This window comes from Xenia sp. Carnegie-2017, unplaced genomic scaffold (genome assembly GCF_021976095.1).
Source record: "Xenia sp. Carnegie-2017 unplaced genomic scaffold, XeniaSp_v1 HiC_scaffold_43, whole genome shotgun sequence".
NCBI lineage: Eukaryota > Metazoa > Cnidaria > Anthozoa > Malacalcyonacea > Xeniidae > Xenia > Xenia sp. Carnegie-2017.
This window is the reverse complement of record NW_025813508.1, coordinates 3,627-147,805: the sequence shown is the minus strand read 5'-3', so window position 1 is coordinate 147,805 and position 144,179 is coordinate 3,627. Positions and strand designations below refer to the sequence as shown.

General features: G+C 34.3%; 11 protein-coding genes and 6 long non-coding RNA genes across 18 annotated transcripts in view; 10 read left to right on the top strand and 7 right to left on the bottom strand.

Annotated features, from left to right (window-relative positions):
• LOC124456178 overlaps positions 1–46,960 on the top strand; it is a 65,604-nt gene extending 18,644 nt beyond the window's left edge. The window contains exons 4-27 of the mRNA XM_047006680.1: positions 12,153–12,260; positions 13,376–13,483; positions 16,793–16,900; positions 18,008–18,115; positions 19,229–19,336; positions 20,450–20,557; positions 21,670–21,777; positions 22,888–22,995; positions 24,105–24,211; positions 25,326–25,433; positions 26,549–26,656; positions 27,772–27,879; positions 31,189–31,259; positions 31,338–31,502; positions 31,889–32,036; positions 32,118–32,216; positions 32,766–32,806; positions 33,111–33,280; positions 33,537–33,698; positions 33,790–34,154; positions 34,754–34,855; positions 37,419–37,547; positions 37,637–37,775; positions 46,673–46,960. Of these exons, the coding sequence (XP_046862636.1) occupies positions 12,153–12,260; positions 13,376–13,483; positions 16,793–16,900; positions 18,008–18,115; positions 19,229–19,336; positions 20,450–20,557; positions 21,670–21,777; positions 22,888–22,995; positions 24,105–24,199 (959 nt within the window). The 3' untranslated portion in view covers positions 24,200–24,211; positions 25,326–25,433; positions 26,549–26,656; ... (11 more) ...; positions 37,637–37,775; positions 46,673–46,960. The remainder of the gene's footprint in view (positions 1–12,152; positions 12,261–13,375; positions 13,484–16,792; positions 16,901–18,007; positions 18,116–19,228; positions 19,337–20,449; positions 20,558–21,669; positions 21,778–22,887; positions 22,996–24,104; positions 24,212–25,325; positions 25,434–26,548; positions 26,657–27,771; positions 27,880–31,188; positions 31,260–31,337; positions 31,503–31,888; positions 32,037–32,117; positions 32,217–32,765; positions 32,807–33,110; positions 33,281–33,536; positions 33,699–33,789; positions 34,155–34,753; positions 34,856–37,418; positions 37,548–37,636; positions 37,776–46,672) is intronic.
• A 3,387-nt stretch (positions 46,961–50,347) lies between these two features.
• LOC124456177 (transmembrane protein 245-like) lies at positions 50,348–56,983 on the bottom strand. Its single transcript, XM_047006679.1, has 9 exons — positions 56,564–56,983; positions 55,628–55,732; positions 55,480–55,562; positions 54,815–54,908; positions 54,461–54,571; positions 54,087–54,281; positions 52,871–52,993; positions 51,998–52,128; positions 50,348–50,456 (listed from the first exon to the last, which is right to left on the bottom strand). Exons 1-9 carry the CDS (start codon positions 56,981–56,983, stop codon positions 50,348–50,350), a joined length of 1,371 nt encoding a protein of 456 aa, XP_046862635.1.
• A 28-nt stretch (positions 56,984–57,011) lies between these two features.
• On the bottom strand, positions 57,012–57,917 carry LOC124456205. Its single transcript, XR_006952164.1, has 2 exons — positions 57,749–57,917; positions 57,012–57,117 (listed from the first exon to the last, which is right to left on the bottom strand). It is a non-coding gene; the product is annotated as an uncharacterized LOC124456205 (long non-coding RNA).
• Positions 57,918–69,946: 12,029 nt separating this feature from the next.
• Positions 69,947–73,103, bottom strand: LOC124456204. The gene is made up of 4 exons (XR_006952163.1): positions 73,089–73,103; positions 71,073–71,149; positions 70,310–70,426; positions 69,947–70,221 (listed from the first exon to the last, which is right to left on the bottom strand). It is a non-coding gene; the product is annotated as an uncharacterized LOC124456204 (long non-coding RNA).
• Positions 73,104–73,286: 183 nt separating this feature from the next.
• On the bottom strand, positions 73,287–75,996 carry LOC124456214. Its single transcript, XR_006952170.1, has 4 exons — positions 75,908–75,996; positions 75,397–75,446; positions 74,762–74,835; positions 73,287–73,336 (listed from the first exon to the last, which is right to left on the bottom strand). It is a non-coding gene; the product is annotated as an uncharacterized LOC124456214 (long non-coding RNA).
• Positions 75,997–76,082: 86 nt separating this feature from the next.
• On the top strand, positions 76,083–77,040 carry LOC124456176 (tetratricopeptide repeat protein 21B-like). The gene is made up of 3 exons (XM_047006678.1): positions 76,083–76,159; positions 76,253–76,382; positions 76,787–77,040. Exons 1-3 carry the CDS (start codon positions 76,133–76,135, stop codon positions 77,038–77,040), a joined length of 411 nt encoding a protein of 136 aa, XP_046862634.1. The 5' UTR covers positions 76,083–76,132.
• Positions 77,041–83,880: 6,840 nt separating this feature from the next.
• Positions 83,881–86,144, top strand: LOC124456175 (transcription factor HES-1-like). The gene is given in 5 exon segments (XM_047006677.1): positions 83,881–83,998; positions 84,530–84,606; positions 84,608–84,625; positions 85,356–85,443; positions 85,863–86,144. Coding segments are annotated over 5 exon segments (399 nt in total). The 3' UTR covers positions 85,961–86,144.
• A 1,948-nt stretch (positions 86,145–88,092) lies between these two features.
• On the bottom strand, positions 88,093–93,869 carry LOC124456174. The gene is made up of 5 exons (XM_047006676.1): positions 93,803–93,869; positions 93,584–93,692; positions 90,105–91,101; positions 88,338–88,477; positions 88,093–88,123 (listed from the first exon to the last, which is right to left on the bottom strand). The coding sequence occupies exons 1-5, from the start codon at positions 93,867–93,869 to the stop codon at positions 88,093–88,095; spliced, it is 1,344 nt and encodes a 447-aa protein (XP_046862632.1).
• Positions 93,870–99,562: 5,693 nt separating this feature from the next.
• LOC124456191 lies at positions 99,563–102,606 on the top strand. The gene is made up of 7 exons (XM_047006690.1): positions 99,563–99,779; positions 100,188–100,465; positions 100,533–100,625; positions 100,695–100,734; positions 100,811–100,867; positions 101,923–102,008; positions 102,172–102,606. Exons 2-7 carry the CDS (start codon positions 100,452–100,454, stop codon positions 102,449–102,451), a joined length of 570 nt encoding a protein of 189 aa, XP_046862646.1. The 5' UTR covers positions 99,563–99,779; positions 100,188–100,451; the 3' UTR covers positions 102,452–102,606.
• A 488-nt stretch (positions 102,607–103,094) lies between these two features.
• On the top strand, positions 103,095–113,753 carry LOC124456190. 2 transcript variants are annotated; one of them, XM_047006688.1, is made up of 10 exons: positions 103,095–103,487; positions 107,505–107,635; positions 107,757–108,122; positions 109,553–109,594; positions 109,677–109,787; positions 110,179–110,238; positions 110,985–111,083; positions 111,579–111,677; positions 112,176–112,274; positions 113,423–113,753. In XM_047006688.1, exons 2-10 carry the CDS (start codon positions 107,551–107,553, stop codon positions 113,587–113,589), a joined length of 1,128 nt encoding a protein of 375 aa, XP_046862644.1. In that variant the 5' UTR covers positions 103,095–103,487; positions 107,505–107,550; the 3' UTR covers positions 113,590–113,753. The 2 variants fall into 2 exon arrangements, with proteins under 2 accessions (XP_046862644.1, XP_046862645.1); XM_047006689.1 differs by lacking the exon at positions 112,176–112,274.
• Positions 113,754–116,326: 2,573 nt separating this feature from the next.
• On the bottom strand, positions 116,327–117,658 carry LOC124456173. The gene is made up of 3 exons (XM_047006674.1): positions 117,590–117,658; positions 116,901–117,168; positions 116,327–116,785 (listed from the first exon to the last, which is right to left on the bottom strand). The coding sequence occupies exons 1-3, from the start codon at positions 117,656–117,658 to the stop codon at positions 116,649–116,651; spliced, it is 474 nt and encodes a 157-aa protein (XP_046862630.1). The 3' UTR covers positions 116,327–116,648.
• Positions 117,659–117,763: 105 nt separating this feature from the next.
• On the top strand, positions 117,764–118,991 carry LOC124456192. The gene is made up of 4 exons (XR_006952155.1): positions 117,764–117,841; positions 117,951–118,363; positions 118,582–118,753; positions 118,909–118,991. It is a non-coding gene; the product is annotated as an uncharacterized LOC124456192 (long non-coding RNA).
• A 679-nt stretch (positions 118,992–119,670) lies between these two features.
• LOC124456172 lies at positions 119,671–120,552 on the bottom strand. Its single transcript, XM_047006673.1, has 3 exons — positions 120,451–120,552; positions 120,012–120,352; positions 119,671–119,920 (listed from the first exon to the last, which is right to left on the bottom strand). The coding sequence occupies exons 1-3, from the start codon at positions 120,550–120,552 to the stop codon at positions 119,758–119,760; spliced, it is 606 nt and encodes a 201-aa protein (XP_046862629.1). The 3' UTR covers positions 119,671–119,757.
• A 5,366-nt stretch (positions 120,553–125,918) lies between these two features.
• On the top strand, positions 125,919–126,580 carry LOC124456186. Its single transcript, XM_047006687.1, has 2 exons — positions 125,919–126,103; positions 126,198–126,580. Exons 1-2 carry the CDS (start codon positions 125,930–125,932, stop codon positions 126,390–126,392), a joined length of 369 nt encoding a protein of 122 aa, XP_046862643.1. The 5' UTR covers positions 125,919–125,929; the 3' UTR covers positions 126,393–126,580.
• Positions 126,581–127,850: 1,270 nt separating this feature from the next.
• Positions 127,851–129,132, top strand: LOC124456171 (probable dual specificity protein kinase YAK1 homolog). Its single transcript, XM_047006672.1, has 4 exons — positions 127,851–128,035; positions 128,369–128,425; positions 128,604–128,692; positions 129,042–129,132. The coding sequence occupies exons 1-4, from the start codon at positions 127,913–127,915 to the stop codon at positions 129,130–129,132; spliced, it is 360 nt and encodes a 119-aa protein (XP_046862628.1). The 5' UTR covers positions 127,851–127,912.
• A 459-nt stretch (positions 129,133–129,591) lies between these two features.
• LOC124456189 lies at positions 129,592–129,927 on the top strand. Its single transcript, XR_006952154.1, has 2 exons — positions 129,592–129,677; positions 129,848–129,927. It is a non-coding gene; the product is annotated as an uncharacterized LOC124456189 (long non-coding RNA).
• A 418-nt stretch (positions 129,928–130,345) lies between these two features.
• LOC124456187 lies at positions 130,346–131,208 on the top strand. The gene is made up of 2 exons (XR_006952153.1): positions 130,346–130,421; positions 130,952–131,208. It is a non-coding gene; the product is annotated as an uncharacterized LOC124456187 (long non-coding RNA).
• The last annotated feature ends 12,971 nt before the right edge of the window (positions 131,209–144,179 follow it).

The window sequence follows — 144,179 nt, the reverse complement described above, 5'->3', positions numbered from 1 at the left end:
AAGACATCATTCTTTCCTTGTATTTTTTGGAAAGTTTTTACTGTTTATACTTTTTTATTGTGGACTGTTGTGATCTTTACCACAGGTCTTTGATGTCCTGTGTAATAAACGAGCCAATTTAAGATCGCTGGACAAAGAAAAAATAAGTGTTTCATCCATCGAAGTATTTCACGATTTTCAGGTGTGTTTGCGGGTAGACTATGAATCTTAATTAGCATGAATTTTTGCACTTAGCATGAATTTTTGCACTTAGCATGAATTTTTGCACTTAGCATGAATTTTTGCACTTAGCATGAATTTTTGCACTTAGCATGAATTTTTGCAGCATGAATTTTGCAGCATGAATTTTGCACTTAGCATGAATTTTGCACTTAGCATGAATTTTGCATGAATTTTGCAATTTTTGCACTTAGCATGAATTTTGAACCTAGCATGAATTTTTGAACTTAGCATGAATTTTGAATTTAGCATGAGAATTTTGAACTTAGCATGAATATATTTGAATTTAGCATGAATTTATTTGAACTTAGCATGAATATTTTCAGTTAGCATAACCCTGTTGAAAGAATGCAGGGTTAATCAGGATGAAAATATTTTAAAATATTTCTTAACTTTTAAACAATAAACATACCAAATTGACATCGAAAATTCTTATATCAATTATTTTGAAAAACTATCACCACGCAGATTTTGTTTATTCGTGTTTTTTTTTCACACAGCCCGTAACAGTAACATTACATTAGCAGTTACCAGTGAAATTAATTGGCGTTCTTGTGATTGGTTTCTTTACGCAATAAGTACTGAATTAAGTACTTTTATTTTATGCTTGTACTGTTTTTATTTTTCCATAAAGTTTTAACACACATATGATTTGGTGTATGTAAACTGTAAGAATGATTTCATAAGAAAAATACTGATTACGTTCCATTTCATATATAGCGATCTTGTACATTGTTTTATCCCTGGTTAAATGTTTTAAATTTAAATGAATGTAAAATTTTAAAGCGACTATGAGGAAAGACTTGTTAAATTGTACAAGAAATTTGCTTTAGTTAACAAAATAGTTATCGTCTTCTGTCTTCAGCACTTTCCGTCGATCCCGAACGTTTAGCTTTATCGTTAAATGCTAAAGCCTACATCAACGTGCCATTTTCCATGCGAAAAATTTCATAAATTTAAGATTGTCCCAATGTTATCACACCCATACTCAAAGGAAATTGAAGAGAAGTGTTCTTGATCCTGCAAAACTAATTCTCGCTACATATCCGGCAATTTTTGTGTTGTTTTTTGATGATACTATGATAAGTAGCACAGCAACGTAGCTAAGTTCTGAAAAAATAATGTGACCCGATTTTGCCAAAACTTAAAAAAATAATTTGTGCATTTACTTTCGAATCTTACCCTGCTTCAATCCAGCAGGTTACCTAAGGACCGAAATACTTTTCGAACATTTGCGTTAAATTTTGTGTAATGTTATAGAAATCTCTTGTTCGAAGATCACACTGTAAGAGATCTGAAAACCATGTTGCATAATTAGTTACAGCTACTTCCACATCAATTTTAAGTTTCTTGACAGGTTTTAAAGCTCTCGTACAGTTTGGTAAAGTTGTGGATATTAAAACACAACAACAAACCATATAGGCATGTGCATGTAAAATGTACGTAAATTTTGTTTAGTGTATAGTTATATTTATAGTTAACCGCAGGCCGTTACGAAGGACAGGGTGTGCGGGCGTGGGACACACTCAAGTAATATTTTCGGCTAAATAAGGCTTGTTTAAACATTTACGTAAGCGTGAAAAAAAAACTAAATCTTATTTGTGTTGAATAACCATGTGGGTGTAGTTCCTTTCAGAAGACCACGCCGTATAACCACACCCATTTTCGAAAAATTTGATTTTCAACTCTTCGACACGGCCTTTGTTTAAGTCATACTCAAGCTTTCGTATTTTATTGTTTTCATTTTGTTTTGAAATTTCATGTTTTATATAAGTAATATGTGTTTGTCTATAGTGTTGAAGATATATTGAATGTAAATGTCATCATCTCTTACTTACATTTGCATTGAAAGTTTCCAATAATAGAAAAGTGTAAATTTTCAATCTTTATTTTGTCTTAATTTTTTTGTGCAAGCGTGGATTCGATAAGCTGCGTGATTTTACACCTTTCGGCATTTGCTTTGTTGTGTGTACGACTTTGATAAAGTAGGTCAGGTTAATATTTTTGTCAAGTAAAGTAATCAGTTCAATGGACGGTTAACCCCTTCAAAAAATAAAAATGTTTTAGACTTTTGATACCGAAGCGAATCCACGTTTGAAGTCCAGCATTGTAACACTGTAGATAAAGTACTGTTTACAAAAAATATATGTTAACAAAAATACATTTAATTGCTTGACTTGGATCGTGATCCAGCACTCTTTTCCTTAATATTTTGTTTTATGATGATTTTGGTCTTACACATGCAGCAACTAGTTATTGTTCGGAATTTGACAAGAATTTTTTTCTGTTGTCATTGGATTACGCTCTCACACAACATTGACGAGCTACATACGATGGCCTTATTCATCTATAGAATGCATGGCACTATTTGTCAGTATCACGACATACAACGATCCTTTTCATGCTATCGTATAGCACAAACAACGGCCTATATATGACTAGGCATCGACTGCCTCATGTATTAAATCGGTGTAATAGTCCAGCTGTTAATGACAAAATTCTTCACTTTGATGATACAAGTATGAAACTTTCTCACATTCTTACTATGCCTAGTAACACAAAATTTTGATATAGGGCCAGCCCATATTTTACATTTAAAACGAGTTCTGCGAATGTCGTGTTTGATGACGTCATCGGTAGTAAAAAAAAGTAAAGTTCAGAGAAATCTACAATTTCCCTGTATATTCTTATACAACAGCTAAAGACGATAAAAAAACTATATTACAACTTTTGCTTTTGAGCAATACATTCTGAAATATTCTACATTAAAACAGTAATATTAAAATAATTTTAATGCCCTCATGTTATTGACAATCACCCCCACAATTACACAAACGAGTACAAACTAAATGTGCTTTGACGCATTTACAACGACTAGAACATGAACTTTCGCACCCGCAACGAATAAGTTCATAACAGGCATCTTTAACTTGAGGGAGATTTGTCCACTTTGGTAACCAAGAATTTTCAACACGGTACCAGCCCCAACCTAACGGAGTTGGTATAACCTGCTCTTTCAAGCAGCACTGCCCCAGAAAAATCCACCTTGCAACAATGCACGCTTGGTGTGCTGAAGCAACTTCTTAGGTTGGTGGAATGTTATCCAGTGTTCAGGACTTTTTGGCAAACAACTCTTGTCTAGCTTCATTGACATAAGAGGACCACATATCGCTCAATCACCTGCAAAACATTATATGAATCATAATAGAGACCTTATTTGATAGATAATACATGCCTTTGGCGGTTTCTGAATTACCTGCAAGGACGAACAATCAGTCCTTTATGGCAACAAATTTAGCTCTTGCAACGCTAATGTTAGCTCTGGAAATACATTCCATACATCCCATGCTGTTTTCTTTCCTCGACCTCCAAAAAAGGAAACAGTGACCCAACCCGTTTAAGCGTGAAACAACGGTAGAACAGATGCCTTGTCAGGTCCGATAGTCGATGCAATTGTATGCGCGGGAATATAACGTGAGTGCTTTCCTGTGCCATAAAGAATCCATAATTCTTCTGCTTTGATGTTTTTCATTGAAATGGCCAGTATCAATACGTCAGTATCATTTGTTCTTACAACAATCCTCTGGTGGCCGCAGTCACTTGCATCTAACACGTGCACCATCAATCGTGTGTCAGCCTCTTCATGATTACATGGTTCCAACATTGATACTTCGGTTCTTTTAGGGAAATAACTTTCTGCGCTAAAAAATTGTAAAGATCCATTTTGTTGGCACCTACACGCAGGAAGCCCTTCCAGTCAGTAGGGATACGTGCTGTCGATGAAACCTTGTGGCGTTGACCAAAGCCTCTCTTCTCCCGTGCGTTTCTTTCAGCGAATCCTCTTTGTATACATCCCACTCTAAATCAATTCTTTTAGCTGATTGAAATTGCTTTAACACATAAGGAATGAAAGCAAACTGAGCGTACTCTTCGAACGTTTCCCAAGTTCCAGGTGAAATCATTTGAACAACAACAGTCCGGTCTAAAATAATAACATCGGGAGTTGGTGACTGAACTTTGGTAGTCGGCTCGATACACTTTGTCAAGTCTGCTTTATTACCAGTACTTAAACTTCCTGCTTGTGAGAGATGGTGGCCATGGTTGGTTCTCATATTTAAAGAAATCATCGAGATCACCACTTCGATTTTGACTTGCTATATACAATCTTGAAAATAAAGCACAGTCTAGTTTCAGAGTTTGTATATTTACTTTATCTTTTGATGAAACTCTTTTTCTTCCTGTTTTAAACGTTGGCAGATTATTTTTTTTCAACGTTTTAGTAATACTCTTGCTTCTCTCAACAAATCTTTCTTTAACAAATGCTTGATATTTTTCTTCTCCAAGGGTTACAACATTCTTCACCGTGTCAACAACGGAACTGTTCATCACGTCATTTGTGTGGATGGCAAATAGGTCCTCACTCTCTTCTACAAAAGGATTCCCATCGCTTGAAAATTGGAGACGACATTTGAGACATCTTTATAAAATTCTCTTTGAATGGATGGAGTTTGCTCATGGTGTAGCTGACTGTCTACATGTGTACTCATCTCGAATTCCCTAATTATTCGTGCAATTTTTGGACCTGCAATCATCCATCTCCTTAAAGCTGAAAGGTTTTCGGTTAGTCCCACAGCACCACCTTCTCCTTTTACCACTGCATTAACTTGCTCGTGAGCATGATCTAATGCTATAGCTGAAAACTGTTTCTTCGTTTTATGCACCACAAACGAGAACTGAGAGAAGTGGTTAAAGACGTCAGGATGTTTGAATGGAAGCTCCGAAATATCACGGATATGGACAGAAAGCCATCTAGCATAATTAACATTGTCCAAAGCAAACATCCACGGGACAAGTTGCTTAATTGACTGGAAGTATAAGGAGAAATTAGCTTCCCTAAATGATCGCACTAGTTGTAAACAGAGTAATTCTAGTTCCAAAACTCTGGTCCAATACAGAAACTGAGGATGATCCTTTGACATATCTTCTTTCCAAATGTGGAATTCTTTAGCTTCCCCATTGTCAACTTTTATGAGATACTCCTTATAGGCATCTTGTTGTAGGTAGTAAAGACTGGCTGCTGTAACTTGACGTGCGCGTCTTGTTCTTGCCACACGACTGCAAGCGATGATTGACTGTACAACACCTTGGTTAGCTATACATGCGTTAGTCAAAATTTCGGTCCAGCCACTCCCATCAAGCCATTTCCCTAGAACTTTAAAAGCTGTCATCTCAATGTGTAAGCCACAAAACATTACCACAAATTTATCTTCTCCATGACTGTTTGCAAGAGTCCATTGAATTTGCTTGGCTTAAGCAAATAGGGCTGGTCTACGGCGATAACTGGAGTTTGAGAGTAGTTGACATGACAAACAGCTTATTTAACAACATTCATTGAATGTAATATCATCGCAAATGAATGAGCATTCTCCCGAAACATTGGGAGAAGTGCAATGATTGCCAGTTCGTAAGAGGTTGACGACGTTTTTGACGCTTGGTATGCTGCCCATGAAAAAGTGTCGTCCTTACTCAGGTCTTCCTTTTGAACGAGATGTCGCACATGTTCAAGCCAGTCTTCCTCCGGATCTTGCCTTTTGTTGACGGTGGTAGACACAGTTTGCATAACGGTATGAAGTGGAGGGGCATAAAGTTCGCCACATGTTAGAGTCACTGGTGGGACATTACAAAATGATGGTGGAAGCTGTGAAATTTCTTTGGAACTAGAAATAGACGAATCAAATAAGTCTACTTCTCTACTCTCACCATTTTCATGAACTGTTGGATGCTGCACGAGCGAAATTGCTGTACCGTGGAAAGAGTCTTGTGCACTTGTGGAGCTGGGATTATGATCTATGTTGTCAACTGCTGCAGTTGTAAAGAAATGTGAATTAAAAAAAAAAAATTCGGCATGTTTTTATATAATAGATACACGAGTGGAAATCGAATACGTGTGATAAAAGTCAATGCCCAACATAAAGTTGTGATTAGAGCCATAGAAAATGGCTCTAATCACAACTTTATGTTGGGCATTGATTTTTATCACACGTATTAGATACACGAGTAATTAAAAAAGTCAATATTTACTTTACACTTGATACTTTCATTTGTGAGACAGGGAGTTGAAGTTTTAGACGTTTTCGTGACATTTATAGAATATTTCTTCTTTAATAACAATCAACGTTTTCCGCCTTGACAAACAAACATACAGGAGCTGTCGACAGAATAAAGAAAAAAACTTAATGATTATATCAATTTTTAAGTCAGCAAAAATAAGATCTATTTTCTGGTTTATCCTTACTTGCATGCACATCTAAGAATTAGTAAAGCATTTTTCATGATGAATTGCGTTATGTTTCAGCTTAGTCGAAAAAAAATTGGCAATACTTCTTAGAAACGCCCCAATTTCAAACATCTCAACTTTTTTTATCTTAGGTTGTGTATAGGCAAGAATAGTTTTGCTAAATATCAGTTAATTCGAATAGATTCCATCACAAAGAACTTGTAGAGCAATAGCGCCAAAAGGCACAATAAAGCTTTGCTAATTGAGCTCAGATATAATATCTATAATGTGGGTGACTAGCGGGCATTAGGCGACCAGCCAAATTGTTATTTTACTTAAAATCAAAAGACTCATGATTTTTCGCGCACGTGAAATACTACAAAGAGTTAAATTTTCACATACACCACCCAAAATTTAAGATTTTAAAACTTTCCTAGTTTTTTCTAAAAATAATAGAGGTTCTTCATATTTTATAAGGCTATTATGAACATGACCTTGTAAAAGTTCGTGTGGCGTTTATAGAATATTTTCTTTGTAGACACATTACAATTATCGGATACGAAAATTGTTATTTGACTTTGACGAACAGCTAAATAATTACATATTTTTACTTTAATTGCGTTTATAAGATAGAACTAAGAATTAAGATTTAAGAATATCACCTATCATGACAAAACAATGTAACACTTGAAAAGTTAAGGCGGTGTTGTGTTTCATTGATTCAATTCTGGGTATTTTTAAAAATGGAGCATAATTGAGCAATCCGAAAGATGAAATTAGTTTGGTGGGAGGGTAATCAAAAAGTTAAGTAAGATGCAAGTGACATTTTTATAAACATATATTTCAATGTGTTTGGAAGTATTGCATGCAATTTTCACATAATAACGAGTCACAATGTTTCTTGCAACGTATTTTACGAACGTGAAATTTAAAATCACATTCATAACTTATAACAAAATGAAATTTAACAGAAGAACTCGGAACATTGTCTGTAACATAAAGTTTATGTAATAATCAAATGCAATCTTCCGTGTTTGGATTTTCTGACCTCCTATGAATAGCAAGTAAGAGTTCTGTTTTCTTTGACATCTTTGGTAACTTGTATGTGGCTGTTCTGTTTGTTGATGTGAGTGTGGAAGTCATCAATCTAGTCTGCATGTAGTGCTGTGATTGTGTCATCTACGTAGCAGAACCAAAAAGGTAGTATATGTTTGTATGTCATGAGCGCCCGTTCCTCTATAGATTGCATTACAATTTCAGCAGCTACATTAGAAACGGGTGAGCCCATTGCTGTTCCATGTAATTGTTTATAGTGTGTACCTTTGTACTGGAAGTAAGTCGAGGGGAGGTATGGGGCGCCAAATTGGACTTTATTCTAAACTTACAATACAACATAACATACTAAAATTATACATGGCAAACTTTATATACTTCGAGACAAATCTAAAAAATATATGCGAAACTTTTCATATACGTTCGAAACTTCTTGTATCGTATCGTCAAAATTTATAGCGTTCCAATTTTCATATACGGTATGGCGAACTTTTTACATTGTGTTCCAATTTTCATATACGGTATGGTGAACTTTTTACATCGTATTCCAATTTTCATATACGGTATGGTGAACTTTTTACATCGTATTCCAATTTTCATATACGGTATGGCGAACTTTTTACATCGTATGCCAATTTTCATATACGGTATGGCGAACTTTTTATATCGTATGCCAATTTTCATATACGGTATGGCGAACTTTTTACATTGTGTTCCAATTTTCATATACGGTATGGTGAACTTTTTACATCGTATTCCAATTTTCATATACGGTATGGCGAACTTTTTACATCGTGTTCCAATTTTCATATACGGTATGGCGAACTTTTTACATAGCGTTCCAATTTTCATATACGGTATGGCGAACATTTTTTATAGTATTCCAATTTTCATATACGGTATGGCGAACTTTTTATATCGTATTCCAATTTTCATATACGGTATGGCGAACTTTTTACATCGTGTTGCATAATGCTTTGCGATCCCACTCTGGATTTCATATGAATTTAAATATATTAGTGCCCAGGTCCCAGATTTTTAGAGAAGTGTATTGTTTTGATTTTGACGCCGCCATATTGACAACATGTTTGCATTCGACATCGTGCTATCTTACGGTGGCCCACAGCGGCAATGCAGATATATAAGTTAGGAATAGAAATCAAAGCATTTTGCATGAAATGTTTTTATTATTCATGATATATATTAGTGGAGCAGTAAATATATATTCATTGAGCAGATATATTTATAAAGTACGCAGATATATATTTTCAGTACGCAGATATATAATTTCAGTGCACAGATATATAATTTCAGTACACAGCGTAGATATATATTATCAGTGCGCAGATATATATTTTCAGTGCGCAGATATATATTTGTAGTGCGCAGATATATATCAGATTTTCAGTGCGGATATATATTTAGTACGCAGATATACATTTATGGATAAATTGATATTGTTATAAAATGAAAACATTAAACAAAATGGAAACATTAAACAAAATGAAAACATTAAACATTTAACTATGCTCTTATATTCGAATCCTCTAGTAAAATAATATTCAATCAGAGTTCGCTCGTTTTCTACATTGTTTGTATCAGAATCATGCGAAGGAATGTCAACCATATTGGCAATATTTTGTAAATGCAAATTTTCTCGCAGTTTCTCTTTTGTTGCTGAAACGTTTCTATATTTTTTGTATATATTCACAGTTCACACTATAAATATATGTTTGCGGAGTAAAAATATGTGTCTGCTTGTCTGCTTGCCATAAATATATATCCGCACTGAAAATCTGATATATATCTGCGCACTACAAATATATGTCTGCGCACTACAAATATATATCTGCGCACTGAAAATATATATCTGCGCACTGATAATATATATCTACGCTGTGTACTGAAATTATATATCTGTGCACTGAAATTATATATCTGCGTACTGAAAATATATATCTGCGTACTGAAAATATATATCTGCGTACTTTATAAATATATCTGCTCAATGAATATATATTTACTGCTCCACTAATATATATCATGAATAATAAAACATTTCATGCAAAATACTTTGATTTCTATTCCTAACTTATATATCCGCATTGCCGCTGTGGGCCACCGTACTATCTCGACTTTAAACTTAATAATTCAATCAAAATAAACTCTCACTACATGGCTGAAAATACTGGAAACTTTCGGGCTGCTTTATCAAATCTTGCTCAGGAGGCGCGTAATCTTCTGGATAATTTCGATGATAGAAATACTTTGACAATTTCGCTGCTTTAGAAGAATCATATCATTTTACACTTGTTGTTACGTCGTATCTGTTAATTAAAGTACAAATTCAAGATAGCAAAAGCGTTTTGATTGTTGCTTAATAAGTTGTTTTTATTTCAATGTATTTACTCGGAAATTGAAAGAGTTTCCAATGTTTCAAATGTATTCCCTAACATAGATGGCAAACTTAATTTTTGTTGGCAAACTTAATTTTTGTTGTAATAGTCGACATTGTTTGACAAATTGTTGAAATTAGTCCGGCATATCTACGTATATTATTACATGAATATTACAGAGCAATCTTACACATAGTTACTGTGTGACTTGATATATACTTCAATTGCATTGACATGCGTGATTATCAGGGGCGGATTATCTGGGGGTGGCAGGGAACTTTTCATTTCAAAAGCAATTATATATTTTATACCACCACCATTTTCAATCGAGTATTACCATGTGCGTTTTCATGAAAACATTAAAGTTGAAATTAATTACTAAGTGCATGCTCAGACAAAAATCATACAAATTTTTTTTTACAAAGGTAATAACATTTTCTTTATGCAAGTGGTTCACTCTTCTAAAAATTCGTAAAACATTGCGTTAATGGCATTCACAACATGCATGTACGTGTGAACTTTGTCAAATAAGTTGTTGTTTTGACTTGCTAAAGCTGCAATATAGGCAAACTGATCTTCAGTTAAATTTAGTGTTGTTTCAGGTACAACCACACCAGCTACATTTTCAATTTCATCACGTGCTTCTATTTCATATGATTCAACTTCATTGCTTGATAGTACATTGTCTAAAGTTGAGTTGCTGTGTGTTGCACATCTTACAATGCTTTCTGACCAAAGTTGCAAAGGCGATAGCCCTCCTTCAGTACTGATTCCATGGTGATTCCATTGATTAACAAACTCGTGTAAGGACTGATTAATGACTGTGACAAAAACAAGCTGTAGTGCAAGAAGATGTACCTCATTGGCAGGATCAAGAAGACCTGAATGTTCCATCATTTTAAATTGATCAATATAAGCCTTTAGAACACCAGTAGTAACATCTCTATGAAGCCTTTCAACTCGTTGGTTGTGAACTGAAGCACCTGTGATGATACTTCCCCTGTTTGTTCCACGGCACTCCAACATCATTCGAGCAGCACCCACGTTTTCAAGTCCTTGATCACATCTCACTCTTGAAGGTAATCCATATGAACGACATGCATCTTGGAATAATTCTAAAACTGTGTTTGCTTTGTTGTTAGTAGCACAGCTTAAATATGGTATCAACCTGGAGTAGCCATCAATGGATGTATGAACCACCATTCGCCAGTGAATCATTTTATGGTTCCCGTCGATGTGCCACAGAGCATTTGCACAACCCACATTGTAATTTCTTCTGCGAATTGCTCCCCGCCAACGAAGTGCTGTTCCAACTGGATCCAATTCACGTATTAATGTCCTCACACGTGACCGTTAGACCCTTATATTTCGGCTCCTCAGTGCACCTACCATACGTGTTTGTCCTATTCCTGGAGTAACACTCATAATCTCTTGCATCGTTTCTCTAAGTTCAATGTCACCTATGGTTGACCAAGATTCTTCTACATAAATTTGAAACTCTACACGTTTTCGTTGTAATGTTTTTGTTGAGATACCCAATAATTCAGCGATTCTAGTCCAAGAAAAGTGCAATTCCCTTAGACATTCTACTAATCTCTTAGATATTTCGAGTCGCGGTTGACCTCTTGTGCCTGTGTACCTTCTATGGCAATTGTAGGTTGGAGTATAAGGTATCTGATTCTGAAGGTCGTTGATAAGGTTCTGAAAGAAACTCTGAAGTCGACTTAAATAGAAGGATAACTGGTGCATGTCATTATAAAAACTCGCCATATCAAAATCATCCATAAGATTTAATGCTCTCTGTTTCAACGTGAATACAGTGTCAATATGGCGGCGTCAAAATCAAAACAATACACTTCTCTAAAAACCTGGGACCTGGGCACTAATATATTTAAATTCATATGAAATCCAGAGTGGGATCGCAAAGCATATGCAACACGATGTAAAAAGTTCGCTATACCGTATATGAAAATTGGAATACGATGTCGCAATCCTGTGCATACGTACATGGCCAAGAAAGAATAATGCACGCATTGTACCTATTGTAAATGTTTTCAGCATCATAATTGCGCCTGTCAAATAAACTGAGAAAGAATTTACATACTTCACAAGGATTACACCAAAAATGATTGAAAATAAGTAGAGTAAAATAATGGTCGTTGAAATTGATAAGAGAATTATAGTTTTTATTTCATTGTGTATTATAGACACTGCTTCTGCCTACAAGAATGAAGAAGACATCGGAAAAAGCTTGAAAACATTGTTACCAAAATATGGTCTTAAGAGATCTGACATATTCATAACTAGCAAGCTTGGTGAGTGTCGAAAATATTGTCAATGATCGAAATATTTCTCTCTCCATTGGGAAAGAAATGTACCCTGACGCGCTGGTCGCTTGTAGCACTTGTGATGTACATATTGCTGTTGGTGTGGCGATCTGAGAGACTGAGAATATTAAAATATTCAGAAATCAACCGAAAAAATAGGTGTATAATGTTTGTAAGTATTAGGACTATATAATGCGTTATTACTGTGGAGTGTACGGAATACAATCTCAGTATAATGGCTAACTCAGACCGCCACACCCGGACCAGTTTGAGATATTTTTTCAGCTTCACATTTTGTTGGTCTGTCTAGGACAATTTGTGATGTCGTGTTTTTTTCGTGATACAAAATTTTTCAGCAAGGCTTTTTCATTTTGCGAGCGGATGCAGATGTATGAAGTTTTGATATAGCGAATCAGTTGAATTATTTTTCTCCTATAGGCAATTTTCAATTTGCATGTTATGTCATAGCAAAACCGCTCTGCATTAAGTCAGTTTTTTGCAGTAATTGGTGAAGAGAGGACACGTATTCCTTAATAGACAAGACAGTAAGCGTAAATAATTGCAAGGATCTAGCTACAACAATAATCGTAAAACGGGAAGACGGTTTTTTACTTCTGTACGGTAACTGCTCGATGGAAATTCCAATCTGAAGACAGTTTGTTGTAACCATATTTTTATATTTGTTTAAAGCTCTAAATGATCAAGGTCTTGATACTGCGTACAGTGCGTGTTTACGAGCAATAGAAAACTTCGGATACGAATATTTAGATTTATATCTGATTCATTGGCCTGGAGCAGCGCAACTTAAACGCGAGGATCAATGTTGTAATCAATTAGAAGAATGGTGAAGTGAATATAAAATTTATTCGACCAAATTATCCAGCAAGATCCTGTGCATACGTACATGGCCAAGAAAGAATAATGCATGCATTGTACCTATTGTAAATGTTTTCAGCATCATAATTGCGCCTGTCAAATAAACTGAGAAAGAATTTACATACTTCACAAGGATTACACCAAAAATGATTGAAAATAAGTAGAGTAAAATAATGGTCGTTGAAATTGATAAGAGAATTATAGTTTTATTTCATTGTGTATTATAGACACTGCTTCTGCCTACAAGAATGAAGAAGACATCGGAAAAAGCTTGAAAACATTGTTACGAAAATATGGTCTTAAAAGATCTGACATATTCATAACTAGCAAGCTTGGTGAGTGTCGAAAATATTGTCAATGATCGAAATATTTCTCTCCATTGGGAAAGAAATGTACCCTGACGCGCTGGTCGCTTGTAGCACTTGTGATGTACATATTGCTGTCGGTGTGGCGATCTGAGAGACTGAGAATATTAAAATATTCAGAAATCAACCGAAAAAATAGGTGTATAATGTTTTAAAGTGGTTATATCACGAATTTTAGCCCCCCTTTTTTATGAGCTTAATTGAAAATTTGGATTATTTGAAGAACTATGACATGTCGCTGGACTTAAACAGATAAATATAAGTTGCTTAATTTTGCCTCCAAAATCGGGTACTATTTGCGAATTTTTTACGACGCCATATTGATACTTGTGACGTAGATAGTTGAACACGTCTGTTTCCGTCAATATAATATTATATTATAGAAGGTGATTTTGTTGTCGTTTTTCTTGTCTTAAAAACAAATAATGACAGTTTTTTCAATAAAATATTAAAAAACAAGTTTTCCGGAAAGTATGGCCTCAAATCAGTGCTCAGATAATTCGAATTCGATGTCTGAATGCGTATCTGATTGGAGCTCGGAATCCGTGGGTTATGTCGAGCATTTAAACGACTTCGCATATGACGATGAACCGCTAGCAGGAGATGGTGATGAAGTGCATACTCCAGATGATCCCGAATTCTCCCTGCGACATTAGAACAACGAAGTGATGGCGTAATTCCACTTGGTGAATGGTAAGTTGTTGTTTTCTCCTGTTTGTAATATACATAAAGTTACTTTATAAACCAGAATGCTCACACGTTTCAGGTGTAATTGTCAATGCTGTCATACCGATTTGTTAGAAGGCGCATTAGAGTACAGATGCTGTAAGGAAATTGGACCAGCTTTGCAGAAAATGACATTCGATGGCAGCATTGAGAAAATATCATGCATAACACAGCATGCCAAATTTGGGCCTTTAGTTCATGAGGCTGTCCTTGAAAACGTCGGGCCACTATTGAGAGATAGGAATGGACGTGCTTATCGCCGCCAAGCATCACAATCATTAAATATGTAAGATTGTAAATTGTATGAGAAACAATGTTATAATCAACATTGTTTCATCAACAATAATTAGTCCAACCTTTTTATTTACTTCAGGTACTTGAGAGCTGTGGCATACAGATGGTTGATGAGATGGTTTTGTGGGTCTATGGGATGGGAGAATACTCGGCCTTTACCTGCTTGTGTTTACCACTTTATTCGGAAAGCATATCCAAGTGGTAACACAACAGGTTACATACCATCAGAGGGGCAATGATGGAATAGTCTTGTGCACTGTAGAGACTGTTGACCTTCTTTGCTGAGTTTGGAATGGTCAGGAAATATGCCTAGATGAAAACCAAATAGGAGATACATGGATGCACTATATAAGTTGACATGCAGTTTAATGGTTTGAAACAAGAGTAAACAATAAAACAAATTGGTGCAACTACTGAGAGGTTAAGCTGAAAGAATTAAATGAAAGAATATCTTTTCTTCAATGTCAGTCTGGGAAAAAGACAAAAGAAAAATATATGGAATTAAATCATAGCATAAATGTAAAATGGAAAATAGCAAGCCGTTCAAATGGCGAATCATTTGCTTCCCAGTGCATACTTAAACATGCTCAGCTTCATCACTAGTAGATGGTACTTCCTCATTGAGAGAACATGTTTCCTTCAGCGATGGCTTATGGAGAGTATGTCGAATAATCTACAAAACTTATATCGAATTTACATATGACAAAAGAAAAATTAACATAAACAAGCGTAAACTTACTTGTCTTCGCTTTCGATCGGTTATTTCGTCCTGTAATGGTTCAGGAATCCCAGCCACGTCAATGGTTGGGAAAGCATCTTTCTTCAACCTTGTTTTGAGCTTGACTTACACGCTCAAATTTAGGTCAAAACAAGAATCTTCAAAATGCGCAGAACACAGACACGAGGTAGAGGAAGCCTCAAAACCCGGTCTATGTTTACGCACAAAATTTACCCATTTTCTATGTATTTGCGGCTCTGTTTCTTTTTTAGGAAACAGATGCATCGACATTCCTTCGGTTTTTGAATCATTGGCGCAACTAATTTGATTAGGTCCGCCAGCAACACAGCGTTTTCCTCCGCGTTTCTTATAAAGATTACTAGTAGAACACGCCATGTTGACATATGTGTTCAACTTTCTACGTCACAAGTCATTAGCATACCGATGAAAAAGTTCGCAAAAAAAATGCTGAAAGTCGTGACTTTGAACGTCCGTAAAATCACTTTCACCAATCCAATTTCAATTATAATTGCAGATTTAAAATCACTGAAACAAGGTCTTTCAATTTAGCTAATAAAAAAGGGGGGCTAAAATTCGTGATATAACCACTTTAAGTATTAGGACTATATAATGCGTTATTACTGTGAAGTGTACGGAATACAATCTCAGTATAATGGCTAACTCAGACCACCACACCCGGACCAGTTTGAGATATTTTTTCAGCTTCACATTTTGTTGGTCTGTCAAGGACAATTTGTGATGTCGTGTTTTTTTCGTGATACATAATTTTTCAGCAAGGCTTTTTCATTTTGCGAGCGGATGCAGATGTATGAAGTTTTGATATAGCGAATCAGTTGAATTATTTTTCTCCTATAGGCAATTTTCAATTTGCATGTTATGTCATAGCAAAACCGCTCTGCATTAAGTCAGTTTTTTGCAGTAATTGGTGAAGAGAGGACACGTATTCCTTAATAGACAAGACAGTAAGCGTAAATAATTGCAAGGATCTAGCTACAACAATAATCGTAAAACGGGAAGACGGTTTTTTACTTCTGTACGGTAACTGCTCGATGGAAATTCCAATCTGAAGACAGTTTGTTGTAACCATATTTTTATATTTGTTTAAAGCTCCAAAGGATCAAGGTCTTGATACTGCGTACAGTGCGTGTTTAAGAGCAATAGAAAACTTCGGATACGAATATTTAGATTTATATCTGATTCATTGGCCTGGAGCAGCGCAACTTAAACGCGAGGATCAATGTTGTAATCAATTAGAAGAATGGTGAAGTGAATATAAAATTTATTCGACCAAATTATCCAGCAAGATCCTGTGCATACGTACATGGCCAAGAAAGAATAATGCATGCATTGTACCTATTGTAAATGTTTTCAGCATCATAATTGCGCCTGTCAAATAAACTGAGAAAGAATTTACATACTTCACAAGGATTACACCAAAAATGATTGAAAATAAGTAGAGTAAAATAATGGTCGTTGAAATTGATAAGAGAATTATAGTTTTATTTCATTGTGTATTATAGACACTGCTTCTGCCTACAAGAATGAAGAAGACATCGGAAAAAGCTTGAAAACATTGTTACCAAAATATGGTCTTAAAAGATCTGACATATTCATAACTAGCAAGCTTGGTGAGTGTCGAAAATATTGTCAATGATCGAAATATTTCTCTCTGGGAAAGAAATGTACCCTGACGCGCTGGTCGCTTGTAGCACTTGTGATGTACATATTGCTGTCGGTGTGGCGATCTGAGAGACTGAGAATATTAAAATATTCAGAAATCAACCGAAAAATAGGTGTATAATGTTTGTAAGTATTAGGACTATATAATGCGTTATTACTGTGGAGTGTACGGAATACAATCTCAGTATAATGGCTAACTCAGACCGCCACACCCGGACCAGTTTGAGATATTTTTCAGCTTCACATTTTGTTGGTCTGTCTAGGACAATTTGTGATGTCGTGTTTTTCGTGATACAAAATTTTTCAGCAAGGCTTTTTCATTTTGCGAGCGGATGCAGATGTATGAAGTTTTGATATAGCGAATCAGTTGAATTATTTTTCTCCTATAGGCAATTTTCAATTTGCATGTTATGTCATAGCAAAACCGCTCTGCATTAAGTCTGTTTTTTGCAGTAATTGGTGAAGAGAGGACACGTATTCCTTAATAGACAAGACAGTAAGCGTAAATAATTGCAAGGATCTAGCTACAACAATAACTGTAAAACGGGAAGACGGTTTTTTACTTCTGTACGGTAACTGCTCGATGGAAATTCCAATCTGAAGACAGTTTGTTGTAACCATATTTTTATATTTGTTTAAAGCTCTAAATGATCAAGGTCTTGATACTGCGTACAGTGCGTGTTTACGAGCAATAGAAAACTTCGGATACGAATATTTAGATTTATATCTGATTCATTGGCCTGGAGCAGCGCAACTTAAACGCGAGGATCAATGTTGTAATCAATTAGAAGAATGGTGAAGTGAATATAAAATTTATTCGACCAAATTATCCAGCAAGATCCTGTGCATACGTACATGGCCAAGAAAGAATAATGCATGCATTGTACCTATTGTAAATGTTTTCTGCATCATAATTGCGCCTGTCAAATAAACTGAGAAAGAATTTACATACTTCACAAGGATTACACCAAAAATGATTGAAAATAAGTAGAGTAAAATAATGGTCGTTGAAATTGATAAGAGAATTATAGTTTTTATTTCATTGTGTATTATAGACACTGCTTCTGCCTACAAGAATGAAGAAGACATCGGAAAAAGCTTGAAAACATTGTTACCAAAATATGGTCTTAAAAGATCTGACATATTCATAACTAGCAAGCTTGGTGAGTGTCGAAAATATTGTCAATGATCGAAATATTTCTCTCTCCATTGGGAAAGAAATGTACCCTGACGCGCTGGTCGCTTGTAGCACTTGTGATGTACATATTGCTGTCGGTGTGGCGATCTGAGAGACTGAGAATATTAAAACATTCAGAAATCAACCGAAAAAATAGGTGTATAATGTTTGTAAGTATTAGGACTATATAATGCGTTATTACTGTGGAGTGTACGGAATACAATCTCAGTATAATGGCTAACTCAGACCGCCACACCCGGACCAGTTTGAGATATTTTTCAGCTTCACATTTTGTTGGTCTGTCTAGGACAATTTGTGATGTCGTGTTTTTTCGTGATACAAAATTTTTCAGCAAGGCTTTTCATTTTGCGAGCGGATGCAGATGTATGAAGTTTTGATATAGCGAATCAGTTGAATTATTTTTCTCCTATAGGCAATTTTCAATTTGCATGTTATGTCATAGCAAAACCGCTCTGCATTAAGTCTGTTTTTTGCAGTAATTGGTGAAGAGAGGACACGTATTCCTTAATAGACAAGACAGTAAGCGTAAATAATTGCAAGGATCTAGCTACAACAATAACTGTAAAACGGGAAGACGGTTTTTTACTTCTGTACGGTAACTGCTCGATGGAAATTCCAATCTGAAGACAGTTTGTTGTAACCATATTTTTATATTTGTTTAAAGCTCTAAATGATCAAGGTCTTGATACTGCGTACAGTGCGTGTTTACGAGCAATAGAAAACATCGGATACGAATATTTAGATTTATATCTGATTCATTGGCCTGGAGCAGCGCAACTTAAACGCGAGGATCAATGTTGTAATCAATTAGAAGAATGGTGAAGTGACTATAAAATTTATTCGACCAAATTATCCAGCAAGATCCTGTGCATACGTACATGGCCAAGAAAGAATAATGCATGCATTGTACCTATTGTAAATGTTTTCTGCATCATAATTGCGCCTGTCAAATAAACTGAGAAAGAATTTACATACTTCACAAGGATTACACCAGAAATGATTGAAATTAAGTAGAGTAAAATAATGGTCGTTGAAATTGATAAGAGAATTATAGTTTTTATTTCATTGTGTATTATAGACACTGCTTCTGCCTACAAGAATGAAGAAGACATCGGAAAAAGCTTGAAAACATTGTTACCAAAATATGGTCTTAAAAGATCTGACATATTCATAACTAGCAAGCTTGGTGAGTGTCGAAAATATTGTCAATGATCGAAATATTTCTCTCTCCATTGGGAAAGAAATGTACCCTGACGCGCTGGTCGCTTGTAGCACTTGTGATGTACATATTGCTGTCGGTGTGGCGATCTGAGAGACTGAGAATATTAAAACATTCAGAAATCAACCGAAAAAATAGGTGTATAATGTTTGTAAGTATTAGGACTATATAATGCGTTATTACTGTGGAGTGTACGGAATACAATCTCAGTATAATGGCTAACTCAGACCGCCACACCCGGACCAGTTTGAGATATTTTTCAGCTTCACATTTTGTTGGTCTGTCTAGGACAATTTGTGATGTCGTGTTTTTTTCGTGATACAAAATTTTTCAGCAAGGCTTTTTCATTTTGCGAGCGGATGCAGATGTATGAAGTTTTGATATAGCGAATCAGTTGAATTATTTTTCTCCTATAGGCAATTTTCAATTTGCATGTTATGTCATAGCAAAACCGCTCTGCATTAAGTCTGTTTTTTGCAGTAATTGGTGAAGAGAGGACACGTATTCCTTAATAGACAAGACAGTAAGCGTAAATAATTGCAAGGATCTAGCTACAACAATAACTGTAAAACGGGAAGACGGTTTTTTACTTCTGTACGGTAACTGCTCGATGGAAATTCCAATCTGAAGACAGTTTGTTGTAACCATATTTTTATATTTGTTTAAAGCTCTAAATGATCAAGGTCTTGATACTGCGTACAGTGCGTGTTTACGAGCAATAGAAAACATCGGATACGAATATTTAGATTTATATCTGATTCATTGGCCTGGAGCAGCGCAACTTAAACGCGAGGATCAATGTTGTAATCAATTAGAAGAATGGTGAAGTGAATATAAAATTTATTCGACCAAATTATCCAGCAAGATCCTGTGCATACGTACATGGCCAAGAAAGAATAATGCATGCATTGTACCTATTGTAAATGTTTTCTGCATCATAATTGCGCCTGTCAAATAAACTGAGAAAGAATTTACATACTTCACAAGGATTACACCAAAATGATTGAAAATAAGTAGAGTAAAATAATGGTCGTTGAAATTGATAAGAGAATTATAGTTTTATTTCATTGTGTATTATAGACACTGCTTCTGCCTACAAGAATGAAGAAGACATCGGAAAAAGCTTGAAAACATTGTTACCAAAATATGGTCTTAAAAGATCTGACATATTCATAACTAGCAAGCTTGGTGAGTGTCGAAAATATTGTCAATGATCGAAATATTTCTCTCTCATTGGGAAAGAAATGTACCCTGACGCGCTGGTCGCTTGTAGCACTTGTGATGTACATATTGCTGTCGGTGTGGCGATCTGAGAGACTGAGAATATTAAAACATTCAGAAATCAACCGAAAAATAGGTGTATAATGTTTGTAAGTATTAGGACTATATAATGCGTTATTACTGTGGAGTGTACGGAATACAATCTCAGTATAATGGCTAACTCAGACCGCCACACCCGGACCAGTTTGAGATATTTTTCAGCTTCACATTTTGTTGGTCTGTCTAGGACAATTTGTGATGTCGTGTTTTTTTCGTGATACAAAATTTTTCAGCAAGGCTTTTTCATTTTGCGAGCGGATGCAGATGTATGAAGTTTTGATATAGCGAATCAGTTGAATTATTTTTCTCCTATAGGCAATTTTCAATTTGCATGTTATGTCATAGCAAAACCGCTCTGCATTAAGTCTGTTTTTTGCAGTAATTGGTGAAGAGAGGACACGTATTCCTTAATAGACAAGACAGTAAGCGTAAATAATTGCAAGGATCTAGCTACAACAATAACTGTAAAACGGGAAGACGGTTTTTTACTTCTGTACGGTAACTGCTCGATGGAAATTCCAATCTGAAGACAGTTTGTTGTAACCATATTTTTATATTTGTTTAAAGCTCTAAATGATCAAGGTCTTGATACTGCGTACAGTGCGTGTTTACGAGCAATAGAAAACATCGGATACGAATATTTAGATTTATATCTGATTCATTGGCCTGGAGCAGCGCAACTTAAACGCGAGGATCAATGTTGTAATCAATTAGAAGAATGGTGAAGTGAATATAAAATTTATTCGACCAAATTATCCAGCAAGATCCTGTGCATACGTACATGGCCAAGAAAGAATAATGCATGCATTGTACCTATTGTAAATGTTTTCTGCATCATAATTGCGCCTGTCAAATAAACTGAGAAAGAATTTACATACTTCACAAGGATTACACCAAAATGATTGAAAATAAGTAGAGTAAAATAATGGTCGTTGAAATTGATAAGAGAATTATAGTTTTTATTTCATTGTGTATTATAGACACTGCTTCTGCCTACAAGAATGAAGAAGACATCGGAAAAAGCTTGAAAACATTGTTACCAAAATATGGTCTTAAAAGATCTGACATATTCATAACTAGCAAGCTTGGTGAGTGTCGAAAATATTGTCAATGATCGAAATATTTCTCTCTCCATTGGGAAAGAAATGTACCCTGACGCGCTGGTCGCTTGTAGCACTTGTGATGTACATATTGCTGTCGGTGTGGCGATCTGAGAGACTGAGAATATTAAAACATTCAGAAATCAACCGAAAAAATAGGTGTATAATGTTTGTAAGTATTAGGACTATATAATGCGTTATTACTGTGGAGTGTACGGAATACAATCTCAGTATAATGGCTAACTCAGACCGCCACACCCGGACCAGTTTGAGATATTTTTCACCTTCACATTTTGTTGGTCTGTCTAGGACAATTTGTGATGTCGTGTTTTTCGTGATACAAAATTTTTCAGCAAGGCTTTTCATTTTGCGAGCGGATGCAGATGTATGAAGTTTTGATATAGCGAATCAGTTGAATTATTTTTCTCCTATAGGCAATTTTCAATTTGCATGTTATGTCATAGCAAAACCGCTCTGCATTAAGTCTGTTTTTTGCAGTAATTGGCGAAGAGAGGACACGTATTCCTAATAGACAAGACAGTAAGCGTAAATAATTGCAAGGATCTAGCTACAACAATAACTGTAAAACGGGAAGACGGTTTTTTACTTCTGTACGGTAACTGCTCGATGGAAATTCCAATCTGAAGACAGTTTGTTGTAACCATATTTTATATTTGTTTAAAGCTCTAAATGATCAAGGTCTTGATACTGCGTACAGTGCGTGTTTACGAGCAATAGAAAACATCGGATACGAATATTTAGATTTATATCTGATTCATTGGCCTGGAGCAGCGCAACTTAAACGCGAGGATCAATGTTGTAATCAATTAGAAGAATGGTGAAGTGAATATAAAATTTATTCGACCAAATTATCCAGCAAGATCCTGTGCATACGTACATGGCCAAGAAAGAATAATGCATGCATTGTACCTATTGTAAATGTTTTCAGCATCATAATTGCGCCTGTCAAATAAACTGAGAAAGAATTTACATACTTCACAAGGATTACACCAAAAATGATTGAAAATAAGTAGAGTAAAATAATGGTCGTTGAAATTGATAAGAGAATTATAGTTTTTATTTCATTGTGTATTATAGACACTGCTTCTGCCTACAAGAATGAAGAAGACATCGGAAAAAGCTTGAAAACATTGTTACCAAAATATGGTCTTAAAAGATCTGACATATTCATAACTAGCAAGCTTGGTGAGTGTCGAAAATATTGTCAATGATCGAAATATTTCTCTCTCCATTGGGAAAGAAATGTACCCTGACGCGCTGGTCGCTTGTAGCACTTGTGATGTACATATTGCTGTCGGTGTGGCGATCTGAGAGACTGAGAATATTAAAATATTCAGAAATCAACCGAAAAAATAGGTGTATAATGTTTTAAGTATTAGGACTATATAATGCGTTATTACTGTGAAGTGTACGGAATACAATCTCAGTATAATGGCTAACTCAGACCGCCACACCCGGACCAGTTTGAGATATTTTTTCAGCTTCACATTTTGTTGGTCTGTCAAGGACAATTTGTGATGTCGTGTTTTTCGTGATACATAATTTTTCAGCAAGGCTTTTCATTTTGCGAGCGGATGCAGATGTATGAAGTTTTGATATAGCGAATCAGTTGAATTATTTTTCTCCTATAGGCAATTTTCAATTTGCATGTTATGTCATAGCAAAACCGCTCTGCATAAGTCAGTTTTTTGCAGTAATTGGTGAAGAGAGGACACGTATTCCTTAATAGACAAGACAGTAAGCGTAAATAATTGCAAGGATCTAGCTACAACAATAACTGTAAAACGGGAAGACGGTTTTTTACTTCTGTACGGTAACTGCTCGATGGAAATTCCAATCTGAAGACAGTTTGTTGTAACCATATTTTATATTTGTTTAAAGCTCTAAAGGATCAAGGTCTTGATACTGCGTACAGTGCGTGTTTAAGAGCAATAGAAAACTTCGGATACGAATATTTAGATTTATATCTGATTCATTGGCCTGGAGCAGCGCAACTTAAACGCGAGGATCAATGTTGTAATCAATTAGAAGAATGGTGAAGTGAATATAAAATTTATTCGACCAAATTATCCAGCAAGATCCTGTGCATACGTACATGGCCAAGAAAGAATAATGCATGCATTGTACCTATTGTAAATGTTTTCAGCATCATAATTGCGCCTGTCAAATAAACTGAGAAAGAATTTACATACTTCACAAGGATTACACCAAAAATGATTGAAAATAAGTAGAGTAAAATAATGGTCGTTGAAATTGATAAGAGAATTATAGTTTTATTTCATTGTGTATTATAGACACTGCTTCTGCCTACAAGAATGAAGAAGACATCGGAAAAAGCTTGAAAACATTGTTACAAAATATGGTCTTAAAAGATCTGACATATTCATAACTAGCAAGCTTGGTGAGTGTCGAAAATATTGTCAATGATCGAAATATTTCTCTCTCCATTGGGAAAGAAATGTACCCTGACGCGCTGGTCGCTTGTAGCACTTGTGATGTACATATTGCTGTCGGTGTGGCGATCTGAGAGACTGAGAATATTAAAATATTCAGAAATCAACCGAAAAAATAGGTGTATAATGTTTGTAAGTATTAGGACTATATAATGCGTTATTACTGTGGAGTGTACGGAATACAATCTCAGTATAATGGCTAACTCAGACCGCCACACCCGGACCAGTTTGAGATATTTTTTCAGCTTCACATTTTGTTGGTCTGTCTAGGACAATTTGTGATGTCGTGTTTTTTTCGTGATACAAAATTTTTCAGCAAGGCTTTTTCATTTTGCGAGCGGATACAGATGTATGAAGTTTTGATATAGCGAATCAGTTGAATTATTTTTCTCCTATAGGCAATTTTCAATTTGCGTGTTATGTCATAGCAAAACCGCTCTGCATTAAGTCTGTTTTTTGCAGTAATTGGCGAAGAGAGGACACGTATTCCTAATAGACAAGACAGTAAGCGTAAATAATTGCAAGGATCTAGCTACAACAATAACTGTAAAACGGGAAGACGGTTTTTTACTTCTGTACGGTAACTGCTCGATGGAAATTCTAATCTGAAGACAGTTTGTTGTAAGCATATTTATATAATTGTTTAAAGCTCTAAATGATCAAGGTCTTGATACTGCGTACAGTGCGTGTTTACGAGCAATAGAAAACTTCGGATACGAATATTTAGATTTATATCTGATTCATTGGCCTGGAGCAGCGCAACTTAAACGCGAGGATCAATGTTGTAATCAATTAGAAGAATGGTGAAGTGAATATAAAATTTATTCGACCAAATTATCCAGCAAGATCCTGTGCATACGTACATGGCCAAGAAAGAATAATGCATGCATTGTACCTATTGTAAATGTTTTCAGCATCATAATTGCGCCTGTCAAATAAACTGAGAAAGAATTTACATACTTCACAAGGATTACACCAAAAATGATTGAAAATAAGTAGAGTAAAATAATGGTCGTTGAAATTGATAAGAGAATTATAGTTTTATTTCATTGTGTATTATAGACACTGCTTCTGCCTACAAGAATGAAGAAGACATCGGAAAAAGCTTGAAAACATTGTTACCAAAATATGGTCTTAAAAGATCTGACATATTCATAACTAGCAAGCTTGGTGAGTGTCGAAAATATTGTCAATGATCGAAATATTTCTCTCTCCATTGGGAAAGAAATGTACCCTGACGCACTGGTCGCTTGTAGCACTTGTGATGTACATATTGCTGTCGGTGTGGCGATCTGAGAGACTGAGAATATTAAAATATTCAGAAATCAACCGAAAAAATAGGTGTATAATGTTTTAAGTATTAGGACTATATAATGCGTTATTACTGTGAAGTGTACGGAATACAATCTCAGTATAATGGCTAACTCAGACCGCCACACCCGGACCAGTTTGAGATATTTTTTCAGCTTCACATTTTGTTGGTCTGTCAAGGACAATTTGTGATGTCGTGTTTTTTTCGTGATACATAATTTTTCAGCAAGGCTTTTTCATTTTGCGAGCGGATGCAGATGTATGAAGTTTTGATATAGCGAATCAGTTGAATTATTTTTCTCCTATAGGCAATTTTCAATTTGCATGTTATGTCATAGCAAAACCGCTCTGCATTAAGTCAGTTTTTTGCAGTAATTGGTGAAGAGAGGACACGTATTCCTTAATAGACAAGACAGTAAGCGTAAATAATTGCAAGGATCTAGCTACAACAATAACTGTAAAACGGGAAGACGGTTTTTTACTTCTGTACGGTAACTGCTCGATGGAAATTCCAATCTGAAGACAGTTTGTTGTAACCATATTTTTATATTTGTTTAAAGCTCCAAAGGATCAAGGTCTTGATACTGCGTACAGTGCGTGTTTAAGAGCAATAGAAAACTTCAGATACGAATATTTAGATTTATATCTGATTCATTGGCCTGGAGCAGCGCAACTTAAACGCGAGGATCAATGTTGTAATCAATTAGAAGAATGGTGAAGTGAATATAAAATTTATTCGACCAAATTATCCAGCAAGATCCTGTGCATACGTACATGGCCAAGAAAGAATAATGCATGCATTGTACCTATTGTAAATGTTTTCAGCATCATAATTGCGCCTGTCAAATAAACTGAAAAAGAATTTACATACTTCACAAGGATTACACCAAAAATGATTGAAAATAAGTAGAGTAAAATAATGGTCGTTGAAATTGATAAGAGAATTATAGTTTTTATTTCATTGTGTATTATAGACACTGCTTCTGCCTACAAGAATGAAGAAGACATCGGAAAAAGCTTGAAAACATTGTTACCAAAATATGGTCTTAAAAGATCTGACATATTCATAACTAGCAAGCTTGGTGAGTGTCGAAAATATTGTCAATGATCGAAATATTTCTCTCTCCATTGGGAGAGAAATGTACCCTGACGCGCTGGTCGCTTGTAGCACTTGTGATGTACATATTGCTGTCGGTGTGGCGATCTGAGAGACAGAGAATATTAAAATATTCAGAAATCAACCGAAAAAATAGGTGTATAATGTTTGTAAGTATTAGGACTATATAATGCGTTATTACTGTGGAGTGTACGGAATACAATCTCAGTATAATGGCTAACTCAGACCGCCACACCCGGACCAGTTTGAGATATTTTTTCAGCTTCACATTTTGTTGGTCTGTCTAGGACAATTTGTGATGTCGTGTTTTTTTCGTGATACAAAATTTTTCAGCAAGGCTTTTTCATTTTGCGAGCGGATGCAGATGTATGAAGTTTTGATATAGCGAATCAGTTGAATTATTTTTCTCCTATAGGCAATTTTCAATTTGCGTGTTATGTCATAGCAAAACCGCTCTGCATTAAGTCTGTTTTTTGCAGTAATTGGCGAAGAGAGGACACGTATTCCTAATAGACAAGACAGTAAGCGTAAATAATTGCAAGGATCTAGCTACAACAATAACTGTAAAACGGGAAGACGGTTTTTTACTTCTGTACGGTAACTGCTCGATGGAAATTCCAATCTGAAGACAGTTTGTTGTAACCATATTTTTATATTTGTTTAAAGCTCTAAATGATCAAGGTCTTGATACGGCGTACAGTGCGTGTTTATGAGCAATAGAAAACTTCGGATACGAATATCTAGATTTATATCTGATTCATTGGCCTGGAGCAGCGCAACTTAAACGCGAGGATCAATGTTGTAATCAATTAGAAGAATGGTGAAGTGAATATAAAATTTATTCGACCAAATTATCCAGCAAGATCCTGTGCATACGTACATGGCCAAGAAAGAATAATGCATGCATTGTACCTATTGTAAATGTTTTCAGCATCATAATTGCGCCTGTCAAATAAAATGAGAAATAATTTACATACTTCACAAGGATTACACCAAAAATGATTGAAAATAAGTAGAGTAAAATAATGGTCGTTGAAATTGATAAGAGAATTATAGTTTTTATTTCATTGTGTATTATAGACACTGCTTCTGCCTACAAGAATGAAGAAGACATCGGAAAAAGCTTGAAAACATTGTTACGAAAATATGGTCTTAAAAGATCTGACATATTCATAACTAGCAAGCTTGGTGAGTGTCGAAAATATTGTCAATGATCGAAATATTTCTCTCTCCATTGGGAAAGAAATGTACCCTGACGCGCTGGTCGCTTGTAGCACTTGTGATGTACATATTGCTGTCGGTGTGGCGATCTGAGAGACTGAGAATATTAAAATATTCAGAAATCAACCGAAAAAATAGGTGTATAATGTTTTAAAGTGGTTATATCACGAATTTTAGCCCCCCTTTTTTATGAGCTTAATTGAAAATTTGGATTATTTGAAGAACTATGACATGTCGCTGGACTTAAACAGATAAATATAAGTTGCTTAATTTTGCCTCCAAAGTCGGGTACTATTTGCGAATTTTTTACGACGCCATATTGATACTTGTGACGTAGATAGTTGAACACGTCTGTTTCCGTCAATATAATATTATATTATAGAAGGTGATTTTGTTGTCGTTTTTCTTGTCTTAAAAACAAATAATGACAGTTTTTTCAATAAAATATTAAAAAACAAGTTTTCCGGAAAGTATGGCCTCAAATCAGTGCTCAGATAATTCGAATTCGATGTCTGAATGCGTATCTGATTGGAGCTCGGAATCCGTGGGTTATGTCGAGCATTTAAACGACTTCGCATATGACGATGAACCGCTAGCAGGAGATGGTGATGAAGTGCATACTCCAGATGATCCCGAATTCTCCCTGCGACATTAGAACAACGAAGTGATGGCGTAATTCCACTTGGTGAATGGTAAGTTGTTGTTTTCTCCTGTTTGTAATATACATAAAGTTACTTTATAAACCAGAATGCTCACACGTTTCAGGTGTAATTGTCAATGCTGTCATACCGATTTGTTAGAAGGCGCATTAGAGTACAGATGCTGTAAGGAAATTGGACCAGCTTTGCAGAAAATGACATTCGATGGCAGCATTGAGAAAATATCATGCATAACACAGCATGCCAAATTTGGGCCTTTAGTTCATGAGGCTGTCCTTGAAAACGTCGGGCCACTATTGAGAGATAGGAATGGACGTGCTTATCGCCGCCAAGCATCACAATCATTAAATATGTAAGATTGTAAATTGTATGAGAAACAATGTTATAATCAACATTGTTTCATCAACAATAATTAGTCCAACCTTTTTATTTACTTCAGGTACTTGAGAGCTGTGGCATACAGATGGTTGATGAGATGGTTTTGTGGGTCTATGGGATGGGAGAATACTCGGCCTTTACCTGCTTGTGTTTACCACTTTATTCGGAAAGCATATCCAAGTGGTAACACAACAGGTTACATACCATCAGAGGGGCAATGATGGAATAGTCTTGTGCACTGTAGAGACTGTTGACCTTCTTTGCTGAGTTTGGAATGGTCAGGAAATATGCCTAGATGAAAACCAAATAGGAGATACATGGATGCACTATATAAGTTGACATGCAGTTTAATGGTTTGAAACAAGAGTAAACAATAAAAACAAATTGGTGCAGCTACTGAGAGGTTAAGCTGAAAGAATTAAATGAAAGAATATCTTTTCATCAATGTCAGTCTGGGAAAAAAGACAAAAGAAAAATATATGGAATTAAATCATAGCATAAATGTAAAAATGGAAAATAGCAAGCCGTTCAAATGGCAAATCGTTTGCTTCCCCAGTGCATACTTAAACATGCTCAGCTTCATAACTAGTAGATGGTACTTCCTCATTGAGAGAACATGTTTCATTCAGCGATGGCTTATGGAGCGTATGTCGAATAATCTACAAAACTTATATCGAATTTACATATGACAAAAGAAAAATTAACATAAACAAGCGTAAACTTACTTGTCTTCGCTTTCGATCAGTTATTTCGTCCTGTAATGGTTCAGGAATCCCAGCCACGTCAATGGTTGGGAAAGCATCTTTCTTCAACCTTGTTTTGAGCTTGACTTACACGCTCAAATTTAGGTCAAAACAAGAATCTTCAAAATGCGCAGAACACAGACACGAGGTGAGGAAGCCTCAAAGCCCGGTCTATGTTTACGCACAAAATTTACCATTTTCTATGTATTTGCGGCTCTGTTTCTTTTTAGGAAACAGATGCATCGACATTCCTTCGGTTTTTGAATCATTGGCGCAACTAATTTGATTAGGTCCGCCAGCAACACAGCGTTTTCCTCCGCGTTTCTTATAAAGATTACTAGTAGAACACGCCATGTTGACATATGTGTTCAACTTTCTACGTCACAAGTCATTAGCATACCGATGAAAAAGTTCGCAAAAAAAATGCTGAAAGTCGTGACTTTGAACGTCCGTAAAATCACTTTCACCAATCCAATTTCAATTATAATTGCAGATTTAAAATCACTGAAACAAGGTCTTTCAATTTAGCTAATAAAAAAGGGGGGCTAAAATTCGTGATATAACCACTTTAAGTATTAGGACTATATAATGCGTTATTACTGTGAAGTGTACGGAATACAATCTCAGTATAATGGCTAACTCAGACCACCACACCCGGACCAGTTTGAGATATTTTTTCAGCTTCACATTTTGTTGGTCTGTCAAGGACAATTTGTGATGTCGTGTTTTTTTCGTGATACATAATTTTTCAGCAAGGCTTTTTCATTTTGCGAGCGGATGCAGATGTATGAAGTTTTGATATAGCGATCAGTTGAATTATTTTTCTCCTATAGGCAATTTTCAATTTGCATGTTATGTCATAGCAAAACCGCTCTGCATTAAGTCAGTTTTTTGCAGTAATTGGTGAAGAGAGGACACGTATTCCTTAATAGACAAGACAGTAAGCGTAAATAATTGCAAGGATCTAGCTTCAACAATAATCGTAAAACAGGAAGACGGTTTTACTTCTGTACGGTAACTGCTCGATGGAAATTCCAATCTGAAGACAGTTTGTTGTAACCATATTTTTATATTTGTTTAAAGCTCCAAAGATCAAGGTCTTGATACTGCGTACAGTGCGTGTTTAAGAGCAATAGAAAACTTCGGATACGAATATTTAGATTTATATCTGATTCATTGGCCTGGAGCAGCGCAACTTAAACGCGAGGATCAATGTTGTAATCAATTAGAAGAATGGTGAAGTGAATATAAAATTTATTCGACCAAATTATCCAGCAAGATCCTGTGCATACGTACATGGCCAAGAAAGAATAATGCATGCATTGTACCTATTGTAAATTTTTTCTGTATCATAATTGCGCCTGTCAAATAAACTGAGAAAGAATTTACATACTTCACAAGGATTACACCAAAAATGATTGAAAATAAGTAGAGTAAAATAATGGTCGTTGAAATTGATAAGAGAATTATAGTTTTTATTTCATTGTGTATTATAGACACTGCTTCTGCCTACAAGAATGAAGAAGACATCGGAAAAAGCTTGAAAACATTGTTACCAATCCATTAAGTAAAAATTACCTTTAAGCATTTACTTTACCATTAAGTTCATTTTTCGATACTCCTAATAACTCTTTTCACATTGTAGTTGGAAAGAAATGCTTTCGTACAAGCTCTATCCAGGTTCACTTTACTTACTGCGACCAGTGGAACGCATATTCATGAAATGAAAACGAAGAACATGGAGACGATCAAGACACTTCTTACCATCGCTCAAACGGATGGTAATTACATCAGGAAGTCTTGGCTCGAGGTAGAGAATCATCTTGCTATATATTATGGTTGGTGTCTACGACTGAAAATATGATCGATTGTTTTTCATCAAAGGAAAAAGTCTAGTCTTGTCTGTAGTCTTATCTTCACGATATTGCTACAGTCTTTACCTTTCATTTTTCCAAGTGCTTTGTTGACCGTATTTCATACCCTTCATCAGAGAATCGTATCACAAATGTACATCTGTAATAAATATACATAAGAAAATGAAGTTTTTTCTCAAAATATTTTTTGTTTGAAGATATTTTCTACGTATGTATTTAACGTTTATGTTCGTCTTGTTGAACACTCGTTTTCGTTGCTCAAATGCTCGTTCCGCTCGGCGCATATTTTTACGTTTCCCTAAAGTCATTGTTTTCATTCTAGATACTGAAATGCATTTCCCAACTTGAATTGGCTCAACTTATCGGTACTGGTGTGAAAACGCGATACCTTCACACGGCGTCCAGCGGTGTTACTAATTCACCCACAGCATTCATCGCAAACAACAAGACATCTTATGATATAACCTCAGGTTGCTTATAACATTGTTGTGACGCTCATAAATGTCAAATACTAACGTTGGGTGCTTTTCTTTGTTTGTATTTAAATGAAGGTCGGATGCCTGTTACCGCTGACTCGAAAAAAAAGCGGCTGGCTCACAGGAAGCCATTTGGGAGACCGCTGCACAAAGTGTTGTCGTTGCAGTTGACAGGTAACGTTTACTTTAATGATAGCTATGTGGATTGTCTTTTGTGACCTATCTCCCACCCCAGGGGCGAAGCTAGAACGTTAATGCAGGGGGAGAGGTGAATATTCATATATATGGTCATACATTCCGCTGTGACCAACTAATTTCTTTTCAAATTAAAATAGCTTTTAAACCAAATCAGTCAAGCAAAACTAAATATTTACCCCTCCCATCCAGCGTTCTTGCTTCTTCCCTTCCTCCCTGCCAGAAATCTTTAAAATTGTCTTTAAGGTAGAGTTGGGCTTGTAACAGCAAGAAATGTTGATGGATGATTCTCTATGTAGACATGTTCATTGTCCGTGTTAGCAGAGTCCTGAGAAGGACTGTTATTGTTATTGTTGACTGACGTTTTGACATCCTTAGCGGTAGTCATCTTCAGGCTTAAGTGAACCAGAGAACCTTGAATATAAACATGAAAATAAATTTTAAAGAACTCCTGCACTGTCTTTGCGTTATGTTCTCTCAGCAGAATATCTTCATCTCAACTTCTTCATTGTGTTTTATTACGTTTAGAGTTTTCACGGGATCAGTGAAACTGGATGGTGATGCTATCGGTAGGTTTGCATGTATACATTAAAATGCATCTTACATAAGATTTTTATACATCTAACTTGACCATAGGTCACTGACCATTCTTTATCCCAAGTACCCAAATCTCCAATACCCGAAATCCCAAGTACCCAAATTTCTAGTATCCAAATTCCCTGTTCCCAAATACCAAATCCCAAGTATCCAAATCCCAAGTATCCCAAATCCCCAGTATCCCAAATCCCCAGTATGCAAATCCCCAGTTCTCAAATCCCAAGTATCGTTATCTCCTGTATCCAAATCTCAAAATGTTTTCGTTTTTCTCCTAAGTCTATTTCGTGGAATGTTTACGTCAAGTCTCGGAAGTTCAGCTTTCCAATCCTACAATGATACGTATGTTTAGTCTGCAGAAGATCGTAGAGATTGCTTATTACAATATTGTTCGTATTCGGCTGCAATGGTCACGAATATGGGCTGTGTTGGGAGATCATTATAACAAGGTTAGCAATTATTAACGACTAAGATTGTATCTTGATATTATGGTTAATAACATCACGTTGTTATGATGTACTCAGGTATAGTAACAAGATAATCATTGTCTTCAATGTTCTATGAACTACACTATCAGATCAATTGTGAACTATGATGATATTTTAAAACACAGTTCTAGTTTCTTTCATATCTCAAGTATAAAAACAATATAATCAATGCCTTCATCTCCAATGTTCTACCAACTATAGTACTTCTCCATCTTAGATAATTCATGTGTCATTTTAATGTGGTTGTAACTCTAATAAAGAAGTTGCGTTCTTCTTTGCGACAATTATCCATGAAGTTCTTGGAAAAGGGGGAATTGCCAAATTTCCGATTTCAAAAGGATTTTCTCCGACCCTTCGAACACATAATGAAGAAAAACAGGTAAGTTTATGCAGGAGTCAATTCTGTCAGAAAATGTAAATTTTCTTGCAGCTTGAAAATCTTTCTCTCAAATAAACAAAATTTGTGGCAGACTTTGTAGATTCTTTTCCAAGTTATAATTTTACGACGAATTTTACAAAGGACGTCTTTCGATCAATCGCTCTGTCTTGTCTCTTATAATTGGAAGGATTTGATTAAAATTCTTTCTTCGATATCTTTATGAACTTGGCAACAAGGACTGCAATTTTCAGTCTACGATTTGCTTGAATCAACAACTGGATTTTTCACATTTTCGTTCTTCCACAATTCGAGATATGGTCGTACGATGTGTCACACAAATGGTTCATTTGCAAGCCACAAACATCAAATCTGGTTGGAAAAATGTTTTCTCCGTTTTTCATTTGGCTACGTCCGATCATGATGAAGGAATCGTGGAACTCGCTTTTCAAACAACAGGTTTGTAGTTTAAGGAAGGAGATTTTTCTTCTAATCTTACCGCCGACCTGTCTGTTGTTCTCTTGGGTGAGGTTCTTGTATCGGTGCAAATTTTAAAATATTAAAATAAAAATGATTGCATATGTTTGAAGAAATGATGGTGAATCCGTTTCCAAGCATGAACGACTTAGACATCTGTAAAATATTGAATTAAATTCAAATTGAATTTGAATATCGCTTAAGTGAATGTGTTTCTCGGATGTGATGGAGAACTTCGTTTATTTTTCAACAAGAATTTTATGTGTTCGTTCTTTTCCATGGTAATTCAGCCATATTCGTATAAGTTTTCAAGGTAAACTTTTATTTACCATAAAGTCGATGGATTATCTTCTCATGATTCATGAATGATAATTAAACGAGAGTTAATGGAGAAATGAAATAAATGTATGAAGCAGTTTTTAGTTGATGCAAATTACGAGTCAAAAGGCAGAGTTTTTTAAACTTTTCTAGCCTTGTTTCTCTACTGTTTCAACGTCACTTGTAAATCAAAGCTTTGACAGATTCATTTATCCCACAAGATTATCGGTGTATAAATTTCACATCCCCATTTTCTCTTTCAGCCACGATTTTTGAGAAATATTTCTCCGCGACCATCGACTCTTTCCAAGATGCCGTCAAGTGTCTCTCGGAATTCGCATGCAACGCAAGTTTCCCGGACACGAGTATGGAACATTGAGCTCTATAAGACCTGGAGGGGAAACGTCAACAAAATTACTATAAATTATCAGCGCGCGGCCGCGTGGTCAAAAACATGGCGGATTTTGGTTGTCAAAGTCAGCGGAAAGACGCGGGCTCATAAAATGAAATTTTTCGCCCACCCGGATTTGACAACCACAATAGCGATTATATAAAATATCAATGCCAAACACAAAAACTTTTAGAAATTTTATCTTTAAAACATGTTGCAAACTTGTTTGGTAGACGGATGCTGAAGTAATGCCAGAAAAGGAAACATTTCATGATACCGGTAAGCAACGTAAGATTGTTTACCATTTAAAGTGTTCAGTGTTTTGTTTTAAGTCAATACTTGAAGTGTGATTGCATATATTTTGTGAATGTTTTACTCCTAAGTTATAATTTAAGTTATGTTTATCCATTCTTATTTGTTCTTTACTTAATCGCTTGCTAGACGAGGCAAAGCAACCAGTTCTTATCGAGATATGCATATCTTAAAACTCCTTGTTTCAACTGAGTTGAAATGGAGGATTTTTCATGATATTTTTCTGAAAATATGAAGCAAATATTAAGGACAGAGCTGTATTGAAATCAAATGCAGTGCAAGATTAATTAATGAGCTCTTTGGTACATGTCGTACAATAAAAATACCTGTATTAAACAGCTAGCCTGGACAATTTGACAGATTATGGACAATCATGATGATGGTGTGTAATGGTTTGCTTTATGCTAAAAGTTTTATAAATGCCATCTGGTGTTTCTGTAAATGAATTGTTTGTTACACAGTGTAGTAAACAGGTTAGTACATCAAAATCAAGATAAAACTACTTTGTTCAATAATGTGCCAAATTTTGCTCCTACCTTGAAATATTTGCTCAAGAAAAGCTTATCATGACATGCATGAAACATTAAATACAGTACTGCATCATCTGACAAAGTCCATATGTTTTCAATTCCAGGTGATTAAAATTCACATAAGATGCATTGGTTGCAATGAAGTTGAATGTGGAAGAAGCAAAATTGATGACAAAGAACTTTTATGTCTTTTGAAGAATTACGATATCATTTAAAAGAATAAGAGTAGCAATCTAGTCAAAGAAGCCACATCTGCCTTCAACATGAGACTTTTCAATTATGTATAGTTATTTTGTACAAAATACTATTTTAGATAAACTTGATTTTTAAGTCATTTACTGATATTTTTACCAAAAGACAAAAAGAAAAATTCAAGGCATAATGTAAAATTCAAAATTTGTCAAGTTGTTTGAACCTAGAAAAATTAGTATAGGTAACTGTAATTTGTAAGGACACAAGAGAAAAGTAGTGCAAGAAGGTTAGCATTTTTGAGAATTAATAAGTTCTTGACATACATTACACAAGGCCATAATATTATAAATAATGTCTGTATAATAACAATTATACAACATGCTAAATATCTTCACCTACATTATAATTATTTAAACAGGTTTGCCTTCATGCAGCAATAAGAAAAGTGTTATGTCAGAGAAACCAATGCACTTTAATTTAAAAAATCGTATTTTCAATGGGAAATTAATGTAGTTCTGTTCAATAGTAGATCCATGGTTGTCAATGACAATCCAGTTACTAATATCTTGGCTCAAAACAGAACCAGCAACATGATTATAGAATTTTTGAATTTTGTTCTTTTGCTCTCCTAGTTCGAGATATTTTCTTCATAAGTTCTCAGTAGATTTATCAGAATATCATAATACCTTATAAGACACCCAGAATCAATCCTACCAAAAAAAACTCAAAAAAAAATACATACCTACTTATAATATATTTCCAGTCGACTTAAGTCGTAGGGGTAAGCTAACTTTTTCTAACTCCTTTTTGGACATTTTAACTAATATTTACTCATCTATTCAAGAAAGACAGTTGCACGAAGCTGTTAAAAAATAGTCAAAAACACAAGTATTGCGCATGGGATTATGCATTAAAGCTTAACGACACATTGACAGTGTAAAGAATGCCGTTTGATATTTATTTCTAACATAGCTAAAGCATTACTTGACAACATATACGCTATTATATTTGATTTACCTCATTTAAATGTGTGTGTCTATTTCACAAAAATCTGAAGCATTATTTTCAATATTTTATGCTTACGGTATCGTGGTTGTTTTCGCTGGTTGTCATTGATATAAGCAGTAATAGAGTTCCGGATTCGGGAGGGAGCGAATGTTAAAAATTTTTCTCAAAGTGGAAGTTTTGACAACCAAAATCCGCCATTACCGCCATGTTTTTGACCACGGGGTCCAGGCCCCTTTGCCCCTCCAGTTCTTATAGAGCTCAATGGTATGGAAGCAATAAGACTGATACGAAATTGCGCCAAATTTCTTTCCGAAAATCCTGTAGTACGACAATTGCAAATCTACTTTCTTTTCACCTTTGAAATTTATTTAAAATTTTGCAAAATCACATCAAAGCTAACCACTTTGGATCAAATCAAATCCTAATTATCTATTTCAATCGCTTTTTCATGTAGCATTTTTCAATGGCGTCTGTTTTCTTTTCTTTTATAAACAGATATTTAAAGACTACGGAGTAGAGAATGCTGGGATATCAGAGCAGGACAGAATCTGTGTGAAAGGCTGGTTTCCAGTCCTTTGAGCTTTCGTGTATCATCAACCGATGTAAACTAGATGTCAGAACAAGGTATGGTGGAAATATTGAGTTGTTTGTACTGTATAGATTAGTATGCATTGTATAATTTGAATGTGAGCTATTTTCCATCCATCAACTAGAGGCCTAACCGTGATGTTTGAAATCATGAAAACATACGGGAACACGTTTCTCCAACATTGGTGGCGTGATGTGCTTAAAGTCTTGTTTCGAATTTTCGACAACATGAAACTACCAGACAGACAGATAGATTGGCAGGAGGTTAGAAAACTGTCATTATTTTGCTCTTATTATATGGTAAGCGTCACTTCCGGCTAAATGGCGCGCTTTGATTGGCTGAGAAACATTTTTCCGGTCCATTATTCTCCCGTAATCGACCACGTTTCAAAACGCGTAGTTTATAATATGTCGTTATTTTGGTCTTATTGTCTATGATTGCCATAAGCACACATTATATCGCAAAAAGTCAACTTACATACATGACTATCCAGTTCCACATGGAATAATATTCATTTCATGTGTTCATGTCTATCCATCTTCATTCCTCAATCATTCATCCATTTCAATTGTGTATCCACTCCATTGAACTAAAATACATGGAACGCTACCTGTGATAGAAAACCGTAGTAATTTTTTGAAGCCAAATTTTACACCCAGACACGCGGGTGTAGTTCAATCAATTTTCACTGCGCGAGAGAACTCAAAACACTAAACACGCGTGTGTCTGGATGTAAGATTTGGCTTCAATTATTAAGCTCAATTAACATTCTTACTAAACATTATAGATAAACATTATAGAGAGTATGTGTAACATTTGTGAAATTTCGATCATATTTAAAACGTTTCTATTGATTTATTTCTTGATGAGAAATTCCCCTTCCTGAGATTGCTGTTCAACAGTATGAAAGAAGTGGGGGTCAAATAAAAAGTTTTGGTAATTTTGGAACTGATCCCTTACTGGAATTTCAACATCTTCAAATAATCAGAGACAAAGAATTCAAAAGCCGAAACCCTAGTTTTGCTACGATATTTAATGAAATTGTAAATAGTAAGCCAAATTCCTTTTTTAATGCTGTAATTAGTTTTATTAACATTACAACACACCTTTCCCCTTCAACATAAAAAATAATTATGAAAGAAATATACATAATCAACTGTTACTTTTATTTCATGGCATTAGTGCATGGCTATATCAGACAACATGGTTTTGAGTTTGTTCCGAATACATAATTTACTCATTATTGTCTCCTGCGAGTTCTCAAAGACTGGTAAGGAATTCATCTATGCCAACCAATCGAAATGTGTGTGAGTAACCCCGGTCAGCTCTGCAGTTAGGACAGCATTTGTCAAAGACATTACTACCAGTCCCATACCACAGTTGCACACAGTTCTTTAAAGCCATAGGAACTGTGTTCTCTTTGCTAAATTTCGGAACTTTTGAAAGTTCTGCGTTGTTTTCCTTGAGCACTTTTTGTATTTCATTCAATTTATTCGAAATTTGAAGCGCACCAATGGATTTTCGTTTCTTTTTCATACACTGCTGATAATCTTCACTGTCCTGCTCCTCTGAATCAGAACTGTGAATAATTTTTGCTTTGCTTCTCCTTTTTCTTTCTGGTTTCTTCACAGCATATATTTTTCTTGAACCAGTCTTCCAAAAGGCAGTGCCTTAAACAAAAATTTGTCATAATCTATTGACTATGTGATTACTTTGTAAAGTTGATAATCTTCATGAATTTGGAATTCATGATGAACATTTCAGTATGTATCATATCGCTTTTGCAAACTACAAGTAACATGACAATATTTGAGAATTTTACCTGTTGTTCCTGGCTCATCAATATATTGAAAGCCACCATTCGATACCAACATCAAGTTGTTCTCGTTGAAGTTAGTTTCGGCCATTGCCAGCAAGTGTGCAACATTCGCATCCTCTTCTCGATGTATTGGTATAAACGTTTGCTTGGGGCTGGAAGAATTGATGGCGGGCTTTCCAGTCGGTGAAAGATCGGCGAAAAGCACTTTCACCGTTGCTTTCGGTTTTACGCTGTTCCTCTGGCTTGCATTGCTGCAAAATCCAGATCTTCCTCCCGTTTTCGATGCGTTTAAAGCCCATGGCCTACTAGCGATAGTCGAGAAAGAGTTGGTCGCGAAGGGGGAAGCACCGAGGATAGCACGCGAACCTGGACCGTTTTCTTCACCCGCAACTTCGAAGCTTGTTCCATCATCGAATCCAACAAAGTTAAATTTTCTGCTGTCGTTTGGAAACTCCAGACGCGTCCCAAATTCTTCCTTGATGGAAATTGTGCTTGGGATGAACTGCAAATATAAGTTGAAAGTTCTTGACTTACATGATATTACATCAAGTTATTTTGTTACATTTGTAATACATACGTTAAAATATCGTCCTAATCGTTCTGCTGTTACAGTGGACTTTCTCATATTCACTTCTTTCTCGTTACAAATGAAATTGTACGATGGATCCATTGTGTAAATTGCGCTATCTGCCATTAAGGTTTCCCAGTTGACACACGTTGACGAATCTTGGAGCAATGTCAATGCAGAGTAGTGGGTGAATGAAATTTGCCGGTTGTGGAAAGGCAATGCCTTTACTGACGTGACAGGGAGACATACGGTAGCAAAGTACTTCCCGTTGCACCACTCACACATACTAATCAAAACGAACAATGGAGTCAACTTCCTACAATCAGCATAAGTAGGAAATGATAATTTAATTAAGTGAAATCAAGAAACTTTTGCAAAGAAGCAGGAAGCTAACACGTTGTTGCTCTTGATCAAGGCGTTTGGGAGGTCAAGGTTCACGTCCTTTGCTATATGTCTTTGTTACTTAACTCTTATTGTTACTCTGGGTGGTAGAAAAATGAAATATTTGGAATTTTATTTTAGAAAAAGTGTTGTATCATTAGTGTATTATAATTTTCCATTGCAATTCTCTAAACATATGATATTCATTTGGTTATTTTCGACATGCGGTGAATGTCATGTGCAGAACAAAAGCGTCGCACACTCATTTCGCTTAGACCTCGAACGCCAGGGTTTGCTCGTCGCAGTTCCTTGCTTATTTGCTTGTGCGTCAGCTTTTTTCTCACGACTAGATCTCTGACTGCCTCGACACTTACTATCTCATCCATGACTTTCGCGAAAAAATGTAGCACCGAACGACTTAGACGACAGCCAAAATGTGCTCAGATATTTTATATCGATCATAATATCGTCATAAAATAAAGTTCTCAAATGACCGAACGCTGTAGACTTTGACTCCCCCACCCCCGTTCGGCCATAGGAAGTCTATGCACAAAGCAATGTCGCATTAAACTTATAGCAAAAGTTGATGGATTTCAGAATGCGTAAATTGGTAATTCATAGGTATATTTCAACAACTCAAAATCAAATTTTTAAAGTGGATTTTACTTTTATATTAATCAAATGAAAATTGAATTCGCAAAAAAATGTGAATTCAATTTTTGAAAATTGAATTCAGGATGTGAAGTTAATTAAATATTTGTATTTGTGAATTTAAATTTTGAATGAACGAAACGCCCACGGACCCCCGACGTACTAATCAAAAGCTGTATTCATGTTTATATTCCGGCGTTTCTCACTAAAAGAGGACCTAATGAATGTTGTTTGTAAACTACCTAAAAAATTGAGAAGTGTAGCGTATATTTAAAAGAATACTATTGTGCTATAATTTATTTAAATAAAATCTGTTATCTTCAACAAAAACTTAACTGCATGGCGTCAAATTTGCCTAGAGTTTATTAATACCCGAAACTATCTTTATTATCATTTCTTTCTTTATAAATTGACTTAGTTTACTGTAAGTGTACACAAATATCTGTGTTACAGAACCTGTGGTAGGCCGTACTAATCAAAGGCTGTATTCACGTTTATATTCCGCCGTTTTAGAGACAAAATGTAGCATACATGTATTACTTCATTTACATTATATTTCTTTAGTTTTGTACTATATTTCGTACTGTGGTCTGTATGGACTATTATAATTTATCTCATATTATAAGATTGTCATTGTAGATATAAGTAACTAAAAAACAAGAAATATTTTAAAGGATGTTATATAATCTCATCGGACACTTTTCCATTCTGTGAACACTTTGTAAAAACATGATGGCATATCTCACTAAAAATATTAATTAAAAAACTTTGTAGCAAGTTTTAAGGTGGAGAGCAGACGATTCTTTTACCAGAATGCATGGAATACAAGCCCTGTTGTACAAATTTCCTTGCTGTAGTATGATAGAGTGGATCTTAAAAATTATCAAATGTATTATACAAAGTTTTTCAATTGCATAAAGTCATAATACAAACAGGAAGTCACTTATGCTGAAAAATTTCAAGTATGTGTCACTTTTGTTTACTCTAGACGTATCTTTCTGCGTTATGTCAAATTGTTTGTTATGGCATTACCATGACAACTGCATGTAGAATCTGGTGCTTGCAAATTTTGGTGCTTTTGGTCACCTATATTAGAAACTGGTAATTTGATAAGCAGCAGAAAAAGCCTTCATGCTAACAAACAATTTTTAAACTTGAAATAAAAAGACCAAAAACAGGAGTGATTTGAAAAAGGAAAGTCTAAGACTTTAATAAAATCGTTGTCATTTTATAAGATATCAGCCGATTTAAAGCTCCGCAAATTCAGCGATGATTACAAAGAAAAAATGTAAAGATTTGTTTTACAAGCAAGGTGTCATTATCGGTTTAATATATCACTAATATCAGCAATATAAACAATGATAAAATGACACAATTTCTTTGATTAAGTGGTGTATAAACTATCCACTGGAAACGAATTTGGTATTTGGTTAAGGTGTGTGCAGTACAGATGATAAAATCTGCTACTTTCAATTAGCGTAGAGAAAAACTGTTCTGGAAATGATTTAGCAAATGTCTAAAATTTGAGAAACATTTCATATGATACTGTAACAATACAAAGCCTCGTAGACAATTCTTTTTAAAAAGATATCTCATATTTATATAGAATTCTATGCTGCTCTAATATATCTTGGAGACTATGTCTCTGTATAATTGAACTTTATGTTAAAATAATAAATACATAAAATAAATGTGAATTCATTGTTTTGTTTATTAAAAATTACTTAAAGTGAACAAACGAAACGTTATGAGTTTAGAAAGAAAATTTGTAGCTTACAGAAAAGCACATAATGTACTTTGCTTCATTGCTGCCTAATTTGACATTAAAATCAAAATGTGTTCTTTATCAGTAGCTGAAGATACAGTAGCATTTAGAAGCCAATGATTGTCTAAAGCATTTTACAGGTATAGGCTTGCCGCTTAAATGAGGAAGTGGAGAAGTAGCAAACTAAAAATATGTCGGCAAGTGTGAAATGACGAGAGTTGAAGATAACAAGTCAAGAGTAAGAGTAAAGTGATGAGGGTCGATGATATTAAATAAAGTATTAGGGTAAAGTGACGACGTTTGAGGATAATACGTCAAGAATGTGGGTAAAATGACCAAGGTTAAGGATAACACGTCAAGAGTGTAGGAAAATGACGAGGGTTGAGGGTAGTGCGTTAAGTGAACGACAATTGAATTTTGTAAATTTTAGCTATGTATAGCTAGTAGATAATACCACTTAACTTTTCCACACATCTTCATGATATTAAGAAGTTCAGTCAATCTTACCCTTTTATCTCACTAGATATAACACTATCAACGACATAAGTTGGCAGAATGTGACATATAACAAGAAAAACAGCTTGTATTATAAAAAATTTAATTTTAAAAGAAGTCAGTCTGACACAGCTGCTTCAAACAACTTCTGCCTTTTCGACGTTTACTTTAAAGCATGACTCTAAGCATTTTGTTCGTTTTTACACGTTAACTTTTACAATTTACTTTCTCATAACCCTCTCGTTAGGAACAAGTGCCTCCTTATACAATATAACGCTCTTATCATGAACGAAAGCATTCATGGGCACATGGAAAACGGGAAGTATCTAATTTTTATAATAGTTTCTACAAAGATAACATTTAATAATTCAAGCAATTTGTATCGTCTAAATTAAACCTCGCTTTTAACCCTTATGTTATAAAATTTCGATTCATTTTGGATAGTGGATTTCTTTTTACCTTATGATATTTTCATGATTCAATCAAGAAAGTAACTTCTCTTCCCGAGTAATTTTGCGATTAAACAACACACTTTTCGGATTCAAAGGAATTCTTTTGATGGAAAGCATAGAGACAGACTTCCAATTTATTACGTACCTAAGCGTACATAAAGCATTTCCAAATCACGTACAAAATTACTTTCACATGACCAAATTACCGTCTATTTGAAGGATGCATGTAATAAAAAGTTGCCGCGACAACTGAAGCAAAACCTCCTTTTTTCAAGCAATCATGCGTCCTTTTTTCTCTTGTGTCATGCTTGAGTTTGTTTTACTGTTGGAAGTTCATTTTCAAGTACTTCTTCTACCTCAATCCATGAATTCTAAAATCTGTCAGAAAAATATTAGAGCATTGTTTAAGCACTAAATATGCAGATACAAAGTTATGGATGAAAATAAAAACATCTCTAACATTGTCATAGGGATACTACGAGTGGCGTGACAAAGTGTTGATGCGATTCTAAACTGTATATGCGATTCATGAAGCATATTCCAACGTAATAGTCATCTGGAAAACTCATGCATTAGAGCTCTTGGTATTTATAGAAACATACATGAAAACGTAGTTCTACGACTGGTGATATTCTGACTCCATTTCAAAACCTACATTTCATACAGTGTTTGCAGTGCACAGTGTTTAAGACTAAATTGAGTAAAAGTTGTTAAAATAAACATGACATTTTCTTTGCCAACGTTAAAATTGTCAAACAAGAAAATTTGTTATCAACTTTAAATTGTTTCAGTTCTTTGTGTCATAGCGTGGTCTCGTAGAAACATATAAATGTAAACCTATCTTCGTTCACTAAATAATTTCATTAACTTACGCTCTAGGCACTTTTTGATGTTAAACCTGTACAATCTAGGTTTATAAAATTGCAAAATGCTATACATATTTGGCGCAAAATTAAAACCATAATTATATAATTTTTAATCGGTTAGAACAACAATCCCAGTGCAAAAGCATTCAGGTAAAGTATAAACGTGTCTGAATTGTGTAGACCAAAACGGTGGCCTTGTAAAAACGATTCTTGCTATCCAAACTTGAAGAATAATGTGAAAATAGTGATTCAGTTCATTTGTAATGTATTGACTCAATGCAAGTGGTAAATGTAGCTGTCTTTTCGCATATTAATTTTGATGCCACGCACACAGTATGAATCAGCACAAACATTTCTCTGACGAGCGCGAAGTTTTTACCACGCGGTAAACGAAAATTCCAACTAAAAGTGTTTCTTATTGGCGAAGTGGTGGTTGTTGTAACATAGATAATATTTTTGGTTTTACTCAATTCAAAATGATAAAAGTTCTATAAAAATGAAAAATGGTAATTTTCTATAGCGGTGACATTTGTTCAGAATAAGTTACGCCAATGACAGAAAGAACAACGTAAATGACTTTTGTAACTAATGCTTCTAACACATGTTTCATTTTTCTAGACGATAGTGCCATTCAAGTGAGTCTGCTCGTTTTACACAATAAGTTTTTGAAAGATTTTGTCTATCGTAAAGATGTGTGAAAAACAGTTTGCTAGCTAAGAGCGCTTTAGAGAAATTGAACATAAGAAAATAAAACTTGTTTAGTAGGGCGAACTGATTTTTATCCTTTCACCAAACGAACATCACATATAGTGCAGGAATTATTGGGAAAATCAAATATTGTATTAATTTAACATTAAACAAGAAAGTATAGATTGTTGTAAAACATACCATTTGATTTGAACAAACGTTTGCTTTCTCTATATATTGCTATTCTTGCAGCCGTCTGACGTCTTTCTTCATCCGTATTCTTACATAAATTGCACTTGCAATGTTTATAAACACAGTTTTGTTTATGTCCTTTAACATTTACGAATATTTCGTGATTTCGGCATTTCCTACATTTGGGAGGACTCCTTCTCTTGATTCTGAGGTCTTTCTTATGGACTGATTTGCTCTGACTCTTTGGCATTTTTTGTAATAAAACCTTGACAAGCCTCTTGCGCGTCACGATGAAGAATGACCACAAACGAACAAATCAAAACTAATGTAGGATATGCAAATAGCATAATTACGATGACGTATGGCGTCAATAATCCCCATTCAATGCTAATGACATTGTCTATATCCCCAAAATTAGCATATTCTTCATGATAAAATTAATGCTGTTTGTTGTGTCAAATTACTTACACCATGACAGAACAGAAAACTAAACCACTCTATCACCAGGTGAGAGGAGAATAATCAGAAGATCTTAAAGATAACATTGGTGATATAAAGAAAATGGCTTTTATATATGAAACACTTTTCCACTAACTAGAATGACTTTGTGACACCCCATGCCTTCTTTAATGACTAAACTAAAACTGCACTCTATTCAAAAGTAAGAATTGTAATGGATAAATCATACTCGGCTCAAATTCAGTCTTGCACAGGTGGTAAGTCGTTGCTAAAAATGGAAAGTAAAAAGGAAATTATTTATATTAATGAGCGTAACATGGTTCCGTTTAATGGATGATATATTCAAAAATAATATATTCAAAATCATCGACACTGCCGACACCTTAAAATCAAAGAAGCACTCCACATTAACAAAACTAACCCTGAACTTGATGTTCAAGTTTTTAAATTCAATACGATATTTAGTTTATAATACGCTCGGACGCTCCCCAATAATTTATCTTATTTCCTTTTTATTGTTGCAATTATGTATCACATTACTTTTATATAAACCTTGTATCATTTATTATTTCTCTTATACTGAAGATGGCATCATGAGATAATGAAACATGTCTATCTTAAAAAAACTTGTGTGTATATTAAATGCGGATGATATATTGTTAATCTGCCATGCGTGCGCTTGAATAGTATACAAATGACAAGTACTATATCACAATTTGTTGCTTGAGTGTCTCAGAAACAAGTTTGTTCTTAAAGCTGAATGTAGCTAAATATTATATATCAAATTGATTAATTTTATTTCGGTGTTTTTGGTGTTTTTTATAGCTTAAGCAGAATCATAATCTGTTGTTCCGGTTTTGCGTGGAAATAGTTACAAAAGACATCACACCTCTCTTTTTTCTTGCTATTTTCTGTTCAAGGCAAGTTGAAATATTTTCTTATTCGCGCTTTTTGTCTTGGAGGAAATGTTTGATGGCTCATATCCACTAAAAGAGACCTAATGAATGTTGTTCATAGATTAAATACCTAAAAACTTCAGAAGTGTAGCGTATATTTAAGGAATACAATTGTACAATAATTTATTTGAATAAAATTTGTTATCTTCAACATAAACTTAGCTGTATGGCCTCTATATTTGCCTAGAAAGTATCTTCATTATTTTTTCTTTCTTTATAAAATGAATTATTTTACTATAGGTGTACTCAAATATTTGCATTACAGAACCTGTGGTAGGACGTACTAAACTACTAATCAAAAGCTGTATTCACGTTTATATTCCGGCGTTTTAGAGACAAAATGTAGCATACATGTTTACTTCATTTACATTAAATTTCCTTAGTTTTGTACTATATTTCGTACTGTGGTCTTTACGGACTATTATAATTTATCGCATATTATATGATTGTTATCATAGATACAAGAAACTAAAAAGCACGAAATCTTTTAAAGGATCTTATATAATCTCATTGGAAACTTTTCCGTTCTGTGAACACTTTGTAAAAACATGATGGCATATCTCACTGAAATATTAATTAAAAAACTTTGTAGCAAGTTTTAAGGTGGAGAGCAGACGATTCTTTTGCTTGCATGCGTGGAATACAAGCCCTGTTGTACAAATTTCTTTGCTGTAGTATAATAGAGTGGATCTTAAAATTATCAAATGTATTAAACAAAGTAATACGATTGCATAAAGTTTTCATACAAACAGGAAGTCATTTATACTGAAAAATTTCAAGTATTTGTTACTTTTGTTTACTCTGCACGTATCTTTCTGCGTTATATCAGTTTGTTATTTATAACATTGCGATGACAACTGCATGTACAATCTGGTGCTTGCAAATTTTGGTGCTTTTGGTCACCTACATTAGAAACTGGTAATTTGATAAAGCAGCAGAAAAACCCTTCATGCTAACAAACCATTTTTGAACTGGAAATAAAAAGACCAAAAACATGAGTTATTAATAGTATAAAACAAATTCTGAAGAAGCAAGACATCTTAAGATTGCAAAATATGCATCAAAACAAGACGAGAAGTGAACTGTAAATTTTCGACTTTATTTCAATACTATCCTCAGACAGAATGATTGAAAAAGTAATGTCCAAGACTCTAATAAAGTCTTTGTCATTTTATAAGATATCAGCCCATTTAAAGTTCTGCAAAATTAGCGCTGATTACAAAGAAAAAAATGTAGAAATTTGTTTTATGAGCAAGGTGTCATTATCGGCTTCATATATGAACAATACAAACAATGATAAAATGGCATAATTTCTTTAACAAAGTTGTGCAAGCTATCCACAGGAAACGTACTTGGTATTTGGTGATGGAAATGATTTAACAAATGTCTGAAATTTGAGAAACATTTGATATGATACTGTTACAATACAAAGCTTCGTAGGCAATTCTTTTTAAAAAGATATCTCATATTTATATAGAATTCTATACTGCTCTAATGTATTCTTAAGACTATACCTCTGTATAACTGAACTTTATGGTAAATTAAAAGATACATAAATATATATGAAATGATTGTTTTGCTTATTGAAAATTATTTAAAGTAAAACAAAAAAAACGTTATGAGATTAGAAACAAAACTTGGAGCTTGCATAAAAACACATAATGTATTTCGCCTTAATGCTGCCTAATTTGACATTTAAATCAAATTGTGTTCTTTATCAGTAGCTGAAGATATGGTAGCACTTAGCAACCAAAGATTGTCTAAAGCATTTTATAGGTACAGGCTTACCGCATAATTGAAGATGTGGAGAATTCCCGCTGAACATACAAAACACCTTGTAATCGATGTTTTTATTCTATATTTTGGCCAAGCATAATATTTTTTAGACAAGCATGTATTCGAGGCATTGGCAAAATGACTTATATTTACATCAAAGATTTATTTTTTTACATTTCTTGTATCATATTGGCGGTAGCAACCTAACAATATGTCGGCAAGTGTGAAATAACAAGGGTTGAGGATAAAAAGTCAAGAGTAAGAGTAAAGTGACGAGGTCGATGATAATACATTAAGAGTGAGGGTAAAAAGACAAGGGTTGAGTATAATACGTCAAGAATGTAGGTAAAATGACGAGGGTCCAGGGTAATATCACAGTAGTAAAGCTGTCGTCAATATATCGTCTTTGTAGCGTTAATACGTTAGAAGACATGCGCACGCTCAGTGCTATCTCCTAAAGTATTAAAGCTACAAAGATGATTTTTAGCTCATCTTAAAAGTTAATTGACATTAGATTTGTGACTGTATTTACAAGCATATAGACATAGAGCAGATCTTCAAAATATATGTGACTAACATATAAAATAATAGTAACTATAAAATCATTAAATACACTTAAAATACCAATTTCATAAATAAGAACAGACAAGGTAATGTATACATTAAATTTCTTCTTTAAATATGCTCTGGCGATTGAGATTTTTCATCAGAACCATGCATAATCAATATCTGAACATTGAATGTTGCTATAAGACAACAAAGTACAATAGGTCCGACAATAGCTCCTTCTAAACCAAGGCAATGTTAAATTAACATGAAATTAGTCACAATCTTTTACTATATTTGATAAGGCAACATTAAATCTTTCATATTCTCAGCATTTATAGGCGTGTACATACTACATATACAAAATCTTTCTCATTATGTACAGGTTTCAGCAATATTATGTATTATCAGTGCGAGTAAATGAATTATTTGTAGTTAGTATGAGTAATTTACGTATATTCAATGTACTGTCATTTCATGTGTGGTCTACTTTTCATATGTTTGTATATTTGTAACTTCACAATTATCTCTACTGTCAGTAAATAACTAATCAAATGAAAATATTATGTATGGCTTACAACACTTGTAATCTAACTCATTTACTCGCACTGATAAATGATAGATATAATTAAGATTGCCAAAACGTGCGTAATAAAAAGTTTGCATTTTACGTTCAGTTTGCCAAAATCATGTTGCAGTGAACGATAGTTGAATTTTTTAAATTATAGCTATGTATAGCTACTTGACAACACCACTTAACTTTTCACACATCTTCATGAAATTAAGAAGTTCAGTTAAACTTACCCTTTTATCTCACTATATATAACAGTATCAACGACATAAGTCGGGAGAATGTGACATATCACAAGAAGAACAGCTTGTATTCCTGCGTTGTCAATAAGCCATAGTTCTAAGACAGCTGGAACAGCGGCCCAATAAGATGCAACAAACGGTACGACCCCGGTTACGGCTGCAATCGGTAAATACAAGAAAGACATACATATATAGAAAATATTTGGTAAGGACCATAGGTTGTATGTAAGAAAACTTAGAAGAAAGAATGTCGAATGAAGTTAAATTATATAAATCTATCACTCAATTGAACCTTTTTACTATTTATTATAGATAATTTAGCAAAACATTTTTTTCTGTAACTGAAATTTTTGCAGTTCATAAAGCTATACTTTTCTAAGCGTGTTGTGTACCATGAAATATTAGAATTTCAATTACCCGAAGGAATAAAAACAATTTTCACTCCAAATAAAGTGTGAGTAAGCCAGGTATACAAGCCATAAAATGCAGCCATTTTTAACGAAGCACCAAATACACCCCTGAAACAGTTAATAGAAAACGTTAATCGCACATTCAGGGATAAAACTTGGCATTGAGACTGGGTTTTCACAAATCCTTGCATTGCTGAAAGATAAAATGGCCGAGAATTAAAGAATTAGCTATAAATAATAAATAGCATTTTCGCAGTATAATACTTAATAGCATTTCTTCAATTAATAAATGTGAATATGGGAGACAAGAGTTTTATTCCAGTCAGAGCACTAAATTACAAGAGAGGTTATTTATGCGTAAGCGACGATTTTAAATACTAAACTTTGTAAAAAAATAAATTTTGTGTGCAAAAAAATATACGTCATTAATAAAGGTTTTTTTCTCTAGCATATTTTCGGAAAAATCTCTTTGACTGACTGGTTTATTTGCAAGATAGCGTTTGTAACGACTAAGGATCCAAGGATAGTGCAAAGTTAAAAAAAATACTTCATTTTTAATCGTTATTTGAATCAACCATAGAATGTTTTATTCATTTATTTCAGTTCTTCATTAAATACAACTTCATTTTAGTTCAAGATTAACATCTATTAAATACAACTTCATTTTAGTTCAAGATTAACATCTATTTTCTTCATGACAAAAAAACTATTAAAAACTATCAAAAGTTTATAGTCGAAACAACCATTGTTGTTGTCGTGTCTTTGACGGTTTTTACGTGTGACTAATTTCTTTTTCTTACAAGGTGTAATGTCTATCACTATGTCATTAAAAAAGCTGATACTTTGTCGAGGTGACAAATATACATATGTCCTCGAAGAGTGCAATCACCATGATGTATGGGCAAAAGTCATAGAGTTTCCAACAGTTCTGAAAAGCAATATAATTCCACGAGTGCTATTAGTTTCTATCAGTTTTGAGAAGTTTTGGGAACTCTATAATTTTCGGCCATTTACGATGGCAAGTACACTCCAAGCAATATTTAGGCTGTGCGTTTCCTTCTTTCCTACTTTTACGTATGAATGAAGCATGCCAGGCCAAAAACGGTCATCAACAGTTTGAAAATACATTTGTCGAAACAATCTGAAAGACTGACAACATGCTAATAATATATGACAGACAACTTGTACAGTCCACTCCGTAAACTAACGGAGCTCATAACAATGCACTGATCTATATGAATTCTTTATATAACACTTTTGGAAAAGAATTGAGTGTTCCGAAGTAAGATCCTTTACACAACCGACATTCAAATGTTACAAAATTTACAATTAAGACAATGATTTCTCAAAATTTTTGTCATTTTGGAAAAATGCTTAAATAACTTTATAAATAGGACAACTAAAACAGCCTAAATAACTCTCGATCCATTGACTAACTACATTAAAATACGACGAACACAAATTTCATCATCCATAAAGTTTAGACATTTGAATTTTTGCCACTAATTACACTAAAAAACCAATTCATAATGGCGCAACTTCATGACATAGGAACAATGTTTCCTTATAATATAACATATAAGAACTGAGTAACAATTGATTAGATTGTTTGAGTAAAATGTATGAAATAGAAACAGACTTCTAGCTACCTTATTGCCGTATAAATAATCTCTCCAAATAGCGTTGCTTCATCACCAGACACCGTGCTAACCCAATGCACTGGTAAATATTGATCATGAGAAAAACTTAGAAGATAAAACAACGTTGTCAAAAAGACAATCTGAAATAAAGGTAAATATTGATCATGAAAAACTTAGAAGATAAAACAACGTTGTCAAAAAGACAATCTGAAATAAAGGTAAATATTGATCGAAAAACTTAGAGATAAAACAACGTTGTCAAAAGACAATCTGAAATAAAGGTAAATATTGATCATGAGAAAACTTAGAAGATAAAACAACGTTGTCAAAAAGACAATCTGAAACAAATAAAAACATACAACTATTTATTATTTATTTTTTTATTAAAAATATGCTATTAATAAAAGGTGAAATAACGCTACTTTAATTAAAACATAGATTATTAACAGCCAGTACTTTTAACTACTGGAACATGCAACTTCACACTCAGGTTTCGAAACCAAAGTGTTTATCGACATATCAGTTTCAAAGCAAAGAACAATGGTAAAAAACAAATTACGCAAGTTACAACAGATTTTCACTGGACATCTTTTGATGCATGTGTTTTGTATCTCGTCAAGTACATAAATATATGCAAGTTTATTGTTTTAAATATCATTTAAATATGAAACTATTTTGTAGAAGCTTTCCATGCGGCATCTCGTTATACGTGTACAGTATATATGTCTATCAAATAGTCATTATGCAACATCACAGTTATGTTATGTAGGTGTTATTTGAGGATTGAGAGCAAGATTTTAATATTTCAAAATTATTGGAGGTGGGGTGAAGGTGGGGGCACTACGTGTTTTCGAAATGTAAAATGTCTTAAAACCAACTTACTGTGGAGAAACCAGCATTGAGAAGGTATGTGCCACTTGAAAATACTACAGATAACAAGACAGTGATGATATTGAAAGCCAAATTCATGTTACTTTTAAAGATTAACCAAACTGATTCCAAAACCTATGAAGAAACGAAAGCATAAAGAACACAAGCAACGAGAACCTTTTCTCAATATTGACATACAGAGTTGATTTGATATACGATTTCAGAAACTTCAGCTTATTTCATATTACGGCTTACTTTGCAGTCTATACTGCCTCGATTTTATACCCAAATTTTTTAAAGCGCTGCAAAGCATGTACTTTCGTTCAACATGATTTTATAAAGTTGAAGCATAAATTTGGATGACCAAACATATGCCTCTAAACACGTCCAAGAAAACATCAAACATTACATCATGAAGCGTTTCTAGTCAATTTTTTAATATACTTTACTTATATTAAAGTCTGCACAGTGTTAGAATTTCGATACGAACAAATGCAGTAGCAGCATGGTTGCAGAATTTATTACAATACAAACTAATTTTATGATAATAGTGACATTTCAGCTCGTTTATTTAGACCTTCCGTGCTCATTTCTTTCTACCCAAGCACTCACTGTGAAAACAAAAGATTTTAGAATTGAATTGAATATTAATAAGGCGTAAATTCTTTGTCGCTATGATGTCGTAAACAATTGATTCAGTTCAATGTTACATACATTAGAGAAAATTCGTAAATTTTTGAAAACACATGGTGACTATGAGTTTAAAATGTGCAATTTGTGTAAATAGGTTATTGTTAGAAAAATATAGAAAATTTCATATCTTAATCAGATATGTAAATTTTTAGGCAAACTACCATATATCTCTTTAGAATTCTTTTCCAGTAAATGAATGGCAAATTATTTTCATTAACTGACTAAGAAATTAGGCTTCCCTTGACACTAAATTAAAGTAATTGGAAAATCACACGTTAAGCAGAAATTTTTGGTTGTTTTGGAGTAAATCTGAGCAAAAAAAAACAAGTACATAGAAATTAAATAAACTTTTTCCAAAACATCAATAAAACGCTACATTATCATTCTAGCAACGATAAAATACTATTCATCATTCATGCAATAGACTGAAAGAATATTTGAGCCAATGTGAGCAATATTAAGCTACAATACTTTCATAATTCTTTTACGTAAGTCATGTGATTGCCCAATGACAGAAGATGACATAAAAACTTACAGACATCAAAACATCAATATTTTCTTTGACAACATTTAACACAGTCCAGATATCAATCTTCTGCTTTACAGCCAGTGTGTTATAGATACCCCGTAAGGACAAACCAAATGGGACAGCTCGTTTAAGCGCAACGGTCGAGTTGGATTTCGTTGTTATCGTCATTTTTTCCGATCGAGATTCGGAGCCAGAACTATTCTAAAAAGGAAATTTTTTATAAAAAAGGGTTTAAAAGAAAAAATGAAAATGATGATGTAAAATTTACAGTTACTCAAAATGCAAATTACTACAGGGAAAAAAGATTGACGTAACATAGAAATCTCTACGTAACAAAACAGAAAACCGCTGTGCACAAATTATAAGGATGCATAACTAGCCTCTTTCTCGGGTAACTCTTTCCAACTTTGATAAAGACGGTCAGTTAATTCAAGTATGTGTTTCCTTAACTGCGAATTATTTCTTTGGGTCGTCCCACCAATATTTTCAACCTTAAAATAAAAGATTTAACGGAGTCAAAATTTCATTTTATATTGCGGAGAGTCTTGCGAAATCCAGAAGCAAACAAACAATTTTGCTGTGATCTTCCTATTTTAAACGATATAAAAAAGAGTGATGAAACAATGCTCAAATGAATTAGTTGTTACATACTAGAATTACGGGTGACTATAGAAATATTTGCCTAGCAGAAATAAACAAAAGGGCTCGCTGTGCATAAATAAGATTAGGTATACTTTATTCGCCAGCCAATCACGACCATGAAAAAACATTTGATCTACAGCCTTGTCAATGATAAGGTGAAAGTCTTGGTTTTCAGGAGCCCATTGCCTAGAGAAGATTTAATAATGATTAAAGGAACATTTATAGTAATTGATATACGTACACGTTTTTTTATGCTAAAATACTAAGAAAAAAACAGAAGTCTTCAAAATTGCCTTCAAAGGAGTTCACCAAGAATAACTGCGTGAGACTTACTGGGACAAGATATTTAATTTTTCTTTCATGAATGCCAAAACCCTCAAAAAGTTGCTCTATATTTTATGCAATACGGAACGACAACGGTAAATATTCAACTGGCCAGGCTTTCTACAACCAGAGTAAACAATCACAATTTTTTATAATGTTCATGATCAAAAACAAATTCGGTTATCAACGCGAGTTTCAAAATAAATGAAAAATATTTTCCATTATATTTGACATTCCGAATCCTATCTAGATATAATAAGTACAGGTTAATGATGGTATGGTCAATTTATGCATGAATAAATACAATGTCAGAAAAGGCCAAAATATTGCTTTTATAATAACGTTACTGTAAATGGCTATTTAGCTGAAGTTACAAGAGGAAACTCGGTTAATATCTATCTCCAAATGAGCATAAAATAATAATCATACTCACTTAAAAAATTCTGGATATTCATTCATGGCATCATTGACAAGATCACCACTGACTTGCACCAAATGTAGACTTTCTCTTTGCACCTTTATAAAATCTTTCATTGTCTAATCGAGAGTTGACAACTGAAACAAATGAAGCAGCAATGTACCTGGATAGCTATGACTGCAGCAAACATTATTGTACCAAGAATAAGAAAGAATATCATACATATGCTGATTAGTTTGTCAACAAACTGCTCGACCCAAAACACCATCTATAAAAATATCAATAACAACGTACAAAGCATTTACCTCAGTTACTTTACGTATATTATGTTCAATGAAAGCTATAGATGCCTCGGAGGCTCGCACGCGGGTAAAAGATATCTTACCAACAAACGTAAAACACAAGTGAAAACCACGATTAACCCTTTCCTGGAATTGTTTGGATAAAAACTTATCTGGCAAATATTTTCTTCGATTGAGTTTCGTTTCGCTTGCTTATTGTTTCAACAATGCCGGGTAAAAGTTTAACAATAGACCAACTACGTGTAATAGGAGAAAGTGCATGCGTAGCATGTATGACATTCTTTGATCAATCCTTAATTTATTGGGAAAATTTCGGGTTAAGACTAACTTTTGGTTAAACAAAAATGATCAAGTCCCTTATCACTAAGTAAACAATGATTCATGGAAATGAACAAGAAAACATAAAACCATTTCTATAGCTGTTAATTTACGTAAACAGCACCGTACACACTAGGATACGTAGGTGCTATATAGTCACAGGAGAGTGATTATGAAAACCTAAAGTTCAACAAAGACCGCCTAAATGCCATTGACATTTCTTTTCCAAACAACTCGTCAAATTGAGACCATTCCAATTTTGGTGTGGCGCAAATCACAATTAAACATAGCTAATACCAGAGAGGTATACTGCGAGACTTTTAGCACGGGGGGTTCTCGGATATTTTTCACCACTGTCAGCTACACAAACTTGACGTAGAATTCCAACAAGGCGGCTGAGCCCCTGCCTACTCTGAGCCTATCACCTAAAAATCTCTTTACCACCCTATTGTAACTACGTAAGTTAAGTCTACACGTACCTTTTTATCTCCCAATAATATAGTCCTTGTTATTCCTCTCAGTGGAGCTGGAGCAAGAACATCTTTCCGTTCTTTTGCCCAAACTTTCAGTTTCGCAGAGAATGTGCAAACATATTCATGTAAGGCATTTTCATTATCAATCCATACCAACAATTTTTTCCCCACATATATGACAAAGGGAACAGTCAATAGTTCTAATATCCAGAGGTTCTTTGCAATGCACACAAATCCAGTGGCCCAGAACAACGCGAGGAAGAAAAGATCACTAGCTTTTATGTTGGGAGTTTTTTCATCGACAGTGTCTGTTGTCACGTGATCATCTTTCGTTAATTTTGGCCCATCTTTTGTTTTTCTCCTTTCTACACAAAATATACGCAAAATGCCACAACAAAAAAAATATATTTTCCCAATTATCAGCATCAGAAGTTTATTGACAGTTTCTTACACAGTTTCATCTTCAGATTCAGAATTTTGATTTTTCATAACAGCTGCTGCAGCAAATGACAAATTTCGCAACAACTTACTGCCATCTCTATGAAGCTTGTACTTGTGACCTGAGAATGAAAAAATGTGCATTTACGTAATGAACATGACAAGTATTTTAAAAATAGAAACTAAAAAACTTGTCGTGTTCATTAAATGGGCATAATCAGTTGTGCCTCTATGCAGTTTTGGAAAAAAGATAATTTGATTTTCTTTTATTTCGCTTCAAATAATATTTTCCTTCACATTTTCATATTCTATACAATTTAAATTTTTTTCATAACAAAGGTTAATGCTGTACAACTTATGTACGAGTTCCAGCTCCAGCTTTGCTTAAAACAGAGTTTTAGCTCAGATAAAAGTCTCAATCTCCGAAAATTTATGAAATTTCTTAGTACCAAAATGTTCTTTTCAGAAAAATAAATCGCTCAGAACTTAACGCATTTCGTTTTTCGTGGACATTTATTTGATGAGACATTTACTAAAACTTCTGTCAACTGCTCTGATAATCACTGCTGGATTTTCTGTCCAGACCTCAACAACTCAGATCTTAACTTTGGCTCTATAGCTCAGACTCAAGTGAACAGCATATATGAAGGTTGAAGACAAACACAATAATAAAAATATTTTCTTGAGTGAAACTGCCTTGAAGCAGCTACTATAATTGAATAGCTAGCTAACAACAAAACCTAAGTTGCTAACCTTTATAAGACTTAACTAACTCGGCAAGTGCACCAACACAGCATAGCATTAGGATGAATAAGAACAATGGAACTTTGAACTTCCCAGCACTGGATGCCACGTGTAGAATAAACACACTCCAAACAGGGTATGCAAAGATTGTGATGATTTTTGTATATGATGGTGTCCAAAAAAAAACACAACAATGATAGAATAACAAAGGACAACAGACCATACCTATAAAAAATTTAATTCAACATACCAGAATGAAATTGAATATAAGTAGACAGATACTTTAACAGGAACAATATGGTGTATGTACTAGTGCATGCTCAAGCAGAAAATGATCAACTATAATTTTAGTACAAGACCAAATGAAATATTCATTTTTCACTTTTTGATGAATTTTGTTATTACATTAAAGTTCAGAATGATATAAAGGCCTGAAAATATGAAAAATTATAACTTCTGCTAAGTATACTCATTTTACTTAAATTACCTATGAAGAAATTTTACTTCTGGTCTTCATTAGAGTTGCAACATTATTTGTAAAACTTCTTTGCATTATTTTTTTAAAGATATGTCATTAACGCATTACTTGTTGTACTAATATTAAAAGATTGAACAAACAATAATATCTGCTTCCTCTTATAACATGAAACAAGCCAGACAAAATTTCAAAGAAACTTGGTGTGAAACATACTTTCAATCTTGTCTGTCAAGTTTTCTTCATATAAAATTAGGGTCATGGCAAACGGTCAGGTTATTTACATTGAGGGGGGGGGAGCCAGGGGCCAGTTGCACGAAGCCTGGATGGAAAAAAATTGCTATCCAATCCAATGGATAACGCTATCCAGGCTTCGTGCAACCAACCCCAGTAATTTAGTCATGCTGTTTCTGTCAGTAAAAACAATACATTTTCAATGAGATGACAAATAATAATGTTTTGACAATTACATGGCAGCAACCTTAGTAGGACTAATGTAGTTGGTTGGCTGCAACACTAATTATCAACCTTACCCATAAAGGATTCGAGAAATAACCAAGAGCTTGATACAGAAACATTCCAATTCCACTGACAATGATGAAAATCTCATTAAATGGTTGGTATAAATATAGCAGATATAAGGCTAATGATGTGCACGTCAAAGATAATAATTCCGTGATGTGACGAAATATAAACACACCAATGATCGCTGATAGTTCATTCAATACTTGAAAAGGCAGAATTGCAAAACCCACGAGCAAAGGTGTATTAGATTCTCTCAGAGATCTCAGCCATGAACATACAAGTTTTGACAACGTGTACTTTAAAGGAAATAAAAAAGCCCCGCACAGTACAGCCCATAATAAAGGTTTGACGAAAGCTTCCAAAACAAAATACACCGCCACTGCAGCACCAAGACCAACAAAAATAAACGAAAATGCTGCAACATTGTAGAAAGCATTTTGCAAATGTACGTCACTTTTTGAATCTCGAAGAACCGTAGTTAAGGGTGTACTGAAGTATCGTGTTATCTGTCGAACTGGAGATCTATCTGTCATTTCTTGTCCCTTATTCAACTATTTGAAGTAATGATATGTAGAATTGAAAATATATGACTTCGTCGACTTTTTTTGTTGTCTTGAGCTTGATTTTGGTCTTCAATCGAGATCTCGATTCTTGTTTTTATATTAAGACGCGCCTGTGGTTGTCCGTGTTTATAGGTCAGCAGATAATACAATTTTATCTTGCCTACTTTACCACAGTACTTTACCCATTGACCAAACGACCAATTTTTTTCTACTTTTTTTTACCAAAAAATAAGTTTATGATGTTTGAAGTAATGAAGTTTTACTAAAAAATATTGCTAATATGAGTAAATTGTTATATGTTTGTAAATGATGATCGTCCAGGTTAATAAAGTCCTGAGAAGGACTGAAGGTTAATAAAGTCCTGAGAAGGACCGATCATCATTTACAAACATATAACGATACTCCCGGGTTCAAACCATTTACTTTATGAGTAAATTGCTAATATCAGGTTTAAACGTATTGCCTTCTATAATCTATATGACGGATCACCTAGCACATGATCAAGAGTAATCACTGATAAGCGACGTTGTTGAAGCTGGTTTTGAAGAGCAGCTGAGCTGTGGTCTAACGATTGTAACCAGCCTGCAAGAATACGGTCTCTTCATATTCAGTTTTACATTATGATTCATTTCAGTCCTTCAAAAATCTCTTGCTTTTTTCACCGAACAAACAAACGCATCTTTTGCTCCAATGATAGACACTTACGCTCACTTGGGAACGACGAGCAGCCTCTTAGTGTATACATAATATATTAACCTAACACGGTTTTACATGCACATGAAAAACTTAGTGTATACCAGACGTAGGAGTTTTTTCATGCTTAGTAAGTTCTAGAACAACAGTTTAAATTTGATCCTATAGGTCTCGATAAATTTGAACTACAAATCTGGATGGTCTTACGATAAATTTAGGCTGGCGAGTGGCGACTGAGGTTGAGCGTGAGTTTGTCAATAAGGTCAAATCTAGGATGGAAGTGGAAACGCAGTAATAAACTGGTTTAAAGACCTGTAAAATCCCTCTAATGTTTCATGAGTGCAATTAAGCAGCGTAGGCAAAGCCGTAGGAAACGGGAGGCTTTAGCCTTGTAAAGTGCATCGTTAGCCCCCCTCCCCCACACCAAGTTAAAAGACCTGTAAAATCCCTCTAATTTTCCATGGGTACAAGTAAGCAGAGTAGGCAAAGGCGTAGGAAACGGGGGCTTTAGCTTCGTAAAGTGCATTTTTAGCCCCCCAAAATGAAGGTTGATATTTCCAAAATCTTATACTAACTGACATTGATTTGGAATACGTATCTTACAAGACAATAAAAACCACCAATCGTTCTGGTTATTTGTTAAATTTTTTATTTTGTGTATTGTACTAAACTTGCCTGCTGCATTGCTTGTGTCATGTGTATTGTAATGAAGTCCAAAGTATACAATAAAAAATTTATAACTAGCTCCCAAGTTCCGTAAAGGACTCTAAAATAATGAAAGCTACAGAGCTCTTAAAGTTTAAAATAATTTGGATTAGGTCGACTAATTGTTGACTTCAGTCCCCTCGAAAAAATTGCATCTGTTTCTACGCATATGACTGTTGTTATGCATTTCTTGCATCCAGGGTAAAGGGCCGTAACGATGGAGGGAGAGGCTGCACATTTGAGAAAAATAGACTCACACGTTGAATTATATTGGGACGTACACGTGTACTGTACACAAAGCATTGACGTCAGTAAATGCTATTTAAATCACTTTTACAATTCCTTTTTTTCAAATATGCACCCCCTTCAAAGTTTCTGGTTACGGCCATTAAAGTAAAAAGTAGAATTAATTCAGGTCAGTCCTGTAACTAGTAATTACTTCTGTTCAGTATCTCCAAGAAAAGTTGTCATCCAAAGCCACCACGTTTTTACAGTAGTTCCCAGGACCTTTACTGCTAATTTTCAAATTAATGCTCAACGTAAAAGTCGTTAACGTTCAAAGTTCAAAACCGTCGTGGATGATAACGCACGTTTCAAATTCAGAAAATAACACAAACAAAATGAATCGTTCATTAAAACGAGAAAGCCTTTTTAGGTGGAATGATACGTCTACAAACATTCGCGGTATAAGACGAGAAACTGGGAAAAATTTGAGCATAAATGATATGTACAAAAGAAAATGGAGAGCAGTGAAGACTGCAATTGATGTAAGCAATCACATGAAAGTGATTTTTCAAAAAAAAGCAAGAGCAAGAAGCAAGTCGGTAAAATCCCGAAAGTTAAAATTTTCTGTGAACGAAGAAATAAAACAACAAGCAGTAAAAACTGATGAGGAACGCAAGATTTCGCGCGAGGTAGCTATAAAAACACGTTTCAAAAAAGTCTAGCATTCAAGAATCACGCGCTCTCAATATACATCAAATTTCTCATGTTTTTATGTGATGCATAATGACATTTCTTGAGTGTTTTTTTTTTTGTCTAGAAAAGTAAAGCAAAATTCAAGAATATTGTTAAAAAGGTATGAAGCGAGTTGAGTTTTACTTGTCAGTTTACTAGACGTACTTTTGAGAAGATCTTAAGCCATAACAAAAAACCTGTTTTCATCTATTAAATATAGTAGAAAAAAATGCCAGCATGACATCAACAGCAACAATAAGTTATACCGAAACAGAGCAGACAAAACATTATCATAAATGTAGAAATTATATAATACTTAGACATAACTGTCAATCAACGGACTCTTCCTCTGGTTCTTCAAAATCCTATGATCTGCCAAAAATAATTAATATAATAAGTTCAAAGATGTGAAACTTATATAAATTTTTTTTTGTTCTTGCATTTGTACAAAGTTTATGTCAAGCGTGAAAAAATGTGAAGTGTTAAAATCCTTAATCAAAAACAGATTTCTGTTGGGAAAACTAAGATTTGTTTACCACACTTATAAATAATTCTTGACTCGACGTGGTGTGCCGTGTTGGTTGATGAAAGAATTCTCGAAAGTTGTTATTTTGGGAACCTAAACATGTCAACTTAAGTGGCGTATAAATCATGGATTCTTTAGCGTCTTAATCAACTGTTTGAAATCAAAAACGTGCAAAAACTAAAAAAATATCAGAATGTTTATTATCTCGATCAGAGGCGTAAATAGAACGTTACTTCGGGGTGCATTCATATATTCCGTTGTGCCCTACTGATTTCTTTTGAAAGTGAAAAAACCTAACTTGCTTAGACTTTCGAGAAATTAACACAGTATCCTATTGCATTAAATTTACAAAACATATTCCTTCATCCTACCGCCATGCACCTCATCAAAATAGGGAAAATTAAATTATATTCAGAGATGTTTGCTCAGCTTGTCTGCAAATAATGCATTTTAACTTTCAATTTAGATCATGTATCTTCGATCGGTATTAGGTCAAGTTTTAAACAGCGCATTAGAACATGGAGGCTATGAGAAAATTACATCTGATCTCCGACTTCGACTAAAATTAGATAGCGCCAATTTACGTACAGATCGAGCGAATATTTTCAATCCTGATCAATACAAAGCCGATTATCAGATATTAAAAACTATTATCAGATTGTTGAGAAGTGCTTATACGTGTAGATTTGGACACGAGCCTGGTTAACAGTATCTTCAAGGAATGATAAAAAAATAGGGAAATACTGTGACGTAGGTCTTAAGCATTGAGCACCAGCTTGTAATAGATAGTATGTGACTTAGGTAGATCTTTTGGTTGTTTACGATAGCATTCTCCTTAATTAAGAACATATAAATGTTTTAGTTACATAAAGCTAGCATTTTGTACCACTTAAATTTTTTACAATATAGCAATTGCTGATATGTGCAGTCACAGCAACGAGTCTAGGGTAGCCAAAAGGATCTACGCTTTTTAAATAACTTGGAGAACTTTAATCACCTAAGAAATGAATTAAAAACTCAAACCATAACATGTTACACAGATGCAATCTGTAAATTATATCCCCAGAAATGATATCTCCTGTATTCCTATGAGCTTAGATACACTTCATGTTAAAATATCACCAATATCTAGGGATATTTTCCAAGATGGGCTAAAGAAATAACGCAAAAAGCTCCTGATAACAGAACAGAAAAAGAAGTCGACTCCATGATGAAGATATTGAAACTGCTTAATGCGTTCCGTCGTTATTCTCCAGGCACACAGCGTCTTTTATGTAAAGCTGTTAGATATAACAGGTTAATATAATTTATGGATAACTTGGAATTTTATTTCATTATAACAATGTTCTTTTATTCAAAAAGTAATGTTGAACTTGAAAAGAATAAGACAAATTTCATAATTCTCATTCTTAATTACCATGCAAGAAGAGGCTTTGGAAGCTTTCAAAAGTTGTGGGTGTTCCATGTTCGCAATTTGATAATGCGAGAAACTTAGAATAGTAATGAAACTGTTTCATATTAGTTATTTTTGATAGTTTTTTCTTCCTTTTTCGGCATTTATTTCAAAAATTGTCAAAAATGTATTACATAGAAATGATTTGCACATATCGGCAATGCTCGAAAAATTTGAAATTTCCTGCTTGCTGGTGCCAGTTCCTTAATTAGAAAATTCACTGTGCTTGCAAAAACTCAGCGTGCAATATGTCATATATTTTCATGCAAGAAGCTAAATTTGTGGGTATCCTTCCTATATAGAACACCCACACTCTAAAAATTGTGGGTGCACTGGCACCCGGACACCCACGGCTTCCCAAGCCCCTGCATGCAAGTAAATGAAAAATCTAAATTTTTTAATTAAACACGTAGTCTTTGAAGATGGAACAAGTTTTTTGACACTCATGCATGCATCTCATATCATGAATTTGGAATTTAGCTATTTTATATCTCATCATATTCCATTTCAACTCACTTTGATAGCTACTTTTGCAAGTTAAAAAACAGCAAGTTTTTACGGCTTTGGTTCGCAGCAAAGTAAAAATCGTAAAAATACTTCACTTTTAGGTACACGACAGTTTCTCGCGTAATTTTGATAGTAAAAAAGCGATGAACTACGGGTGTTTTTTAATCATTTTTAGATTCGAGCGTCATCGTGTTATCATACGCAAAGGGCATGTTGGCAGAAGATTTTATGTCATATATTCTGGATCTGTAGCGTTCACATTTAATGAAGACGACGCTGAAGTGTTCTCTAAACAACCAGGCTATTATACCATGGGAAAAGGCGATGCGTTTGGGGTAGGTTTCTATATGTACCTTAAAAATATGTGTTTACTTAAAAAAATCAATAGATGCATGTGATTAAATACCTGACTTGTTTTACTCTGTATATAATATTAAACAAAAGCTTATACAAAACATTCTATAACAGAAAAAAACCAACTCAGTCTTAGAAAAAGGTATATCTTGGAAATTAGGGGAATTATATGTGCAAGTTTATACAATAAGAGGCTACTTTTTGTTGTCCACCCTTTGCAATTTCAGTTGTAAATTCAATTTTTATGCTTAAGATAGACTTTATAGTTACACACGAAAGAGAACATCTAAGATTTGTATTGTTAACCGATAATGTGCTAGGATAAGATTAAAAAAAGACTGATATAAAGTTATTATCATACGTTCAGCATAAATTTAAAGATTTATAATAAAGGAAATGGAGTTTTTTGAGCCCTGCATGATTTTACAAATTTTCCATGTTGCCCTTGAACATTTCACTTTGTTGCACCAGGGAGAACTAGGTCTTTTTTGCCTTACCCTCCCACCGCCAAGGTCTTGCACCTCTATATCTCACCCCAATAACCTTCAGAAGCACCCAGAATAGCACATCTTATTAAAACATTTAATAATATTGAACGCCCAAACAGGAACTTTCTCTGATAAGAAATGCACAACGGTCTGCGACCATTGTCTGTTTGACCACAACGGAGCTGCTCTATATTGAAAAAGAAGACTTCAGTCTAATGGGAATCGACAACATTTTGCGCAATGAAATGGAATACAGAGTAAAATATTTCAGGTTAGAAAATGTTCGAGCTTATATCTTGTTCTACTAAACATGCGATGTGGTAAGGTTTGTTAAAAACGATACAGACATGCAAGAAAATTGAGTTTTGGGTTGGGGTTAGGGTAGGGTAGGGTTTTAAGTGCCTTCCAAAGCTGGTATTTATCGAATGCCATACCCAGTCATACCCAGTCCCTTTCTCTTAACTGTCAACACACGGTCACTCACGGGACCAATTTGAAATGATTTTCAGAGACTTTGAACTCTTCTCAAGTTGGCCACAAAGCGTGATGCAAAAAGTTGCAGAAGAAAGCCGTTCAATTGAGTATCGTAATGACACAGTTATTGAAAATAATTTACTCCAAACAGACATGGTGTATGTTTTAATTTCGGTAAGTGGAAATTTGTTTATCATTTCATTCGACAGATGGAATTTTTTTATATGATTTGTATGTGTTCATAAAAAATTAAATCAACAAAGATTATTTGGTGAGTTTTTGTTGTACCTAATTTCATGATCTCTCTTTGATAAAGAAGAGTAAGAAACATTTAAAACTTCAATTGCAAATAAGTTCTTTTCTTTCATATATAAGTTCTAAGTACTTTCTCTAATGCTGTATTGTTGTTTTGTATTCGAAGTCCTAAATCATTTCATCGCTACAGGAGGACCTCAATCCAAACACCCAATCCAAAGGATGAAAAAATCAAGAGCTGATTCACGAATGTCAACGTTATCTAGTAATACATCTGTCAATGAATATTTGTTCCAACAAACAGACACTATTTACGCCAAAGGAAGTCACCGGAGTTTGGTGCTTATGAATGGAAAAATAAAAGGCAGTACTGCTCAAGATGAGGTCGAAAGCAAGCTACTTAACAGTTGAGTGATTACAACAGTTTGATGAGAAAAAGCATAGTTGTAAATATGTGTAATCTTTATTTTTACTGACATAAATAATTAAGACATAGCAAACAAGTACGAAAATAAAAATAAATTGCACACATACAGATTATACGTTTCTTGTGTACAAACTATTACAGTACATGGGATACTATTTTAAAAACTCTGACTATTGTTTTTGTTGAACGTTTTGTCAACATATGTCTGTAGATAAAATTGAACCAAGGAAAATACTCAGGATTTGCCACCAAAAAACGCAGCATTTTCGACGGTTGACTCTGCAAGTTAATTGATACAAAGAATTTTTCTCTAAAACGAGCATGTATGTGTTTACAATCTTTAAAAACACGAACATCTACTGACAAAATTAATCAACTTTTAACCCTCGATAGACCAAATTATTTCTTTAACTTGGTTTCATGTTGTTCAGCTGTCAGTTGCCTATTAGGCACTGTATAAAGAAAATAAAAAGATTATGAGTGACGCTCAGAATTTATGTTTGCGACTATGCGAAGGGCCAGTCAAACAGAACGCTCTCTTACAATCCTTAAGATGTTCCTTTAAGGAATTAAAACGGTTGTGCCTTAAAGAAAAACAGCACATTTTGAAGTCAGATGAGAACGAAGCACTCAACAGAAGATTAAAGCCCAATCCAACAAGCAATAGAGGATTTGCCTCATCTCTGAGGATCGTTTATACATGGACACAATGTAGCAAAATGCAATCGTATGGAATTATTGTATATTGTATTTTTAACCAAAGATATACATATAAAAAAATCGTGCATATTGGCCTTGTGTGAATTTGAATTTGCTCTTTCACATTTCTAGTATTCATGGTAGTCCTAAAAATTTAAAAAATTTCACGTTTTATTATTCATTCCAAACACAGAAAACACAGCTTACTTAAATTATGCTAAAACAAAAATGTTATAGGTCAAATAATACATATTCTTAACACCATGGTGGTGAAAAGTTTTCATAATATCAACAGAATTATACCGATACCAAAAATACCACTACTAACACCAAGTACATTGGTAAGATCATCAGAATCTTTGGTATACTCTAAAAAAAATACGTTGGTTAGAGCACTGTTGTACAATTTGGTAAACTATATGTATATTTGTAAAAACTGAAGAGCACCTTTTAAGAAAGATAATTGTAAAGCATAAAGATAGTTTGCTGAAAAAAATTTAATTGGAAGAAATTGTTTTGGTAGTTACTGTGATGACATGTCTGACCAATGTAATCAATTATGACAGCTAGATACAGGGGCACACATAGGAGGTGTGTGGAGAGCGGAACATCCCTTAATTTTTTCAAGAGATGTCAATAGTCGGTCATGAGAAAATGCACTTCGGCAGTCAATTCGGTCCCCTACCATTTAATAGAGTAAATTGGTATGTTTAGGAATTTTGTGTTTAATTTTCATCCTTTAATTGAATTTTCTTATCTTAAATCAATTAAACATGCATTAATATCACATGCATAATCTGCATAATCAACAGATTATTAAGTAAATAAAAACAGTGTATTTTGATTTTTTAAATTTGACCGGCATCGTGTCGTAAGTAAAGGATTGACATCGTAAGTCTCAGCGCAACCGTAAATCCATTAAAACACTTTCAGATGTATTGACAACGCTTGCACGTCAAGGAATAGCCTTTCGTGGCTCTTCCTCAGAGAAACAAGGAAATGGTACCTTCCGTCAGATTGCATCTTTGGTAGCCAGATACTCACCATCATTCAGGAGATGGTCGGATGATGCTCCAAAGCGGTCGCACAGAGTCGACAGTCTTAGTTCCAGTTTTCAAAATGAATTTCTTGACTTATTAGAAGAAGATGCTGCAGATAAAGTCAGTGGTGAAATAAATCAGGCTGGAATGTTTTCCGTCATAGCTGATACAAATCAGGCTGGAATGTTTTCCGTCATAGCTGATACAAATCAGGCTGGAATGTTTTCCGTCATAGCTGATACAAATCAGGCTGGAATGTTTTCCGTCATAGCTGATACAACACCCGATGTGTCCCACGTTGCCCGACTTTCTTTGGTGGCACGATACGTAAGTACTGATGGAAATCAACAAGAACGTCTTGATATAAAGATAATCCATGACAAAACAGGTGACGGTTATGCACAAGAAATTATTTCTTCTCTGAATGATAAGTGTCTCTACACATCTGACGTAGTTTTTCATTCCTACGATTACACGTCTTCCATGTCAGGCATTTTGCAGGGGTTGTCAAGCAAAATTAAAAGAATATCTTGGAAAGGAAATACCTTATTTTCCTTGTCTTGCTCATCGAGTCAACACAACCGTGGAGCAAAGTGATGAAGCAAGGCTGTATGTAATGTTTGACATCCTCCAAGAACTTTTGTCTTCTTTATATCAAGCCTGAAGAGATACCGCGTTTACCATGAAATTTTAAAGAATAGTGATGCAGTTGGAGCACTTGAATTAAGAAATCTTTCAGATATGCGCTGGAGTTTACGTGCTGACTCTATTAAATCTGTATGGATAAGCTACAATGAAAGAACAAGATCACTTGAAGAATTGAAAGAGTCAGATAATCCAAAGACCAGATCAAAAACAAGCAATCTACTGGAAAGAGTAAAGTCGTTTGAATTTCTTATTTATGTTGATGTTTATAAAAAATGTTACGACAAAGACAAAGATTTTGACAAATGAAATCCAAAGTATAGATATAAACATTGTCGATGCACTTGAGGCCTCCGAAACTACCATTGCTACGCTGTAGAATCTACGCGATGATGAAAGCAATTTGAACGGCCAATGCAACTGTTATTTTTTCTGCACAGTATGAAATAGATGCTGAAGATGAGGACCAGCAGACTCATCGCTTTCGACGCAAACGGATAAAATTGGACGAAAGACGTTAAACCAATGCAATCCTAAATTTCAATAATTTCTACAGAAAAGAATTCGCTCATATTCTTAACGTTCGAATTCATAATCTTAATGCCAAAGTTAAAGCTGTTTGTGACATACTTAAATCTGCGATCTACTTGCTTATGCCACCATTCGACAAAGAACCAGAACCAGAAGAGCTGCTGGCACTGGTAAAAATGCTTCCTGAAACCTTTACTTTGATGCAAGTGCCCTAAAGCTTGAACTCACAACGATTAGGCACGAATGACCAAGCAAACAAGCCTGATATCAAATCGCTCGAAGATGAAGCAAACTGTGTAAAAGTTCCATCTTCTCAATGACACGTAGATGTTAATAGTTGGTTTTGACAGAAAATATAACTTCAGCTTCAAGTGAGCGTAGTTTGTCAAAGCTCAAATTGATCAAGATGGTTTTTGCGTTCAGCAATAAAGCAAGAACGACATAAAAGTTTTATGGTGCTTGCATGCGAAAATGATATCACAGATTCAATTGATATGGATGTAATTCTGGATCTTCGGGCGAAAACAAAACGTTTGATCACTGTTGGACAAAGTGATTAGCGGGGAAAAAAGTAATTTACAATTAAATATTGGAACTAAAAACTAGTAATGATGATCGACTGTCGAACAAAGTGGAGTTTTAAATTACTTCAAAACGTGTCATTAAAATGGTTCAAACTTATTACCCTTGTTTTTAATGCCATAAAAATTCTTTTAATTAAATAATAAAGAGTTGAAAATCTACATTTAGATCTTAATATGACTTCTGTTTTTTTTAGAACCATTAAAGCGCTAGGGGAAAATTAAAACATGCTAAGTCGGACCCAAGCAGTTCTACAAGTCTGCACAGTATCCCCCTCAAGAAAAACACAGTAAAACATCATCATCAAGTCATAAATAAATCATCACAATGTCAATGTCACACGCGATTTATATAGTACAAAGTAATGTGTATGAAATATTATTTTCATGGCTTTATAAAGAAGATTGTTATAGAATGCTTACAGATAAAATGGGAAAGCAATGTAATAAAAATTGATTCACTATTTCTTGTTATTCTTCAATAAAACAATGTTTTTACTACACAAAGACAGCGAGTGAATTTATAACATGCAGTTAGTCAGGACATTCAAATCCGTTTCATCGCATGGTGTCAACTTCTGTTTCTACACAAACGAGATATTTTTGCCGGGATTTAATAAAATTTGAATTTTGAAAAGAAAAATTGAACTACCTCCAATACCAAGTGTTTACCCGAAAGCTTGTGCAGCTCACTTAACAAGAACTCGATTTATTCAGCGTCAAATCCTTGTTCAGTTGTAACGGCACTTACAACTTCGGCAAGATTACCTTCCTCCTGAAGACGTGAACCTAAAAATAATCACCATTGAAGTAAATAGATGGAAGGCTACGTCAGCATATATTTTGAAGCCAGTAGCGCCCAGTCTTTCCACGCAATGTAAACACACGGCCAATAGTAGCGAATAAAAAATAACTTGTACGAACTACGAAGTTCCGAAAACAAAACACAAATCCTTTTTGTTTTATTTGGCAAACGAACCTTTTCAAATGAAACTTAACATCAGGCATAAACAACTGAAATTTTACATCAAGCATACACAACTTTCTGATTTTATGGTTGAGTGATGATCACAACTTGGGAGATCTGTTCTCCAAAATGTCGATAATGACAGCTTAGTGATACGTATGACATTAACTTAAAAGCATGCGAGAAATGTTCCTCTTAATCTTCCTATTAATCTTGTCGTGAGACCGTACAGTCTCATGTATTCATAATTCCTCAATAAATCTAAGGAAGTTAGTGTTGAGATATGCTTTTAATTCGCCGGTGAAAAGTGGAAATACTTCACTTAAATTTTGAAAAAGTAAGAGTTGCTGTATCTCGTTAGTTGATACACATACGTATTTGTCGTTGTTAGTATGTTTAATGCTTTCATCTCTTATATTAGCAATCAAACCGTATAATTCATAACAAAGTGTTGAAATATATACATACGTATCAATTCAATGATTGCCCGTTGAGTGCGCCTCTCTAATTTTTCTAATTTCTTGGCAACGTCACGTTTTAAATCCCTAAAACATACAACAACTATGAACGATATTTGCAAATGTAACCAATATAGGTACATATATAAAATTTGCCAACTTTGAAATTTCTACATGCATCTATAAGTAGCAGTTATCACAGTAAAACGATAACAAGAATGCAATATAGCAACTAGTGACGTCACTACAAAAACTAGTTCGCTTAATCACATATTATTCGAGGAATCATCTGAACATGCTGAGTCCGCAATACAACAGTTCAAGTTCATGGTCATGACAATGACTAGCAACATCTACTTACACCGTTTTTGGAGTAACTAGTACTATCAATAACAAACTCTAAGGGACATCATTTGAGCATGTGAATCACATCACACTCGTCATTCGAAGAGCAGCTTTGAAATATAATGCGTAAAAGCGAATGGTATAGTCGCAGTGTGCGAATTAACGGTGTGCAATGTGCAATTTTCACATCGCTTTAGCTAAAATGAAAACAATTGCACATCACTTTTTCAAACGATATGCAAAAAACTTCTTTATTGATTACTACAACATAAATTGAAGAAAGTTTTCAAGCTTAATCTTTACTTTATAAACGAGTGCGCTGCACGACATAAAAATCCATGTTGGCACAATGTCATCAAATTTGAAGACGTTGTCACTGAGACTGAGAAGTCTGTCAACAGTCTACATACATGGTGTTTATATGCTTATGACAATAGGGATGTAATACATTATTAATGTCAATTTTTGCATTTGCGTTGTTTTGTAAACCGTTACGTACTGTTTTTGGCATCATAGCTATTTTAAGTATTTTCAGTAAAATCGGGAAACGTTTTGATTTTGATTCTAAAACAAGACAAAAAAACTTTAATAAGCCAAATTTGAAGAATAAACCAAGGGAATTTTGATTTTAAATAAGCCTAACGTGAGAAAAAGAAGCCAAATTTGGCTCAAAATATTAAAACTGGAACTTGATCAATATTTTTGCTTTTACATATTGCTTGTAATATGACATAAATATGATGTTTTTATCAAAAACATCAAGGATGTTACTGTTAATAATCAGAAAACAAACGTATATTCGTTTTTCTTTTCACTTTGTCTTTTGCCATTTTCGTCGAAAGGTTGTGACAAAGTTAATACAGTAAAAAAATATTAAAGTCTTTCATATGTTTCAATTCGAGTGCATCATTAATACAGTGAAAAATAGATGGAAACATCAAATGCTGACTCGTTTGATTACTAGGATGATGGTCAATGGTGAATTTATTGTGAAAAAAGAAAAATAACATGCGAAAAATTTTCAAATGGATGATTTTCTTTTCAATCGTTTGACTTCGCATGATTTTGTCTTTGAAGTTGTGAGCGTCACCAGTCTGAAATGAAATGTTATATACAGTGAAACATATAATTAGCAATAATTTGTTTCAAAATATTTTATTCGATGAGCTTGCATCATATAATCACAATGAGTGAAATATCATGTTGATGTGAACATAAATGACTGGAAATTGTCAAATGCTGACTCCATGATTACTAGGATTGATTTCATGATAATGGTCGTGTGTTATAAATTGTCTGCATTTTAAGTATGAACAAAAGAGAGGAGAGATTTATTTACACACTGCAAAAAACATAAAAATTTCTCTCATACATTTTATACTGGGTCAGCGGTTTTAACGAAAAACACTGTCGTAAATCATATGAATTTGTTCACGTTTAAGAATATTAATTTAGCAATTAGCGCTATATAATAATTAACGTAATATCGATTTGATTATGCCTCTAAAGAAACACTTTTGTCAAAAAAAATTGCACATCGTTTTTTCTGAACTAATTCGCACACTGTATAGTCCAAATAAAGCCCAATTTTCAATCCTAATGTTATGAAATTTTAATTTATTTTGGAAAGAAAACTCGCACGTTATGCGTTCAATTATTTATCCTCTGGTATTATACTCACCAATCGGGTTTTCGGTGCAAGATTACTTAAGTCCTAAATTAAAGAAATTTGTACATCACAATTGATTCGGTAAATTTAGAATTCGTTTCAGGAAAGTATTCATTCATAAAGTATTTATTTAGTATTTATTTATCAAGTTTTTTATTTTTATCTTTATCCATGAACATGAAACTGTTGATTTTATTCTTACCACTTCATTTACAACATCAGATTTTCCTTTTCAACATGTTCTTTCACTTCTTGTTCCACTAAAACAACAGAAAAAATTTTGAGGTGGCTTTACAAAACATTTGATTAAGTAAAGCAAGAGACACGTTAGAAGTATGTAGCAGAAAATAAAACTAAGTAGAAAAAAGGTAAAATAATTAAAGTAAAATTGAACACAATTACGACAAACTTATGGGAATTTTACGTTTCTTTTAATGAATAGTGTACGTAAGTGTTTGATAAAAGTTATAAGACCGAACAGTAAAAAAGCTCATATACAATGGTACATTAATCATTTTCAGGCTTTATTTATGTAAATATAGGTTGGTATAGGTGAAAAAAAAACTTTAGGAAAATTGTCCCCCTCACAAACTTTTACCTTTATCTTAAAAAACAGTGAAACTTTTCAGTTTTAAAACAAGACCGCAGGTGATTTTAGATATTTCAATCTATTTGGATCAATAAATTTAGTTAAATTTTATAAAACCAGTCAAAACAACCATCACAATTCAGAGATACCATCATGCATTGACGAATATAGCAATAATACATAGTAATTAAACTAATATGACTCAGAAAAACAACCCGCAGATACAAAAGCGCAAGGGATTAAATGACTTACACATTTCACCCAAACAAAACAAGTATAAACCGCATAACAAAACATTCAGAAACAAGAGGAAACGCCGAGATATCTTGCTGAATGTTTTGTATGCTTGAATGTTCATTGTACACGAACAACAAACTATTTTATGAATTGTTACTTTTGTGCTTCGTGATCGGCAAAACGCAGTAAAAGGAACTAACACTCTTTAATAAACATTTTCTCAGTTATTTAAAATAAGAAAGACATATTTTTTACTGTTAAAGTTTTTCATTACTTCTTTCATTTGGGAGGACAAATTTGAAAACGGGGACATAGTTCCTAGAAAATTTGGCGCGGGTAGGAATTTTTTGGGGGCATAGTTAGACACATAACGTGCCCGACCAAAATATTGTTGTATCAACGAACGATAACTACCGTCTATAATTGAAAACTTGCATGAAAATAAAACATTTATATGTATGACGCTAAATTGCATTGGTGTTATAACTCGATGTCATCATTTGCTTCCAGTAGCTATATCATGCTCTATTACAAAAACTTTGCATTTATAAATGCTAGTTTTTTCTTCGGATTTGTTCAATTATTGATAATACCAAGCAAAATAAATGGTTTGAATGGCTTGAGTATCTGTGTCAAAACATCAGTCAATATCAAAACCCACAGTCATTCTAGGAAATGCATTAACCTGGACAGTCTACATCTACAAACACTAAGTTAACCAAGGTGACAGTACATGCTGTCATTAACAGCAATTTAACTTCATCCTTTACCATATATAGATACTTTGTTTCTTCAAATCACTTGTAAAAACTGATATTGTCATGTTTATATGTTTAACAATTCTTGTACATTAAATAACCTGAAAGTGGTTTGGCCCCAGGAAGTTTTCGCTCCTTTGGTAGTTTCTAAATTTTAATAACTTTCACAGCAGATCTAAATGTGAAAGGAGGAAAACAATGAAAGATATATATATATAAGTTTAAAGATTGGTAATCCAGGCATATTTAATGTATAAAAATAAAAGATTCTCCGGATTGTATAAAATGATTTTATTGAGCTTTCGACTTGTGTAAATAATATTTCCTCATTCTGATGAGGGCTCAAAGCAACAAGTCAAAAGCTCAATAAAAATCACTTAAAATTCGGAGAAACCTTTATCTTTTATGTATTTATATATATATACAAAGTGTATAAGCATATATATATATGTACATAACAATGAGTGAATGTGATTACAAAGGTATATTAATTTATGCTGGGCTTGAAATAATAGGTACTGATGGTCAAAGCAAGCCATCATTGAAAGATAGTGAGCAACAATATTTATGCTAGTAATATTCTCAGTAATATGTATACATCTCTTACTTAATTTGTCGCCAAATTAAGGCAAATTCTAGTTGGTTAGCCAAAAAATTTAAATGTCAGGCATTACTTTTCTTTCAACATCATGCCTAGATTGACAATCAAAACATACAAACACAATGAATGCATTACTCGCTTTCTGCTGAACTGTTACTGACTCCTCTCTTTTCAACGCGACCTCCCTAAAGATCAAACACATTCTGTTTCGAGTGTTTGTATGGAAAATACAAGTCATCCAAAACTTTGACTGATAATGGAACAATGTGCAAAGCATTCTTAATTGCAGTGCACAAAATAGAATGGAGATTTTAAAACAAAACACCTTTACACGCAAAAAACACATGTTTTGTTTTTATTGTGTAACCAAACCAACATTTATAATTTTATATTGAATTTCATGATTACTGATGGATCAGTACTCTTGATTGCATTGTGTGCATCTGCGCAGTATAAAGCAGTTTACTATAATGTCATCATACAAAACTGAAGATCTCGTCAAAAAAAGACATACTTTTCAGAATACTGAGAATATAGGCTGAATAGATACATTGAAGATTGTCATTTTGAGAGTACAGTAACTAGCTTTGACAAAAAATTACGATGAACCTGACGGTTGAAATAAAAAATTAAGACAATAGTATACCTCAGCAGCAGCAGCACTCTTCTCCCTCAATGCTTTTAACTTTTCTCACCGTTTCAATGCTTCTTGTTCTGATGGAGTTTCTTCGGCCATATTTAATTACAGAGTTTAATATTGACCGCGCGCACATAGAAGTAGCTTGGGCCGAGAGTCAATAAAACAGAGTGATAAAGAGATGTCAGCAAATGGTAGAAAACGATAACACAAAAATCTAGCTTACGAATAACTATGGCATCTACAGATACTATAATACTGGTATGTTTCATCTTATAGATAATTCTAACATTAGTTGCAGAAATATGAATTATATTTTGACTCAAGCAAGTGCAATATTTGACTTGGCAACAGGGCAGTATCAACTATTATTGTCGAGCAAGATTTTACAGGCACCTACAAAACGTGTATTTGCAAGGTTTGCAGAAGCACGGAGGTGATCCGGTTTTGACATTTTGGAAAGCATTTGGAATACTGATGGAAGGTTTGTTGTTAAAATGTAGAGTATTGTCGTTCGCATTCTGCAGTTGTTGCGTTGCGTAGTCCATGGCAACAGGTTTTCTAGACTTTCTCGTAATTGATTGTCCCATTTTACTAGTACTTTGTCATTTGATGCATTCTGACTGTTTTAAAACTGTCTGTGTATACTGCACCCTTCAAATAAGAAAATTTTCACTTTATTTTGTCTCCTGTCATTTCACATATGAAGCTTTACATTCTGCAAGCAGAATTTATGTCAATTTATAGTGGTTGGTCTCTTATCCATCACTAAACTAGCTTGTGCTTGCTTAAAAGCTTTATTTCTTTGTATTTAAAATGATCCAATGATATTTATTAAAATATACTGTATTGCCAATACTTCATAATGGTTGTTACATTGACTTGCAGATCGTGTGTCAGAAGCCATTAGAGAATTTGAATCCATCCAAGAAAGTGAAGAAGTTGTCCTTTGCTGTTTGATGGCATTAATCTATGCACATAAAAAGGCACAATTAATTGACAAGGAAAGTGTACATGAATTGGAAACAAGATTGAAAAAGATTCGAACAAGTGTTGGTGAGAATGCGCTATACTTTGGTGCAATGTTTTTGTGGCACACAGGACGTCATGAAAAGCAAGAGAATATGTTGACAGAATGTTGAAAATGTCCAATGGTTCAAAGAGGTTTTCTAAACATGCCTTTCACATCATAACCACAATTTAACCTGTCTTCTTTCATACAGGGAACTATTTTACGTGGATGGATTGATCTTACAAGTACAGAGATTCTGCCATTAAGAAATCCATAAAATATTTTGATGAGGCTTTACAGGGTATGTTAATGTTTTCTCATAAAGACTTTACAATTTTCAATATTTCAATATAATATTTTCCAACTTCAGAGAATATTGATGCACTGTTTGGGAAGGTATGTAAAATACACAAAGTACATAGAAAACATCCATGCCATTTTGTCATGTCATGTTTTCATTTCTCTTTCAAGGCTACATATCTTGTAAAGAAAGTAATTTCACTTTGGCGCTGGAATTTTTAATAAAGTAAGTTGTTTATTGGAAATATCGATGGAAGTGGAGTCAATAATTCAACCAAGACCTGGTATGATTGTGCAAGGACAAACAATGCAATTGCAAGTGAAGGCATCCACCAGCCCTGTTGCATATGAGAAACTTAAGAATATTCTTCAAAGAGTAAGTTTTGCATTGAGAGAAGAGCATTTTTGTGTAATTTTCATTTGTTTTTTTATCATATCAAAATGTACAACAAGTAAATCTCCACGAATGCTTTCATACGAACTAACCATGTATCAGATCTTTTTGTTAACATTATGATACTGAAGCGGAATGCAATAGTTAATTTATACCTGTAAAATTGGCCTGTGTTTTTTACATAGGCGTCGTCAAACGTGTCGCAGCGATTTAGAAGTAAGCACAAAGTTGAATACTGCGTGATATAAAGCGCTCTCAAAGACCAGCGGAGAGTTTTCAAAATAACTTGCACTTCTAACTTGATTTTGTATCTACGAAAAGTTATTTCTGTTACCTACTGTCTATGTTTTCCTCACTTTCCTTCCCTACGCTCCTGCATATTATTGTCTACGTATATATTAGCGTATATTTCTATTGAGAAAGCAGTTATCTTATATTTATCTCCATTAACCATGCATTTTCTTTAAGAAAAGTGCTGGTAATTGAAAAATAGATTGATTGCAAACTATGTAGGTTAATATCATACTGTAGCTACGTACTTTGCAATTAAAAAACAGGTCTTTTTTTCCTCATCAACGTTTTCGTTCATGGTGGCTAGATTAGCCTACTGTATGGTAATACTAAAGATGAATATGTTCAGTTGCGTAGCCAGCCTACAGATTAACTTTTATGTGTAATTTCAGAAGTTTACCATTATTCAATTCTTTGAAATTTGTTGTTCTCACGGTCCTGCATAATTGCATAGTGGCAATATTTTTATGTTATATATTTCTTTCGTCCGACAAACATTACTGACTATCTAGTTAGATTATTCCATCCATTTGATATATTCATTTGTATGTTTTAGTGAAGATATCGTTCATGCCTTTCGGAAACAGGAGGAAATTGTCAATGCTGCATCTGCAGAAGTGTTCGAGTTCTGAAGGAGCAACGAAAGACTCTTTGAGGTTCATAAATTTGTTCGAACTTGGAATAATACCGTGTTAAATTCATGGCGTGGAAGGCCGACGGAAGTTATTGAGGTACGTTCATATCATGTTAGACATGTTGAACATGATTGTGACAAGATTTCTTTGCATGATATAAGGTGTATAACAATACGTATATTAATGAAGATATGATCTTCGCATGAGACAATTGCTTAAATTGTCCAACAAGTGCGAAGATCATATCTTCATTTAATTTCAAACACCGCACTGCATAAAACATTCATATGACATTCATTTCACGAGAAAACATGAGCCAACAAAATTGACCTGCTCACCACTGTGTGCATGATAGCTCAGTTGGTCAGATTACTGCACTGGCACCGCAGAGGTCATGGGTTCGATTCCCGTTGAGTCACCTGATTTTTCAGGTTTATGAGACAATTGCTTAAATTGTCCAACAAAGTGAAAGATCATATCTTCATTTAATTTCAAACACCGCACTGCATAAAACATTCAAATACGTATATTACCTACAAATATTAAACCAAAAGTCTTATTATACCTCGAGCATTACCTCAACCTCAGCACACCACCATTTTTTTACCGCGTAAAATTTCAACTTTACTGGATGACGAAAAGTTAAATAGGAAACAGAAAGGAGAAAATGAAATTGTACATAATTATACAGTCCAGCTTCATACAGCCGTTGTCACTGTGACGCTCTTGTCACATCGGCTTTGTCATCTCAGTTTTGGTCAGAATATTCGTGTGAAAGTTCAATCTGATCCTCGTCATCTTGTCCAGTGGAGATTATTCGTCATCCACTACAACCTCCCTCCCCTCCCTCACCGCACTGTATTTCAAGGATGCAAGATGTAATATAAATGCCATGTATCATCAATTGAAAATAAGTCTCCAGGGAAGTGTTTTCATCAATATGCTATTAATATGCTTTTAAAATGATCCAAAATTCATTCAGCAGCCTGTTTGACTGAGAAACCTGAAGAACATGGAAATTAACTGACATTTTCTATGTACATTTTTAGAAACAACTTAGATTAATACCTGGATGGTAGAATTAGAACAGTTCACGAAGTCAATCTGCACAACTAATGGTTTATTAATGGTTGATTGCCGAAATATCAGAGATAGCATCGTTCCGAAACTTGGTTCCATTTTCGACAACTTTCCAAGATGGTTGCTGATCTTATATGTCGAAGAAGTTCATTGACGAGGCTCAACAGCTTGTTAGGCGTTTTATCAACATGCCTACCGGTACTGTTTGCAGTGTAATATTTGATAAAGTTTCCATTTTACTCAACATTCAGCAACATTGTAGGCAACTTAGCAACATCGTAAGCCCGTTATCGGAAACATCACAAAACTTACAATATCACTTTATGTAACCCAACGTAGAGCAACATTACATTATACAACATTACGTAACCCAACATAGCAATATCATAACATCTTAAAATATTACATAACCCAACATTACGCAAAAATAGCAGCTTGCAACATCACGTAACTACGCATTTGGCAAAACTAAGTAATATTAGTAATATTAGAACATTACTACTAAACAGATCACAACAATTACCGACACCATAAAACGACTTATTCACAACCTAAAAACGAACGAGCAATTTATTTATTTGAGCCTATTCTACGATGACAATACACAATTGATGCCCACACACCGACACATTTCCTCTACACGCAATGACACATGAACTCTGAAGATGACTACCGCTCAGGTTGTCAAAACGTCAGTCAACATCAACACCAGCAGTCCTGCTAAAGCCTCTACTAACCTGGATGATCTACAACTAAAACACGTAACTAAATAACATTGATAACTAAATAACAAGTTATGACATGCGTAGATGTTCCATGATTCGTTAGTCGCGGAAACTACGTAGCATTTTTAGTAGTTGGGTGCTTTAGCCCGCAATGTTTGGTCCTGCTATGTAAATTTAGATCAAAGCTTATTCATGGCAATTCTATTGTTTTATGCTGGAGGAACATCGAATAAAATATTTTGGTATATTTCACTATTTTAAAACGAAAACGATAAAACAGTATATGTGATGTGATAAGTTTGTCAATCACATAGTTATTCCATAGAGGAGTAACTAGAACGTTAGTGAGGTGTGTGGGGGGGAGGGGTATTCTTATAAAATCCGTTGTGCCTTACTGATTTCGTCTTAATTGAATTTCAAAAAGAAATCAGTAGAGCATAACTGAATATATGAATATACACCTCCTCCCAATTTACTTAGTTACACCTCTGATTCCATGACGTAACGTGGTGATGTGAAGGATACGATAATTTTCAAGTCTAGGTTAACAAATTTTTTTTTTAAACTATGTAGCTATATTCGATTGTATAAAGTTTTGTCATTTCGTTTAACTTATTGCCCAGTAATATCTCACATCATTGCATAGAAACAAACTGTAATAATAACATAGAAAAGGATTTAATAATCATAAATAACCACAAACTTACATATAATGTTCAATAACAATACCGTCTATGTATCAGGAGAGGACATCTTGCTCATCTCTGTTTATTGAATGTGTTCTTTTAGTCTGTTGAGCATCAAGCTCGTGTTGGTAAAAGGGCAACAAGCGGAGAGTTCTTGATTTCTGAGAACAATTTCTCGTTGATGATGTCAAGTTTAATGAAGGTAAAGATTGCCGTTCATGATTTCATGTCTACTGAACTCACGAACTGTTTTCACGGAACTCGAATTCTCAAGAGAGAAAAGAATCACAATTATGGCACAGTGAAAGTGTTTTCGGAGAATTCTTTCTGGAAGAAAGAGTTCACAATTTCAGCTTAGTTTTATCGTAGAATTCTTGCTAGAGGAGAGAATTCACATTTAAGAATATTTCGAACTGTCGAACATGTTCGGTAGTCAAATTCAACTTTTTTCGCTTTAGCTTCGAGAACATTTAGAGGTTATATGAATGATTTGGACGAACTCGTGGAATACAGAGAAGTGATTTCAGGCAATAAGTTTTGTAAAGATGAACTTCTACAAATACTGAAGAACGTTGACGTACGTTATGAGTTGTGGAAGTATTATGAAGCGTGCGGCGAGAAAATCGAACATTGGCTTCAAACACCATTTTAAGGTAAAGCACCGTGACTGAGCGCATAGCATGATGCGAGAATGATATCATTGCGCTTTTAGCCTATGAGTAATACAATATGAACCGCTCTAGGGAAGTCACCAAATTACACAAATGCGGACATGACAGAATTGAAAATGTAACTGTGTTAGAACAGAATATCAGAGCAGTCGCGAATGGTGGATCATGGGTGCACCCACCCAATCATCGTTTTGTCGGCAAAAATTGGTCATCTATCGGTATATTTTCACTTAATGCTAAGTCCAAACCAAGACCATACCACGCCCACTTTGCCGACAAATTTGACGCTTCGACCCCCCGTAAAACATAGAAATGACTAGGCACCATAGCTATCCACTGGGTAGATTTGAGCTGTGCATTCACTGAAATAAAATATTGTTTCGAGGACTACAAAATTTCTTTGTCTTAAAAAAATATAAACATCTTTTTTACAAGTGTAAAAATTTTTTCATCCAATGGATAACGCTATCCAGGCTTCGTGCAACCGGCCCCTGATCTTTTCTAACTATTTTAGCTGCTAATAAGTAAAAACGGCTTATTAATTAATTTCATTTTATGTAAGTAAACAATCGTGAGATGAATATATAGTATGATGAACAATGACGTAGAAATGAATCGTATGAAATTAAGATAAAGAGACTGAAAAAAGTAAAAAAGAATAATCAGAAGATAGATCTTCATATGGCAAGTTTATATTCGTTTTTCCTTTAGTTTAGGATGGGCTATTTCATGGCTGATCCCTATGTTTTCTCTATATCATACGTCTCTACTATCTTGAAGTTGTCTTTCAGCTGACAATATTATTATTAAAATATTAAAACTTTCATGGTCTTGCGCACTAGAGGGCGTCGGAAATGAATGATTATGATGTGAAATTGAGCTGCATATCGCCCTGTAAGAAACTAAGTTTGCCTCTTGTTAGCAACTTACATGAGTAAAAAGATGCTGAATATTCACACTTTCATCACAATTGACTACATATAAAGTATTTCGTATTTTGTAGACAAACATTAAGAAAGTACTTGAAAAGATGAGCGAATGGCAGTTGGCTGCTGAAAATCTAAAATCTCTCTTGCCTGACCATGATGATATTTTCAAACTTTACAATTCTATAGTATATTAATTTATATCCTCTATAATATCTGAAAGATTTGGAGGTGGCACAAACTTAGAATTAAGAAAGAATTTACTTTAAATTATGTGACACCATGCTTCACTTAATAATTATATATAAATATATTAGCAGAAAGCGCAAAAGTTTAGAAAATTAGTCATAACTCTGGATGTATTCACTGGATATTTTCAAACTTTACAATTCTATAGTATATTATATCCTCCATAATATCTGAAAGATTTGAGGTGGCAAAACTGAGAATTAAGAAAGAAATTACTTTAAATTATGTGACACCATGCTTCGCTTAATAATTATATATAAATATATTAGCGGAAAGCGCAAAAATTTAGAAAATTACTCATAACTCTTGATCTACTTACTTGGATATTTTCAAATTTCACAATTTTAAAGGATTTTATCTCCTCTACATTATTTCAAAGATATGGAGGTAGCACAAACTTAGAAAATAGAAAAAATTTACTTTAAACTTATGTGAAGACATGCTTGACTTAATACTTATACATAAATATATTAGGGGAAAACCTCAAAATTTAAAAAATTAGTCATAATTCTTGATCTATTACGTCCAACGTTTTTAAACTTCAGAATTCTATAGTATTTTATATCCTCTATAATATATCAAAGATCTGGTGGTAGCAAAAACTTATAAATGAGAAAAAATTTACTTTAAAGACACGGACGCCATGCTCGGCTTAATATTATATATGAATATATTAGCAGAAATCGCAAAAAAATAGAAAATTACTCATAACTCTGGATCTATTCACTCGGATATTTTCAAACTTTACAATTCTATAGTATTTTATATCCTCCATAATACTTTAAACATCTAGAGGTGGCACAAAATTAGAATTAAGAAAGAATTTACTTTAAATTATGTGACACCATGCTTCGTTTAATAATTATATATAAATATATTAGCAGAAAGCGCAAAAGTTTAGAAATGAAATTATCGGGTTATAGTTAATGATAAATCGCTTGGGTTCACGTTTGGTAGAAATAAGCTAGCATATAATTACTTGCAAAATAACTTGTGTTTATATTATTGGTACGATGTATGAAAAGCTATATAATACGTATATTGCACAGAAACCGCCAAACAATCAGAAATTTGCGACGAAAAAGTTTTTTGTCGACATTTCAAAAACACTATACAATGTTATATTCGTTGGTATCTCGCTTTGAATCCTAACATATTTACTTAAAAGTGCGATTACTTTACCAATTATCATTTTGAAAGTATTTTTATCACTTGACGATAGACTTTCAGGATTTTAAATATTGTCCATGCCATGCACTTGTTAATGTTAATTGGAGTTTTTTCAACACGTTTCTCACTTAAGGACATTATAATTATGCACACAAGATTCATATTGAGGACACAAATAAGCGAAATATTAAAATCTAGTACCTACATATCGAATTATCAATTCGTATGATTTTTATGTATCTACATATAATTGATTGCTTTTATATGAAATACTTTACAGCCTAAATAAAACAAAATCAACAATGATACAAAAACTATAAAGATATATCACATGCATCCATGGTAAATCGTTCATATATATACATTGCTTAAGCTTTGAGTGGCCGGGGGGTGCATTTCAGTGATAGTGATGATTTTTTAAATCAATAACATATAATAGATTTCTGTCACAATACTTGAAGTATTTAAATTCGTGCATTTTTGTATTTATAGTCGTCCAAACCAGTTATGAAAAAAGAAGACGCGAGAGAATAAATAACAGTTTGAACGAACTGAAAAATTTGCTTTTAAGAATCAAGGAAAAGAGATGTAAGTTATGTTATGTTGTAGTAATACGGTTGTATGGAGTGAGATGGATAAATTCAATGCGTGATTACTTCAGTTTTGTACATGTCTGATCATTGGCGATGATCATAAATTGATTCATCAATCATTTATCTTTTTATTTATTTACGGTGTTTATGCAGCAGGATTAGTACCATGTTGATTTTGTAAGTGAAGTTAAATCAATGACCTTATCCAATGGTTTATATAACGACAATTACCAACCTTGTGTTTGTATAGAAGAGGAAACGTTAAGTCGGTTGGATTTCTTTAAATAGATAGATTTATAGCCTCCAAACTGTTCTTCTTTCATATCTTCGTTTTACTAGAAGAATAATTAAAAAAATTGTCAACTACATTTGTGATGGGATAAGACAGTCAAGAAAAATTTGGCTCACGGAAATTAAAATTATGAATCTCGTAATCCAATTACTTCTCATGAAAAGGAATTCATAGGATGGTACTTTAAAAACAAATCAACATAATATCAAAAAATTCAAGCTGAGCTTATTGCAAAGTATACAATTTCATTTGGCAAATGTAATTTATGCAGCAGTTAGATGCATTAATTGTTGACAAAGCACTTGTTAAAGAATTTATCGCCTGCTGTTAGACACTAAATTTCTGCATAAAATCGTTTTAGTTTCCTTCTACAATAACTCCAACAACTCAATAAAACATGTGAGACTAACTTATAGCTATAAATGACATTTAGACGGCTTGCTGCTCAAAGTTAGAAAAAGCTGACATACTAGAAATGACCGTGCAGTATTTAAAATCCATCCGAATGCAACAAGTAAAAGGTAAAAACATTTTCTTTTAATTAGTTTAATTTACAGATTAAAACAAGATTACTGTCTTTTCTATTATTTCACTTGCACAACATAATTAGTAACCACAACGAAGAAATTTTCAAATATTTTTTTATTCAGTCAGAGTGGCACCAGTGCGACATTTTTCGAAAATCGTTTTTACCAACAACAAAAGCCGTTTTTACCAACAACAAAATGCTCAAAAGAATTTTGGGCAAAAACATAATTGTTCATAGTACAAAGAACATTTGAACTTGACCTCTATTGTCATGAACATTTTAACAGCTTAAATCCGTGGCAATAGAAAATCTTCGTTAAATAAAAATTAAAGAGATAGTGATGACACAAATTGTTTCATAACTAGACATCCATTGGAGATTATCTGTTTAGTATAATTTCGTTTTCTTTAGCAATCAACCATAACAGATCCTGTTGCTTTGGCTCATTACAGAGCAGGTTTCAATCACAGCGCTATGGAAATCAACAAATATCTTATGGATACACCTGATTTACAACTTAAAGTCCGTAATAGACTTCTTACACATCTCTCAAACACTTGTCATGCTGTATTCAGTAACCATCAAACCATTCAACACACAAAACAATACAATCTACCAATGTACCAATTGCCTGCAACAGTTATCACTAATGAACCTTCGTCTTCAAAAGAAATATTTTTCAATTCATCAACATCAATGTTCGTTTGATTTTGCTCGTTAAGGAAAATTCGTGTTTCAGAGTGGATACAATTTTTGAATTCTTCCATTAAAATTAACTGCCGCAAAGTTTTAAAATCTTGGACTTTTTCCGAAGCTAACCATCCATCGAAAAGTTGAGCTTTTTGTTCAGCAAATTCTAAGTGAGTTATAGATATATTTTTGCTAATAGCACGAAATTTTTGTCTGTAGGCTTCGGGGACCAACTCATAACCCTTCAGGATCGCATCTTTTACTAAGTCATAATCCGCAGAATCAATTACAGACATTTGAGAAAAAATTTCTCTAGCTTTTCCTATCAAAACGCTTTGTAAAAGCATGGTCCAACTTTCTTTGGGCCATTTACAATTTTCGGCGACTTTTTCAAAATGCAAAAAGTACTTGTCTACTTCCGATTCCGGGAACGGTGGAACCATTCTTACATGCTTGGTTATGTCAAAATTTGTTTTAGAATGTTCAGCATGTGTATTTTTGGCTTGAAGTTTTAATTTTTCTAGTTCTATCTCCTGTTCTCTTAACTTAAACGCTCTCTCTTCGCGTGCACATTCACGCTCCCATTCAAGTCTTTCGCGTTCTCTTCTCCACCTTATTTCTTCTTCCTCTCTTTGCCATTGTCTTTCGTCTGACTCTTCCTGACTAACATCTGTTTGAGCAATGCTATCTACTTCACCTCTTGTATTTTGCATGAAAATACTTTCGTTTTCTAAAACTGCTTCATCAACGAGTTTATCGTTGCATAATCTTTTTAAAATTACATGCTGTATTTCGCGTTTAGACATTGAACTTTTTAATTCGACCTTAAGATATTTCCCTAAAGCTTTTAGATCATGTTTTCTTAATTTCAGAATATTCTCATATGTTGGTTCCACCATAAACTCTTCTGGTGTAAATGCAGACATGTTGAAACAACTGGTCCACAAGTTTACTTTAATAAATGATTTTCTCTTTTGTTGTTTATAAAATATTGATGTGAAATTTTGTTGTTGAAATGATTTCGATTTGTTTTGGATTCTATTTTCTTTTTCGTTCTGACTTCTGTTCAATTGAATAACTTGAAAGAGTTCTTTCCCGGGTGGGCCCCCAATTTTGTTACGAACGTCCCGACTAATAACAAATGGCCGCTTTTGGTTCAATTGCTCGTAACAAAAGGAGTAAAACCTTGTGGAGAAGTTGTTGTCAATTCTTAAATATTTATTTAATATACTAATAATTTTGATAAAATCGTTATAACATAAATGTTTAAATGTTCAAACTTATCTAGACAACTGCTTTCAGACTTTCGGTGACTCTTTCGTTGATGGATAGGATATAAATCTGGATTCTTTGATTCTTTTCTTAAATAGTTCGTCTTCTTTTACATGAGCTTTCTTCTGATGTGGACTTCTACTAAGCACCAACATAACTACAACTTTCGATTCTCGGCTTATATGTGATTGCACAATGACGTACGATTAACCGCTTGTGCGCAAACTGTGGTCAGTTGATTAACCATGTATCCTGTACGTTGTTTGTGGTCAGTAGGTTGACCACGTCCTATACGTAAGCTTTTCCTGTTATTGTGGTTAACATACACATGCATGTATGAGTAAGGCATTTTACTAATTGGTTAACTAATAATATATTTAAATATATAACAATAATAAGTATAATTTACATGATTATGTATTATCATGTACAACCACCGATAGTATACATAAATACATATGTATCCCCGATAGTATACACATATAACACATGTATCCGCCAACAGAAAGAATAAATCAAATGATATCACCTTTCACCAACCTTCAACGCATCACTGGAAAGTAATTGCAAGAGAGGAAAATCTTTGTGAATGCTTCCATTTTCCTTATCCATGCTTCATAAACTTCATCATGGTCAGGCAAGAGAGATTTTAGATTTTCAGCAGCCAACTGCCATTCGCTCATCTTTTCAAGTACTTTCTTAATGTTTGTCTACAAAATACGAAATACTTTATAAAAAGTATAAGCATTTACATGTTTCTCGAACACGACGCTTAATTGCTAAAATCTCATTTTACTATTGTGTTAATTTGTACAACTCTTTGATTTTCTATTTTTACGATTTTTTACTGTTACGATGACATCATAGGTAGACTTACATTTTGCAGTAAAAGTGGTGAATTTAGTCTTTCATATTTTTACAAACCTTTCTCCAAACTGATTAATTATGTAAGCCACTAGTATCTGAACCATCTTGATTCTGCTTTTTCTGCTTAATTTATCCATATCCAGTTCGCAAATCACTTGAGCACCAACTTCGGACTCTTCCAAAATCGATTTTATATTCTTTAAAAAAAGAAAAAGATAAAAAAGTGTGTTTGATGTTTAATTGCTCTACAAGTGTTAATGCTTACAAAATCATTCCTGGGTTTCTTTCTCGGTTGAAAAGTTTGAGCCCCACAGCTCTCAAATATAGACTGATTTGCTGCTACTGAACGCTTTGCCTCGTTTTCTTTTGGCTGACAAGTAAACTCGGGGACTTGAAGATTCCTATATTGGATAAAATAAATAGCATCAATAGAAAGTTTATATTGTTCAATTTAATTTAGTGTTTAATGTGAATAAGTGTAATTGTATTAAAAGCAACATGATGTCATTTGTAATAAAGAAAGATTTTACAAAATGCAATCTGCAATCGTTTGAAATTCAAGAACTGCAAAAATGCAAAGACGATAACAAAACAGCATACAGTTACGAGAAGATAGAGAGTAACCAAGCGAGAAAAGTTTAACGGTACTATCAAGATATACCTCAAAGCATATTATTATTGAGTTAAAGTATAATTTCTTATGCTATTACGGCTAAATTGGACTTGAGCTACTCTTTAAAAAACTCACTTGGGCACGATCATCCCTAATTGTACTCAAAACTTTTCTATTACCTGTAGAATTACTCGCAGGGATGACGTAGTTTATGTAATGAAAAAAGTGCATGACCTCTTATAATTTATAGCTCTTGACCAATGAAATTGTTTAAATTTTTCATGTTATTTTAGAAACGAACATTTAACCAAAAAAGACATTACAGATAATAAACCTCTAATCTTAAACATCATTAATAAAAAGCATATAGTCAATGGAATAAAGAAATCATTACTCTTATACGTCCTTCAAAACTATTTCCTATTAAGCATCATGTTAGCATATTAAACTTCTTTATTAATATTTTGAGCGGCATCAAGGAATGCGGTGACGAAGTACGACATGAGAATGCAAGTCTTCTTCATCATATGATTCTGAGGCATGGTATGGGAAATAATTGTACAAATCGTTCAAAGAAATGATCGAGCACTTTGGATCATTTGGCAGTTCAATTGCGTACGAATGAGTATGTCGATGGTACTCGGTTGTTTTCCATTTCCGCGTAAGAAAGTGCGCACTATTATTTTCACTAACAATAACATAAACAATTTGTTGAAAAACAGGTAGCATATCATCACTTTTTCCAGTTAAAAGTAAAAGATTTTTGGTATATTTAATACCGTGAAGTTTACACCAATTTGCAAGATATACGATGTCAGACACGAGAATACCTAGTCTTCGTGCAATCAAATCTGCTGCATCCTAATATTCAACTACCACTTGTGATCCAGGTCCGACTTCAAAGTCTACTTCAGATAGGTCTTTCTTGCTCATAATATTATAACAGAGAAACATTTGTTGTCTGAAGCCAGGGTTTTCAAAATGTTCCGAAAATTACATACAATATGGGCTAAACGTTTGAAGAATCGGTGTTTCGCTTCAAATCGGATTGTCCAGAAATGAAGTAAGGGTCCCAAAAGTCTTATTTGATGAGGGTAGTGAGTCATGAAATGATGCTTTGGTTTAAGTGTGCGATCTGTAAAAAGTTCAAGAAATAGCTCATGGTGTTCTTTTATAAGATGTTTCAAAAAGTATGTCTCTTCTGTTGTTACCTCAGGACAAAATATGAAATCCATGCAATCTAAAAGCATAAGTAAAAGTTCAAAGAATGGATGTCCTTCCGGAACTTTGTCACCAATGAGAAGAGGAAGGTTCCGAAACAGACACCACATCTGTGCAGCAGTTTGCCCGGATGCACCGTCTGGTTGTTGCAGTCTACTGTTTGAAATTGGGCTTGGCTTGTTCTTTAAGTCGGTTGTTGGATAATCAAAGCTAGTGATGCGGCTATTTAACAAATCAAGATCAAAAAGGCCTTCCCGAATTAATTGTGCTAGTACGAGATGCACTTCGAGCCCACAAACACCTTCTAGAAGATCGTGCATAACGTCTGGTGCATAGTTAGAGGTGACGTGAAAGTTTTCTACTTCGTTCAAAACACAAGGTGATTTAATGCCTGTTTCTGCGTAACTGTTCAGTTGCAAGTGCTCTTCATAATTAATGAATGTACGAAGTTGCTCCTGGCAAGCGGTTGAACTTCTTTGCATTTCATTCCTATGCATGTTGCAATGTCTACAGAAATGATTACTAACAAAACTCTCCAGAAATCCTAAAATACCATTCACTCCAAGGTTATCGCAGGTTATTTGTGTGATTCCTGCATAAACAGTTCCTTCGAAATGATCGGTGCTAATGAAGACTCCTTCCTTTTCAAGAAACTTTACATCATCAACAAGTAGTTGCAAAAAAGGTGTATAACCATATGTTTTAAAATCACCAGCATTGAATAATGATAATAGAAAACAGTTAGAGAGGAACGAAGCTTTAGTGGTAAATTCAATATAATGAAGTAGACCATTTGTTATTCTGTGCAAACCAGCCTTCGATCCAAATGGGTTTGCCACTTCACAATCGTCAACAAACAGAAGTAGCTTGACGGTATTTTCTTTAGAAAAAAATCTGTGTTGTTTGCAGAAAGTATCATCATGAAAGTCTTTCAGCACATCATCTTTACTTGGGCAATGCTCAGTTATTGCTTTCATGAATCCCTTACTGTCGAGAATGCATTTGAAAAGATCATGCAAAAGGAACGTATTGAAATGTAATTTGCTTCGCAACTTGATCTACATGATCTGTCTCCCAATTTTATTGTGGATAGTAAGCAACACTTACTGGGACTTCAGGAAGCTTTAAAAAATGACTACTTTTTTCAAAACGTATTCGCTATTTGTATGCAGTGTCTCCATCTATAAACAGATTTGCAGACTTGTCAAAAATAGTCATGAGGTTTTTTACTTTCAGATCATCAGGAATGATGTTTTGATTATTCAAGTATTGCTCTGTCTCAAAACTTTAACACTCCAATAATGTCAGAAAAAAGTTCTTGGCAGCTGCTCACAACATGTTCGATCGTTGATTACACGACGCTACTGGAAGCTTTCATCTTTGCCAAAAATAATGTAACAGAGTTAGTGACATTTACGTAAAAAGTGCATCCAGTATAGGGTGCTAATCATCACCACCTTCCTCGATGCTCTCACAACATATTGCATCATCAATAATGTCGTCATTCCTTGCAATGACATGATCAGATTCTATGTGTTTTACAAATGCTTTAGTTTATCGGAAATTGCGCATGCAACCACCTTGACTACATTTTACAGGCTTTGTAAACATCCACCCATTTCTCAGCAAATGCTCGTTTTTTAGGTGCCCCCATCAGACCTTTTTTTGTTTGGGATACAAACTGGTTGCACTGGAAGCAAATGTATAACGTCATTTCACTATATTATGAGATATATGAAGAAGAGTCCATGCAATTTATTTATTTAAAGTGAAAATGAAACGAAAAGTTTGTTGTGGAAATGTTATTTTCATCAGAAGGACTGTTGTTGTTCATGTTGACTGACGTTCCGACACTCTTAGCAGTAGTCATCTTCAGAGTCGAAACGTCAGTCAACATCAAAAACAACAGTTCTTCTCGGGACTCTACTAACCTGACGATCTACATCTACTAACATGTAACGATACTCACGGGTTCAAACAATTTACTTATGAGAATTTGAATGTCAGGATTAACATTAAATAATATTTTAGGCAGAGTGGCATTTTATGTAAAGTGTTATAGGCATAACGATTTTGCAAAAAGCTGCCGGCAACTGAAAAATATTTGAAACCTAGGGTGAGTCATCCTGGGAGAACTTAAAATCAGTAAAATTTTTTGCTTATTCCATGCGCATCTTATTACAGAGAACTTTTCCCAAGAGTCCACTTTTTTTATATACCTTCCGTAATTCGACCTTGAAAACCTTAATATAAAGGGTGTATAAGATAAAGAAGAAACAAAGAAAAAGCACTTCATCTCCCAAGAATTTGACATTATTTGTAACAAAAGTACTTTCATACTTTTAGCACCCAGATAAAACAAAAACTTTGACTTTTTGAAATGTGTCCTAATAAGTTTATACAGGCAAAAGAGCTTAATAAATCACTCCTATTATGACATTATGAACATTCACCACTTTCCACGAGATTCAAAACTTACAAACTGCATGGACTGCTTTATTTCATGTACCAATTTTATATAATGAACTTGGGAAAACTAAATAATGAACTCTTCTCAAATTGATTCATATTGTGTTCTATGTGCAAGGATTTAAATATTTGAATGGCCTTGCTTTTACAGAATTTAAACTGAGAGATTGAGGGTAGCAAAGGAAGAGGTCGTTTCGTTTCTCTTTATAACACCAGCTAAAGAAATGTGTTTGTACAGACATAAGTCACACATATTTATAGAAGATGACAGTGATGGACTTTTCTGTTATTAGAAAATATTTCTTCGAGTCATCATAGTTAGTAGCCATGTAATCAGCAACTGCCTTTTCTCTGCTTGTTACATGTTATATTCACAGCTATACACAAAATACTTATTTGTTCTTAATGCTGTACAAGAACTGAGTTATAAAAACTATTGGGTATATTTGCTAATGAACTTTAGCTATGAAACTTTTATTTATGTTGTTCTGATTATTAGCCTATTTTCGTCTAAAGTTTGCGAGTTTTATTCATTTTTATGTCCCTGGTGCTTTTTTTTGTTTATTGATATTAAATTTGTTGGTTGTCATCAGTCATATATACCTTCAGTGATGTCATTTCGGGAATTTTGGCGTACGATCGTTCAAAGTTTTTGTCGTATTGTTATCGGGCAAAGAAAAAAATATTGAGTTGGCTTGAATTTAAGCCATGTTTGTTAGCTCTTCAAATTATGTTACTCAAAGCAATTTGTAGTTTTGAATCTCGTAAAAGGGGGTAAAAACAACTAAAGCCAATAATATCTCATGTTTGTTTGTACGTACAAACTTCTCAACACTTTGAAAATCGGCATTGAAAAAGCAATATGTGAATGAAACTATAAAAAACTGCTTTTAGATGTTTGTACTCTGGTTTGAAATTATGGTTGCTAAGGCGTTGCTAGGTAGGCTTTCGTGTACCGATTCAACTGTCCAAAGTCAGAATTAAGATAGCATTGGTATACCTGAAATTTGATTTTTTCAATAGTTTGATTCGTGGTCCAATAGGAATCTTCATCTCCTTCAAGGTTTCTTCGTTTAAAATGAGAAAGGCCTCCTCGTCAATCATATTTTCTAAAAAAATGCAATTCAAAAAAACATGCGGTTCAAGAACAAAAAGCTAAGAAACAAAAGAATATAGCTAAAGCTAAGTACTAAATAATATAAACACTGCATTTATTTACCTTCAAAAACATCTTTCAAGCAGGAAAGATTCCACTTTTCAAGTTTTTCTTTAACCCAATTGTCCATAAACTTTTTTCGATGCGGCTGAAACTTCGTAGTTGTACTTGTTTGTACAGTTCACACGAGAAAGAGTAAAAAAGGCGGGAAAACTGCAAGTCGCAATTTGACAATCGTTACCTATCGTCAAATACCGAGGGTGCTCGCTCGTGTCATGTGACTACTGTTCATTGAGCATTATCGTCGATTATCGTTCGGTTGATTGTCGTTCGTGGTATTACTATATGTGGCTTTGTATTTAGCTGCTTGTAATTCGAAGCTTCTGGCTTTTCATATTCTTCCAGAGAAGATTTTGGTATTATAGTTTTTTTCAAGTCCATAATGCTGTGAAATGGTTGGTGATAATCGATGATGTAAACAATGTCATATTTTGATTTGTGGCGACAGTCAGGCGATAATTTTCTCGTCAACTGAATTTCGTGGACCAAATGGCATTCTTTGAATAAGCTATGCTGCTTTTTGTCAGTACAAAGAGTTTGAAGATAATAATTGACGGTGTTATAATCAGTTATAATCATGGAAATTTTTTATTATATGAGTTGAAAGTATATTTAATTCAGAAGGTTGTTTTCCTAAATTTCATTGTTTGTAGTTAACTGTTCTACTAGCTTCACTGATCTTTATAATCATCAGGTTCTGATGCCCGTTGAAGCTAGTTTCAGGCCAAGTACCTCACAGGTCTCGAATACAAGGGTGGCCGAGGATTGATAATAACTAGTAAGATGGAACAAACATTTATAAATGCCTGTTTTACTGTGTTAGTTTCTATTGAAATCAATTGCCATTAGAGATTACATAACAGAAATATATGAATTTTGGCAACCCAGTTATCAATCCTCCATTGCCCTTACTGGAACACAGTTTATACTTTATCAAGCATGTAGTGTGACTCTATCATTCAGCTCTTCCTGTGTGACTTGTCTACAAAGATAGTAAATTATTAAAGTTGTTGTGCATTTCAAAACTCATATAAATTGTCATGAATATTTATAGCTCTGAGAGAAAGTGTTGTGCTTTTGGAGATTGTACCTAGTATTAAGACAAAGACTACTTACCATGAAGACAGTGTATTTTGGAATTGAGATGAAATTATATTTTGTGAAACTATATTTAATATAATATTGTGTTTTATAGTCAAGTGTCTGTCTATTTAACTGTTCTTCTCTTAGCTTCTCAGACCTCTATCAAGACCAGGCTCTTATGGGTAATGTTAGTTTGAGGACAATTCTCTTAGGTCTGCCATCGCAGTTTATAAAGGCTTAAGCATAGACTCGAAACGATTATTTAGCTCTTGCTGCGTGACAAGTCTCCCAGAATTGTCAATTTTTCAGAGGGTCAATCATTCCAAAATTGTTGTTTAGATTTCCATGAGTAAATTTATAACTGTCAGGTACAAAATGGAGTGCCTGAGGAGATTGCAACTGGTATTTGGTGCAATAACTTAAAACACTTAGAACAATCATAATTGTTCAGAAATACACTGATTAGAATTACACTGATTATTTTAGATATTGTATCTAACACATGGTTGTTTGCTAACTTTTAAATTTCAACACCAACAAAGCTGTATCGTTGATGAATGTAGCTACTAATGTTATTAATTAAAATATGACTTTTTCACTAAAACTTTATTGCCTAAGTTCAAAGTGTCGAGCGGTTCTTACTTCTCGATCTGCCATTTTCTTTCCCCATTTCATGAAAGCTTAACCAAGCAGTTGCTCTCAGTCTCAGATGACAGGGTTTTCTTCATTATTTATCTCAGTTGGCCGTCCAACCCCGGAATTCGCACAGGGTTGTTTCGTTTGCTATGATCAAACAATCAAAAGAAGCGTACGTATTCTCAACTAATTATTTAAGATCAATGGTGTTTGTCCAGACTAGTGCTTCGTTTTTAACACTGGAGGTTGTCATGAGCTGCATGCAATATACTAGTTGTTTTCCCACCTTAAACTAATGACAGCATTTAAATAGCGTTTTCCAACGATTGGCATCTTCAAATTTTCTAAATATGTATATCGACACCCGAAAAGTTTGTTTTATTTTTGTTTCTGTAAAAGCATAAAGGCGCAAATTATAAACAATTTTGACTTTTCGTCCCGAAAATTAGTGAGCCGCCATTTTGATTTTTCTTAACCTGGATCCTGGTAGTAGGGAGTTTTAGCAGAGCCTACGAGTACGACTACGAGTACGATTTACGTCATTTTGGCGCGAAAACATTGTAGCGACAACAAAACACGTAGCCGTCATCAATCTGAGTACGATGTTTTGTAAAATTTCGTAGTCGCGACTACGATGTCTTTTAAGCAAAGAAAGTAGGTATATTTCTTCATTCTGTAAGAAATTAGTTTACAGTACTATTTTCGAGCATCTAGGCTTTAATGTAGAACCCTTTTGAGCGCAGATGTACATTAAAAGGAAAATATGACCTGCAAAACTTTCATGTATTTCGTACGCAAAGTGAAAGGTAAACAAACAATAAAATAGTAAAATATATCGTACATAAAACTTAAAATAGTGAAGATTTTTCAGTCTAAAGAGTCCTATATTCTCGCAAAACCAGTATTATCGATTCTTTGATATCATTATTGACAAATAGAACCGTAGCTGCTTCGCAAACGTCGGTGTTTACACAATAAAAGGCTCGTTCTGTTGTTTACAGAAAGAAAAATTTGACGAAGGACAACGACAACAAACTTCCTCGTGCCATTCCCTTACACGGTCAAATTTCGTACTCGTTCTCGTAGTCGTAATTTTGCTAAAACTCCCTAATACAGTGAACTGCACTACAGTGTTGAACTAAAAATTAACCCGGTTTTAACCAAAATCCGAGTTAACTTAACATAATTGGGGTTGAAATTCATTCAACCAGGATTTTTTAACCAGGATGTTTTTAGAGTGCAGTTTTTGATGGTAAGCATTATTTGCGTTTTATACAAATAAAACACTGAAAGTATTTTTATGCTTTTACATTGAGAGTGTTAAACGTCCATCAAGTGAAGTACCATTTGAATTTCCTTTATATTGGTCATAGTGCAAAAGTGTCACATGTTAACAAAAAACATGCACCAACTATAAAAAACATGAATATTTTATGCGCCTTTTCATTATTGAACTATTGTCAATAAATACATGGACAAGATAATGGAAGATGCATTATTATGCATCTTTAAAAACTGTTGAACTTTATTATTGTGGCTGGAAAAACATCATTTTAAGGAGAAAGTATAAAAGTTTAAACGTTAAGATGACTGAAAATTATATAAAAACTTGAAGTAGCTACAAAGAGATTGGTTGTCACACTGCATCACAATACTTATGTTTTTTATTAGCTGGTGCATGTTTTTCGTCAAAATGTGACACTTTTGTATTATGCCCAATATTTTGGCAAGTGATGCCCGTTTATTACAAAATTTCTGACGTTTTTTTCATGTAAAAATACATTTATTTTCATTATTTTCATGTAAAAATACAAAAATACAGTTATTTAAAATGTTGCGGTCTCTTTCTACAACAGTGGCAAAGACGGGACATGTGTTTTCGAAGCAGCTCCTCGAACGATTCCGATGTTCGCAGTCAATTGGGAAACTTTAGAGGGATTGAACAATGGCCCCAGGTAGATTTTTCCAAATTTATGGAAGAAGTTTGCTTTTTATTGCACTAATGTAATTTTTCACGTGCTGTAGAGTACTTGGAAGGCTTGTCCTAATTCCCTTTCAAGAAGGAGCAAGAAGTCCTCTCGGAATCGAGAATCAACAGAACGCAAAACTCTAAAACAATGCAATAATGGAAAGAGGGTCTAGTGCTTTTGGGACCATGGTGGCAATTAGCAGATCTGTCGAATACCTCTGCATAACGAGAACTAATGAGCTCTGTCAACAATTTACCATTGAAGCACCGAACATCGACGACCGCTGTTTAAGAAATCATGCACTTTTGGTAGCATTTGCTGAGAAGGTAACTGCCTTATTAACCACATAACATGAAAAATTGAGTAATAGCCAATGACCACTTGCACAATTATGACATAGGTAATACGTCTGGCAAGTATTGATGATCTCTATCCAAGCAATGCCATCGCTTTTTTCAAACAAACAATCCTGCCAGTATGGATGAAGCGATTCTAGAGCAACCAAGCGCAAGTGTCTCATGCAATGCTTCATACAGAACAACCAATTATTGTGGACTTAATAATGAAGGCAATAGAGCACAAAATATCTTGCAAAAACGTTTGTAATAAATTCATAGCACATAGACCAAATTCGTAAAGTAATAATTGTGACATTTCTCATTTCTAGTTACTCACTTGGGTAAATCCAAAAGTGACATTTAAGTCAAGCTCAAGTGGAGTAAGACTTAATGGAGTAGCAGTGGCACTGAAATGGTTTTTTGCTTTGCTAAAAGATCACGGTATTCTGTTTCCGAATGAAAAAAGAGTGAGACAAGAAATTAAGTCTCTCGACATTGGGGTGGTCAATGGGCGAAGCCAGTATTTCAATGCAAATGCAAATGGTGAAAAGATCAGCAGAGGCTCAGATGGAGTAGAAACTGCTTCCAGAAATTGCGTAATTATAAAACAATCTGCATTTGGAAGTGAGAATTGGATTGTTTTTTCGGAAGGTTAGCATTTTTAACAACTAATTTTATACAGATGGAAGCAAGTGCGAAAGGATTACAAATGGAATAGACTGGCTATTCTTCAGTCATGTTATGTTAGTTTCAAAGTATTATCATTATCAGCTTCTTTAAAAATTTATTTAAGAACAGATGCTATTTAAAAAGAAATCTAAAGTGCATATTGACTAAATGTGTGATTGTTTGTCATTGAAAAGCCAAATAATAATAGTCATTATTTTTTTAGCCTTCAACATCTTAGATACAAATATCGCAAGAGACAGCTTGGGGTCCACCACCGAAACCAGCATAAATGATTCAAACACAGCGTCTACGTCTGAAATGGAAATTGGTAAACGCAGCAGACCGTCAACATCTAGAACCAGAAGATACGACTCAAACACACCGTCCACATCCGACAATGAAAATGGAAGAACAAACACATCACGTGACGTAAATGCAAAAGTATTGTGTTTTGTATTCGAGCCAATGGTTCAAGCAGTCAAAGCCATTGTGTTTCCATTGATCTATGTGGGGTTTCATTTTGGGAAGGCAGTGTTGACAATTGGTGTTCAGTTGCCAGATCGTAAATTAAGTTCATAGATTAGTGAACTTTTGACGAACACTCACTTTTAAAGTTGACAAAAGAGAGCATGAACATTTCATCTAGTTGAAGAAAGGCAGGAGACTGTAGTTTCCCATCTTTATGATTTCTGATAGTAAATATGTCAATTATTTTATGAATTTATCGCAATGCTTATTCCATGACAAGACATAACGACACTCGAGTGTGGTTCTGTGATCAGTCACAATATTGTATTCTCATGTGATGCTCTATTACAGTCCATTGTGATGTAATGCGATACATTGTAATGTTGTGATACATTGCAATAATAAAGATGATGCGTTGTTATGCATTGTGATAAATTGTGATGTATTTTGATGTAGTGTGATACATTGTGATGTAGTATGATACATTGTGATGTAGTGTGATGCATTGTGATGCATTGTGATGTATTGTGATGTAGTGTGATGCATTGTGATGTAGTGTGATACATTGTGATGTAGTGTGATGCATTGTGATGCATTGTGATACATTGTGATACATTGTGATACATTGTGATGTAGTGTGATACATTGTTATGTAGAGTGATGTATCACAATATTTCTAGCCGAAGTAGCAAAAAATCTATCGCGCATCAGATGACTATTATTGTCGAACAAGATTTTACAGGCACCTACAAAACAAGAAGCACGGAGGTGATCCGGTTTTGACATTTTGGAAAGCATTTGGAATACTGATGGAAGGTTTGTTGTTAAAAATGTAGAGTATTGTCGTTCTCATTCTGCAGTTGTTGCATTGCATAGTCCATGGCAACAGGTTTTCTCTAGATTTTCTCGTAATTGATTGCCCCATTTTTACTAGTACTTTGTCATTTGATGCATTCTGACTGTTTTAAAACTGTCTGTGTATACTGCACCCTTCAAATAAGAAAATTTTCACTTTGTTTTGTCTCCTGTCATTTCACACATGAAGCTTTACATTTTGCCAGCAGAATTTATGTCAATTTATTGTGGTTGGTCTCTTATCCATCACTAAACTAGCTTGTGCTTGCTTAAAAGCTCTATTTCTTTGTATTTAAAATGATCCAATGATATTTATTAAAATATACTGTATTGTCAATACTTCATAATGGTTGTTACATTGACTTGCAGATTGTCTGTCAGAAGCCATTAGAGAATTTGAATCCATCCAAGAAAGTGAAGAAGTTGTCCTGTGTTGTTTGATGGCATTAATCTATGTACATAAAAAGGCACAATTAATTGACAAGGAAAGTGTACATGAATTGGAAACAAGATTGAAAAAGATTCGAACAAGTGTTGGTGAGAATGCGCTATACTTTGCTGTAATGTTTTTATGGCACACAGGGCATCATGAAAAAGCAAGAGAATATGTTGACAGAATGTTGAAAATGTCCAATGGTTCGAAAGAGGTTTTCTTAACATGCCTTTCACATCATAACCACAATTTAACCTGTCTTCTTTCATATGTACATACAGGGAACTATTTTTATGTGGATGGATTGATCTTACAAGTACACAAGATTCTGCCATTAAGAAATCCATAAAATATTTTGATGAGGCTTTACAGGGGTATGTTAATGTTTTCTCATAAAGACTTTACAATTTTCAATATTTCAATATAATATTTTCCATTTTCAGAGCTAAATCATCAGAGAATATTGATGCATCGTTTGGGAAGGTATGTAAAATACACAAAGCACATAGACAACATCCATGCCATCTTGTCATGTCATGTTTTTCATTTCTCTTTCAAGGCTGCATACCTTGTAAAGAAGAGTAATTTCACTTTGGCACTGGAATTTATTAATAAAGTAAGTTGTTTATTGTGAAATATCTAAGCATTTTAAATGCATTTAAGAAATAAAAGATGTTTACTTTGTTTGCATCGGCTCATGCAAACCAAGGAGATCTTTGGGCGAACTTTAAAGCTGATCAGTGCAATCCCGAGGTCAAAGGATGCCCCAACTCTATAGTTCTCAGTCCCAAACATGTCAGAGGTCTGCATAAGTCAGTGCAAACACAAAAAACATTTTTAATTTCTTTTATAAGACAACAAAAATGCAAAACAGACAAATGAACACAAACGTTTTAATTTTTCACTAAAATATATTCACAATTGATTTGCAAATTCTCTTTTATTGATTGATTCTTTTCATTGGTTGAGCTCAGATCAGTTTTCATTGGCTAATTCAAGCACAGCTATAGACCAATCAGCGCACATGTTTTAATGCTTTTATTTTATAATCTACGTTGTTTTACACAAGCACATAGCTACATATTTTTGGTTAGGTGGTGAGAGTATGGAAGTACATTGAGTTATGTTTCAAACACTTAAAAAATTTATGAAGTTAGCTATTGGCCGTGAGAAGTTTTGTGTGTGCCGTGAGAAGTTTTGTGTGTGCCGTGAGAAGTTTTGTGTGTGCCGTGAGATTTTGTTTGTGCCGTTAGAAGTTTTGTGTGTGCCGTGAGAAGTTTTGTGTGCCGTGAGATTTCGTTTGTGCCGTGAGAAGTTTTGTGTGTGCCGTGACATTTTGTGTGTGCCGTTAGAAGTTTTGTGTGTGCCGTGAGAAGTTTTGTGTGTGCCGTGAGATTTCGTTTGTGCCGTGAGAAGTTTTGTGTGTGCCGTGAGAAGTTTTGTGTGTGCCGTGAGAAGTTTTGTGTGTGCCGTGAGAAGTTTTGTGTGTGCCGTGAGATTTTGTTTGTGCCGTTACACCTGTGGACCACCGTACATCATCACTTGAGTCATCCTATTACATATGAAAATAAAAAATTATCATGATTCTTCCTTTACAACGAAAAAATGTTGAAAAAAAGGACAAACAATAAAAAATGATGTTTAATGACTAATTCGTAAATTTATTTCTAGCAGAATGTATTTGAAAAAATGAAAAGGCAGACAAGACAAGCATACCTGCACAATACACAGGTCCTCTTGATCATTCAAATGTTCAGGTTTGTTGATTCTGTTGCTTAATGGTTCCATTACGATTTCAATATCTATATTGTGATCTTTTAGTTTGTCACTAAACGCATTTCTCACATGCATCTCTACTTCATATCCCTTCCATTCTTTCATCAGCTGGAAGCCTAAAATGATATGACCATTTTCCACTAGATTGACTCTTGCGCTTTGGCGGGGGACAGTGTTTACATTTGGCCCTGACGAAAGGACTATGTCTCGTATGAAAGGACCACTTGGCCCCTTTTTCATTTTTGATAGCTTTTTCCTTGAGGAGCTGCTGCTGTTCAAAATTCGCTTGTTATACTTCATAGCAGGAAAATATTGCCTTGGTTCTATGGACGAAACGGTGGCAAAACTGGTACCTGTGCATTGCACCTCGACATTGCTGTTGATTGTTGTAAATTTATGTCGTGTCCTCGGCCTCCGCGATTAAAAGATCGCGCCACTTCCTCGTTTATAGACGATAATTCAGAGTTTTCACGACATGGTGAAATAACTTCTGACAATTCTTCGACTCGAGCTAAAATGTTGTTAATAAGTTGACCTGCTCTTGGTGACCCGTTGCTCGCATTCGCATCCATCTTACAATTGCTACTGTGAATTTGGCACCACGATGGGCACCCATATATTATGGGCACCACATTTAACACAACAGTCATCACAATAATCATCATCATATTGAACTAAAATTTATCATTCAAAATAGACCAGGCTGAGAAAGGGGAGTAAGTCCCTCAACAGGACTTTATTGCTTTATTGTTTTTATCAATAAATTTCAGTTGAATGCGGTGATGAATTGTGCTGATGATTGTGCTGTTGATTGTGCTGTTGGAAGTAGTGCCAATCTCATATTAGTACCAAATATGCAGTGCTACCATTGAGTTCTATAAGATTTTATGGGACTCAATGAGTGCTACATGACAGCCCTCGTCAGCCTCATGTCCAATCTTTAGGTAGTGCGTGCACTGGTTCTCGACCGGGATTTTTTTCTCGACCGGGATTTTTTTTCGACCGAGATTTTTTTCTAGACCGGGATTTTTTTCTCGACCGGGAATTTTTTCTCACAAAATATTTGCTTTATTGAACTACCATCTGCAAATTCTCAATGATAAACACGTGTTTCTCAACATCGGTTTGCTTTCTCAACGGAGATTTTTTTCTCAACCACCTTTTTTCGAAATGGCTTGCCATATGTTTCAGCAAATTGTGTTCCTGGCTTTATCATGTGATGATATCATTCATTCCATTGACAACTAAGCAATGCAACATTGCTCATTTTCTGTAATCCAACCAATAGGTTTACTGCCAACTACCCACGTGACTCAATTTATCATGTTTCCAATGTAAATAAACATGAGCTACCAAGTACGGTGAAGTGGCAGTCTAGTGGATGCCAAGAAGTACAATTAATAAATTCATTGAATTAGATTGAGCTTCGAAGCAACTTTCATATATTACTTCTTTAAAAGGTGAACTTTAGAATTTTTCTTTGAATAATCATGTGATAAATACCCTTCTACGGCTGATTATGTCATTGCCTTCAATTCAATTTCAACGGTAAAAAGAAGCTTGCATTTCAAATAAATATAGGTGATGATGTTACCACTAAATTATAATTCTTAATAAGCTATCGTGTTCGTTTTTATTGCTGAATGTATGCTTTGCTACTGGCTTTCAAGGTAGGTAATTTTAATCAGGACAATGAATAGCAAGTTAACAAGGAAGGTCGAAGGAATCGTTTCACTTTAGTGCATTTTGATTTAACGGACGATCGACGTTTTTTAACGTTAGTGTTTTGTTAAACTATTCGTTGCAGCTTACATAGTCAACCGAACTAACCGCACCATGCCACATGATTGGGCTAGATTAAGAATTGAGAGTGATAAATATTTACGTAACTGTCTGCATCTTGAAAATTTATGTTTAAATCTTCTCCCAGTTATTCTAAACCACTATGAATCAAATGAAGAAAGAGTTATTTTCTTCATTGGTTAGAGTTAGTGTTTGTTACAATATGAGTACAGATTAAATATGATCCCTTCATAAGCCTTCAATAACAATACACCACTTTGGCGGTTTTCATATATGTGGAAACACGTGTTTGCTAAAGAGAAAAACTCGGACAAACATGGCGGAGTAATTTTATAACAATGGTTACGACGAAGAGGTGCGCTTGGGGAACCTGCAAAAGCGATTCGCGGTATCCTGATCGTTTAAAACGAGACGCAAGTAGAAGCAAAGTATTTTTCTTACATTTTCCTGGGGAGAAATACCATAGCGACAAGCGAGAGCGCTGGATTCGTGCGTGTCATCCAGGTGACAGATTTGTGTGTACGAAAGACAGTTATATTTGTAGTCTTCATTTTGTGGGAGAAAATGGTCTTACTGTAGATAACCCAGACTCTATTTCAGCGATATAAAGTATTGAGAATGTAAGTGTTGACTGCTTTTTTGTCATAAATGTGTGAATTATACGAAAGCTTGCTGAACGCTTAATAAGCTTATACATTCATTTTAAATTCATATAGAAAAGAAAAAGGGAAAACGAAAAAAAACATTGTCGAGGGTATATAATCCGCCACCAAAACGAGCGTCAATCTCCAAAAAAGATGCAGCAGAGGCTCTTCTTTACTTGAGTGAAAGGGAACACGCTAAAAGAGACGCAGCTGAAGGCCACCTATCCTTATCTGAAAATATAGTACAACATCCCGTGATATCGAAAAGGACCAAGACGAACATCTTGTTTTAAAGAAAAAAGATGCTGCTGCTCAAACCAACCTAACTCATGAACATCTTAAAACTTATGCGACTGAGTCATTTGTTAACACCAGCAGTATACAGAAATGCATGTTTTTAGAAAATGTGGTTAATGATTCAGCCCATCATACAGGTATAAAATTTCATTTTTTACTATGTTGATTATAACGGGATATAATTGCTTATGTTGGAAGCTAGTGGAAATAATAAAGGACTTTGTGAGCTACTCTGAATTAATTTATCTGTAGGCCTACCAGTAACATGCATGAGCACTTGAATATGGTAAAAGTAACTGGACTTTTCATGAAGAAAAAATTTGCCATTTTCCCATCTACCACCAATCTCATGCTGCAGGAATGCCTCTTTGGGATCACGATATTTGTGGGTCCACGGACATTTATATTCCACTACAACACTATCGCATTTAGGCATACACTTACAACTTGTAATGTTGTCAGGAGTAGCACCAAGAAAAGGTGTATCTTTTGAAATCATGAAGCCTTTTGAAATTAAACTAAGTTATTTATGTTTATTTGCTTGAACACTATAGTAAGCTTTCCAAGCATCTTGTTCATGTTTCAGTCTCCAATCGAGTGGATTTTTAGGATCATCAACCAAATGTTTTCTCATTGTTGCAACATCTTTTTGTTCTGTTAACAATTTTATGAGAGAAGAAACATCCGTCTCATGTTTCTCAATGGAAGTCTGCTTTGTGTTAATATTCTTAGCTTTTGAGGCAGTTATAAATCCTCTTTTATGAGTGTACCATTCACTACATTGAAATTGCTTTTTAGTGACTGAAGCAATATCCTCAATCTCCTTATTTGAGAAGTGGAGACTTTCTAAGAAGCCATCTGCATTTGCTTGGTGATTGCTTTGCAGATGTTGTATTATCTTTTTTTTCCATTATTCCATGCTTGGATGATTCTTTATCTAATTCTTTATTCTTTTCCAGAATTTCATCCATGCCATACACTTCTTTCTTCAAAATGGATAGTATAGGTGGTTTCTTCTTTATTTCATCCATTGATTTTACTACATTAACAAGTTGTTCATGTAAACAGGGTCCCCTGTCCGTAAATGGACGTGGGTCATAGTCAATGTATTGTTTGTATGCTTCATCTCTTTTTCTTTTCTTTCCTTGATCTTTAAGTCCCACTTTTTTTATTTGAAGATCTTCTAGCTTGCACGGTGCTGTATCAGGCCTTGATCTTCGAATCCATTTACACTCCTTACTTGTAACACTGTCCTCTCCTCTAGAATTAAGCAGATCATCAAGTGAATACAAAGCAGATGATACATGCTTACATCCACCATCTCTACCACCAAGACAACAGCAATACGCATCAAGCACACTGCCACTGTCTACCATATTTTGCATGCAGCAATGCCTGCAGTGACATTGTTGACTTGAACTTCATGAGCAGGCTGATAGCCGTTACATTTTTTAGTATTTGCAGCTTGACCAGTAAAGCTGTGATGTATAATATGTACGACGCATAACTATAGTTGAACATGTAATGCATATTATTTGTGAATAGTGTATGTAATTTCCATAAAGCGTATATGTTGTTTTATTAAAAAAATACAGCACGCTGTGTCAACTTGCTAATATGTAAAAAAACGTCAACGGATTTTTGTTAGTCTTCCGGAAATATCACCAACATATTGCAATCTTTGTCAAGCGAGCGTAATTTGCATGGTCATGAATAAGCTGCTCGATTTAGCAATATCAAATATCAGGCTTGTAAGCTGTAGATTTAAAAAATACACACACTTTTTAATTTTGAATATTAGATACACACAAACGCTTGTTATTACTCGAATATTATTGCTCAGGGCCGGTTGCACAAAGCCTGGATAGCGTTATCCATTGGATAGCAAAAATTTTTTAACTTGTAAAAATGGTGTTTATATTTTTTATACGACAAAAAAATTTCTTAACCCTCGAAACAATGTATTATTTCTGTGATCGCTCAGTTCGAATCTTATACTTTTTTCTTTTTAATATTTTTTATAAAAGTTTAAAAAACCTGCTATCCAGTGGATAACGCTATACTGGCTTCGTGCCACCGCCCCTTGAAGCATAGACAACTGATCGAGTACGCTTTGGAGATAACAGACATTAGGAGAAAAGACTTGCATTCAATGACGTAACGTTTGGCCATGCAACCTTACACAATCAACCGAACTGACTTCAACACACCACTTTATTAGGTTAGATAAAGAATTGAGAGGGATAAGTGTTTACGTAATTGTCTATATCCATGTGTACAGTTAAATCACTATGAACTAACTAATGAAAGAGTTATCTTCTTTACCTGTTAGAGTTAGCACTTGTTGCATTATATGTTCAAAACCAGTTAAATCACTATGAACTAACTAATGAAAGAGTTATCTTCTTTATCTGTTAGAGTTAGCACTTGTTGCATTATATGTTTGGATTTAATTAGATCCTTGCCATAGTTTTCACTGAATTAACATTTTTTTTCTTGTTTTTTTTTGCATGCATACGTATATAGCAAGAATCACGTAATATTGCGTCAGTATCGGCTCGACAAATCGTTGTGTGTAAGCGTAAACGTACCTTAAAACTAACGTCATCTGAAAGCCTTCTTTCGCTCATCAAACTTGTGTTTTTGTCTGTTACTTTTGCCATTATGCTGTACGACATACACATGTTTTTTGATGGAACTACTAACTTTAATACTTTCAATTCTTTTTCTTAGCTTGAAGACAATTAGGTTTTTGAGCAACGGAATAGAAGATTTATTTATGTTTACACATCCAGTTTGGAAATATTTCTTTGGTGTGTTTTTTGTGAAGTTTGTGTACGAGAATGGCAATTTAGTAAGATCGGGTAAGACACAACTACTAGCAGTCCATCGTTTATACTTATGTTTGTTACTTATTCCCTTAATTCCGACAACTTTTCTCCGACAATTTTCTAAATGTTCATTAATTATTTTTATCTCTTTTAGATTCATGTCGCATAACTACGACACCTCAAAATTACTTTGTTCATGCTCCTTTGGGGTCAAACTTGACTCTTAGTTTTTCGTATGAATGTAAAGGAAATATAAGCTGGCCTGAAAATTATTCCGTACAATGGTCCGCTAATGGAGCTATAATTTGTTGGATGTTTATTGATAATGGTTTCTTGGACATTTTTCCGAACCAAGTTGACGATTCATATATGAATTCCACCTTCTCGAGCATAACTTTAAATAACATCTCCATTAAATACAACCGATGGCAAGTCTTGGCGCAACTAACTATCATAGACAAATTCGATACGAGAGTTGGTCTTCGTTCTTATTCTTCACAAATCACAATTTTAGTTACAGGTCAGTGTTTGTTACTTCGCGCCTTCCGCACAGTAGAGGTACAAAATGTTGTCTGCACTGCCACGGAGCATTCATATCATCTGCAAATCTTTTTATGACTGTGTGAGAGCATTTGTGTGCCTTTTTTCTGATAAAAAATGTACCACTCGATAGTCATGTCAAATGATTGCCATTTAAATAGATCTTTTTATTAATGAAATATTTATAATTCAACAGAATTACAAGAAACAAAAAATGCACGAATCAAACCGAAGTTGCAACAAACCACATTACTTTTATTTGTCTATGGTCTCACATGGCGCTGTTAGCACTTGATTACTTAATTTCTCTGAACATTTTGTTTGAAGTAATTAGCATCGTGTCAGTCGTATAAATGAAGATTTAGAGATATGCAACTTTTTCCACCAACAGTTTTGACAATACCAAATTGTGTATATGATTAGCAGTATATTGAAAATATAATCCATTCACCAAATCACTTCATTTTATGAACAGCCAAAGCCCCGAAATCCAGTTGCGTCAGTTTGAACTAAGCTGCCCGTGATCATTTTAGGTTTGGGTGTCCCTCACCCCTGAGTGCCCACTGCGTCTAACTCTGACAACTAAACAACATAAACATTTTCTTAATAATCGTTCGTAGAACACAATACTAACTGGTTTTCAATTCATATACAGAAAAAAAACAATTATAGAATTTTCAATTTACTACCGTTAACACGATTTCAGTAATGACTTTCAATGAGAAATATTCAATGCGTTAGCTAGTCTAAATATAAACGTACTTTTTTATCTTTATTTTTATAAATAGCACCGTCTAGGTTACCCCCTTTGCAAATTAAATGCTTGGGTGTCCATGGCTCTGCCCACCCAGAGCTCATAGGAGAGAAAAAAATAAATATTGGTATTTAAAAAAAGGTGCTAAGTGCCCTTGAAATGTGAATGAAAATAGTCGATTTTTCTGTATTAAATGCGCCAGGAACTCTCGCAGTTTGAAAGATTTGACGGGCAACATCAAATCTGTATATATTATTCACAGTATATTCAGAGAAAAATATGATTGGCTCTCCAAATGGCTTCATTTTATGAACAGTTAAAATCGGCAACGGTTGTGGTAATATAATTTCGTTTGAATGATTGGAATCAAAGATCGTTTTTTGGATTTGTAATTGATAATCACGAATTGTAAAAATAAACAATGATATTTTAAAAAAGGGATGCAAACTGCACTTGAACAATAAGTGAAAATAGTCCATTTTTCTATATTTCCTGCGCCAGGAACCCTCGCAGCTTAGTTCTTAGTATTTTTATTCATAAACATTGCATTTTGATTCTGTTTTGGAAATGCTGCATGCGTATATAGTTATGCATGCATAACAAAAAAGTTTTCTTTAAATTTATATTTGAAAGGTTTATTTTATTCATTTTCATAGCTACATATACTTCCAGCAGCCTGATTACTTCATGGATAAAGGGTAAAGTCATATTTATGATAAAAGTGTGTGTCTACGTTGTCTTATAAATTAAGAAATTAAATATAGCTACTTCATTATATAGGTGGTATGTCTGGTTCTTTGCAAGCTCAAAACTCTGGTGAACCAAAATTTAAATCATCTATGTTGCCAACACTTTTTTTAATGGCCTCAACAATATATCGATCAGAAAGTGGTTAGAGAATATTATTTTTACAATAAATGTACAAGCAGTTGTAGTCTTCGCGCATGTTGCATAATTTGCGTTGCGCACATTTTTGTTTATTTGTTTCATTCATCAATATATGCTTTATTATCTGAGCTTTATTATCTTGGCAACAACGTTAAAATTTTGACTGATGCCGGTCAATGTAGGGTTGGTAGAGGTGGTATGAATGAAAAACTAAAAAAGTTCACTTCTGCTGATAAATTTATGTACACGTAACTACTTTGTTTTTATCCATTGCTGAAGTATTGTGATCAATGCAGTTGTAACTATTTTTATCATTTAGAAACAAAATAATTTTGTTGTGAATTATTGTGTTGTATATTTAACTTTTAACATCAATATCTTGATGGAATTTTAGCGTCCTCTAAAAGGAGCTACATGTTGTCACCATCATCAATGATGTCCTCATTTACAAAAGGTAGGAGATTTTGTTAACAGCAAAGTATGAAAAATTTCGAATTTTCTTTATTTCAATAATTTACTGAGCTCTGAGAAAAGGCTCTCAAAACCTTGAGAAATTTCCTAATAAATTACTATCTTAGCAAATATAATAAATCAATATTCTGGCACAATAATTTGTCACTATATGTCATATTAAGGATGAATTTTTATCTCACCCCACCCTTCTCCCTACAATTGCTTTAGGTTTTCATAACAGTAAGGCTAGTTGTATCCTACTCTTTATGCTTTATTTAGCAGCTGATTCGTTGATGCTTTTTATGTTAAATTAACATTCCTTTGCAAAATGTCAGTTGAAAATGCAAGGTGTTGCTCACTCGGTTATTTTTTGTACAACATGATGGAATGTTAATTTAACATAAAAAACATCAACGAATCAGCTGCTAATGGGCTTGGAACTTTCTTGAAAAAGTGGTATACACATACTCTCTGTACAAAAAGTTTGAAGAGAATTGAGCTTTTAAAATGGCGACTTGTAGTATATCGAGATTCACGTTCTACTTTTGTAGAAACGCCCTTTCTCGTTGAACTGTCATTAAACACATTTATTGTTTCCACAAATAAGTGTTGGGGATGTTAAAAACAGACTTATCGAAATAGTATTATCACGTAGTATTTCTCCCTACAATTGCTTTAGGTTTTCATAACAGTAAGGCTAGTTGTATCCTACTCTTTATGCTTTATTTATATACGACTTTCTCTCAGCATTTGATTATAACAAAATCTCAACGACGACGTCACATGTAGAGAGAATTCAGTCGACAGTTATGGTTGCACCAAATCAATCTGTTCATTTTAACCATGGTATGTTGGTAATTATATTAACATAAATTATGTGTGCTTTAGTTGTCCGTTGTTATCGTGATAAAACACCTTTGCAAAATGTCAGTTGAAGATGCAAGGTGTTGCTCACTTGGTTATTTTTTGTACAACATGATGGAATGTTAATTTAACATAAAAAACATCAACGAATCAGCTGCTAATGGGCTTGGAACTTTCTTGAAGAAAGTTGTATACACATACTCTCTGTACAAAAAGTTTGAAGAGAATTGAGCTTTTAAAATGGCGACTTGTAGTATATCGAGATTCACGTTCTACTTTTGTAGAAACGCCCTTTCTCGTTGAACTGTCATTAAACACATTTATTGTTTCCACAAATAAGTGTTGGGGATGTTAAAAACAGACTTATCGAAATAGTATTATCACGTAGTATTTCTCCCTACAATTGCTTTAGGTTTTCATAACAGTAAGGCTAGTTGTATCCTACTCTTTGCTTTTTTATATACGACTTTCTCTCAGCATTTGATTATAACAAAATCTCAACGACGACGTCACATGTAGAGAGAATTCAGTCGACAGTTATGGTTGCACCAAATCAATCTGTTCATTTTAACCATGGTATGTTGGTAATTATATTAACATAAATTATGTGTGCTTTAGTTGTCCGTTGTTATCGTGATAAAACACCTTTGCAAAATGTCAGTTGAAGATGCAAGGTGTTGCTCACTTGGTTATTTTTTGTACAACATGATGGAATGTTAATTTAACATAAAAAACATCAACGAATCAGCTGCTAATGGGCTTGGAACTTTCTTGAAGAAAGTTGTATACACATACTCTCTGTACAAAAAGTTTGAAGAGAATTGAGCTTTTAAAATGGCGACTTGTACTATATCGAGATTCACGTTCTACTTTTGTAGAAACGCCCTTTCTCGTTGAACTGTCATTAAACACATTTATTGTTTCCACAAATAAGTGTTGGGGATGTTAAAAACAGACTTATCGAAATAGTATTATCACGTAGTATTTCTCCCTACAATTGCTTTAGGTTTTCATAACAGTAAGGCTAGTTGTATCCTACTCTTTATGCTTTATTTATATACGACTTTCTCTCAGCATTTGATTATAACAAAATCTCAACGACGACGTCACATGTAGAGAGAATTCAGTCGACAGTTATGGTTGCACCAAATCAATCTGTTCATTTTAACGATGGTATGTTGGTAATTATATTAACATAAATTATGTCTGCTTTAGTTGTCCGTTGTTATCGTGATAAAACACCTTTGCAAAATGTCAGTTGAAGATGCAAGGTGTTGCTCACTTGGTTATTTTTTGTACAACATGATGGAATGTTAATTTAACATAAAAAACATCAACGAATCAGCTGCTAATGGGCTTGGAACTTTCTTGAAGAAAGTTGTATACACATACTCTCTGTACAAAAAGTTTGAAGAGAATTGAGCTTTTAAAATGGCGACTTGTAGTATATCGAGATTCACGTTCTACTTTTGTAGAAACGCCCTTTCTCGTTGAACTGTCATTAAACACAATTATTGTTTCCAAAAATGAGTGTTGGGGATGTTAAAAACAGACTTATCGAAATAGTATTATCACGTAGTACAACAAATGACAGATGTAGGCTCCCACATATTTTACTGTTATTTCACCTCTTATTAGTTCTTAAAAGGATTTTGGTATCGTGTTGTAACGTTACCAATTTGCACAATAAAAGAGTTTTAAATTAACTAATAGATAACATTTAACCGTTGTCAATACAGCAGTAGATACACAGGTATAACGTCATTTGTAATCAGAACTAAAAAAGTATTCACGAGCCGCCGTTTTATCTAATACAATCGAAAAAATTCACAAACTAAACTGCTAACAGTTTGTTTTCTTTGTTCCCCAACACTTGAAAAATTGAAAAGTCTTGATTTTGCAAATATCACGCGTACATGATCTAATAGGATTAAAGAAATGGTATTGACTGGTATTGAGTAGATTAGTCACGTGATTAAATGCGATTAGCTAACAGATGAACAAACATTGGCTAATCAATTTTGTTAAAATTTTGTTATCGACAGTTTTTCAGCAGTTTTACAAATTATCGTTTACAAACGGGGTTTTTTCTTTTTTTTTGCTCAAATACGTCGATTGCTTCAACTCGGTATTTTTAATGTCTTCATTTGCCCATTCTACGATAAATTTAGGTAAATATTCCAGCAATTTCACCGTTCGTTTTTCATTTAAATACAAGAAATTTCTGTGACGTTAATTCCTTGCGTATGTTCACTTATGGATCATAGCTCTCGACCAATGAAATTTTCGAATTCTTATGGTTATTATTTAATTTGTGATAGATCATTACCCAGTCTCAGATGAAAAGCAACGAGTTGCATGGACGTGGATATTTATATGTTTTAGTGCTGTGGTTATCGTGATTATAAGCATAACGTTGCTTACTATATACAGTTGGAAGATTTTATTACGATACAGGCACTCGGTTGTGTGTTGGTTGTTATATTAAATTAAACAGGTGTGTCTTATATGTTTAATGTTTATGCATGGTCCCTTATTAAATTTAAGTTGTGTTTTAGTACTGATAACATTGCGCTCTCGATGAAAAGATTCTGTAACTATAAAAAGATTTTGTAAATTTTGACATTAGAACCATGGGATTTTCTTTTGAAATTGTATTGGCATATTGTTTTAACACTTATTTACGTGGCAACTATCTTCATTTTTTTCCGGGTTATCAATAGGGGAACATCTACTCTCTAGCTTTTTTTCAATCGCTTAGATACTTTCTTTCCGATGACATAGATAGAAGATAATATTCAGAAAGGGAGTTAAAGTGCACCTCCAGGCAAAATTTTTTATTGGTTATATCGAATCTATGTATGATGGCCAGCATATATGCGAAAAAATTTTTAAATCGGTTATATCTTTCCTTTTTTATGGCGGTTTGAAGTTGACAAAAATGCACTTCTTGATGGACCATGTCCGTCGTTACAAGAACCTGGAACGAGCAAATTTTATGACGTCACGCAAGGTACTCGTCAAAGTAAGGCCGTTGTTTTTAAATACATTACGTGCAGTTTATGAAAACTAAAAACATGGTTAATATAATAGCTGTGTGGCGGCAAATTGCACGAATAAGTCATGTCTTAGTTCCGGTATAAGTCTCCACACAATACCCTACTTTAATGACAATCGACCTGAAGCCAGGAGAAGAAGAAAAATATGGGCTGACTTCGTCAAAGCAAAACGGGTCTTTGAACCTTCGAAGACGTCGACCCTTTGTTCGGCACATTTTACGCCCGAGGATTTCGAGCGACGCTTTGCTATTTTGCCTGGTCAAACAAAGCCGAATAGACCACTTTGGCGGTTTTATTTGAATAAAAACACGTGCTCGCTAAGTGAAAAACTCGGACAAACATGGCGGAAGTCATAACAATGACTAATTTGCTATATGAAATAGAAATATGTTTCGCTCTCTTGCAAAATAAATTTTAACATTTCTTTATTTCAAAATATAAGTGCTTAAATGGAAGAAAGGTTACGTGAAGAGAAATTCAAAGCTATGAAACTGCCAGAATTAAAAAGTTAACTGCAGAGTAGAGGTATAACCGTAAGTAGTTACCTCAAGCCGGGACTAGTAGCCATTGCATGTGCAGTGGAAAAAATGAACATTCCATTGATCCCGCAAGTCAGTATAGCCAAGCAGCAAGTAAATTTAAGTTGTCGTTTGACCATCCATGACGTTGAGCTGCCGGATCCATTTACGATTAATGTTTCAAATGATTTTAAAAATTCACCCCCGTTCGGGCGATTCGGCTTGTTTGATATATTTAATCATCTTATATATCATTCATCGGAATACGACAAACAGGGTCGTGCAGCCTATAAGTCGTTCGAGAACTATCGTTTGTTTTACGATGGATATGTTGAGTCTGCTAACAGCATACAGGCAAGATGCTGGGGTCCATGTTTATATAGGCAAGGTTAAGCCTACAATGAAAGAAATGACTAAAGATGGTAAAGACGTTTACGATTTATGGTTTATATTGGAAGGAAACGGGTCTAATCGCTGCAGTGTGCTTGATGCGTATTGCTGTTGTCTTGGTGGTAGAGATGGTGGATGTAAGCATGTATCATCTGCTTTGTATTCTCTTGATGATCTGCTTAATTCTAGAGGAGAGGATAGTGTTACAAGTAAGGAGTGTAAATGGATTCGAAGATCAAGATTCTCATTCATCTGTTAAAAGTGAGTTCTTATCATGCCACCAATAAAATATATTGTGCAAATAAATCTTGCTATATGCATTATTTGGTAGGTCCCACAGCAGGAAATCTCTTCAAATCTCTGTGCTGTTTTTGTATCACTTTTTATTAAATACTTTTTGAAGGTAATTATGGAAACTACATGTTTCTTCAAGTTAGAGCTTAATAATAGGAAAGATATACTCAATGCAATAACATAGGGAAGAGTGCTTACTTTTTCAATCTCGCAACATTTTTTAGGATATTGAAAAATATGAGAAATGTCCCAATGATTTCATTGTCGTGGAACATAAATGGTTCAGTAACAAGGATGCCACAATGGAAATAAATAAATGGCACAGAACTTTGCACACATTGTTTACTCTGCATTGATCTAAGTTTATCAACACAAAGGAATATTTTATTGTATATTTTTTAAAACTTCTATATACAATGTTTTTAAGGTGATGCAATAATCTGTGGTTGCAAATTAACAAATGCTGCACAGATAGATGCAACAGAATCAATATATGGTTTCATTGTTAATGGGATTACACCTTGTAATATACTAAATGACTTCAGTTGTTGAATAATTCTTTCAATGTGAATCCTCTTTGTAGCCACTCTCCTTGTCATTGTTGTTGCACCAGTGCCAACATTACCTTTATGCTTAATTGGAGGTGAAATTAAACGGACATGTTGAAGGGCAAGTAAATCATGGATATTAAATCCTTTGTCAGCCATCCCCTGCAGCTAACTCTTCCAACAATCCACATCTCTTGATGATTTCCTTGTCGCTTATGCAACCACTGAACAATGTAGAGATATAGTTGATATGTAGAAGCGGTGACGTAGAAATAAATAGTTTGAAGGTGTTTCTGCCTTTGTAGTTACTATGTGTCCGATGTTGACTTGAAGGAAGAGAAGGTTTTTGTATATAGAATTCTGTGCAATCAATTATTGCACGAAGATATGGATTAGATTCGTAAACTTTAGGCCGGGTTATTCCTTCCATGTCTTTCAAAGTGGTAAATGGAATAAATCACTTTAATTCCTTCTCAAGAAACTTCACCCATGTCAAGAATATGCTGCTACCAACAGTTTCTGACACTCCAAATAAATCACATAACATCTTGAGACTAGGGAATCTTTTGATCCTGACCAATGTGAATATAAATTGCTCATAAACTGAAAGTTTAGCCCATGTAGAAGTTTTGTGGATCTATAAAAATGATTAAGTGCTTATCATTCATTATACATAGGGAGCTATTAACTGCATTACACAACTATTAACTTGAGTATTTACTTGAGCAATATGTATGATTATATATTACTGTACCCTAGCACTGCTCTTTTTTCTTGTTTATATTTTGCTGTTTTCTTCCCTTTCCATTTGATAAGCCTGGAAGCCTTTGCTTTCACGAACTCAAAAAGTATTTTCAACATTTCACCTGGTAGGCCTACAGATAAATTAATTCAGAGTAGCTGACAAAGTCCTTTATTATTTCCACTAGCTTCCAACATAAGCAATTATATCCCGTTATAATCAACATAGTAAAAAATGAAATTTTATACCTGTATAATGGGCTGAATCATTAACCACATTTTCTAAAAACATGCATTTCTGTATACTGCTGGTGTTAACAAATGACTCAGTCGCATAAGTTTTAAGATGTTCATGAGTTAGGTTGGTTTGAGCAGCAGCATCTTTTTTCTTTAAAACAAGAAGTTCGTCTTGGTCCTTTTGGATATCACGGGATGTTGTACTATTTTCACATAAGGATAGGAGGCCGTCAGCTGCGTCTCTTTTAGAGTGTTCCCTTTCGCTCAAGCAAAGAAGAGCCTATGCTGCATCTTTTTTGGAGATTGACGCTCATTTTGGTGGCGGATTATATACCCTCGTCATTGGTTTTTTCGTTTTCCCGTTAGTTTTCTTCTCTATATGAATTTAAAATGATGTATAAGCTTATAAAACGTTGAGCAAGCTTTCGTATAATTCACACATTTATGACAAAAAAGCAGTCAACACTTACATTCTCAATACTTTGTATCGCTAAATAGGGTCTGGGTTATCTACAGTAGGACCATTTTCTCCCACAAAATGAAGACTACAAATATAACTAACTTTCGTACACACAAATCTGTCACCTCGATGACACGCACGAATCCAGCGCTCTCGCTTGTCGCTATGGTATTTCTCCCCAGGAAAATGTAAAAAAAATACTTTGGTTCTACTTGCGTCTCGTTTGAAACGATCAGGATACCGCGAATCGCTTTTGCAGGTTCCCCAAGCGCACCTCTTCGTCGTAACCATTGTTATAAAATTCCGCCATGTTTGTCCGAGTTTTTCTCTTTAGCAAACACGTGTTTCCACATTTTTGAAAACCGCCAAAGTGGTCTATTACCAGAAGCTAAAGAGCGATGATCTAGGGGTTTGTGTTTATCCCAGCATACATGCTGTGGCGGTGAAAAGTTCCAGTGAACTGGTCGTGCAAAGTGCTAGAGATAGACGCATGGTGAGTAAGTTTTGATTTGATTCAACATATTTTTGTTTTGAATTTATTTGCAATGTTTAGTCCTACTATGTAATTTTACTTAAAATATACGTTTTCTTTTCATGTGAAGATGATAAAAAGTATGCAGCAAGGAAAGGCATCTTGAAAGTATGAAGTCGTCACTGAACTATTAACATCACTGAATGTCTATAAAAGAGGAAGTATTGTTTCATTGTCATTGTTTCCACTTTTTGACATAATTTTTCTGGTTGGATGTTCTGTTACATACAGAAATTAGGAAAGTGCTTTCCAAAATTGCCAAAGAGAAGGACTGCGAGGCATTACACGATTGGATCAGGCCAATTGATAATCACCTGCATTGGAGTGCCACCTCAACATTTGATGGGAATGGCCTTGTTATATTGGCCAAATTCAAGTCATTCCTACAACATATTGTAAACATACACTCATGTCACAGTAACCCGTTGTTTGCAAAATGTGCCCATGGTAGTAGCATTCCAGATAGAAAGTGGCTGACCGTTGGTAAGTTCAAATAATGTATATATATTTTGTGTAAACTGTGTACAATGAACACTATGCCAAAGATCAAAATATGACATTATTTCTTAGTACATGTACAAATGGTGGTGCAGCCAGCCACACTTAACTTGACCAAATCTGGAGGCTAGCAATTTTAATTTATACAAGTACAGGTTTAATATAAAATGGAGTTACATGATTTAATTTGTTTTTATATCTAGATTCACCCCTTCATAAAAAGATTTGCAATGCTTTGACAAACAAACGACTGGTAGATGGGATCAAACAAGCTTCTCCATTAGAACAAACTAGCTGTTTGGAGGGCTTTCACAGTGTTTTAAATCATTTTGCCCCCAAAATGATTGCATACTGTTATGCTGGACAGTATTGCAGGTGGGAAAATGAACTATCATTTACTAAAATGTCTGTTGTTACTAGTTATAGTTGTATATAATACCTTTTACTCAAAACACAGTTTTTCTTTTTATTAAAGGACAAATAAGATGAATGCAAAGAGCAATTGCAATTTATGTGAATCCTGTTTTTAGGCATATTTTAGCTGTTGTGCACTTTAACAACAACCTCAGGAGAGAAATCAAAACAAATCCTGACCAATCAGAAAGAGTCAAAATTAGCTACCCAAAGTTTAAAATGGGAGGCCATAATTGAAATGTTACAGTTGCACAGAATTTTGGTAAGTTTTTGATTATCTAGATGATGTAATCCTGTTGTTTGAAGATGTTTGGAAATAAAGACATTAAACATTATTTGCAGGATATGTGCAAGACATTTATGAGAATTTTCTGTCAGCTAGCAAGAGGGACATGGCTGATGCAATGGTAAAGCTGAAAGAAATGTGCCCGCCTCAATGAATTCAATGCTTACTAAGCAAACAAAGCAAGAAGCATTGAAGAAAAGTCTGACAGGATGCAAATCACTGTCCAACATTTTCAACCCAGTATTCCAGGTAAGATTTTTATGCTAAAAGATTGTTGTTCATAATTTGTTCTAGTTTTGACTAAACCACATTCAAATTTGGATTTGTACTCAGTGAACATGTAAACACTAGATAAATTTAGTTGTCAAAACCTGGAAAGCTTAATTTGTCTTTGCAGTGTTACAATATCAAGAACAGTTGAGGAGAGACAACAGTAAAGCAAGTACTGGTGATGTGACACCCAGACATTGCAGAACATGTGGACAACCAATGAGGGGTCACAAAATGTCAAAGATTGTCCAAAAAACTATAGCTAAAGGAGCATCAACCTACCAATTTAGTTTTCACCTGTCCATAAAATTATAAGCAATACCTCTTTTAAGATCTATATTTTACAACGCACTCTCACCCCAGCTTTTTTTTACATTTTTGCATTCTTTATACATCTTGGAAAATTTAACTAATCTGAATCATCAGAATATCCAGTAAAATTTTCTTTATCAACTACTGGAAATGTTTTTCTTATTGCCATGTAGGCACATGCAGGTAGTGGGAATCGCCTATTACCAAGGAGACCATATACCAGTCTTGTAAATTCTCTATAGGAGATGCTGCGTAGAAAGCTAAAATAGAAACTTCAGTATTAGATTATGTGAATTAATGAAGTCCATTGTGGGATTATATGTTTTATGATTTGTTCATGAAAAGAACTACCTATTCTGTCCTGAAATTCTAGTGTATTTGCTTTTATTTTTCGTTTTCAACTTGCTGGCAGCCATCTTCAAACTCCACTTTTCAAGGCATACGGAGTTAAATCCAGGATGTTGAATGATGCATTTCGCATTAATTATACCTTCGGCTTGGAGATCGCTAATCACTTCGTCGCTTTTCATTGCTTCATGGCATCCATCAAGTTCAAAACAACAATGGCATTCGTTATTGTTTACGAGTAGCGTCACATCACAATTTCCGCACTGACACCACTCGTCCACTTTTACAGAGCCGTCCAGTCTTTTGCCGAGCTTTTCTTGTAGTTCTAAACGTTTTTTTCCTGACTGTTGTAATTTTCCAACCACTCTTCGTCTGCCAAAGGCTCGTCAGCATATGCTAGGCCCACGTTTTCTTGATTAAAATCTTTGTTAGAATTTCTAACCTCAGAACATTCGATCATGTAACCGGGAATAAAATTAATATCGGAGTCGTCAGACTGATAATCCTCCGAATCACATTCCCAATCTATTACATCCTTATCCATGATAGCTCTGACAAAAACAAACTACATCTTCGTCCGACCACGTGCAACAAGATTGTATATGCCTAATAAGCGCATTTATCTGAGACAATCAAAGAAAAAAGCCGACTACCTTGCATGACGTCAGAAAATGCGCTAGACACAGACTCCTTGATACGACGGACAGGGTCCTCAAAGGCCAATTTTTAAACCGCCATAAAAAAGGAAAGATATAACCGATTTAAAAAATTTTTCGCATATATGCTGGCCATCATACATAGATTCGATATAACCAATAAAAAATTTTGCCTGGAGGTGCACTTTAAGGTAGCTGCAGCATCTTTTAATGCCGAGGAACTAACAGCAAGTGATCAGTAACTGGCATATATGTACATAATTTAATTGAACGAATAATAAAACTTGATTTTGGAATACTAATGATGTGTGTTTATATTTAATATAACTTGGTGAAAAAACTAAGAATTGCGATGAAGTTGTTCAAAGGAATGCACTTCAACACAACAGACTATACCTCAAAACCCAATTAAGATGAGACAACTCGATTAATCGACGATACCTTACATGAAGGGGGGGGGGAGGATTTCATATGAACATACTGAATATTCAAAATGGGTTAATCGAAACGCGATGTCAAGTGATAAAACAAAACTTTAAAGTAATGAAAATAGAATTAACCACAAAACTCAAAATATTAAAAACGACTAATATTCGATTGTTAAGAAATATGCGTTAACTCAAAAGTGAATGATTTTAGCTTTCTGTCATATGAATGAGGGGTAAAAGGGTTTTTTACCACTCTTGTAGCATCTAACAGTGTATTTGTTTTATAGCACGCAGTATTTTCTTGAATCTAGTAAGCCCGACAAAAGTCTATTCGAGCCAATGGTTCAAGCAGTCAAAGCCATTGTGTTTCCATTGATCTATGTGGGTTTCATTTTGGGAAGGCAGTGTTGACAATTGGTGTTCAGTTGCCAGATCGTAAATTAAGTTCATAGATTAGTGAACTTTGACGAACACTGAAATATTGTTTAGTGAGTTTCTTTTAAATTTTACGAAATTTTTAATAAAAAAAGTATTCAATTCTAACGACTGGACTGCAATACCTCGACAATGGTCCAAAATCATTGAAAATTTCTGAGTTAATCAGACGTGTTCCAGCAATTCCCAATGTCAAAAGTTAATATAAAACTTTTGACAAAAGAGAGCATGAACATTTCATCTAGTTGAAGAAAGGCAGGAGACTGTAGTTTCCCATCTTTATGATTTCTGATAATAAAATCTTTCAATTATTTTATGAATTTATCGCAATGTTTATTCCATGACAAGACATAACGACACTCGAGTGTTGTTCTGTGATCAATCACAATATTGTATTCTCATGTGATGCGCTATTACAGTCTATTGGGATGTAATGCGATACATTGTAATGCTGTGATACATTGCAATAATAAAGATGATGCGTTGTTATGCATTGTGATAAATTGTGATGTAATTTGATGTAGTATGATACATTGTGATGTAGTATGATGCATTGTGATGTAGTATGATACATTGTGATGTAGTATGATACATTGTGATGCATTGTGATACATTGTGATACATTGTGATGTAGTGTGATGCATTGTGATGTAGTATGATACATTGTGATGTAGTGTGATGCATTGTGATGCATTGTGATACATTGTGATACATTGTGATGTAGTGTGATGGATTGTGATACATTGTGATGCATTGTTATGCATTGTGATGCATTGTGATGTAGTGTGATGCATTGTGATACATTGTGATATATTGTGATGTAGTGTGATGGATTGTGATACATTGTTATATAGTGTGATGGATTGTGATGCATTGTGATGTAGTATGATACATTGTGATGTAGTGTGATGCATTGTGATGCATTGTGATACATTGTGATACATTGTGATGTAGTGTGATGGATTGTGATACATTGTGATGTAGTGTGATGCATTGTTATGCATTGTGATGCATTGTGATGTAGTGTGATGCATTGTGATACATTGTGATATATTGTGATGTAGTGTGATGGATTGTGATACATTGTGATGTAGTGTGATGCATTGTGATGCATTGTGATACACTGTGATATATTGTGATGTAGTGTGATGGATTGTGATACATTGTGATGTAGTGTGATGCATTGTGATGCATTGTGATGCATTGTGATGCATTGTGATACACTGTGATATATTGTGATATATTGTGATGCATTGTGATGCATTGTGATACATTGTGATGTAGTGTGATGCATTGTGATGCATTGTGATACATTGTGATATATTGTGATATATTGTGATGTAGTGTGATGGATTGTGATACATTGTGATGTACTGTGATGCATTGTGATAACAAACGATGACGAACGCTGTTGTGTGACATCACAAACTTTTATACTGTTTAGCCAAAAAATATATTTTGCATGGTATATCACAGTACATCACAATGTATCACAATGCATCACACCACATCACAATGTACCACAATCCATCACAATGCATCACAATGCATCACAATGCATCACACTACATCACAATGCATCACAATGTATCACACTACATCACAATGCATCACACTACATCACAATGTATCCCTGCCATGTGTGACATATCCTTTTGTAAGAAAAATCCCTGCCATGTGCGACATATCCTTATGTTGTTATTTTATAGGTAAAAAGACATTTAATAAAATTAAACTTTTCACTTACAAAATTTGCAGCTCACAACAAACCTAGCAGCACCTAGTCATCAATTACCATTATTCATGTAGGAAGCAAGTTGTCTACTCCATTTAAGGAACTCTGATGCCTATAATGTTTCTAACATTGCTCATTTCTTGGTAACAACATGTTTTCTTATAAATACCTTATGACTTTAATGAAGAAAACTTTCAACACTTGCTCCTCTGTTTTGTAGAATATGTTTGCTATTGGAAATCATTTTTGCATAGTCTTCAAATTTCTATTACCAAAACCCATTTACAAGTATTTTCAGGTATTACCAAAACCCATTTACAAGTATTTACAAGTATTAAAACAATGTTATGATACTACATTCATCACATTGGTTACATGTTTTTCATTTGACATTTTCCTGCCCTGGAGAAATGTCTATTTGTTAATTATTTATTATTTCTTGTTTGTATATTCTTTTTTGTTTAGATGTTTCCATTCTGAAACAAGGTAAGAAAAATATTTTGTGGTTTTATGTCCAGTTAAGTGTCTTCAAGGTCTTTTTTAAGTACTTATTTATTTTGTATTTTATATTTTATATTTTGTATTTTATACTTTGTATTTTATCTTACAGGTGGAAAGATTGAACTCTTTGTGAAGAATAGCTTTTCAAGTATTTGTATAAATTATATTTTGTGATAATTCCAATTTTATTTACTGGATTAAAAGTACTTTTTTATCATAACAGGTAACTCAAAGTCTTGTTGTATTATCAAGGTACAATGAATATGTTTTCCTCACGATTGGTATAGTATTTTTCATTTACCAACTCATTTATATTTGCTTTTTAGTTTGAATATCATTCATGCTGACATAAAACCTGAAAATATTCTCTTCACAGATGGTATGTGTTTAAAATTAAACTCTAGATAAGGATTCAATGACAACGATTCTAAGTACAATTGTTTTATCTAACAGCAAATAGAAAAAATGTCAAATTAATAGACCTGGGCAATGCCATTTATTGTGTTCACAAAGAGGTAACAAGGTCCGAATTAGCGCTTCGCAAATCGCAAATTGCGAAGTGATTTCGATTTTGGCGAAATATTGCGAAGCAAATTTCGTAAAATTGCGAAGCTCATTTCGCATTTCTTGTTATTTAATGTAAATTTGCTTATATTAAATTTGCTTTATTACTGAAAGCACTCTTTTTATATTGCTGTGATGGATGTGTTTTTATTATGCTTTGCGACCACTCCCTAAGTTTTAAAATACGTCAAAAGAAATATCAAATGATCAAATTTCTTGCACTATTTGCATAATTTCAAAGCGCTGCTATTACATCATGCCTCAAGAATGTGACTAACAGGAATTTATCCTAAAATGGTCGCAACTTTTTAAAAAACGTCGCTATCAATTGTAATATGAAACGTAACATTTTCAATATTATCTGAAAACGCGAAGTGACAAAGTCACAAACTAATACACACTGCATACGTTAACGATGGCGAAGAAAAAGACTGTAGAAAATTGGGAGCGAGATTTAAACGTTAAATTGATCAAAAGTCTTAGTACAGATAAGAAAAAAGTAGAAGCGTTAAAATGTTCTGTCTGTGTGGAATTCTCCTCAACAATTTCTTCAATACCTGGTTTTTCACAAGCATGGATAGATGGGACAACATCTGTCAAATTAGATAGCTTGAAAAAACATGTCCAAGGTAAAGCACATCAACATGCAAAACGTCTTTTTGATCGGAAGTCCTTGGGCGAAACTTTTGGCGCACAAGTTGTTGAACGATCTCCAATTGGAAGAGGTTTGATGAAAATGGCAGAGATTGACAGGAAAGTAATGATTACTCGTTTCAACACTGCCTACTATTTAGCCACTTCAGAAAGACCCTATAGCGATAGTGAGGGCATCATTACGTTAAACGGAATGAACGGAATGATTCGCAGTTCCAAATTCTGAAACGAGCGTGCTATGGCAAACATCACTGATTCAATTGCTGACAAACTCAAGCAGAAGCTGATGTCTGAATTGAAGAAAACACGCTATTTTTCTTTGTTGACCGACGCCAGCACTGACAAAAGCGTTTCTGAACAGGAAGTTTTGTATCTCCTTTTTATAAGCAGTGAAGGTAAATGCAATACACTGAACGGAATTATTTCGATTCTTGTCTTTAGATGCGTTATTTCTATTTTTTCAATGGACAGGTATCCCTCAAATAAGGTTTTTAGCAATTGAATCACCTACATCAACAAGAGCAGATGGCCTTAAGAAGATGATACAGGATTGCTTTTCCCGGTTTCACATGAACAATTTCCCAAGACAACTGGCAGCGCTAAATGTGGATGGACTCACCATGGCTGCTTACTATTCATTGCTTCAACCATCGCCCCTAACTGGCTGTTAAAGACGCATTTAAAGGAACAGGTATGGTGTCACAACAGTTAGACACTTCTTTTGTTTAAGATGTTGAATTTCAGAATAATGTGTTCATAATATATACATTACTCATTTAATCAGAATTTGACGAAGTGGATGAGCTCCTGACTAAATTGTATTACTTGTACCAAAAGTCGGCAAAGCGCTATCGCGAATTGAAGGGATTCAGCGATATTTTCGAAAAGAGCATAGCAAAGTCAGCCAAAGCCTTTGGAACGAGATGGATCACCCAACAATTGAAAGCCATGGAGACCTTTGTTGCCAATTATGGCGCATACATGCTACACATTGAGTCATTGTCCCAAACAGATTCGGTGCCAGCAAAAAGAGAAGAATTGAAGGGTTTTTTGTCAAAATGGACGTATGCAAAGTATCCTATGCTGATGACAGTATACATTGACATTTTGACGCCTTTGAAGGTAATTAGTATAACGCTTCAATGTTCAGATTTGCTGTCTCATCACAACATATATAATCTGGTGCAAAATTAAGAGTTGTGACTTTTATTTTTAGGTTCTTAGCCTGGGATTCCAAAAGGAAGTTCACGACCCTGTTAAAGCGGTGAAGCGCATTAATGAATTTGAGTGGACTATGGTCAAACTAAAAGAATTGATCAATAAATGCGTTCAGGACGACTCCGAAAAACTTATTAATTTTACACGGTTTTTGAAGGAGTGCGAAGCCACAACGTCCGACGATGGTAAGTAATTGATGAATGAGTCCCTGATTTTACGTACGCTTGAAATGTTTTTTTTTACACAGTAGAACCTCAACAATCTTTGACAAAACGTCAAAAAATTACCAGGCATCAAGTGGAAGAACTTGAAGACGATGAAGATGAAGCAGGTACTTTTAAATGTTATAATTAGTGTTTTGTAAATGTAATACTTTATGTCGTAACATAGCCTTTTCTGTTTCTGAAGATGTTTCTTACCAAAAAATAAAGCTAAAAGGCTTTAATGCGTCCCGGAGGAAAGTAACGAAAACTTATGAAAAAATGATTAATGCAGTGTCTAGGAGTGTGCAAGGAAGATTTGAAGAGTTCCGAGAAAGTGTGGTGTTTAAAAATCTGCCAGTCATATTGGACTTTGCAATGTGGCCCAAGGACGACGAAGCACTTAAGCGGTATGGCGACAAGGCAATTTTAGAACTGAAAGAATTTTACCAGGCTTTACTTGTTCAGAATGGATGCACAATTGACGAAGTCGTCTCAGAATGGAATCGTTTGAAGGTTTGAATAGTAAATGCATCGTTTTCCTTTCGTATTATACAGTTGGATAACTGAATATTTCTTCTACTAGTGCCACGTCAAAAGCTTCATAGTTGGAGCAGAAAAAAAGGAAAATATGTAAATGTATGGCAAAGCATCTGGGAAAATGTTATAATGCAAAAAGAGTGCAAAAATGTACTGCATATAATTGAATTGTTGCTCATAACACCATTCACGAATGCCAAGGTGGAGCGTTTATTTAGCCGAATGAACAGAATTAAGACAACTCTGCGAAATTGTTTGAGTACACAATGACTCGACGCTCAGCTAAGAATTGGTGAAGAAGGATGCCCGCTAGCTGAATTCAATGCGGAGGAAGCTCTCCAATATTGGCTAGAGCAAAAGATTAGACGCCCAAATGGTACAAAACCACGAAAGTATCCAGCAGAAAGGCAATCAAAGTCAGCGTCATCTACAAACGTTGTTGATATTGCAGCAGCTACGCTTTCCGATTTGGAAGAGAACGAATGCGAGGATTTTAGTTTATAGTTTTTAAAATTAATAAAAAATATTGGCGTAATCATGTGCATTGTAAAAATTGCGAGAGGAAAGTAAATCGGGGGGGGTCGATCGGAACGGGGGGGGTCGGTAGGAACTTATTCGAAAAAAGTTGCGAAGCAATTTTTTGCGATAATTCGGACCTTGGGTAAGATAATTGAAGTAAAATGAATTGTATTTCATTCATATGTTATACTATTTACGCAATGGATGAAGCATAAAATTAGTGTAGAAGAGTTGAAACTTTGTCCAAAAAAATTCAGCTCAACTGCACTACTGATTTTTTTGCTAAAGATTTGAATGGTTAAAATATTTCTTAGAGAAGTGAACAATTTAATTAGGACATGAAATCTATATAGGCCAGTGTCAATTTACTCCCCTACCCCCACCCTAGAAAATTTGTCCATGCTATGAGCGAACATTTATATGTATATGGATAATCTTTTTCTGTTACTCTCAGATGTCTCTATATTTTGACTCGTTTGAATTACAAACTGTCTTTTATCGAGCCCCGGAAGTTATGTTCGGCTTACCATTTGGTTATCAGATTGACATGTGGTCGCTGGCTTGTGTACTAACAGAGGTATATAGACAGTTTGACCATACTTGGTAACTTAATCAGCCGTACTTGATTAGTAACATTTGGAACATGGGGAAGCATTCTGCATCCATCAACTCGTTTTTGATACTAAATCATTCATGTATGGTCCGCACTGTATATAGAGCTAAAAATGATTTCTTTGTTAAATGCAGCATCTTCAACATTAAACCAATCATTAGAGACATTTGTTTTGATGCAGAATGCTTAAAGAATAATTTGCAGAACAGCATGAGTTATAACAAATTATATGAAGTATAAAGTTGTGGGAATAGCAAAAAAATAAGAATTAGCGTGTTTTTTTTCAATTGTTTTTAGCTTTATCTGGGAGAACCGCTATTTCTCGCGACTTCAAAAGAGGAAATACTGGAGCAAGTATGATCTTCAATATATTCATGATTAGACTTGTAAAATATTGGTTAGACTTGTTAATGCTATTTAGGATAATCTAGCTATAAAAGTTGTGTAGGAAAAATAAAATATAAGGTAGCAATACAGTTTTGGCAAAAATAATATGCAAGCTGCATTTCAAAAAGCAACGTCTCTGTTTTAGATGCATTCACTGTTAGGACCACTACCTTTGTCTCCATACGAGGAGGGAAAATATTTTACAGATTTTAAGAAATTTGTTTCTCGTAACTCGTTGGTACACGGTACACATGCGCAATTAATCATAAGTTTTAATGTTTCCCAGTTCCTATTTTTCATACTTTGCTTGATAGGTCATTGTAAAAAAGTTGTTAACGTGATGAAAAAATTGAAATCGACTGACTTCATTTTCGCTGACTTTGTGACGAAATATTTGGCATTCGATCCTTGTAAGTGCACATCGTTTATCGCTGGGAGAATTGAACAAAGTTATTGTTTTCATGACGATAGGGCAACACCAGTGTTCCTTTTCCGGCTTTCAATCCCTTTTAATGCAAAAAATCCCAAACTTTATGCACTGTAATGGAACTCATATCTGTCATGCGTGTTGTATTTTTTCTAGGTTTGCGTCTTACACCATTGAACGCAATTCGTCATCCGTTCTTGGCTCCGTGGTTTCATTTCATCTCATGGGTATTTTTCACGAGGTTTGAGATTTGATGTGAATACTGTTACAGACTGATGGCGTGTTTAACAACGCATGATTGACTTTTAGCAGAATCTGGTTATCCATCAGTACTCCTTACTTCAGAAACTTATCCTTATCATCCGTTTATTGACGAGAAGATAGAGAAACTCCATTTCTCGGATTTGGAATTGCTACGTGTCGGGACGTGCAGAAAACCTGCTTCCCACAACGTTCTCAAAGTTCTACCCTTAAATTATCAGGCCGATCATTCTGAAGATGTTGATGAATCTTCGCTTAACAATGATGATCAAAGTGAAGGTCCCTTTAACGAATCCTGTTACGCGTTGAACACGCGAGTTTCTCGAAGTGATCATTGCCGACGAGATCCGTCACGTAAACGACAACGTAGATTTTTCATACGTGGACAATCCAAAGCACCTCGGACAAGTCAAGAAGAATTATCATGTTCATTGGCTTTTACTGAGAAATATGTTGATAATAACGCTGTTTTTGACGACGGTAGAACGGGTTACAGTTGTGAAATATCAAACAAGATTATAGCAAAAAGAGGTAGAGATTGTGAAAATAAGTTTTCTGTAACAATGTTTTCAACATGTTTTATCTTCCCAAGATGATGCTTCTGAAAAGTGAGGTGATTAGCGCAGCCTTGTCCCCAGGCTCTTATTTTCTATATGAGGCTGTGAATAGCGTCAAGTCTTATTCCTTTCGTTTTTGTTCAGGACGTAAACGAAGTGCACTATATTGTCGTCCATCCTGGCTGAAAGCAACCAAAAAAAGACGTCTAACAATCAATACAAAACTAAATCAAAATGTACTGGAGCAAAAATCACGTCCCCTGTCTGTAGTGGTTCTGTAGACAAAGAGTATGCGGCATCTTTTTCTCAATTGGAAAAAGGATCTAACGGAGAAAGTGGTGATAATCATGATGGTATTGCACGTGATGCTTCAACAGCATCCTGTAGTAGGAAGCAACCTTTCAGTAGCATTGAAAAATTTAGTTTCAAACATAAAGCCGCAATTGAAGACAACAATGGCCGAGAAGAAGGGAAAAAGACTTTTCTACAATCATCATCGAAATCAAAAACAAATTTTATAGATACCAACACTGATGTACAAATTCTCGACGAGGTTTCAAAGGTAGATGCTGGCATTTCAAATTTGGATTCATTCTTTCATCCATTCGCTGACGATGATGCAGATATGAGTCGATCTCAACCTGAAGAGTATTTCAAGGATAGCATATTAGAAGGTGAAGAATCGGAAGAACAAAACTGTTCTTCCGAGGAGGATTATGTAAGTTTGTTTTGGTTCTTAGTGACCACACACAGGTCGCAGTTGGTGACCAAAGGATAGCAGTTGTTTATTTACATGAATTTTTCATCTTCATATTACACAGAGCTGACTGTGGAATAATTTTTCGAAATTTGCCGGTAGTTCGAGGAAATTCATTTCTCGTGAGTCACGTAATGAACAAGTTTCCTATTTTGTAACAATATTTTAATCACCACAAGCATTACGTGTTTCGTTACATTCCTAAAGAAGTAAAATCCTGCTGTTGCTAAACCTTTTGTTTAGGCATTCATGTATTCAAATCTTGCATTGAGTGTAAAGGACAAAAGGCAGATGAAAAGCAAGTTGTCATATACGTGACTCGATTTCTGACGCGTAGACATCATTTTTTAAATCAATACGTACACAATTATCAGACTTGCTTACATAATTTACAACATGCTGTTATTTGCTGTTACAGTATTATGATTTTTTTATTACCTATGCTTGGTAAGGTGAAAATATACTTTAATATATTTTGTTTCATTTTTCAGGATGTTGTGCTCATCTAAAGACCAACAGCTATGAAATGAAATTATAATTTTTTAATATTTTTAGACCATGTATCATATGCAGCAATAAATTTAATCGTTCAATGTAAATAGAAACATTTTTAAGACAACTTCATTTTTACACTGTAAATATTCCCACACAATAGATATGTCTGCAGATGGCAATAGGGCAATGAATGTATTTGCTTGATAATACTGTTGACATAGAAAATGAAGAAACATTCTCATCATAAACAAAACACTTAACAGAGTTCATGTTGGACCAACAATACTTCATGCATTGTTTTACCTAAGTGTTTGGCACTTCTTTCAACATCTTTGTATCAATGCCATTGATGCTTAAGTGTTAGAGCGACAATTTGACTATATTAACGCAACCTAAGTAATAGGCGCTGGGAGCACGATGGGTATGGACCTATAGCACTGTACAAATCAGACTGGGATAGGTATGTACTTCGTATGTATAATGTAAGGTATCAATAATCAAAATAAAATAAAATCTTGGCATTTAAGCAACCAGAATGAAGACCTCACCCTATTTTACAGGGAAACTTTTATTGTATGATGTGTAATTTTGTTACTTTGCAAAAAGACTACATTGATACTCAAAACAATGAATTTAAAAGATCAAATATGGAAAATAATTTTTTCCATTTAAAATCTATTAATCTTCTGGGTTAAAAAGAGACTTATATCATTACTCCAGAGTATTATCTCCTTTTAGAAATGGTGACATGGACGTGGAACGGCTTAGGCATGCCTAGGGTGGCGAAGACTGGGACCTATTAGATAAAATTTTGACAGCCGGCCTGAAAATCGAACGCTTGAAGGTGCTTAGATTTTTTCATTTTTATCACTCAAAAAAGGGAATGTGGAAAGATTCGGAACAAAAGTTGCCATGAAAATTTACTGTCGCATGGAGATTGAAAATTCTTTAAAATGGACAACATATAATACCGGCTGATAGTTGAATAAAAAAATAAAAAAATACATTGTAATAATATTTTTCTATCCGGTTCATTCCTTTGATGTGTGCAAAACTAGTTGGTCAGCCTTCATTTACCATTGAAGACCTTTGTATAATTTCAATGTCTGTCACTACGCCAAGCCCACAGGTGCATGGAACATTGTTAGCTACGTTGATGCAAGCACAAAAGATTTTCCTCCGTTGAAAATGTAATGCACTAGTGAGGTTAGCACAATGATTGGGTTTCGAAATTTTACAGTAGCTTAATTGCCAAACGTCGTTTTTATATACACCCTGTAGAATGCTACATAAAAGAGATCAAATGTTAGGCTAATAAATACAATAAGAAAATGAGATGAAATTAACAATCTAGAGGGTTTATCAAATCATTTTTGACATCAGTGGACTTCAGAATTTGCATGATTCAGCTGTAGTTGTTCCCCAAGGAGACTTAAATGTTTGGGATTTGCTATTTGCTGTAGCTGAAGTATACGTTTTTATTTATATTGTATTAAATTGCATTTACCGCTCTATGGGGATTAAGTACTTCTAAGTGATGAATCATGCAAATTCTAAATTTCCAAATGTACAATTGACGACACACCTGGTAAATGACCAATCAGAACACAACAGTTTACGACACACCTAGTAAATAACCAATCAGAACACAACACGTTTACAACACGCCTAGTCACTGACCAATCAGAATACAACACGTTCGTGAAACTTGGGCCATAGTCTAAGACTAATAACGTGCCATTTGAACGTGAAAGTTTGTAGTTGCCCGAAGAATAGTTAGCCGAAGTGGAAATTATTCCACGGTGAAATATCTCTTCAGGTAAATGTGTTGTTTCAAGTTCTTTTGCATTGAGTAAACAGTAAATTGGGCACTGCATGTGATGTTCATTATTGCAAAGTGCAGTGTGGCCTTCCCATAAAGTTTTCGTCTTAGTAACTTTTGTTTCCTCATTGCTTGATTTTAGACATGGACATTCTTCTTTTAAAAGACAATTAGTCATCAAATGAGATTGACAAACAACAAACAAATGTTGGTGTATTCACCATGATCGTAGACTCCACAATTAAAGAAAGTGGTTATTGTTAACAGCGGTTGAAGAGAATTGTGGCTGCTGTCGACCAGTTCCTCGACGCTCATCTAAACATAAGAACAAAATACAATTCTGTAATTTGGTTAAAATTCTCCTTCCCTTGAACTACATTACTAGTGAATAAAATGCTCAATGTAAGTATGTTATCAATGTTTTTCTTTTATGGAAGTATAGTAGTGTGAACTGACATTGGCTTCACTTGTCCTATGTAGAAACCTTCTGATCAAGAATGGACAATATACGTACTTTAATGAAATCCTCTGAACAATGATCAAGAATGAACAGCATACCTTAATAAAGTCCTCTGAAGAATGCTCAAGAATGAACAATTTACCTTAATGAAGACCTCTGAACGATGATCAAGAATGGGAAGTGTACTTTGATGAAATCCTCTGAACAATGATCAAAAATGAACAGCATAATTTAACGAGTCCTCTGAAGAATGATCAAGAATGAACAATTTACTTTAACGAAGACCTCTGAACAATGATCAAGAATGAGCAATATACATTAATGAACTCTTCTGAACAATGATCAAGAATGGACAATATACTTTGATGAAATTTAAAAATACGTGACTTCTAATGCCCTAAAGACCATCTCTACAAAGAATGCAAACGCTAAACACTCTTCTGGAGCAATGCATCCATCAGCCTAACGCCTGTTTCCATGGAAAAGTCAATATTATGACCTTTTCTAAGACATTTTCCTGGGAGTTTTCCTGCTAACATCACGACTGATCAATCAATCGCAATGATGGATAAAACCACGCCGCTATCAAATGCCCAAATTTCAACATTATTTAATTGAAAATTTTCGTAATAAAAACATGGAATTTCTTTAACATGAAAATAAAAAACCTAAAAATTCTAATTTTCCGACTGGCTGTCGATATTACCCATTTAATGCCGTAGACGACATGCGCAGTTACAAGAAATGGCCAATCTTGCTTCAGTGCTTGCCGTCGTCGACATTAAAGCGGGAATGTTTGTCAGGTAGCCTGAAAATTGGATACGATGGTTTCACCATCAACGTTCTGAATTTTTCAAAAAATTATTTTGGGCTTTTTTGTGGCTGTCCTTGCTCAACATCCGATCGTTTCATCTTCACAATTGGCATGAGATTTGTCATTCATCGTAGTCTGTCGTCAAACTGCCAAGGATTCGTCGAAAACCGTAAGTGTAATAATAATAAACCTTTTACTTAGTTAGGCCTGTTAACAGGTCAAATCTCTAAAATAATTCGGGCAATAGCTACAACAAATCTTGGTGTTCAGTATATTCCACTGTAAGGCTATTTTTTTAATGCAAGAATGCAAATAAATATATTTAAAGAAATTTACATCTGCATTTTCAAAAATAGTCTTGATTAAGAGGTAATAAAAGTGTTCATGAATAGATTTGGTTCCACTTTACAATTATTGTTATTTAATATCGGAATTATGAAAATTCCTTAAAAAACAACAATGTTGGATTTTTTAAAAATATTCTTGTGTATAGGTACATGATAGGATACATTTTGTAAAAAGTTTAAGCAAGTTCAAGTCCATCTGTATCATTTATTATCCAAACGTAACCACATTTAGAACAATTCCTAAGTATTATTTTCAACAGGATCATTCTTTGATTCTTCAGATGCATTTAAGTTCTGTAGTTCAAGAATCTTATTAAAAATTTCCTGTTCAGTTTCACCTTCCTGGCGTAAAAATCCAAAATATGTAATGCAAAAAAGCATGCCAAATGTTATCACCAATCCTGTAAAGGAGCTTCGTCGACCACTATCATAGTATAAAGTGTCATTTACTGTATGATTTTTCGCAGCAGACTTTGAAAATGCTATTGGTTCATCTTTTGAAATTTCTTCACTTGATGATGAAGAGTAATGCTTTTTAGGATAAATGTATGAGTGGAGAAAGAGTTCTGAAAAAGAAAAAATAGTTGAATGTTGAGTCTAGTAATCTAGCAAGTCCAAAAGATCTACAAGAATTCAAAAGATTGCATAAGCAGTACAACAGTTGCACATTTGCAACTTGTCGACATCTTGCCAACACATATAAAATCTGCATTTAAGGACATATAGCACCCCAATAATTTACCTTTTACAATTACAAATCAACATGTGCTTAGTTGCTTTGAAAGATGACGTTGTTAGCAAATATCTCGATGGCATTTTCAAATGCACTTTCATCGCTCCAACGAAAGTCTCCATTTTGTTAACTCATTTTAGAGCGCTTTCGTTTTCTTATTTTACATTTCATCACAATGCATCACACTACATCAAAATGTATCACACTATATAACAACGTATCACAATCCATCACACTACATCACAATGTATCACAATCCATCACACTACATCACAATGTATCACAATCCATCACACTACATCACAATATATCACAATGTATCACAATGCATCACACTACATCACAATGTATCACAATCCATCACACTACATCACAATATATCACAATGTATCACAATGCATCACAATGCATCACAATGCATCACAATGCATAACAATGCATCACACTACATCACAATGTATCACAATCCATCACACTACATCACAATGTATCACAATGTATTACAATGCATCACAATGCATCACACTACATCACAATGTATCATACTACATCAAATTACATCACAATTTATCACAATGCATAACAACGCATCATCTTTATTGTTGCAATGTATCACAGCATTACAATGTATCGCATTGGGATGTACCCAATAGACTGTAATAGCGCATCACATGAGAACACAATATTGTGACTGATCACAGAACCACACTCGAGTGTCGTTATGTCTTGTCATGGAATAAGCATTGCGATAAATTCATAAAATAATTGAAAGATTTATTATCAGAAATCATAAAGATGGGAAACTACAGTCTCCTGCCTTTCTTCAACTAGATGAAATGTTCATGCTCTCTTTTGTCAAAAGTTTTATATCAACTTTTGACATTGGGAATTGCTGGAACACGTCTGATTAACTCAGAAATTTTCAATGATTTTGGACCATTGTCGAGGTATTGCAGTCCAGTCGTTAGAATTGAATACTTTTTTTATTAAAAATTTCGTAAAATTTAAAAGAAACTCACTAAACAATATTTCAGTGTTCGTCAAAAGTTCACTAATCTATGAACTTAATTTACGATCTGGCAACTGAACACCAATTGTCAACACTGCCTTCCCAAAATGAAACCCCACATAGATCAATGGAAACACAATGGCTTTGACTGCTTGAACCATTGGCTCGAATAGACTTTTGTCGGGCTTACTAGATTCAAGAAAATACTGTGTGCTATAAAACAAATACACTGTTAGATGCTACAAGAGTGGTAAAAAACCCTTTTACCCCTCATTCATATGACAGAAAGCTAAAATCATTCACTTTTGAGTTAACGCATATTTCTTAACAATCGAATATTAGTCGTTTTTAATATTTTGAGTTTTGTGGTTAATTCTATTTTCATTACTTTAAAGTTTTGTTTTATCACTTGACATCGCGTTTCGATTAACCCATTTTGAATATTCAGTATGTTCATATGAAATCCTCCCCCCCCCCTTCATGTAAGGTATCGTCGATTAATCGAGTTGTCTCATCTTAATTGGGTTTTGAGGTATAGTCTGTTGTGTTGAAGTGCATTCCTTTGAACAACTTCATCGATAAACAACATTACCTGTAATGTTACCAACATTACAACATTATCAATGAACATTATTATGATACGTAGAACTTCGTGTGGTGATGAATGTTGTGATAAATGTTGTGTTGAATGTGGCGCCCAATGTGGTGCCAATTTCACGGTAGTTACTTTAAAGCCCGCCAATTATCTCCCATATGGTTAGGGATAATCAACTCTGCGTTAAGATCTCTCGCCAGCTTTCCTTTTCGAAACAGGTCTGTTTTAGTCGGAATGGCAGCAGAGACTTTTGCTTCATAATCCTTTCTTACAGAAGAAATCTCGCTGGTTTTACTGTCTTGAATCAATGAGCCAAAATCGTATATATGCCTACTTTCAGCCATGATGACTTCAAGATATAAATAAGCCAAATGCCATAGTCATGTAATTATAATTTTGAAGGTTTGAAGATTTATAACGCTGGCTCAAGTGCACCAGTTAGAATGAAATTTTGGTGCACGTTCGATATCAATCGTCCTCAGTGATAGTGACACTGCGCATGCTCGTCGTTACGTTTTACTACGTTACGCTACGATACGGTCGAAGTGGAGATCGGCCTTTAGAGGGCCGTCAAACGGATTAGAATTGCTAAAGCTTTTCCTTGCTTACTGAACGGATTCATTGCCAAACGTCTACAGGGTGCAAAGACCTTTCGCGTTTGCTAGTACTTTGCAACTTTAGTTTAAGCGAGAATGAGCAAATTTTTCTCCAGGGAGTCATTAACAAATTATTTTCAGAGCCACTAAGGGTGCTGTGTAAATACAGGCGAAAAACAAGACGAAACATCAATATAGATTTCAAGGCATTAAAGTTTTGTACAGCGCAAGGTCATAGTTTATCTGATAGCCTTTATCAAAACTGTTATCGGAAAATGCTGCTGCCTAAGTAATTTGTAAGATATACAGGGTACGTAATTAAAATGCCATTAAGAACATTTCTCAGATCTTGGTGTAAATTTACATTTAAAATTTTTATTTGCTAATTTATTTGCGCAAATCGTGTTTTTCTCAATCAACTCTAGTCGAAAATTGTGCCACAAGCATCCTGAAAATATAACTCCAAAAGACGTCAATTCGTGTAAATATTATTGTGGAAACATACATACGGGTAAAATCAAAAGATTCTCAGTATAACAAAAGATTTTTCATTTGAAACTTCAAATAAAAGCTACTGAATACCATGCAGAAATGGATAGTGGAGTAAGCTTTGTAAAGGAAATCAATTCATATTTGGTGTTTTTGTGTACAGTACACATACGAATTATTTTGCTTATTTTATTTGACAACAGTGCGATATTCTTTGTCTTCATTAATTGCTTTTTATCTTGAAAATATCAAAAGCTCAAGGCAAAATCGCTATCACAATAAACTTATGCAGTGCTTGTACATATACTGCCGCCGCCCCCCTTAGCACATTAAGTTCTTATCACGCTTGCTAACTATTACTTTCAAGATATGAAAAAATAAGGAAACAAAACAGGATATTAGTTAGATAGCTGGAGTATATTTTTAATTAGACAGTATTACTTCAAGAACTTTCTTAGTTATGCGACTAAGCATGCTTAGACTAAGCATGCTCAGTGCACTGATGTAGCGAGTGGAAAGGTGTTTCTGATTAAATTGATCTAAGAAATATTCTTAATGGCATTCTAATTACGTACCCGTATATCTTACAAATTACTTAAGCAGCAGCATTTTCCGATAACAGTTTTGATAATAGCTATCACATAAACTATGACCTTGCGCTGTACAAAACATTTATGCCTTGAAATCTATATTGATGTTTTGCCTTGTTTTTCGCCTGTATTTACACAGCACCCTTATTGGCTTTGAAAAGAATTTGTTAATGACTCCTTGGAGAAAAATTTGCTCATTCTCGCTTGAACTTAGACGCAGCAGCACGTAAACAAAATTGTTTCAGAAAAATCTCTTGAAAATGGTGAGTTTTTGCGTTAATTGTTTGATACGTACATCGAACCATCTTCAGTGATTGCTTGCTCTATTTGTCAATTTAAATTTAACTTTTTTTATAAACAGCAAATGGTCATCTACATGTTGTTGTTGGTTTTGACTTCTGTCTTTATTGGCTTAGGTATGTGTGTTGTATGTTTCAAATAAGTTAACGCAGTTGCGTAACTACGTTAATACTTGTCTTGGAAGTCAGTGAGATATAGTTAAAAAAGTCGATCTTGAAATGCGACGCTATGTATATTTCGAATTTACTGCATGACTAGCATTACAACATGAAACATTTTACGAGAAATAAAGTGCACTATTACTGTCCGTGAAGAAAGCATTACTTGTGAAGTGCTTTAGAACAAAACGAGAAAGTCATGTAGTGCGACTGTATAAATTTGTCGACTTTCATGTAATCGTTATGAAAGTGCAAATACGAAATGAATGCTCATTCACGCAAACTTGCCGAAAACTGCACTTGTTCATCAACTGATGCATATTGTACTACGTAAATATTCATCGAACACCGTTGCATTTTACTACTCGTTGCCTTATTATTTAATTAGGTGGAATTTTGCGCTAAAAAATATCGCAAACAAAGCAATTTATTCTTCCGAACACATGAGCTTCGCATATGTGTTAAAAGAATCCAAAAATACAACATAACCGAAACAAAGAAAGTAAATCATGAGTGATTTCGTAATTTTTAAGTTGTATACTGCATAGTAAAAAAAAGAATGTGATGCATGAATGACGAATGTATGATTGTGGCGTGCCAAATGTCCTTATTATGTATACGCTATGTAAGTGCAAATACTAAATTTAGGTTTATTTACGTCTTAGGCAATTCGTCAAGAAACAAACTGCTTAGGCTTTGATAAGCACTTCTCGAAATGAATTCCAGTTTAGCATTTTTTAAAACGCCAACAGGGGTAGATTTAGGGGGGGGCGAAGCTGCCACGGCTCCCCTTTTGCTAGAAAAAAACAAAAAAATTGAATGATAATAAAAAATGACCGGAGAGTTTCAGTTTTCAAACAAATTCAAAGAGTTCGGCCCTCTTTTTCATAATCTCCTGGAGCGCCTCTGGCCAAGATTCGATACTAAGCATACTTGAAACTAATTTTATTTGCTATGTTTAGAAACATTTTTTCTGAGAAACTTTGCACTATCCTTGGATCCCTACTTTATATAGTTACAAAACAATTTGCGGACTTTTTCAATATTGCGTTCAAAAGCTTCCAAAATAAAAAAAACAGAGAAATTTGCTTTCTTGTACAACTGAAAAATTACAAACTTAAAGGTTCTTTATTAGAAAATTTTATTCATTAGAGTTTTTCTATCAAAGCAGCATTAGCTTGTTCATTCTGTTAATGTGCGGTAGGCGAGAGCACGGAAAATAACAATTTGAAATATCCACCCCTTATCAACTACATAGGTAATTATGCTTGCACGAGTAGTTGCCACGGTAGAATATGAGGTGTGGGTTGCAATTAATTATTTTAATAACATTCATTGCAAGGCTTTAAATATGATGGAAGTTAGTCATTTGTAAAAAAAACCTATTTTTGTATGTACCACACACATTCATTTAAGTTGAAATTGAATTTTTTTAGATTCAAAGATGATATTGAAATCTAAGCCAAGTAAAGAATCTAACAGTCCTGCAATTCTAACATGGATTGTTCTCTACTCAGGAGAGGAGAGACCTGCGGTATTCATAAAAACAGTCCCCAATAATAAAGTAGAAAAAGCAAAAACTTCCAATAAAATTAATGGAACAAACGATGTATTGTTGAACATCACATTAATTTTGTCGATAAAAACAAAAACGTTTGTAACTCTAAAATTGTTTTTGGCGCCAAACACACCGATTTCGAATCGCGTGACGATATTTCCTTTAGGTAAGTTAGCCTTATCAGGAATTTAAGTTAAATGATTTTGCTGCGTTTGATAAGTCCTTTAGGCAATTTATTAACCCGTATAGCTGTTACAATCTATTGATAATACGTAGAGACGCATTTTGATACAAATAGTATTAGTAATATTTTTGAAATGCAGGAATTCTTACCCTGAATAATTAGAACTTGAGGATGCTCTTACATTAGTATTACTTTATTATCTAAATATCTGCACAAATGCAAAATAAACTTACACGTAAACATAGGCCTATAGGAAAAGATTCAAATTTTGGAGGGGTGAAAATGAATTAAGTAGCTGACTTGATAAAATGGCCTCCCTCGCCTTCAAATATTCTTGAACTCTGTACAAACGCAGCACTGTTGCAAGTTAAGAAGTGATCTTTATTGTTTAGTTGTACTTCATTACAACTCATACTATAATTATTGCAACAAGCAAGTGTCGCAACTTATATAAGAAAACAATAGGTAATTGTAATTCGAGACTATAAACTTATGAAAGAACGGAAACATGAACTTATGAAAAACTTTTATTAGTTGTCACATGTTAAAAGTCAGGCATCTTTTGTCACTGGCTTTGAATGTAAAAGCTTGAAATATTTATCTGTGATGTAGAATAGTTTTATCGGAAGAGTTATAAGCAAAATTGAAAAGTGTGTGTCGACTGCACTTACAAATCGGATAGCATACAGTCCCAAAAACGAATCGGCAAACGCATAACTGCTTTGTGTTAACGCGCAAAGGAGAACAAAATGGAACAGCATATATAGTGCAATCAAGATAATTTTTTACAAAAAACAAAAAAAACAAAGAGCTTGACACGATCGATCTTTGCAGTTGCTGTCGCAATTCATAAATATTGTATATACTTTCTATCTTATTTGGTTTAATTTTGTCGCTAATAATGTCAGAATAATCACCTAAAGCCTTACGTGATTGAACGGCAAATAATCCTATCCGTTTGGACTAATCATCCGTCGAACAGATCATACGTCTAAGTATAAACACAAGACGAACTTTCTATTAATAAACCACACAAAGTCCAATTTTGCCTTTGGAAGATTTCGGAGCGAGTTATGAACTACGAAGTATTATTTTTTCCGTAGTTTGTCCTCCTTCCACATTTATAGTTACTGAAGGATGATGCGTCAAGTCAAAATACCCGTGCAAATTCGTCTAAGTAAGCAAACTATTCAAATAATTCGTACGCATCTTGACGGATGATCTGTCAGTTTGCCCGTATATACACACAGACGAACTTGAAGACGAACTATGTTTTGCTTGCTCAAGTTTGTTCAAATAGATGATCAGTCTTTAACATAAATCTGGCCAAGCAGTAACTTCTGTACGCCACTTTGAGAGAGCCACTGGCCTAATCCAATTATAAACTCTTCAAGAATAAAAACGTACATTATACCTACGCACTAAACTCAGACAGATTATCTTACTCTTACTGATATTGTTCTAGAGTACGTAGCTCACAATGAGTATCACAAAACGCTTTGGTTATATAAAGGGTTGAAATACTCTTAAACTTTAGCTACCTCCACCCCCAATTTAAATCTGTTACTAAGACTGTGATTTGTTGCAGCTTGCAAATTTTCACTCTCTGAAGAGTTAAAAATGGGCCGATGTCAGCAGTAGTTTTAAATTGGTGTAAAGAGGTTCATGAGCTTTACCGTAAAACATTGACAAAGACGGAGATGTTCATTTTGTTGAAAAACGTGCTAATTCAAGCATTATAGACGTGTTCATAATGTTTAAATTGTGGATGAGTTTTTCTTGTTAGCGGTTCTCACTAAATCTACAGCATTGATATAAAGTTATTCTTTTGAGCAATTTCTACTTTGTTCTCAGAGTTCCTACATTCTGTGCGATTGGTAAATTGCATAACAATTTGCATGCTTTTATAGGATCTATTACAAGTTCTTTATTTGATCATAACAGCTATAAAATTTCTTGGTGAAGTTAGAGCTCTAGTACATTCTCATCAAGGTCTATCAATTCAATTCATTGCTTTTTGGGTACAACACTTTTTTCCAAAAGGCATCAAACACTACAGTTCTGAAAGAACTCCTTGTATCGCACAACGGTTAATTAGTGGGTATGATTTTGGAGAGCCAATTCAGCCACAAGTCAACCCAATGAGAAAGGCCTTGGGTGATTTTTTCATCATTCTTGGCGACAAAGTTTTAACGAAAAAGATAGGCAGTATACCAACAGTTAGAGCTTTTTATGAATTTCAATTGCAGCTGCATTGACATGATAATTGCTGCTCCGCTGCGTCTTTGTCCATGATTCAAGTCATGGAAAGAATATGGGGAATGAGAATGCATTATATTTTATCAATGCTAACCTACCCTTTTTCGGGGGCTAAGCCCACATATAAATTATAGGAGGTTAAAACTACCTCAGTCCTTCCGCTTCCTACACCTATACACACATATATACACATATAATGGTTATCAACTAAGAAACAGTTTAATTCGTGCATATTATTTATCATATGGGGTTATAATTAAGGGTGCATGCAAATGACTGTTTTACATTTCATTTTCGTTGTATGAAGAGAAGCTTTTACCTCAGAGAAAGTCGATTACAAAGTTTGCTATTTTAGCTAATTACTATTGTACCTATTCTGTTCTTGCTCATTTCAAGAATTGTGTCAATACGATGTCTTATTGTAATGGCACACTAAACAATCAGTAGTTATATTTGTTTAGATAGGTAAATGGTACAATAAGAAATTGGTAGTTATATTTGTTTAGATAGGTAGCTTGTAGACCATGGTAGAGGTAAGATAAATAAAAAACCATAAGAATTCATTCCTGCTGATAAACTTATGTACACGCAGTTACTTTATTTCTATTCTAAGCTAACGTACTGTGCTCAATGCAGTTGTAACTATGTTTATCATATGGAAACAAAATAATTAAGTATTTGTTGTGAATTATTGTGTTGTATATTTAACTTCTAACATCAATATCTTGATTGAATTTTAGCGTCCTCTAAAAGCAAGTGTGTGTTGTCACCCTCACCAACGATGTCCTCATTTACAAAAGGTAGGACATTTTGTTAACAGTGAAATACAAAGAATTTCGCATTTTCTTTATTTCGAAATTCAAGTAGGCCCCGAGAAAATGCTTGCAAAACTTTAGGAGTCGAAACATTCCTGGTAAATTTTAATCTAAGCAATTTTAAATCATTTTTTTGGCGAAGATAATTTGTCACACGTACGTCTGTTTAAAAATGGATTTTTACCCATCCTCCCCCTGTAGTTGCTTTAAATTTTTATAACAGGAGAGCGGTGGCTAATTTAGGGAGCTAAAGCTCCCTTAGCCCCTCCGCTTCCTTCGCCTATACACACATATACACATCTATACACAGATAATGGTTATCAACTAAGAAACAGTTTATTTCGTGCATATTATTTATCATATGGGGTTATAATTAAGGGTCCATGCAAATGACTGTTTTACATTTCATTCTCGTTGTATGAAGACAAACTTTTACCTCAGGGAAACTCGATTACAAAGTTTGCTATTTTAGCTAAATACTATTGTACCTATTCT

What these genes read in the sequence shown, in the direction of transcription:
- LOC124456173 (XM_047006674.1), bottom strand. Translation starts at nt 117,658, where the DNA reads ATGGCGGAATTTTATAACAATGGTTACGACGAAGAGGTGCGCTTGGGG. An exon ending in ACCTGCAAAAGCGATTCGCG is followed by an intron (nt 117,169 to 117,589) that starts GTATCCTGATCG and finishes GATGCAGCATAG; the next exon opens with GCTCTTCTTTGCTTGAGCGA. An exon ending in TGATTCAGCCCATTATACAG is followed by an intron (nt 116,786 to 116,900) that starts GTATAAAATTTC and finishes ATTTATCTGTAG; the next exon opens with GCCTACCAGGTGAAATGTTG.
- LOC124456186 (XM_047006687.1), top strand. Translation starts at nt 125,930, where the DNA reads ATGGAGACCTTTGTTGCCAATTATGGCGCATACATGCTACACATTGAG. An exon ending in ACATTTTGACGCCTTTGAAG is followed by an intron (nt 126,104 to 126,197) that starts GTAATTAGTATA and finishes TTTTATTTTTAG; the next exon opens with GTTCTTAGCCTGGGATTCCA.
- LOC124456176 (XM_047006678.1), top strand. Translation starts at nt 76,133, where the DNA reads ATGGCATCTACAGATACTATAATACTG. An exon ending in CTACAGATACTATAATACTG is followed by an intron (nt 76,160 to 76,252) that starts GTATGTTTCATC and finishes ACTTGGCAACAG; the next exon opens with GGCAGTATCAACTATTATTG. An exon ending in ATTTGGAATACTGATGGAAG is followed by an intron (nt 76,383 to 76,786) that starts GTTTGTTGTTAA and finishes ATTGACTTGCAG; the next exon opens with ATCGTGTGTCAGAAGCCATT.
- LOC124456191 (XM_047006690.1), top strand. An exon ending in TTTGATGAGGCTTTACAGGG is followed by an intron (nt 100,626 to 100,694) that starts GTATGTTAATGT and finishes TTCCATTTTCAG; the next exon opens with AGCTAAATCATCAGAGAATA. An exon ending in TTGATGCATCGTTTGGGAAG is followed by an intron (nt 100,735 to 100,810) that starts GTATGTAAAATA and finishes TTCTCTTTCAAG; the next exon opens with GCTGCATACCTTGTAAAGAA.
- LOC124456172 (XM_047006673.1), bottom strand. Translation starts at nt 120,552, where the DNA reads ATGGATAAGGATGTAATAGATTGGGAATGTGATTCGGAGGATTATCAG. An exon ending in ACATGATCGAATGTTCTGAG is followed by an intron (nt 120,353 to 120,450) that starts GTTAGAAATTCT and finishes AAATTACAACAG; the next exon opens with TCAGGAAAAAAACGTTTAGA. An exon ending in AGAATTTCAGGACAGAATAG is followed by an intron (nt 119,921 to 120,011) that starts GTAGTTCTTTTC and finishes TTTCTATTTTAG; the next exon opens with CTTTCTACGCAGCATCTCCT.
- LOC124456177 (XM_047006679.1), bottom strand. Translation starts at nt 56,983, where the DNA reads ATGCTGATAATTGGGAAAATATATTTTTTTTGTTGTGGCATTTTGCGT. An exon ending in ATATTGATGTTTTGATGTCT is followed by an intron (nt 52,994 to 54,086) that starts GTAAGTTTTTAT and finishes GTTTCTTCATAG; the next exon opens with GTTTTGGAATCAGTTTGGTT. An exon ending in TCAATGCTGGTTTCTCCACA is followed by an intron (nt 52,129 to 52,870) that starts GTAAGTTGGTTT and finishes CCTTTATTTCAG; the next exon opens with ATTGTCTTTTTGACAACGTT.
- LOC124456190 (XM_047006688.1), top strand. Translation starts at nt 107,551, where the DNA reads ATGTTTACACATCCAGTTTGGAAATATTTCTTTGGTGTGTTTTTTGTG. An exon ending in GATTACTTCATGGATAAAGG is followed by an intron (nt 109,595 to 109,676) that starts GTAAAGTCATAT and finishes TTCATTATATAG; the next exon opens with GTGGTATGTCTGGTTCTTTG. An exon ending in ATCTGTTCATTTTAACCATG is followed by an intron (nt 111,678 to 112,175) that starts GTATGTTGGTAA and finishes ACTTTCTCTCAG; the next exon opens with CATTTGATTATAACAAAATC.
- LOC124456171 (XM_047006672.1), top strand. Translation starts at nt 127,913, where the DNA reads ATGTCTCTATATTTTGACTCGTTTGAATTACAAACTGTCTTTTATCGA. An exon ending in AAGAGGAAATACTGGAGCAA is followed by an intron (nt 128,426 to 128,603) that starts GTATGATCTTCA and finishes TCTCTGTTTTAG; the next exon opens with ATGCATTCACTGTTAGGACC. An exon ending in AAATTTGTTTCTCGTAACTC is followed by an intron (nt 128,693 to 129,041) that starts GTTGGTACACGG and finishes TATTTTTTCTAG; the next exon opens with GTTTGCGTCTTACACCATTG.
- LOC124456174 (XM_047006676.1), bottom strand. Translation starts at nt 93,869, where the DNA reads ATGGACAATTGGGTTAAAGAAAAACTTGAAAAGTGGAATCTTTCCTGC. An exon ending in ATTTCATATTTTGTCCTGAG is followed by an intron (nt 88,478 to 90,104) that starts GTAACAACAGAA and finishes CTTTTTTTAAAG; the next exon opens with AATATAAAATCGATTTTGGA. An exon ending in ATTAATCAGTTTGGAGAAAG is followed by an intron (nt 88,124 to 88,337) that starts GTTTGTAAAAAT and finishes CGTATTTTGTAG; the next exon opens with ACAAACATTAAGAAAGTACT.